The sequence below is a fragment of the Pagrus major genome, chromosome 1 (genome assembly GCF_040436345.1).
Source record: "Pagrus major chromosome 1, Pma_NU_1.0".
NCBI classification, from domain to species: domain Eukaryota; kingdom Metazoa; phylum Chordata; class Actinopteri; order Spariformes; family Sparidae; genus Pagrus; species Pagrus major.
In genome coordinates, this window is record NC_133215.1 from 27,728,123 (window position 1) to 27,872,301 (window position 144,179).

The 144,179-nt window shown below is 41.8% G+C and overlaps 5 protein-coding genes across 5 annotated transcripts; 3 read left to right on the top strand and 2 right to left on the bottom strand.

Moving 5' to 3' along the window:
• Nucleotides 1-22,827: 22,827 nt before the first annotated feature.
• ccdc85al (coiled-coil domain containing 85A, like) lies at nt 22,828-50,051 on the bottom strand. The gene is made up of 4 exons (XM_073470675.1): nt 49,699-50,051; nt 47,355-48,453; nt 26,452-26,509; nt 22,828-23,039 (listed from the first exon to the last, which is right to left on the bottom strand). Exons 1-4 carry the CDS (start codon nt 49,942-49,944, stop codon nt 23,021-23,023), a joined length of 1,422 nt encoding a protein of 473 aa, XP_073326776.1. The 5' UTR covers nt 49,945-50,051; the 3' UTR covers nt 22,828-23,020.
• Nucleotides 50,052-54,733: 4,682 nt separating this feature from the next.
• On the top strand, nt 54,734-67,269 carry sec23b (SEC23 homolog B, coat complex II component). Its single transcript, XM_073473182.1, has 19 exons — nt 54,734-54,901; nt 56,868-57,095; nt 57,541-57,598; nt 57,746-57,832; nt 58,381-58,617; nt 58,846-58,931; nt 59,320-59,464; nt 61,055-61,213; nt 61,326-61,441; nt 61,571-61,694; nt 61,793-61,873; nt 61,980-62,069; nt 62,289-62,395; nt 62,770-62,923; nt 63,132-63,209; nt 64,252-64,413; nt 64,562-64,648; nt 64,800-65,021; nt 66,267-67,269. Exons 2-19 carry the CDS (start codon nt 56,875-56,877, stop codon nt 66,354-66,356), a joined length of 2,304 nt encoding a protein of 767 aa, XP_073329283.1. The 5' UTR covers nt 54,734-54,901; nt 56,868-56,874; the 3' UTR covers nt 66,357-67,269.
• An 8,853-nt stretch (nt 67,270-76,122) lies between these two features.
• On the top strand, nt 76,123-84,302 carry LOC141003434 (germ cell-specific gene 1-like protein). The gene is made up of 5 exons (XM_073474776.1): nt 76,123-76,411; nt 79,676-79,723; nt 81,029-81,181; nt 81,767-81,878; nt 84,008-84,302. Exons 1-5 carry the CDS (start codon nt 76,123-76,125, stop codon nt 84,300-84,302), a joined length of 897 nt encoding a protein of 298 aa, XP_073330877.1.
• A 2,236-nt stretch (nt 84,303-86,538) lies between these two features.
• Nucleotides 86,539-96,691, bottom strand: tmc5 (transmembrane channel like 5). Its single transcript, XM_073470561.1, has 20 exons — nt 96,554-96,691; nt 95,873-96,087; nt 95,606-95,677; nt 94,128-94,244; nt 93,895-93,997; nt 92,730-92,811; nt 92,360-92,620; nt 91,819-91,961; nt 91,358-91,502; nt 90,881-91,033; nt 90,357-90,523; nt 89,937-90,012; nt 89,746-89,843; nt 89,549-89,644; nt 89,370-89,445; nt 88,752-88,885; nt 88,453-88,626; nt 87,562-87,640; nt 87,307-87,396; nt 86,539-87,216 (listed from the first exon to the last, which is right to left on the bottom strand). Exons 1-20 carry the CDS (start codon nt 96,625-96,627, stop codon nt 86,647-86,649), a joined length of 2,925 nt encoding a protein of 974 aa, XP_073326662.1. The 5' UTR covers nt 96,628-96,691; the 3' UTR covers nt 86,539-86,646.
• Nucleotides 96,692-98,520: 1,829 nt separating this feature from the next.
• nomo (nodal modulator) lies at nt 98,521-124,133 on the top strand. The gene is given in 48 exon segments (XM_073473202.1): nt 98,521-98,703; nt 100,635-100,908; nt 101,051-101,199; nt 101,339-101,494; nt 101,573-101,658; nt 101,751-101,896; nt 101,975-102,122; nt 103,107-103,289; nt 103,417-103,562; nt 103,833-103,947; nt 104,488-104,585; nt 105,413-105,596; nt 105,688-105,818; nt 106,040-106,195; nt 106,289-106,367; nt 106,490-106,687; nt 107,809-107,865; nt 107,867-108,037; nt 108,640-108,729; nt 108,815-108,860; nt 108,978-109,078; nt 109,389-109,495; nt 109,599-109,671; nt 111,176-111,328; nt 111,521-111,658; nt 112,614-112,703; nt 112,836-112,941; nt 113,035-113,185; nt 113,302-113,479; nt 113,847-113,988; nt 114,078-114,209; nt 114,886-115,022; nt 115,133-115,220; nt 115,422-115,485; nt 115,572-115,667; nt 115,769-115,990; nt 116,431-116,513; nt 116,651-116,810; nt 117,812-117,938; nt 118,826-118,939; nt 119,117-119,244; nt 119,334-119,475; nt 119,616-119,699; nt 121,430-121,540; nt 121,654-121,755; nt 121,915-122,034; nt 122,175-122,267; nt 122,566-124,133. Coding segments are annotated over 48 exon segments (6,003 nt in total). The 5' UTR covers nt 98,521-98,687; the 3' UTR covers nt 122,698-124,133.
• The last annotated feature ends 20,046 nt before the right edge of the window (nt 124,134-144,179 follow it).

The following is a 144,179-nucleotide window of genomic DNA, read 5'->3' on the forward strand; positions in this document are numbered from 1 at the left end:
ATTGTTTTTTGTAAATATCTCACGTTTTTCTATTTATTTTCTATTTAATATTTCTATACATATTTTTCTGATTCTTACTTGTACTGTTGCACCTCGAGCTGGTGTAACGTGAATTTCCCCGTTGTGGGATAAATAAAAACAATCTTTATCTTAATGCCAGAAGTACTTACAGAGCTTCTGACAGCTTATAACTTTTTAAAAGATCCCCAAACCATGCCTGTACTCCAAACGATTCAGAAAAAATCAACAATCAAATCAAATCAATTTTATTTATATAGCCAAAAATCACAATCACATTGTCTCAGTGGGCCTTAAAATCTGTACAGTGAACAACATCCCCTTACACCGAATTGAGGGTCTGAGGACCAGACCCTCAATTCGAGTGAGGAAAAACTTGCCATATCATATCATATCATATCATAAATATCATTTTTTATAGAATTTTATAATAAAATTAAAAAGACACAGTAGATACATAAACATCACTTGTAGCTGATCATCTGGTCCTTCCTGCCTGCTGATTTCAGACCCATAACGGCCCCCCTCTCTGTTGTTTCCTTCACTCTGTTCCACTCCCCTCTAACTGCCCGTCTTCCTCTCCCACGGGTTGTTTGCCTGATTGATATAAAATGCATTGCTTTTGAATCTTTAATTCTCATTAAGCCAAAGTGTTCAAGGTCTGTATAATGGCTAGCAAATTCAAAATTGCCATCAATTATCTCCCTAGACCTCTCATTAGAGATTCTGGCCACAGGTTTGGGCTGCTGCTGCTGCTGCTGCAGTGGCGGCGGCGGCGGCGGCGGCGGCGGCGGCGGCGGCGGCGGCGGCGGCGGCGGCAGCGGCAGCGGCAGCTGTCCCCAACAGGACGCTGGCAGGTCCGCCCACACTAATAAGGAGAAAAGTGCAAAGTCATAGAGCGGGGGAGGAGTGCCACACAATTCCTCTCCTTTTTTTCTCTCATTTGCTCATTTTTATCTGTCTCGAGGTCGGTGTTAAAGCTGGCAAGATAATGGCAGTTAGAGGCTATTAAAAGTTTTTCAGTTCCCAAATTTGACTCATCACTGTGGATTTAACAGCAGGCCCGTCACGACATGCACTGCAGATTTATGAGATATTTGCACTTTAAGAGTGTTTTAAGTTTGTCATAGCTTGTCATATCTAATTGATTCTTCCTCAAACTGTTCTCTTGGCTCAACTGCCACTGAATGAAGTAATTCCCCTTCTCTTCTCTTGAAGTGAAATAAGGCCGGTCGTTCCACATTTTTAGAGATAAAATCACAAAGTTGCCTGTTGATGTCTATTTGGTCGTTTCAAGATGATTTCCAAACCCTCCTCCGTCTGATTGATTTGAAGAGGACAGAGTTGAGGCACAGCCAACTGATGAGCCACTGACTCATACTCAATCTGAATCGCACTGAGTTACTGGATTAATTGGATTCATCAGCTGTGGGCAACTTCCTCTGCTGCTGTCACTGACTTCCGGGTGAGGCCGAGCGACGCATTTTGGACCTTACAGGAAGCGATTTGTCAAGATGGCTGGAGAACATTTGCCTTGATTTCACTCTGGGGACAGGAGAGCTTCTCAGAATGTAGATCAGAATCACTACTTTACTGTGTGCACACTCACAATCGTACACTCTCTGCTACACACACACACACACACACACACACACACACACACACCACATTGCGTTTGCCAAGCCCAATCAACAGGACCCCCGGGGAGCAAGAAGGGGAGAACCAAATTCAATCAGGCTATTGATTTGAGGGTGTGTGTGTGTATGGAGGAGAAGTGTGTGTGTGCTCGTGTGTGTGCATCATCACACTCAACAGCATGTCAAGGCCCACTTTTGTCTGAAGCAACCCTACAAGTACTTCTATTTAAAGGACTATCAGCAGCTAGTGCGGCTGCAGCTGGAGAGCTCACTTTTCTCTGCGCTGTAGCGGTACAGCGATTGTTACATCCTTGAGCAACGTCCTCCAGGATACTGTGTGAGTTAAACCAAGGCTGACATGCTTCAACACAAGCTTTGCTGAATATCAGTATTACTACAAAACATTGCGGCGAGGGCCTCATTTACAAAAGTCCACCCTTGTGTCATAGACACTAAAGGGGTCATATGGACAAATATGAGCAGACAGCTGGTTCTCTGAACCTGCGGGATTGGTATTGTGATATGCTGTGTGTTCTTTTATGACAGCCTGTCTGCTGCTGTTTGTTTCAGACACAGAACTTGATCCGTTTGGTGTTTTGGAGCCTCCAAACTAAAATTTTTTTCTGATTTACCTCACCTATGATGCCCCCAAGGCGGTTCATACCTGACCTGGGCACATTTATGCAGATGTGATGCCAACTGTAACTGGTAGTATACAATTAACCATTGCTGTGGCTCCAGTCTGACATCTGTACCGATGCATAAAACTGAGCGATACATTTCCTTGTTACCACACAACACCATGTCTGGGTAACAGGGGTAGGATCAAGAGGCAGAAAGTGTGCTATGATAAATGTTATGCCCCCTGGAATAAGACAGCAGTTTATGTATGGAGGAAGGGGAGCAAATGATCTCTTTTTACTAGTGTGCAGGTGGTGTGATAAATCTCCCACCACGGTGGCCATTTTAAGAGCAGCTTGGCCTGTTTTTGCAGACCCTCCAGACTTGGCACTCAGAGCAGAAACAGGCAGACACCATCCTTAAGGAGATGCACTCTAAAACTGTATATTCAAACATTACATTCATATGGGAGCCGACGTAATCATCAATCTTTTCTCCACTGTATTTTCTACATAAATATACCAAACTGCTGTTCAGGTCTGGTACTTTACACTCTGGCACAGTTATACTGCAGAAAATGGGGGAAACAATATTAGGAGTGAAACTGTATGACGGAGTTTTTGAGTCCAGTGTTCTTCGAAAAATCCACAGGAATATACTGTATGTTGAATAAACTGTAAGTAGCCACTGAGAGAGGACACCACCGAGCTGTCAGTATTTTAAAGGTCCTATTTGTAAAAAAAATATATATATTTTTGAGTCTCACTCCCAATTCATCAAAAACTGACCCTTTGGCATGGCGACCAGCAAGTTGTACAATCCCAAAGCCTGAGAGTTGGGAATGAGTCTCAAAAGTCAACTTTTCTGATAAATAGGTCCTTTAATTAACACAGGCATTCATTTTAAAGGAATTATTTAACATTTTTTGGACATCTTCTGGAACATTAACATCGCTCCAGGACCATAATTTCAACTTATGAAAGAGCAACAAAAACCAAGCCTGTCTTCATAACACCAATAACCATACATGTCAACAAAAATAAAGCATCTTATTACGCCCCATGTTTACGTTTGGTGGCGGCCTCTAGTGGTTGAAGTAATTATTACAGTTGCAAAGGAAGGAAGTGAGGAGAAGTAGTATAAAGAGTAAGAAGTCTGAACAGGGAGGAGATCAAAGATGGATGGTCGGGTTAAACAAGCACAGGACTTTAGTTTAGGAGACCGTTGTTGGTGTTGGTGTGAAACCAGAAGTCAACAGTGAGTTATTTTAACTTATTAACATAGTGAAGTAATGTCATATACATATTGTAATGTAAGTACCTTAGGTATGTAATGGAAGTTACAGAAGTAACATACTGTTTATAAGCCAAACCACAATGTTTTCCTAAACCTAACTGAGCAGTTTTTTTTTTGCCTAAACCTAACCAAACAGCCTGTACACGTGCTGCTGTTATGCCACAGGGGTCACATTGTTTTGGGAACAGAGATATATACCTATTTAGTCATTTAGATGTGAGTATGTGTTGCAATAAACAATATTAAAGGGAAGCCTTCATAGCTGAGTGGATTAAGTGTTGTACTCTGTCACAGGAGACTGGCTTTACATCCTGTTTGGAACATATTATTATTCTGTTCACAGTTTCCATTTCTTTTCAGTTTTCTGTTGCTGTTTGGTAAGTGTAGGGAACTAAAATACTCTCAACAGAGAGAATAACCCTCTCCCTTTTTCCCAGAGTCACAAAGCTATGACATTACTAAAATGTGACTCTGGCTCCATACCTAATGCACAGATATGAGATTGTTATTGGTCAAAGTAAATGAATGTGTATTTACCAAATGTTGAACTATGAGTGTAAAAGACCAGAATCTGGTCATGAGCTGCACAGTCTATGTCGGAGAGCTCTCTCTCTCTCTCTTTTGTCTCCTGTCATCTCTCTACTGTCTCTTGACACAGAAAGATGATTCTCTGAAAAATGATTTTCAAAAATGCTTGGTCGCACCTTTCAAGGCTGATTTATAATTTAAAGCCCATAATGCTCTGCTCGGTCATTGACTGAAGTACATCAGTGTGCTGCCATGCTGACATGATGTGACCTTGGCGTTTAACCCCTGAAGGTCATGTCATGGTTTCCACTGCTGTCAGTTCAAATTGGTTCCTCACTGGTGCTCATCAAACGTGACTACATCTTCATCTTTTAAAACATGTTCGCTTGTAAGCTGCTGAAGATGGTGGCACAGATGTCCCAATAAAAACAGTTGTCATTGCAAATAAAACTGTCATTTACACGAGTTACAGCTCAGCTATTTATTTCCAGGTGAGGGAACAATGTATTTTGCCTGCACGCATTGATTCACAAGGACTCATGGGCATGGAACCGTGTGTTAGCCCTATTCTCTTGTTTACCTCTTTAGACTGGACACAAGGGGAAATCAATGCTGCTCTCTGACAGGTCAGTAAACAGCCTCCATTCGATATTTACTGGTGTCGAGGTTCAGCGGCCCTCCTCTCACTGCCGTCTCCATCTACCCCACCCGAGTTTATATTTCTGACCAGGCCAAGTCACTCTATCATTGGGCCTCCTCGCTGACATCTTCTCCTCCTGCCGCTATCGCCCATCAGGGTGGCAGGGTCTTTAATCGATGTGGAGCCAAATGGGTCCTGGAAAAGGCCATTTAGCCTGAGTTGTTGACACTGCTGCTCAGACAAAATGATAAAGCTTCGTGCTGGAGATAAGAGAAGGCAGCGAGGCTGGCAGAGACAAGGACGAGGCAGCAGACATAATGGGGGATCTGAGGCAGCGTATGGACTGTATGTGCGTGCATGAGCACATACTACGTGTGTGCGCCACATTTATACGATGGAAGCTTGACTGAATGCGTCATCAGATTTCAAATGCTCCTATTAATATGTAAACACAGATGATGCTCCTATTTTTTAGATTCTCCACAAAAAGAAGCTTAAGAGGATTATTAAAAACAACAATCAAAGTCCTATTATTATATAATATAAGTAAATATTATAATAGTATTATTATTGCTGAATATAATGTCTCTTAAAGGATAAGACTGTTCTTTAAAGGTCTGAAATTGTAGAAACTATGATTTCCTTTCTTTTTTTATTATAAAGCAGGTCTGGTTATGAAATCACTCCACAGAGAAATGCACAGAGCTCATATTCAGAAACCGCGCCTTCAAACAAGCCGTTGCGACGTCCGTAACATTGTGATGTCACAACTATACAGTTGTCTCCCTAAGCCATGCCCCCAGTACAGCTACGGTTGCAAAAACAGCTGCAGAGCTGATGCAGAAAAATGGTGGGTGGTGCCTGCTGCGGCCCCTGAAAGCTGACCAGTCAGAGCAGACTGCGCTCTTCGGAGAGCGTGGCCTTAAAGAGACAGGCATTAAAACGGAGCATTTGAACAGAGGGTGAATAGAGGTGCTGCAGCAATAGGGAGATGAGGGAAATTATGTGTTTTTTGGAACATTAAAGCATGAAGCCATTATTTAGTAGACACCAAAATAAAAGATTGAACCTGAAAAAATTATAATGATATGGGAGTTTAGCATTCCTTTCTATTAGTGCTCGTTTTCCGATATTTGTGAAAACTGTATGATGATCAACTTCCAACAACTTCGTAATCCTTCCCTTAGTTACATCAAGTCAAAGCTCCCCCTTTTCATTGTTGCTTCATAAAGCATAGCTGAGAGTTATCACATAATGTCACTCCGAGCTTAATGTCGGTCATCTGCCACCCGCAGGAATAAATAGAAGTTTCTGCCCTCGAAACCATGTTGTCCAACAAACTTTATTTTCAAACATGTCTCACTTGCGGCGCTGTGGCTGTCAAGACGGCTGCATAACAGCTTGGTGCCCCACTGTGAGCAACTGTGATGAGAGCCCCATGACACAGAGACACACCAGTCAAGTTTTCATATGACAGTGAAGGCAGGGGGATCGGTGTTACCTTGATCAGCAAAAAGTTGGAAGTTTTTCCAAAATGTACTAAGTATGGGGGACATTGGATGTGTTTGGCAAATTTTACAGCAGTCCATCCAATAGTATATATATATGTATATATGTCACAGGCTACATACCATAATGATATTTCATGTCACAATATGCGTCATATCGTAACAGTACTTACATTTTGGGAGGTGGAGGTGATGGTGGTGGAGTCAGGTGAGAAGTCTGCCAAGCCAGTGACCTCAGTTTGAGACTGTGTTTCAATATTTATCAGTGTTTTATGGAGACCAAAGCAGGTATTTTAACGCTAATCAAGTTTTTTTTGTGCAAAAACCTAACCACAGCATAACCACAGCCTTGTCACAACATAAGATACAAAAAATTAACCAAAACGAAACGTAAAGTTGCAACATAAAGAAAAGTCAAGTTTAACATATCCATGGCTGACATGAAATTTCATCAAAGTAGGTAGGACACATCATCTCGGAACCATATATACCTTTACAAGACTTTGTGCCAATTTATACAAGACACAAGGTAATTTATTTGAAATTATACAACACATGGTTGCATAACGAAATGAAAGTCTACAAACTTATATAAACGTATATACAGTTATACAGATAGTGCACCTTTTTAAATATGCATCAGGATGAATGTAAACAGCAGCAACAAGATGGCGATGATAATGTGGTCGGCATCTCCATGTCGAAAGTTCAACATCTGGGAAACACTGCGCATCAACTTTGACTGTGTGTGAACACCGAGCATCAATGTTATAAACACAGAGTCCACCTCTCCTCGTCCAGCTGCAGTCCTGCGCTCTGAGTGCAACAGCTTGATCCCAGATGTTGTGGTGGAGACGGTTCTCTGTGGGCACAACAGCCTCTGATATCACGTTGTTTGGCAAGCCTCAGTCCCATTTTGTCCATTTCCTTTTCCTGCGACCAGGAGCAGCCTTAAACCAAGCTGGACCAGCATGGCTCTTATTTCTTCCTCCCTGGAGCAGTCCAGCCAGTCAGGTTGGATGGTCACAAGACACCATGGGCCATGATGGTCTCAAAGTCCACTGCTCTTAATCTAAAACACCCACTTTCTTCTCCAACGCTTATGACATCACGCCTCACGTTTCGGCGATAAAGCCAAAATAATAATAGTAAATAAAAAAAGTAGCATAATTTGTAGGAACTACCGGCCTCTGCGTCTTCATGTGTCACATTGCCATATCCATTAGATGTTAAGATAATTCACAAGATAAGTGAAAACATGTCATAAATATGAATGCTCTGGGGACCATGAATGTCTTCAAAATTTCATGGCAATCCATCAGATAGTTGTTGAGATATTTCAGTCTGTACATGAGTGATGGACCAGCAGACTGACACTGTCATCCCAGGAGTCACGCCACCAGCCTGGCTAAACAATCTTTCTGTGAAGCAGCTGCAGATTGTGTCTCTGCATCAACAGTACATAACACTGAAATCACAGCAGAAGCACAAGACAGCAGATCAAGAAAATTGCGAAGCTTCTATCTGAAGGAAAGAACAAACGGAAGTGAAGTGTCCAAACAATTCCAACGCTACACAGAAGCTTTACAATGACTGAACGCTGAACTTTTAAAAATAGCACCTTGTCTCTTGTCAACCGCATGACCACACATGTGGAGCCAGACGGGTCACTGTGATGTCAGCGCCGTGCGTATAAGGCCAGGGATCGCTTGGCTCTGCTTGGGAGCATGGCCGTATTAGCATGGGTCAGCGCGTAACCCTCTGCTGTGAGAATCCAAAGGGGAATGCAGATGAGCGTTGCATAGCATGGCATGCCAGGGAATGTTAGTCAAATAATAAAAGTGTAAGATAACAAGCAACAATTTACACCAAGTGTGTTTTGCAAAATAACTGTAGAGAATGAAAACAACAGTAAATGAACTCTTTTAAAAAAAAAAGTGGGATGAAGCAAAGCATTATTGGACATGTGGCCACGTTTTCTTCATGTTTATCTGCGCTACAACCATCACTGTTCATTGATGCAAGTATGATCTCAGTGCTGCAGAAGGAAACGAATAACAGGAGAGGCTACAGCTAAAGTGGAAGTTGTACTATAAGTTTGACGTGGCCGACTGTATATACTGTGTATATATCAGAGTATCAGAGGTTGAAAGGCCAAGTGAAAGTGAAACAGAGAAAGAGACGAGGCAAGCAAAAATCCTTACTCAGACAGAGATAACACACTCTACTGGGGGAGTTTGAGTGTGAGGATGGAGCATCTGCTGCTGCCCACTGGGCCTCCCAGCTAGTGCAAGCAAACACACACTCTCACACACACACACACACACGCACACACACATACACACTCGGAACCAAACCGCAGCTGATTCTAATGAGGCCGAGGCCTGCTGGGCAGCAGGACGGCTGTTCCAGCCTGTCTCTGGCTCTCTGATTCTTGTCCCAAAGCTCCTCACGCGTCATCCCCTGTTTCACACCAACCGCACGGTTTTACACTCGGCGATGTTTCCCTCCCAGCGTTGGAGCATCACATCAACAGACTTGATTAGACTGGACTACAATATAAATGAACTGGATTGAATAGAATAGAATACAAATACCTCAAACATCAAGCCAGAGGAGACAAGAAGGATTAGCTAAAGTTTTGGAACCATTTTTAATTTGCATTATTGTTTACCAGCAAAGTTTTCATTACAAACATATAACAAAAATCTTATGTAAGTAAGTAAATAATATAAAACACTTTCAAATCTAGTTTGATTTAAACATATAGCCCCTAGATAGACGAAATATAAACCTGAATTTTGATGCCAACACAATGTATGGTGTAGCACTTTATCTAAATCTACTCACATTCAGGTCCATTTAGAGGTTGTTCTGCAACTTTACCATGGGATTATAGGAGTTTAAATTTCTTTGTTTTCTCTTCTGTCTCGTTGCTTAAGCCAAGCAGCAGAAGTGGTAATGTTTTTTGCTATGAAATTTTGTGCAATGAATCCTACTGACTTTAGTAATCCCCTGACGTTCCATCGAGTGGCACCATCAGGATGATCAGTTCAGTAGGAATATCTTTCTGTGAAATGGGTTGTCAGGAAATTTGGTACGGACACTGAAATCACCTAGAACATTGACTTAGATAATCTCCTGAGTTTTCACTTATTCAGTGAAATATCTCAACATCTACTTGAAGGTTTTACAGAAAACGTTTAAGAGACAGTCATGGTCTCCAGAGTATGAATGCAAATGACTTTGGTGATCCAATAACTTTTCCTTCAGTACCAGCAGGTTGACGTTAAAGGTTGTTGAATGGCTTGCCATGACATTTGGTTTACACATTCATAGTCACCACAGAATGAACTGCAACAACTTTGATTCCCTGGACTTTTCATCTAGCGCCAACGTCAGGTCAAATTTCTGTTCTATCTATTTAGTACTTTCCCATCAGCCTTAGCTGTACTTTGTGTTTCATGCTAACTGGCAGGTGTTAGGATGTTAACATGCAAAACTAAGATGGTAAACATTGTATACATTACACCTGCTATACATCAGCATGTTAGCATTCTCATTGTGAGCATACTGACATTAGCATTTAGCTTAAAGCCCCACTGTGTATCATACAGCCTCACAGAGGTGCTAGCATGGCCTTGTTACACTAGACTGAGGTAATAAAGATATTTTGAGGATTGTTTTGATGCTATCAGTTTTATCTACATTCACAACAGGGGGTTTGTTTGCAGTGTCAGGGCAGGAGTAAGATTAACTAAATGACTATGCATCCTATGTTTTTTCTCCCTTTGTTATCCATGCTGCAGGCTCACTGATGTGTTGCCATGTTGGCCTCAAAAGGGCCCGCCCATTTTATCTCATCCAAACTCGCTCAGTGCTTTGAGTCTCCTTCATGCCCTCTGTTCATTTACTCCAACTCTCTTTCCTTTCTGTCTCAGAGTCTCTCCATCAACAAGAGGGATAAGCCCCAAACAAATCTGCCTAAAGCCTTTGCCGGGCTGATGGTCTCACAGGAATGATACCTATTCCCGCTCATTTCAAACGACTCTAATGGCATATTGACGTGCATGCAGATTAACAGATTACTGTATTTGTGTGTGTACACACTCGGTGGGGAGTGCACAGTCGCATCAGTGTAGGTTTTAATCCAACTTCCGAGCATCTTTTATCATTCGGATCACTCAGAAGAAATCTCAACTTGTCCTTTTTCCCTCCCACCTAAAACTTGCATACATTAGCATGAGTTACCACCAGCATGATGATTCATAGAGACTTTGTTCAGACCTTTTGATTCATTGTGAACTGACTCAGCTATAAAGGTGCATCATAATCAACTGCAGCTCTGTGAAAATAACATTTTGCAGAGTTTCTACAGTAACTGAACTATTTAATATTTCACTGACGTATTTATTAAGATTATCATTTAAAAATCTATGAAATGCGTGGATGTCTGGTCCCTTCTCACTCACCATTTGCTATTGCAAATGCATCTCCTTTGTCGGGCAGCACGGCAGCAGTCTGCTCATGGTTCTTGGGGATCCACTATTTTTAAAGCGACAATAAAACCAGTGAAAAGAGGGGACTTGGAATGTCAGTGTGGTAAAGAACAGTAGGGGACAAAGTCATCAAAAATGTCCCCAAGGAGTCATCTCATCCTTTATTTCAAGCCCCGTAGCTAAACTAATATAGTGAAACGATCTAAGATGGCCCTTTATTTCTCAACCTCATCTTCTGGGTGTATGCATTTGTGTGTCCGTGTGTGTGCGTGCACGTCCGTGAATGCACCCTTGTGCCTGATCATTGTGAGAAGAGGTGCGAAAATCGTACCCTATTGGCTTGAGCATTTTGTCCATAGATTCCCTTTCTGCGGGAGATTAAACTCTGCCAACCTCACACAATGGCACACCACGGAAACGTTAGCAAGCTATGCGCTGAGATTTTATTGTGTGACTTACCAATCACATGCGAGAAAACCTGACACCCAAATCAGACCAGATCATTTAAAGGCGCAATGACTAAGAATTTTTGTCAAACACATTCAAAAATTTACTAAAATTATCAAATGAATGTGAAGAAATAAAAGTTTTGACGTTATGTCGAGGACATCAATCTATGTAGTGTGTTGCAGCGATATCTAGTGAAGTTAGCATGCTAACTAGCTAGCTCTTGAGGCAACTGTAGCCAGTCTCATTCAGCTGGACACATCTAGCTGCAGCTTGGCGGTCTGATCTTTGTGTTGTATTGGGTCAAATGATAATGACATTGTATGTGTATGTGTGGCTGGGTTGGATTGCTTATTTCTGCTGTTATTGCTGTGGTAGAGGCCCTTTTCTAAAAATGTGATCTTTGACAGAGATAGAGCGAAAGTCATAGTGTCAGACATTAGACATTCATATTTGCTAAACTAATGTGTTTTTGCTACAATATCTGAAAGATCATCGGGCGATCAAGCAGCAAATCATCAATCAAAAGGCTTTCGTCCCCCATCAGAGAATACAAATTTATCGTCATACCAGGTGTTGTTTGTGCATCCAATATATGGCATGCCTCCCAGCAGTGCAGTGAATTCAAATCCACTTCCTTGAGTAGCTTTAAGTCCAGCTGAGGCTCTCTGCCTGCTAGCTTCTTGAGAAATATTTTCATTTAACAGGCATGATGTGGTTTGCATGCAGCTGACTATCATCAGCCTCTTTGCAACACTGTGTCTGGCAGTGCTGTACATTTTACCCAAAGTAACTGTGTGTATGTTCTCTAATATGCTGTCTGCATTCTTACTATAGTCTACAACATACTCAAAATTTTCACTAAATACTACGTACATACGATTTGAAAAAAAATATATACATATTAACACCTTTTGTTAGGCCAAAATCTTCACTGGAGCTGCTAAGCTAAAAGCAGAGCCAGTCTTGGTGGATGTGTTAAGTCCCAGTTCTGTGTCCAGCCGTGTTCACTTTCAGGTTGCCAGATCCAGTTGAGCTGGGCCCAGTCACCCATGGTGACTCCCCTGGTGATCCAAGGTCCAGTTCGAGGCAAATTCTAGCACAAACAGCTCAATGGCTAACTGAGCCATGAGCTAATTTGCTAACAGTAGCAGTAGCTACAGCCAAGGATAGTTAGCAAAGAGCAGAGTGTCGGTTACTCTGTTGCCCCCTCTGTTTTTGGAGCTACCTACAAATTCTGGCCATATTTTACAAAGAACACCTTTAAGGTCCACTGTTTCTCCACTTCCAATATCCTTCCATCGCGGTGAATGCCCATTCTTTTAGTAGGCTATATTCAGTTTGCTTTATCACAGTGAGCGGTAACTGAGACAGCAAATAGAGGATATTGCTGTGGAAATGGCTTTCCTAGATCAGCATTGTCCAGCATTCATGAGGATTACTTAAGAGGCAACAGGGCTGTGATATCTACAAGGCCACCTGAGACACTCACAGCACAGACATATCACTTAGGACTAAGAGATTTCACACTTGGCCGAGTTGCTAACTCTCAAACAAAGACAAAAAAAACAAAACAAAGTGAAAACAAAGAGATGCCGCATTGGAAAGGATGTGGACGAGAGGTCGCGGAAGTGGAGGCAGTTTCACGTGGGAGTTCTGCGTAAGGGTCTGGACTCTTGTTCTCACCCCTGTCTCAATGAGTCAGTCCTGGGTCTCTCTCCGAGTTCAGCTCCTACCTCTGCCTGCCTCCACCATTGTCACTGCATATTAGCATTGTGTTAATGCTAACTTCTCACTTCACCCTTCCTGACACCGCTCACCCACTCAGGAGACAGAACAAACGATAGAAAGAAACAAGTGAGGAGAAGGCAGTGAGATTGTAGGAGCAATGCCCGAAATGCCAACAGAACACAAACACAGACGAGATAAGATAAGATAAGATAAGATAAGATAAGATAAGATAAGATAAGATAATCTATGAAGGTTCACTGAGTTTGGGAGGGTCTCTTTGTGAGGGAAATTCTACAACTCCAAAAGCAGGTACAGATTGTGCAGGTATATTGGTTTGAAAGAGAAAATTGAATTAACTTTTCCCCGACCAAATCTCACTGACGGCAGACAGTGTGAGCACATCACAAAAGTCTCGAGGGAAATCAGAAGAAAAGAAGCAGTTTTCACATCAATTCCACACTGATCTGCACCTTTTAAGCTCTTCCTCACTCAGAAAGCAGGCAGTAGCAGTCGCTGATTGCATAATTAGCTGCTGCCTTTAGTAAATCAGATGCTAATTACACACAGATTGCGACTGCAAATAGAATGAATGCTTTCTGGCGCTGAGTCTTTGCACATCAATCAATCAACTCGTCTGTCCATCACGATCAAGTCACCAAAGCCCATAACACGAGTTAGTGTACTGCCTCATTGCCTCAATATGTTTTATTGGCTGGTTAGTTTTATTGAATGTCGGACAAAATAGTTCCAGTAGTTATTCTTCCTGCAGCTTGGCACCCTGAAGCACTGCTGAGAAGACAGCAGTGTAGACGTGTGGAGGATCAGGGGGCATTTCTTTTTTTTTCAGTCAGTCTGAATGTTCTTTATTCTACTCAGCAACTGGGAGCAGAGCGTCAGTGCAGCTGTACAAATGTGGCTTTTATGTACACTGCAAGCCAGATAAACCTTACCGAGCATCCAAACTGAAGAATGGTATGCATGGTGCATTATTTTTAGTCTTTGTGAAGACTACATTTTCAGTTTTACTACCAAACATTTATTTTAATTATAGTAAAACCTTTTGAAACCCAATAATTATCAAGTATAATAATGACACTGAATAAAAAGTAAAAACATATCATTAAAGGGGCAATATGTAAGAATTTTATTTGAAAACATTCAATAAATAAACTTAAATTATCACAGAATGTGAAGAATTAACAGTCTTGACATCATTATGATGTCTATGTATTGTGCTTCTATTGTGTTGCAGAGAGGGCTACAGAAGTTAGCATGCTAACAAGCTAGCCCTGGCCCACCCCGGTCCAAAGCTCCTGTGCTTAGAGTTTAAACACCAACACTCCTCTATTGCACCGAGCTCCCATTCCGGACCACTAGATACACGGCTAACAGAGCTAACTAGCTAATGGCAGCTACAGTTACTAGCAGTAACTATGAAACCTGAATGTTAATCTGACACATAAAATCAACGTACACATATTTCAACACTTTTAATGCAAATTTCATCTCAGTTTCATCTCATCTTATTTTGCAGTCGACCTTTTTCATGGCAGACATTTTGAAAAGCACAGGCTTTAACGTTAACGATGGCTCCATGTCAGTGAGTGAGCATGAACAATACCAGAGCCTTGGAAGTAGCTCAACTAAATGTTGAGCTACTTCTTTTCCTGCTTTGACATGTGAAAATATCTGCTGTGAAAAGGGTCTATTGTAACCAAATTAAGTTGACAGATAAACACATCAAGTCAATCATCCATTTAACTTTTTGAACATTTTCAATTTATATAACAACAAAAGATTGTGCAGATTTGTCAGAGATATGTGCCTTCAGAGTTTGCGACTCCTGTCTTGTTTGATAAATAAAATGCTGTTCCCAAAGCTGAAGCACTGTTTTCTTTCCTCTGTATTATATCTTGACAGATTATTACTAGGAATATGGATTACAATATTTTTCTGACTCTCCGTGACAGTTGCTTGGCTGTGTTACCAGCTGACCCCATTGCAGTGCTGGTCACAAAGCACACAGTTACCTCACAAGTGGTTAGATGCTTGTTTTAATGGAGACAGCGCTACATGACAGATTTAAATACATTAATGTCCCTTCCCAGCAGGACCCCCATAAATGCAGCAAGTATCTCCACAATGAAGTGTGCGCAGTTTGTTTAATAAGTCCTCCATTGGAGCCAAGATATGGGAAGAGTGGTAATGAGAGATGTGTTATCTCTGTCGGCCATTAGCCTTAGTGTGTGAAGTCATTAGAGGATGTAATTAACTCCTATTGTACTAGAGACAGGTCATTATCAAACGAGTCTAAGACGCATGTAGCATCGATGTGATTTTCCTTCTTGTGATGGTGACCTACATGGGGTGAGACGTTGGACACGCTCTGTTGTGAGACTGCGATGATGCAGTGTTTACAGCAACGTGTTTGGCTGCGAACACAGAGGACTTATGTCTTTGTGATCGCCTTCCAAATGCAGATGAAGCACGTTGTTTCCTTGCTTCATGGGTAGACGCAGTATTATGAAGACATTTATCACTTCATTAAAGTGTTTGTGCTGAGGAAAAAAGTCCTGTCGTGAGTCACAGATAGGGAAAGCAATAACAGGCCTGTCCAGGTCTCATGCGTGTGTGCATTTATTCATATCAGCAAAGCTGTAAGATACTCCTTATGTCTTTCTGTCAACAGTCAGAGTGCAAGGAGAATATCATAAGTAATAGGTGATATATTTTTATCTTTCTGTTCAGCATGTCTGACATTTCACAACAGGAGGCTCTCCGGGATGCCACGCATTTGCATAAATAAACAAGGTTCTTTCATGTCAGAGAAATTTGAGACTTCGCTGTGTTACAGTAAATTATAGGTGGGATCTATTTGTTTGTTTCCGTTGTATCAAGATAATAAATCATTGATAGCCCCGTTGAAATCCTCCTGCTGCGAGAATGTAATAAAACCCTGAACATCCTGGCAGATGAGCTGAGGTTGAGTATTTGTACGACAAACCACTCCTTGTCAAACAGCTCCCTGAAGCCACATCCAGCAAGAGACATAGTCAGAAGGAAAGCCACTCCGCTGTCACAAACTGCATTTCCAGAGGTTCTCACTTTGATTTATTTCCAAATTTCCTTTTTTCAAAAAAGAAAAAAGGTGAAGGACTGGCTAATGCATGTGATAGCTTTTTTTGCTTTTGCATGAGGACAATGTGTGATAGACAGAGCTAGGATTGCCTTTTCTTATATAAAGATATAATATGTTAAAAAATAAATGTTTCCAACCTAACCCAGAGAGATGTACTCAAGTTAATGGTGCGTTTCATTTGTTCACTCATTGCTACTGTTGGGATATGGAAGTCCACTAATGAGACTAAACTTAACATGAATAAAACTTGAGAACAACCTCATCTGTGAAAATTGGTGCCTGACTCACATCAGACAGATTTTCATCTTGTTTAATGGTGTGTTCACCACCAGCAGGGCTTCACTTGAGGGAGTCTGACTGTAGGATCATGTGTGTTTTTTCGCTTTACTCGTACAAATGTTTATTCAGCCCCAAACAGCCAGATTACTTTACAGTAAATTAACTGCAAGATAGCAAGCAGCGACCCGCAACGAGGGTGTGTGTGTCTGTGTTTTTTCAGGTCAACCCCTCACTGTACCTCAGCACTCACCAGAGAATCCGGGTCTCCTCCCTCCTGGATCAGAGCAGATTTGGATGTTTTTTCTTCCAGAAGGTCTGGCTTGGCACCTGTATATTCATTACATTTATTACAATTTAGGTCATATTGTCACACAATCAAAGCAGAATCAAACATGACTCGGGGTGCTTATTTCTCCTAAAGGTCTGGCTTTGCACCTGGCTCTGCAACCATCCCCAAATTCATTACGTTCATTACACCTTATGTCATACTGTCACACAACTTGGGTTGTATTGTCATAGTTTTGGCAGTAACACAACACTGCTGTCCAGTGAAAACCACTTACAGTATATCCAAAATTGGGGATTGTGTTTTTAGAGATAAATGATAGGATTAAGGTTTTCTTCATGGGTTGAAAAAATTCAAAAGCAAAAAATGAATAATTAAATAAATTACAAATCAGTACAGAATTGGTGTTTAAAAAGGGTATCGCATAAAAAATGATCATTTTGAAGATACAAGCTTACAAGCACAGTGACAAAATGAGGTTTTACCTCCAAATGAAGATAATCTGCCGCAAGTGTTGGCATGTTTACAACCTGTTTGTTTGCCTGAATGCTTGTTTCTTGCCCCCAAATCTCTGTGCTTACTTTGGTGAGAACAGTGTTATTATGATTGATAGAAATGATGGACAAATCTACATGTACATTAGGTTGATTCTTCCCTTGGAACAGGTTAAATGCAGAGTACCAGTTTCACTATGTTGTACATTGTATGACGTGTGATCAAATAAAGATTCTTCTTCTTCTTCTTCTTCTGAAATGTAAGACCCAAAGGCCCCCTTTATTTCAGCACACAGCTTCTCTGTAATGAACTCACGCTTTCATTTGCACCTTTTTCATAATGCATTTTGGTGATTCTTTATTAAACAGGGGATCCCTCGTGGCGATGCATCACTCTGGAAGCATTGCTCATGTTCATGTTTGATTAATGCTCATTAGCAACACAAACAGACTGGCTGAACCCTGATTCACCTGTGTTCTCTTGTCACATGAGTGCAGGTCACCTGACATGCTAACCCCACTACTGATTGTAGCCTTGAAGAAACCCTTTTTTGGGGGTTTTCCACCACAAGAATGGTGCATTTGGGAGCTCTCAGGGTTTATGTGCTTAGACTGTGCATTTACTTGTATCCATGGTAGCATTTTTTATTATTTGTTGGATTCTGCCCTTGAACTTTGATTTGTCCTTGACAGTAAAACAGTCAATCTGCAGTGGGGTGTGTCTTTTCCATTTTCTCTACGTGTTATCTCAGTCAGTAACATATGGAGCAATAATATCCTCATGTCATAATAAATAAAATAATAATATGACATTTTCAGTCATAAATCCTTGGCTGCACATGCTTATTTGACACTCCCATAAAAGTCCTCATCTTCCACAGATTGACAGTAAATTCCTCCCCACCAACAGTGTCTCCACATCTGACTTCATCTGCATGCATTTGCATGTAGAACGTGTGTGCTGCAGCAGTTCATCTTGTGATGATAGGTTTTCCCGGTTGATCGACCGGTCATCTGGGTAGATTACATGTCTGATCTCGCTGTTGATAGATTAACGAGACCACACAGCCTGAGTATGGCTACCTCCAGCTCTGGTTCTTACTGGTGTCTCGTTGCTCTCCCGGCCGACAGATTTGGTGTGGTGTTTATAGATTTACCCTTGCATCGGCCGGGTATGCAGATGGGGAGGATTGACCTGCTGCGACCTTGGAAGAGTGCCCTGGCGGAGGACGACAGCGACCTCGGGATGGGCAGGACATGCTGCAATGCAGCAGAGCAGATCAGTGGCGCTGCATGCTGTCACACACACACGCGCACACAAACATAAACTGCAGCTCACTAACACACTTTTCACACACACAAACACACTGACTGCACATAAGTACTAGCAAACAGCAAAAACTTGCACAGATGCACACAATCAATATAAACACACACACGCACACACACATGCTCTATGTCTTCCTGGATAAGCAGGCATGGGTGTGTCTTAATCAACCTGCCGCTGGCTGGCTGAGATGCACACAACGCCCACATGACTCTGCATAATGAGCAGCACGTAAGCACGCACATGCTCACACACATTTACACCCACACCCCTTTAGAAGGAGCATGGCTGTAGATGTACGCACAGATAGTGACTACAGAGGTGTGGAAGTACCAAGTGAGATGCAAACGGTCAAAACGCACATTCGCACACTTCACATAACTATGCAAACTAATAATAATGCACTGATTCCAACCTTTTTGCTCTGTTTTCCAAAAGTAATAACTTTCCTTTTTCTCTGCATCTAAGCAAAGTACTTCTTATCACACACACACACATATAAAGTCGTCAGTGTTTGTTTTTTCTTTTGAACTGTGTCAACAGTTACTTCACAGCTTTTATAGATAAGGCGATCACTCAGCTCCATCAGCCACCAGATCCCCCAGACGCCCCAGCAGGGCATCCCATAGGACGACAATATGTAACAGCCGTGCCAAGACATCTGCTGTAAGTACCAGCACAGCACAGACCCTCATTAAAGAGACTTTCTGGGGCAAATAAGCAAACCCTAATCACTCTGAGCATCAGATCAAACCAGATCAGCCTCAGCTTGCTTTCACTTGTACTGTGAGTGTACTGGTAATACTTCAACCCAGTGGGCGAGCTAATACACACTAGTATTTGTGATGACCTTGTGCTGACTTTCATTCATTTCCTGGGGGCGTACCCACACTTAACCTTGCCCATAAAAGCTAGATGCTTCATCTCAATGCCAATATTAAAGGGGCTCTGTGGAGCTTCTGTGTTGTGCTGGAAGCCAGCTGTTTGTTTATGTTAGCAGACTCCATTTCTAAACCAATGTAAGCTACTGTTGCCCTCTGTTAGCGGAGTGGAGAGAGGCACTCGAGAACGTACATAAAGTCATCATCATGCAATTTGTAAACTGTGATTTTGTTGTTCTGCTCTGTACATGCAACATCTATTGCATGTCTATCCATCCTGGGAGAGGGATCCTCCTCTGTGGCTCTTCCTGAGGTGTCTTCCATCTCCCCCCCCCCCCCCGTTAAAAGGTTTTTTTTTTCCTCAGCATGCCAAGTTTTTCCTCACTCAAATTGACGGTCTAAGGACAGAGGATGTTGTTCACTGTACAGTTGTAAAGCCCACTGAGGCAATGTGATTGTGATTTTGGGCTGTATAAATAAAGTTGATTTGATTTGATTTGACATCCTTTAGACTGTCGCGGAAAATCTGACCCGAGTCCTTCTCAAAGAAATCCACAGTCCAGCAGCATTAAACAACTTCAACAAATGAATCGTCCACAGGCTTGTACAGGCAAGCGAAAGAGAAGGGGAAGGTCTCATTTTTCCCGTCACCTTACAATCCGCTCAAAATTGGACAATAAAAATTATTAACACGTGAACTGCAACAAATTGTGACACAAGAACCCCTTTAAAATGTGACATGGCTCCTTTAAAATGTGAAAAGAGCCCTGTTGATAGGCTGTGTTTTTCTCTTTGTCAACAAATCCCGCAAAAAGACCAAAAACCTACCATGAATCGAACCTGCTAACAAGTATTTTTTAGTTAATGTCTTAAAGTAACAGTAACATGTTCCTTAATTATTATTATTATTATTATTATTATTCATTGTAGGGTTGAGCAATTAATCAATACATTATCCAAACCCCAAATTGGCAAAGAGGAACATATAAATTACAGGGGTAGAATTTTTTTCAGTAAAAATGACCATCCCCACTAAATCATAACTCGTGTTGAAATTGCAAAATCTGTCAAAATAATAGCAATAAGATTGTTTATGCCTATTGTTCAAACCTAATTATGATAAACATGGGCATTGCAGTTTGTTTTGATTCAGACCTGCATACATTGTCCTGCTGCTTTAAATTCTCACTAGAATACCAAATGTTCATTAATCTGCAGCTGAAAATACTGTAGTTCCCAACAAATTCACTATTTACTCCTCCAGCACCAAGCTGTTTCGGGAAATTAATGAAACGCAAAAACTGAGGGAAAAATAAACATATTGAGTAGACAAGTAAAGCTTTGCAAAAGTTCAATAAGGGAGAGTGACAATCTTCTCATTTACAACCCACCCCGCTCTTTTCCCACGACCAACTCAGCTGACCGTAGGCGTTTCACTCTTTCAGTTAAATCCTATCGCACTTTATCACGACCTTAGTGAGCCAATCATCAACACCGTTCCTCTCTCTGCTGCTGTCATTTCAGTCAAATCGATCGATCGTTGAACCTCCACCTCATTCACCTGCAGTCCTCATCACATTCTAGGCCCAGGGGTCCATCCACTGTGCTCATCAGGAGTCCTGTGCCTCATTGCATCCATTCAGATCTACAGCTCTCACTCCTCCGTCACCACCACCACAGGGATATTCTGTACAACCCACGGCATCACTACCCCTTTAAGGTGATGTCACAATGTCGTTTAGCTGAGTTAAGACTCTTCATATTAATGAATTTATTGACATTATGAACACATGTCAGATAACTCAATTGATCATTCTTTCCTGATTGAAACGGGGGTCACAGTCTCTGGAGGACTGAACCTGAAGAATATATAAATGGCTCAATAAATAAATCAGTGTCATTAAATGCAAAAATGTACATAATAAGTTATTTCTGCTTAAACTTGATTTAATGTGCCTCTGTATTTTACTTATTGAGCCATATTTTTCTTTATTTATTTCTGATTCTGCCAGGTTCAGTCCTCTGTAACAGGGTCGTGCAGTTGGAAAGACATGGACGAAAGCTTTGTTGGATCTGGTCTCTTTCACTGAATTTGTTGACGTTCACAAATATATGGAACAACATCGTCAGCATCATCCTTCGCCCACATCATAAACACGCACACACACAATGGTGTCGGAAATCCTTAATAGTGCAGTGGATGTTATAACACGACCGGCTCGAGCCTGTTGGTCAGGACGTGAGGGACGGTGACGGGGGCAGAGGAAGGAGTACTGGCTGTTTCAGTTCCAGTGACTTAACAGGAAATTCTTTCCACTTTGGACCTATTGTCTCCAATCTGGCAGGATGAGATGCGGTAACATGCTGTGATCAGGATGTGTTTTTGCTCGTGTTTGATTTCTTTTATCACATTTTCCAGAATTGGTTTATTCCACAAACAGGAGAAACGACTTACAATCTGATCCGTCTTCGTGGCTGCTGCTGTTTGTGACTTATGGATTTTTTTCCTAACCTCGTAATCAGCTTCACAATGTGTTCAATGTGACCTTTGACTGCAGGGTCAAAGGTCAGCCCACACTCACCTCTGAGTCATTTCAGCACACTGAAATAAAACCTGAACAAGTGATGCACTTTTACATAAAGAAGTCTGTTTATTATTTGATATATATATCATATGCATCTTCATATAATACTTCTAATACCAGTAAGTCAAAAATAATAATCATATTATATTTATATATATAGATATATAGAAAACTAATCCAATAATCTACTTTTTACTTGGACTTTACTTCCTTGTAAAAAACAACATGGAGAAACGTATAATCTTATCCCCAGCTTCAATATAGGCGCTTTAAGGGAGCAAAGAAGATAATACAAAAAAGAAAAGTTACACCTGAACGTTGCATCTTATAGAACTAGAACATCTGTCAGCAGCTAGTAATGGTGACCATGTTGGTTTAAGACACAGAAAGAGGTTGGTTTTTTTTTTCCTTTGCTAGAACATCTTTGACAAATATGTTTTTGTTTCGTTTTTAAGATTCAGTTGAGATGGCTGAAGAAGTTGAAGATGGCTGGATTTGGAGACTGAGAGACAGAACATTAGATTACACCGGTCTCATTACACAGTTTGAAGATGAAGGGGACAAGGGAGAGAGTGGGACAACAGGGAGGGAAAGGGGAGAAAGAGGGAAAGTGTGGGAAAGTAATCCAGAGCAGCGGGGTGTAGAAAGTTTACTTCATGTGCTTCTCCACCAGTGATCTGCATTTGTAAACAGAGGGGCAGCGGCACAAACAGTGCAGAGTCCTCTCCCCTCGTCTTCTCACGCCCATCCCCAGCATCCCTCCCCTCCTCTGGGTGCCCTCCGGGAGGTAGCCGTGTCACAGTTGGCAGGGAGAGATATCCACTCTAATCCATTTAGCTGTGGCAGTCTTCACACATTTTATCAACCGTCCTAATAGCATCCCCCCCCCCCAAAAAAAAACCTCCCTTCCCTAAAACTCTCGATATGTAGAAATGAAAACATGGAGGCAGGCTGTTTCAGGGCTGTGGACACGGATGAGGCCATGGATTACGGACCATCTGGAGCCATGGACAGGCTCTCGTGTCTGTCAAGGCCAGAGACGCAGGAGGGCTGTACCACTGCGACCCCCCCTCTGTTTGAGGAGTCTAGCTGGGCAAGCTGGGGTCAAGAGGAGGCATCAAAGCTGTACGGGAACAGAAGAAGAAGAGAAAAAGATGTTATTATTACAGCATAACTTTTTGGGGGCATTATTTATCCTTCACACAGGAAAGCATCTGAGACACCTTATGCCTGTATGTTTGGTTTGGAGTGTCGGCAGTGTTCATTTTTGACATGTAAATGTATAGAAGTTTTAGCAAAACTTAGTTATTTGTTTTTTGTTAGTTGTAGTCTAGTTTCAATCAACAAAAACAAAAAAAATGGTGTAGTTTTAGTAAGAGAATTACTTTCCCTCTGTTATTCCTGGTCACCTAGCATTACCGTTAGCATTAGCACAGCTACACGTTCCCTCCACTGCAGAGCAGAATCATTCAAATTTTGAATTTGTTCACTTGTTCAGAGTTGATTCAAATTTTTTGATAAACCATCAGTTCTGCAAATGGTCGGCAAGTCAGTCAAACTGCATCTCCCAAGATGCTCCATGTTCGATCTGTGCCCAAGTTCTTTCACTGTACATCAGTTATAGCAAACGTACAGTATTTAGGCAAGTTTTAACCCAAAGCACGATGTAAACTCAAAAAAACTGAGGAAACTGTTTAGCTTATACAACTTAAACTTAATGGTTAATACTTGTTAATTCTGAGGTAATCGGTTCCCTGTGTACAGGTTTCCACCCAATTTTTAGTCCCAGGAACTATTTTCAGGTAAATGAAAGGTAAATTCAGCCCATTGTTGTCGAGTTTCCACTGTGATCTAAAGTACCATTTGGACAAGGCAAATTAGTCTGCTGGCAGATGAAAAAGTGACGGCTTTACAAGTCATTCTTGCACGCCTTACGTTGACTTCATCGCTGGGCCATGTGCTAAACTGTCTTCTGTAGATCCATGTTGGTGTGTCAAAGCACAAGGAACAAAAAAAACAACTGGTTTGTCGCTGCACGTGTATTTCATGAGAAGTAATATGTAATGGCAATATTAAATTAACCTATTTTATATGAGCCATGTCTCTCTGCCTCGTTCAGCTGTGTGAAGTCAGGATTACTCTTCTATTTTAATAGGAAGTCCAGACCACAATTATTTTGCTGAATAATTACTTGCACAGTAAGGCACCACTAACATTCTGCACGGCAAAGCATTTCCCAGGAAGCATTACTCAATTTCATGGTGATGAATACTCAACCATTAGCAATACAAACAGATAAAATTCCAACCTAATTCTCTGTTTCACTGCAGTCATTTTCACTTCGTCGTGGTAGGAACAGCACAGGTGTAACTAATAACATTAACGATGTCTCCGCTCTATTCGAATGCCCCAGTAAGTCATGGCAGTGTGACAGTGTGAGAGCCAGCATGCACAAACACTGAACCTTTAAAAGTGCAATTTGTAAGAACTGGCATCCTATCGAATTCATACTACAACAAATAGGGGGCAGCATATCACTAGAATAATCGCTAACTGCTGCTAACTGAAGCAACCGTTAGCTAGATAGCTCAGTCAGCCACGCCGCTAGCAGTCCAAACTGGGAGCTCGGAGCTCAGAGTGTTGGTGTCTAGCACAGGAGCTTTGAACCAGGATGGGATGGGGCTAGCTGGTTAGCATGCTAACCTCAGTAGATATCTCTGCAACACAATACATAGACGTCACAAAGTCAAAACTGTTATTTCTCCACATTAAGTTGACAATTTTGGTTAATTTTTGAATGTTTTCAACTAAAATTCTTATATATTGCACCTTTAAGGTATTAAGTGTTCTTCGGCCCAATCCCCAGAGCAAATGTGGGCGATGTGCATTTCTACAAACCACGAATATGTTGAAACTTTGCTTTTATCCATGTTACAACTTTATACTTAGGATCAATTTTTTATTTTATCTCATGAGAATGCAGTGCTTATGGTCTAGTTAGGTTTAGGAAAACACTTGTCATCATCATGTTTTGGCTTAAAATACCTGCTTTGGTTGCCGGATATTGTCTTGACGCTTGTTGAAACTCAGTCTTGAACTGCGGTCACTGGCTTGAGAGCTTTCTTACCTGTAACTCCACCATTATCACCTCTACCTCACCATATGAAAGTCAGTTCATGAACATGTGATGTTAACGCGATATGACACCTTTTGTTGAAATGTCAATATGATATGTAGCCTATGACACGAACAAATATGAACATATCAGTAGTTTGCAGAGAAACGTTAACTCCCAAATTTTTATCCTGGCAACTCTTCTCACAGTAGTCATTAGTCTGCAGCTGTAAATGTTAACAAGTTGGTAATAAATGGATTTGGGTCCAGATGCACCAGCCAAGGGGATTTTTCACAGTCTGACAACCGAAAGATGTTCTTGGCTCATAACTAAACCGTTAACCATCAACACGGCATTTGACTGCCACTATTTAGAACTCGTCATGCAGACAGACAGACAGACAGACAGACAGATAGACAGATAGATAGATAGATAGATAGATAGATAGATAGATAGATAGATAGATAGATAGATCCTAACCCAAAAACCCTTGGAAGCACATAAAAGAGACAAAGAGTTTGAGCGAGTAAGATGTTCATCACTGCGGACTTTTGTGTTGCTTATCAGTGACAGATCCTTTTGTTCCAGCCTGCGTCTGTCTCCGCCACAGCGCAGAGCCAAGGGACCTGACTTCAGTCAGCATTGTTAGCACATCCTTGTTGCTTTTTCTCTGAGCTTGCAAATCGTCTACTTACATAAAGTACAACTACTTCTTCTTTGCCTCACCTGAGTCACTGGGGCACACGCATAGAAGGCAAGACGAGGTCAAAGGACTTGAGTGAAAGAAATGGAGGGAGACACGTTCATCCACAGGTAGAAAACGTCACCGTGTATATGGGAATGACCATGAGAATGTGTGTGAATTTTGTGCGAGGGGTTGGCGTGACAATCCTCGAGGGGGAGGTGTGTCTTGTCTTGCAGTCATTAAATATTAACACAGCCATCTCGCCCTCCCACTGGGGCCTGATTGAAGATGTAGGATACGCACGGGGACAGCGTAGGGTCACCTCTAGCTCTGTAGTCCCACTGTAAACCCACTGTGATTACACCTGGGCCAGACCAAGCATGCAAACACATTACTCATCTGAGGCCGGAACACTGGACTAACTCAAGGACCGACCCCGCAATGACACAGGATCACAGCAGAATATAAGTGAGAGATCAGGAGATTTCAGTCATTCTTTTATATAAATCACAAACACCCTCCGAGCAGACTTTTTAATGTAAATAGGTTTCGATACTGCCGCTAAACGAATCCCACTGTATGGTAAAATAGAATAATGGCAGCTAATTACAGGATTATGGGCCCTTGTGGAAAGAATACACAATGACCTTCATTGGCTGTTCTTCTTCTTTCAAAGACTCTAATTAACAGAAAAGAGGCTCATGAAAAAGAAACAAGGTGAAGAGGGGGGCTTACCTGTCCCATAGCTTGACATTTCTACAGTTGTTGGTGCAGCAGCCGGCTGATATCAAAGCTGTGACAAAGACAGACGGGGAGAGAGACACAGGAGGACGTGAGTTTTAAATGTGTTGTTTTGACAAGAGAAGAGCACCTCATTAATCGAATGACTCTGAGCTGACGTCTGTCTGTTTGGACTGCCAAAACCAGGGAAAATGACTCATTAATAAAACATGGTGATGGAGTGGCACCAGTTTGTTTGTTATCAGCAGAAATGTATGCAAAAGGTGGGAATGTTTGGGCTATCAGTGAACATATCTTTGTCTCCAGTCACTCAAAAACTGACTGAACCATATATTGGCTCTTTGGATCATTATTTAGATGAGAAGATGGACACCACTGTCATGTCTGTATAAAGTACGGAGCTATAGCCAGGAGGTGATTAGCATAGCTTAGCAGAAAGATTGGAAGCGGGTGGAAACAGCTAACCTGGCTCTCTTCAAACCATTTCCTTCTGTGCAGCTTGTCTGGCAACCCTTACTGAAGATGACAAGATGTGGAAAAGTCATTGCAAGCTGCTGTTCACCAAGAATTAGCAACAGGGTGTTTGTTACAAAACCACACATTTTTTTGTTTTTGCATTTTTAGTTTGTTTTAAACACAGGGCAAACCCCCTAAAAATAGGCCATTGACTTGTTTCCCATTTCCAGAAGATGTGTGAAGATCCTGTTTTTTTTTTGTTGTTTTTTTTGTTTTCCTGGCGTGTCACAGTCGACATCACAAATGCACCGTGAGACCAGGGACGGGTAGAAAACAGCAGATCATATAACTCATCAGACTGCAACCACATGATGTTAAAACTTGTTTTTAAAAAGTCTTAACCAATAACATTCTGAATTAGACGCGTCGTTTTTCTGGAGTAAATGATGGAAATAGCTACGTGTAAGGAGTGAGGCATCTCGCTTCATTCTAATCTCTGCCGAGAGTTGTACATGCGCAGTACCCATCGGGCAGCCAACACGGACCTGGTACTGACATGGAGGCCAGTGACGTTGTTGGTGATGTTGTTACTTTTTCATAGGCTCTCTCTAAAACTCAATGTCAACTGAATGATGTTCTAGCACTGCTTGATGCATATCATTGCAGCGTGCTGGAAAAGGGGTGAAAATTAGCGTGTACACCCAGGTGTTGTGTTTCCATCATTACAGATCAGAGCTGGAGCCGATAACTGACCGTGACTAGTCATTTGAAACGTTATTGAATGCCAACGTTACCCTTCCCTATTGAAGACTGGATGTTAGTGGCTGCTAGTTGGTTGATTTAAACACAATCAGGTTGGGTGTTTCCCCTTGCTTCAAGCCTCTATGCCTCTAAGTATGTTACATCCCATTCAACTATCTTTTTTTCTATAAAGTCAGAGCATGGTATGACAAAAGAAACAATCTAGACGGGCAAGTAGCTGAGCTAGACATAGACTCATTAAGGAGCATCAGGATGGCCACCACTTCAGATTTTGCTGTATAGAGCAGCAACTTTTCCACACTCCCCCCTCGTCTGTTTCAATCTCTGCTGCAATGGTGCAAGTGACAGCGAGCGGAGCGGCTGCAACCTTCACATGTTCGCTTACTGTGAATCATAATGTACACACACATGCACACCTACAGGCAGACTGATTTATCCAGCCCTTAATCTCAGAGTTTATCGAAGGGGGCAGACAGTGAGACATTGAAACAAGGATTTATTTTGCTTCAGGAGTGACAGACTAAACAGCTGTCCAGCTGAAGTGCAACACATCCCACCCCACACTCAGACACAATGACTGTCCTTAAGCACAAGGCAGGCACTTGATTCTATCTTGACATCCTTGACCAAACACTCCTGTGCTGCTCTGTTTTTGTTCGCTGCCAAACAAAATGGTGTTACTCTGAAGCAGTTTTAAAGGTATAGGTCACTCAATATTTCTCCTCAGACTCTCTGGCTCTGTGAGCACATCTGGTCACAACTTGGTTCAGTTAAGAAGTGGAAAAATGTCTTTGCCTGAAGCGGTCCGAGCTTTAAAAAAGAAAATGTTATCCCTCTTTACCTCCTTTGCCCTTCAAAACAATTCTTTTATCCTTGCTCCCCTGCTTGATATCTCACTCTCGCTCTTTCTCTCTCCGCCAACCGTTTCCTCCCCATGAGCCCATAATCATGTTTTCAGCACATTTCCTCTCCTTGGCGCGCTAACATCTCTCATTAAAGATTCATAACGCTCTTGTGACCGCCGAGTTCTGCAAAAGATTCCAGTAGCCACCTTCACTACATTCACTGCCCCTTCCCTCACTCTGTTTATCTTCACGAGGGGGAGGGGGGGGCAAGACGGCGCAGATATGAAAACCCCCTTTAAAGAGTCGGGGGATGCAGTGGTGGGCTGGAGGGTATTTTTATTTAGAGGTCAGCGTGTGTGGAATGGAATTGATTTCACGGCTAAAGCAGAGCTCATAGACCGGTTACAGAGAGGTAAATACACGATCACATCTCACTTCCTTCTTACACACCAACACAAACAAAGACGCAGAAAGTCTACGGGAAGTGGAGCTGATGGCTGTTCAGGTGGTACATCTGAATGCGGGACTTTGCCTGAACATGCTCTGATGGATCAATACCGGGTGGTCTATCAGTGACATCCGAGCAGTTTCCGATGTGGTTTTGAATTGATGCTAGAAATAAAACCAGCACTTATTGAATCTAACAATGAATGAGACGATCCAGACACCAGTCTGAATTAATGCAGGTCATATTAATTCAAAATAAATAGTGAGCCGAGTACCCGCCGTACAATATGATCAGTTCCAGATGTGTTCCAGATGAATTTTCATAACAAACACATGCTTGGTCTCCACTCTGTCCCTGAGCTCAGAGCCGTGTCTGGTACGTCCAGATTAAGGATGTTTTCACACCTGTAGTTCGCTTCATTTAGGAAAAAGAATTATACATTTTTTACATTATTTCTGGTCTGGTTCCTGTTCACACTGACTTCTTACAAACAAACCATGGAGAGTAAACATGAAGTCATACAGACTGACGATTGGACAGTTTTGGTGATTGTTATCCTGCGTCATCATGACCCATGTGGGGAAATCAAACACATACACTGATGTGTATAAGCTGTTTATGTTATTTAATGTCACAAAGAGGTCAAGAATAAATAGTTGATTCAAATCCTTATTAGTATTATTAGACTGCAAATCTACTGCAGGTTAAGAACAATGAGGTAGAGACCGGACAAAGTGAAGGTTGGTCTTACTGAGGGATCGCTGTCACGCATGTTTATGATGGACTCTGAACTGAAGTGAACTGACAACCTAGCCTATACTGTGTAGGTTAAAAGCAGTTTTAAGAGCTTTTGACCTATTAATCAGAGAAAATATCCATGAAAATAAGCAGAGCTAATGTCTTACCATGAAATGCATATCTTATAAGCTGCAGATCAATAATAAGATCATGTCATGAACAGTTCACAGGCAGCAGATGGAGTTATTAGTAAATTAGCTTCGGATTCTATGCTAAAATCACATATCTATTATCAAAAATCCACACCAGAGTCCACCTGGAAGCAGAACGAGACCCACCTTCTCATGGTGTCTCGGTTTGTTTGTTTGGTCCGCTCCAGGGTTCGAGTGATCTTTCACGCCAGCCCAAACGAACCGCACTAACGAGGAAAATGCACCAGGGTCCGTTTTACCAGAACCAAATAGATAAGCACCCTCATTTTCAAACATGCCAGATTTCTGCCTAATTACAGGCTGCAAACAAACCCAACTGTCCTGTCACCATGGCAGAGCAATCCAAAGTATGAGTGGCAAAATTTTAGAGGCCGACAGCCGTCCTGTGAGCTGTCCTTTCTGACTCACTCTGAAACATGGAGCACCAGGAGCTCTTTTTAATGCAGCTCCTATTATGTTATATGTTAATGTGTTTTAATGTGTCCTGTTTTTTGACTGTCATATGATGTGATTTTAATGTATCTTGTGCACATGCAAGCAAAATGTCTGCCTCTTGCATGCAAAAGGTAAGCCAAGAAGGTACTGTGCTTAAAAATGGTGAAATGAGAGCGTGCCGCGTACGCGCCTCTGCCTGCTGATTTATAGTGATTACTGTGAATGCTATGATTTTAATAAATGTCGATAAATAGTGCTCCTTTTATGTTGACAGTTTTTGTTAAGCACCCAGCCAACTGTGGCTTTTTGACTCTTTCTCTCCCCCTGACCCTCCTGAACAGCACCCTCTCAGTGCTCCGAGAATGACTAATTAATACAAATTAAGCACTGAGCGTGACCATCAACAAAGTAGCCTGCTGACGCTGTTGGCTGTCTCCATCCTCCGACCCTCGCAGTGGTCCGTCGAGAGCCTCCCAACGCAAACACACAGAAAGTCTACAGGAAGTGCAGCTGATGGCTATTTAGAAAGTACATTTGAAAGCTGTCTGAACATGCTCTGATAGATCGATATAAACATACTGTAGAGTGGTCTAGCAATGACATCCCAGCAGTTTATGAGTGTGTTTTTGGATTGAAGCATAAATGTATGTCTGTTATATCAGTGCAGAACGAATATTAAGCCCACCAGATTCGTTCCAGATGTGATCCAGATTATTCTTCATAACAAACACATGTCGGCGAGGCCTTGTCATCGCCCTGCTGTATGAAGGTTGGCGCCCTTCTGCTCCTGAGCTCATTAACTTGTCTGGGATGTCTAGATCACTTTCACACACGCTTGATATTTTTTTCTCATTGCATCATTTTCAGTCTGGCCCCTTTGTCGATAAAACTGTGATGCTTACAGTTATCTTGCAGCACAGTCAGTAAAGGAGGACACTGCATGACAGATCTGAAGCAGCCAGCCAGCGGAAACAATGCAGTTACTTGTTCAACGCATCAAACTAACTTAGTTCTGGGTCTTAGGACTCAGGCTTCACCCGGTCAAGCACAAGAACAATTAGTGTAAATGGATTTGCTGTCTCACACACACACACACACACACACACACACACACACACACACACAGGTCACAAGATTACAAACTGCTGTCTTGTGATGGAGCAGTCCTGTTAACGCACAGCAGGCATGTGCCTAAACCCAGACAATCCATTTAAAGTGAACTTTATCAAACTCTGCTCTTTCTGAGTTCCAGCCAGCGTCCGCGACCTTTTCAAGGACAGTTATGAAGTGAGAAAACATACAGCTCACTTGGATGGTGTTTGTTGATTTAGTTACGGGCAGGGCATTAAAACCAAAATTGGATTTAACGGGATGTGAGAGATGTGTAGAGGGAAGAGGGATCCTTGTGGGTCAGAGCAAGAGTATATAGATAATGTGATTACTCCAGAATAATGTGGGGCCTAAGCTCCCTTAAATTCCACCTCTGTACACCAGCGCTCGAGTGAAAGGCTCTAAATTTCCCCACAAAGAGATCTGTGAGATTGGCTGGGGAGACTCTGCTCCCACACTGAATAAATCACTGTTCCGGATGGGAAACCCTTTTCCCTCGGCAGCCAGACACCAATTATTAACTCCATAGAACTCATAAACGTACAGTTCAAGAAAGCGCTGTTAAAAAATAAAATAAAATAAGATCTCTTTTGTTTTAATGAAAATTGGTGGAATAAGTTTGAAAAATGATTTCAGAAGGCAAGCAATAAAAATAAAGCAGCTCTGGGAAGAAAGAAAAAAAAAACCCTGAATGAGTGGTGTCAAAACCAGTAATCAAGTTGTTATTGATGTCTGCATCAAGCCAGCGAACACATGAAGCTTCTCTCCTCGGGGCTCCTCATCTCTCAGTCCTCTTTGATCCGTCCACCCTCCCTCTCCCTCCTTCTCTCAACTTACAGGATCAATGCAAGGTAATTTCACATGGCCGTTCCCTCAGATCTCCTAAAAATCTGCCACATAAATTATTCAGGCCGGCTGGGCAGGAGAGCCCATGGAGATGCATGGTAGATCAGTGACCTTCCGTTTAGCTAGCAGTCAGTCAGACAAGCAGAGAGACAGGCAGTCAGTCAGTCCGTGAGGCTGCTTGGCAGGAGAGCTGCTTGTCTCGCTGTCCCTCAGGCAGCTGCAGTCAGTGCTCTTATGTGCAACTCTGGAGCATGAGGGCAAGTTCTGAATGTAAAATGCCGAGATTATGTGTGGCCAGTGCACATACAGCGAGTGGAAACAAAATGCAGGATATTTATGGAGTCAAGTCAGTGTTTGGTCAGTAGCTACAGTCTCACAGGAGACCCAGTCTTCAAGTCGATACCCTTTCAGGTCGGGGGAGTCTCATCTCTTTGGTCATCCAGCACCAACATAGTGATTGACTCACTGGTTGTCAGTCATGTACGTAGTAGCTGTCAGTGATGGAGAGACCTTGGCGGCTTGTCCTTCTCATTCAGATCAATTGAATTACACTAAGGGGGAATCTGTATTAAAAAATCATATCCAGGTGTCATTTACTGACCTTTTCAAACTCAATAATAAAATGGCTACAGTGTTTAAAGCAGTTGCCAAAACCTAACCAAGTAGTTAAGAGACGGATTAACAACATTAAGAACAGTCAAAAGTCATGATGTATCATTATATGTGAACTGTTTGTCAGCAAGCTTTATTTTGAACATCTATCCAGACGTTGTATATTATGCATGGAAGACATCAATATCGCACTAATGCACATAATTAGCAAGAAAGGTGAGGGTTATTCAAACGTTAGACATTCAACTCTCTTTTTTGATTTGTTCAAGTGCTCTGCTGGGACGAGCTGATGTCATGTCAGAGAAGTTGGTGAGAAACCGTGCAAAAGAAATGTTTTCAAAATGATTTAATTAATTAAGTCCCCAAACTTTTTCACCAGTTTTTATCAGGTTTGACTGGTGATTCTTTACATGCAGCTTTTGTGATCACTGAAAGTGAAGTTTTGGCTCTCTCCTCATTCATTTAGATAGAGGCCTAGTCTTGTAAGCCCGAAATAACTGCCAAGGGGCATTGCCAAGATGGCTGCTGACTGGCGAGACTTGCCAACAGGGACTTTGCTCAAAGTCATGAGACTATTGTGAGATTTGTTACAGAAGTTAAAGCAATACTAGTAAATGTTGCATAGTGGCTACAAATGGCAGGGAATGATGAATTTTAATACCAAGAAATATTTCAAAAGGACACCACATGAACATAAGGGCTAATGTACAGTATCTCAGGTTGTAATGGTCTTACATTTTGGGAAATGCACTCATTCACTTTCCTGCTGAAATTTAGATGAAAAGGTCAAAACCACCTTTATGTTTTTTGTTTAGTATGGAGATGAAGCTGGCAGGCTTAGCTTAACTTAGCATTTACACAGAAAGTTGGAGAAAAACAAATCCACCAACTAGAACCCCTCAGTCTCACTAATAAACTCCTTGTAACCTGTTTGTTCAAGCCTCACACAAACAGAAATGTGTAGTTTCTCAGGAAGCCTGTATGTTAAGGTAAGGTAAGCTAACTGACTCCTGGCTCTATTGCCATAGTTAATGCAGAGACATGAAAGCGTTATCAATCTAACTCTTGGCAAGAACATGGATAAACATCTTTAGTGAAGAGTGAAGCTATTCCTTGCAAGAAACAGGTGGATTCATCATCATTAGTGTATGGATATTTCCTTTTCGCCCATTTAGTTTCCTTGAAACCGTAGTTCCCTAAATCACCCGCTGCTTGTAGGAGAAAATTTGTCTTTCAGACTTGTGTCTCCTTTATCACTTCTATTTTAGATGTATTTTAGGCTGATAAAATGGGTTTATAGCCATAGTAATCCATCTTAATGTCACTTTAACGATATTTTTATTATTTAAGCTAACATTTTCATGTCACATTATACTATGCTGGGTGTAAAAAACTGTAAGAGAGCAAAATCTGTCGTGCTGCTGTAATTAGTGGTAAGCGTCTTCTGACTACTGTGTAACAACTGTAATGAAGTGGCAGCAGGTAGAAACAGCAAATAACTTGAAGCCGTGGGTACTGCAGTTTGGCTCACTGTGAGGCTGAAGAGAGACTGTGGAGAGACGAGAGCATGAAACTCACTGAAGTAGAGCTGGATAATTGGTGCCCTGTAGGCTGATCAAGCCTACAAGGGCTGTGTGTGTGCTTTTGTGTGTGTGTGTGTGTGTGTGTGTGTGTGTGTGTGTGTGTGTGTGTGTGTGTGTGTGTGTGTGTGTGTGTGTGCAGTCATTCTGCCTTTGCAATCTCACACAGACGTACACACATCTAAATACAAAAAGGAGCATGCACTCAACATGCAACTACGTGTAAACTCATGCATCACATTTTGATTATTACCAGGGATTTTATGCTTCTTAGAGATCACACACATGCTCATTTAGCTTCATGGACGGGCGCTAAAATTCGAAACCTTTGTCCTGAAATCACCCAGAGAGAGATCAGAACAGAGCAGGAAAAAAAAACAGAATACTGTCAGAAAGATTTATAGAAGCGAGAGCTGTCACAACATCAGCCCTCAACTCTTCTTCTGTTGGTTTCGTCCTCCATCTTCAAGCCCCCACATCATCCCTCCACAGTCGTACACGGGCCCCTGTTGTCAGTCACATCGGTGTGGTATGCATTCTGCCATGACTCTCAAAGGTAAATTAAATATTTAAGCAGACTTTTGCAAGATAAACTGTTGTTGTCCTATTTTAACATGTCACCAGCCATCGCTCCTCAATGCTGTTGAATAATATACGAGGCCGGGCATACAGCAGCGTGTAGAAGATTGTGTGTGTGTGTGTGTGTGTGTGTGTGTGTGTGTGTGTGTGTGTGTGGCTCAGACGGGTGGGGATGAGACGCAGTATTGCTAATTTCTCTAGCTGTAAATGATGTAGGACCTCAAGCATCCCAGAACTCTTTGCTGCTTCGTGTCTGCATTTAATGACTTGCGTCTTCCCAGCTCCCACAAGCCTTCGGACCTCGATGACCCACGTCCTGAGGCTGAAGCTTGTTTACACTTTCTCTCCCCTCCCTAATGAAATCAACTAATCCTTTTGTAGCTGTGTCATGCTAATAAGCCCTCTGTGTTTAGATAGAAATAAAGCAATGTATTGCATCAGATATAAAAAAAAAGACAACATGTCGAGGCGGTTTGCTTCAGAACAATGCAATAAAATATAGAATAAAAGTAACATTTCATCACATACGGCCTGAAGGATGATACTGCATGATGATACTGCACGTTTCACACAACTGACTTACATTAAAGAAGTTAGAGTAAGATCTTTCTGCCATATGGGATACAAAAGACTGCATCATAACAATAAAAGTACAATATTAAAGGTGCAATATGTGAGAATTGGCCACCTGTCAAGTTCATACTCAAAACAAATAGGGGGCAGCATGTCACCAAAGTAACAGCTAACTGCTGCTAACTGTAGCTTCACTTAGCTAATTAGCTCTGTTAGCCGTGCAGCTAGCAGTTCAGACTTGGAGCTCGGACCAGGTGAGTGTTACACCTGGTCAGGGCTAGCTAGTTAGCACGCTAACTTCAATAGATACTTCTGCAACACATTACATCATGTCAAAACTCCCATCTATACACATTCTGCCTGACTTTTTTCAATTAAAATACTCACGTATCGCCCCTTTAAAGGAGACCTATACTTTCAAGACCATATAAAAGGTCTTGAAAGTTAAAATGACCTAAGTCTGCGCCAACAGGAGCTCCTCTCTCCCACAGAAAACCCTGCTCCTGCAACGCCTCGTCAGTAGTCCCACCTTTAATTCCGTGACTTTGTGACATCACACTGCCACTGTGTCACACATTTGCATAATTTGGCCTATATTCGCGGTTGAGGTCAAGCTAACTGGCGGCTGGAAACAAGACACAGTCGACCGGAGACACGGTGAGTGGGCTGGCTCAGGCATGTGTGAGCAGACTGGGTATTCAGCAGGGGGCCAACCTGAACATTTGCATAATTTGTCTTTTTTAAGAGATATCAGGATAAATTTGGAAAAAGAACCCAATCAGCCTACATTTAGAGAAAGAATTAAAAAAGTAACATACCAGCACAGAAAATGACCTATTCTCAATTACATGTTTTACCTGCAGCTAAAGCTCTCACAAAGCCAGATGAAAGAGATAATTAAATGTACCTTTTGCTGTAACAGAAGAGGAAATGAGCCAGTCAGTCTGGAGCAGTGGGGGGTAATGAAATTGATTTCAATATCTCTGAGAGGAAATCTTGCAGACCAAAAGACATCACTGAAAGAACTAGTAAGAGATAATGATATAAATATAATGGGTGCGGTGCCAATCATTTCAGGTTGGTGGGATCAGCCCATCCATCCGCGGTAATGGGAGCTGCACACACATGCCTCGCTGTCATCCTCATCAGGGAAAACATTACATCTGATGCACATAATGCACGATATGGGAAGGAGATAAATTTATGCCCCAGGAAATGGATAACTACATCCCGGGTGTTGTGTAAGGGAGGGATAATAATGTTGTCAGCTGCAGCGGTTTTGACATGTTATGGTCACGATGTGTTATCTCACTTTCTATCCCTGTTTTAACAGATGGTGGGGCTCTAAAAACCATCACAGTGATGGCAGCAGCAAAGCAGGTCACCGCTGCTGCTTGATCAGTGAGACAAATGCACAACTGACAGGCACCACAGACAAAAGCCAACCGAGCATTAAAGTGAGACGGTGCCACTTTTCAAAGAGGAAATAACACATTCGCTCTCTCACAGATTAAATGTTGAATTCATAAACATGAACACCACCGTGACTTATTCTGTACGACAAATAGCGACTGGTGGCTAATGTTAGCTAACTTTAATCCCTTTTCAGACATATAATCTATAACATTGCTGTCTTCATCCGTCTGTTATAGAAATGCCTTTTTGTTACATTCACACTTGTACGCCACAGGGAGCGGTGTCAGTGCTGGAGAACAGCAGTGAGTTCAACAGTTAATGATATGAAGACAGAAAAATGTTCAGTGATGGATTTTAAAACTTTTTGTCATTGAAGCCTTCATCAGTGAAGATGCCCCTCACAGTGAATCCCCTCATAAATGTTCCCACCATTTATTTGAATTACAAGATATGAAAGATATTAAATTGTGATTCTCAATCAATTTGTATTTGCCCACATGCTGTATGTATATTTCTATGTATGGCACTGATGGTAATAGATTAAAAAAAAAGATAGGTGATCTGATTGCTAGTGAGATTGTATGAGGGTTTTTCTAACAAAATAAGCTAATTTTACAGTGTCTTGTTTTTGATCAAACAGATTTTTCTGATGTTCTTTGTGTATAAGAGGCTCATAGATCAAGTAATCACTGCACTAGATCCCAAGATTATTAAGTCCTTAAAAACCACCATACGCATGCCAAGATTAGGAAACTGGCTTTAACCTTTTATGTTCCACAGAGGTGGAACAGAGCTCTGACACCTGAAGGGCTGGACACACTGATCCATTTGACCCAGTTTAAGACCCTTTTAGCTGTCTGAGGGCAGTGTGAGTGTTTTTCATAGATTGTGTTTGGTGGGATTTGTTTATTCTGTAGATACATTAAATGTACTGTATATGTTATACTGTATTTTTTCATTTGTATTTCTTGTTATTTTTGTCCTACATACACAGGCAGTGATGGAATGTAAGTACAACTACTCAGTACTGTACTTAAGTACAATTTTGAGGTACTTGTACTTTGCTTGAGTATTTTCAGTTTTTGCTACTTTATACTTTCACTCCACTAAATTCTAGAGGCAAATATTGTACTTTTTGCCCTTCTACATTTAATTAATAACTGTAGTTACTCATTACTGTGCAGGTTCCACACTCCATCAGAGCCAAATAAGCGCATTTTAAAATTTTAGCAGCAACTGGATGAAAGAATACTGGTGCCAATAATTGGAAAAATGCTAAATAATATAATGAAACAATAATTTAATGTAAAGAACTTTCAGACCTTTACTCAAGTACAATTTTAATGGGTGACTTTCACTTTTACCAATGAAATAGTTTACACAGGGCGACCATGAAAAGGAGAGTAACTGCTGTCATTGGGTCACCCATTATCATAAAGGTTGAATGAATGACAATTAAAGGCACAGTACGTAATTTCTGCTGCTAGGGGTCCTTGTGTCAAAATGAAACAAAAGACATAAGTAGCATGGGATCATGGGAGTTGTTGTGTTCATTGTTTAACAGCCATTGCTGATGAAAATGACAGAAATGTTCACGGATGATCTATTAAAGTTTCAGTTAACCCTCACGTCATGTGAAGTCATTATCGCCAACTTCCTTCCTCACTCTCTGACTCTCTCCAAGAGGTTATAGCACCAGGTAAACTTAGAAATTTCTCTGTGTATGAACACTGGTGGAAACATTTGGGATAATGCGACTACACAACAAAATAAAATATATAACAGGTCTAATCGACATTTAATACAGAAATGACATATCATATCTTTAAGGACACATTCACTGCACTTCTTTTTTACTCTTGACTGTTCTCGACCTGTTCTCCTCCTCCACTGGGTTTTATCATTCCACCATTATCCCATAATTGACACTTGGACTTGCTTTGAGTCGTACAAAGGTACAGTGGTGACGAGGCACCCTGAAGATATAACTTCCAAAAGCTGCCAAACACACAGCTCAATAATCCTGCACACCTTAGCGATGCTCTCTACTGCATCTGTCCAGCTCCACTTACCTCCCTCCTCCCTTCACTCCCACCTGATCACCTGATCCTCCTCACACTGCCAGCTCTCAGCATGACACGCAGCTCCAGCTGAAGTAAATGCAACATAGCTAAATGTGGTTACTGCTGGTGACTTTGGGACTGACAGAGGTTCCCTCAGGCCCAGTCCTGCCCTCATACGTGGCAGCCACTCAACTTCCAGTTAATTACCTGGCCTAGCAAGCTAATTTCCTCTCAGCTCAGTGGGCCGCTCCCCACTGGCATAACGCAAGAGGACAAAGACTGCTCTCCGTTCCACTGGGTTTGCGTGTCTACCGGATGACTGGGGCTACTGTGGAACATTTGTCACATACCTCTGGGGTTTGAGCCCGAGCGACGCGAGTACATGCCAAGCAGCTTGCTTCATAACTCATACAGCTACTTAGGAGCTGCTGGTGGTGGGAAATGTTTGGGAACATCTGACGACAGCTAACTGCTCGACATGCTCATAAATAAAGACTGAATTATCTGTTTTCACCTTTTTTTTCAACAGACAACAATAACATTGGTGTATATTGTAAACATTCATCTTGGCTATATTTGCAGTACATAATCATTCTCCTGCTTCTCTCTAATTTATAATTTAGCTTGCCAAAAATATTTTTGTTCTCCTGTTGGAGACATTTCACACTCCATTTCCCTTTGACATTACTGTTGTCTGAGTATTTAGCTAAATTTAGGGGTGTAGGACCCACAAAATAATGTGCATTGTTTGAGTATCAAAAGGCAAAGATGCAATACGCGCATCTTTGCTCCATCCAGAAGAAGCCAGTTTTAAAGCTGACGGCGGCTTGATTAAAAATGACAATGATATGCACCAGAGGTAGATAAACAAAATGCCTAATCATGCAGTCCTTGGTTAATGGCTGCTCTAATGGCCTATAGGCAAGGGTGTTTGGGATAATTGGTCTCAGGTGTGATTACAAATTCAAATGCCATGATGGCTTTTAAAAGTAACATTTTACCCCGTCGCAGGATTGTGAACCAGACATCCACCTTGAGAATCGCACGTCTCCGATGGCCTCAACCCGAACTATCTCTGGAGCGTTCAACCCGGCTCTCATTCCCTTACTGTTCTAAATGATTAACTACATCAAGCTGGGAACAATGACTCAACTTTAAAATGAAAAAATACTACCCTTATCTATGGAAAATAGAAGGACAGGATTATGTGTCCACATGGGCGTAGGAAGCATTCAAAATGTGAGTGGGACAATTTTAACGGAGGTTTGGGGGTTCTACCCTCGAAAATTTAATTTCATGTATTCTGGTGACCTTTATCAGGTGGTTTGACACTTTATCTGGCTATAGTAGCATGAGAACAATTACTGGTAGGCCTGTATTTTGCCATTTCATCCACAGGAAGTGCCCTAGATCACATATTTGAAGATAATACATCTTCATTTCATCCCTTTCTTTCTCTCCCTCTATTTAAGTCTCATTCGCCATCTTCCTTTCCTCTTTCCTGTCATGTTTCCCTTCTTCCTGCCTAGTTTACTCTCACTGTTCGAGGCTTTTCTGGCCCACCTTAATCCTAACTCGGCATCGGCACTTCAATGACTAGTTAATGTTTGTGGTGCATTTCCTGTGTATGTGTGCGTGCTCTGTGACAGTCTGCTTGTCAATGTGACTCGGTGCAAGGCAGCAGTTAAAATGCAGTAAAGAGTTTCATTAAATCAGGCGTTCTCTCAATAATTATCAGAATGGATGCAAAGCTAATGAAGCACAGACGCCTCGCTCTGAAAAGAACAACAAATTTCCGACATGGTGAAAGTGAAGAGGGGGACGAAACTAATCATTTTAAAACAGGGTGCCGTATAATGGCTGCGGCACCCATCTGTGTCCGAGTCAATCTTCACAACGCTGCGCCATTTAGCAAGTTGAACTAGTAATGAAAGGTGACGCTGGGATGGTAGCTGTACAGAAGATGCTATCTGGTAATAATGCTAATCCATTTGAGTTACAGCGGCCTAATGCTCCTCCAAATCCTTTCATGCCAAGCAGCTGTGACAAACAGTTGAGTTTCTTCATGCCGCTTAGGCTGCGAGAGTTCACAATTTGTCAAGGGGATGCTTTCCATCCATCGCCTTGGCATACAGTCGAGGAAGAGGAGGACAGAGCTCCAGTCAGAGCCACTCAGAGGAAGAAGACAGAAAGAAGGAGAAAGGGAGAGAGAAGGAGAAAGGGAGAGAGAAGGAGAGGAAGAAAACAGCCAGTAATCCACTCAAATACTTCCTCAACCCTCTTTGCTCAGCTCAGCCTGGCAAACGCTACATCCTCCAACTTCCTCCAGAAAGAGGGCTTTGTAATCAGAGTTTCCCCTCCGTCCGACAGCTGGTTGTTCACACTGGCAGCCAATTAGGATGGAAGGAGCGAGGGAGAGACAGAAAGGGGGAGAGGAGGGAGGGAGATAGCCTGGCTCTCAGTGACAGTGGTGGAGAGGGAGAACATTATCTGTGGCCAAAGCCTCAGTGATGATTTCCTGTTGCACTGACGGGCAGCAGCACTTCTAAACAACAGCCAGAGGAGCTGGATAGTCTGAACCGATGCTGCGATTATGCACATTAAAAGAATCAATGAGACAGTCGGATGATCTCTGCTAATTGGATCAGATATTTTATGCTGAAGAATGGAGAATCACATTGCCAGTGTTCGTCTGCTCTCGTTTAAATCAAAAGACACCAAACAGAGTTAGACATTAATATGCACAAGTTCGCGAGACACTTGCTTCAAAGATTCAGTTTCTGTTAAAGGAAAACTTTATTTGTTTAACCAACTGTTCACAAACCCTGACCAACATGGTGGGGTCGTTTGGAAACTCTCTCTTATATTATAAAAAAAAGCTCACTTAAATGTATTTCTGAAAATGTGTCCTCATTTTAGATTTACAATGCCGAGGTTTTATAGTTTTTAAGAAGTTTCCAGAGGCGGCGAGTCGCGTTGGGCGCACCTGATTTGCATAAAGTAGCCTACAGCTCGACGTTATGCCAACGAGGAGCAGGCAACTCAATACTGAAAAATGCATTGCGTGGTTGCTTACACAGACAATATTTGGGAAGAGTGGAATAGAAGGATCCTGTGGACACACACCATAAGAATGGATTATCTGCTCTGACCTAACCTGAAAACGTTAGCATGTCTGGCTAACTAGCTTTCTACTGAGGAGTACATCATCAGCTAGCATTAGATCATTTTGGGGGGTTCCAGGCTACATTACAAAAACATGAGTTCATGAATGGGATATCCACTGTACTATTCCCCCACAGTTAGGGAGCCAGTTCTGGATCAGAGTTTGTGCTAACATTAGCAGCTGTCCTGAACAATATAGCATGTGTTTATCTGTTTCCTGTCCAAGTATTTTACTAGAAGGAGCTAAGCTTCAAAATAGGGATTATGCCAGACCAAAATAACAGCCTGATCTTACATTTTTCCTTATAATACTACACATAAGTAGCACTACCTTGTAATACAACAGCAACAATTTTTCTTTATTGTGATGTCTACTATATGGATCATTAGTTAAAGTTACAATAGGTAAGAGTTGGCCACCTGTTGAATTCATATAATAATATCATAATATCGATTTTTCTTCTTCTTCTTAAGACCTTTTTACATAGTTTTCATTTCAAAATGACTCAGCCAGAGACAGAGTTTTCAACCAACTCAGTGTTAGTGACATCCAGATACTTTTCTATCTAGTACAGCTGCTCAAATCTGTTAGCAACAGTTGTCATTTCACATGGCAGTGCTTAAGAAACTACAAATGAGGAGCCTGTTTTCTCTACTTCTGCGTGACATCAAGTGCTTCTGAGTATTTTCAGGTAAACATGTTGTTATTGTGAACTGTGTATGTGCCGTGCAATACCGGAAAGCCTGACAAAGTAGCAGGCACTGTGGGGGGGCGGGGCTCTGTGATTGTTTTACACTCCCTGTGTGTGTGCGTGTGCATGTGTTTGTGTGGCGCCACAAGGGCAGAGGTTCTCCCACACACTGTAAGGGTCATTTTTTTCCCATGCGGCCTCTTTTTCTCCTCCCGATCATCTGAGCAGCTTACACTAATATGCAGAACTTGTGATTGCTAAAGCAGAAAACATGATTAAGTCTCTGGTCCGTTTGAAAAAGAACCTCTGCAGGGCAGAGATCCTATAGGCTTAGCGAACAGTCACCCCTCCAGTCTGGGTCAGGAGACTACAGTGTTCATGGCTGATTATCTTCCCCTAAGAGGGAACGTAGCACATGGAAAGCCGGACATTTTTGATCTGGGTCACAACTGAACTGAAGGTTTCATTGTTTATTTGTACTGACCAGTATAACAGCTGGGTCCCAACTGACTTTACAAGCTCCAGTCAAGACAATATTTAATGTTATGCAGGAATTCCAAAGTGACGTGCATTTACTTTAGCTCTAATTTTAGCACTTAGCACTCCCTGAATTCTCTAAATGCTTTTTTAGTCACACCGCTTATCACCTCTTACTTGAAAGGGTAATTTTATGCAGGCCTCCTCTGACAAAAAATTACACATCTCTGTCATTTTACAAACAGAATACGTGTGATAAGCTTCCGAAAAGATGCAAAAGCTGATTGTATTAAAAGGCTGCAGAGGTCGCAGAGTGTTGTGTTGCTTTCTGTTTGGATTTTGTCAGGAATTTAAATGGCCCGAGGTTCGGTAGTGTCGAGCGGCACGTGAACACGAGACACTCATTTGTCTGAATGAAGACCTACACTGCTACAATGACCCTGCATGGGACACTGTGGCACATCCATCCAAATCACGCACACACTCACACACACACACACACACACACAAGCAAGTACATAAAAAATGAAATAATACTGCGCAAAGGGCTTAGAGGATAATCCAAGTGAGTGGAGTGTACTACATCGTCACAGGAATTAAATTCCCTCTTCGTCCAAAAAAGGACATGGCAGTAAGGATGGGTCAGTGGATGACACACACGGACACAAAGCTGCTCTCTTTGCTTCTCCTACCTCACAAATCTATTTGTTCCCTTTCTTTTCTTCAACTTCTACAGTGCAGTGTTTTTGTATTTTAATGTCAGCTAAATTTAAAATTTTAAATGAATTCAACAAAAGCAAATTCTTCAACCTGAGGCTAAGCGTTGATTGCACGTCTTGATATAGCTCTAAATATCATGTTGTGACACTTTAAGTTAGTGTCCTTGTCAAGTCAGTGGAGGCCCCGCGGAGACGTGTTCGTGATAGAGGTACAGCCGTCCTGACAGACAACTAGCTATGATATACCAATATGACTCCACAGCAACATGCATACACTCATATTTCTCTCACACACAGGCTTAATGAAGCCTTTATGAACCTGGTTAAAGGCTATTTGCTGCATGCATTTCACTCCGAGCTAAGTTCATAACAGTTATGCCACAGTTGGCAAACCACCAGACCCGAGGGCCAGTGAGTGCCCTGTGCACTCACAACATTTTCCAATTAAGGATTTGCGAGGCATTAATGTGGCGTGGCCTTTTGCAGACATCATATGGGTTTCAGGTTACATCAAGATTGAAATCTCTTATAGAGCTACAGAGTGCACCGAGAGTGAAAATAGAAACAGAGCGAGGGTCCAAATCAAAGTTGTGTGTGTCTTTATAATAATCCGGTGCAATCCGTAGATTGCAACATGGCAAGAGACAGCATGTTGACTACGAGACTGTCTGCTACTACACTGTTAGCTCTGAGGCTACGGTGGCCGTATTGTAATTCTTAAAGGGCTACTTCTGCGATTTAGTGTATTATAATTAGAGCTGCAGAGAACGGTTAATTAATCGAAAGAAAATTAGTTGGCAACATCAACACTTAAGTCATTTTTCAAGCAAAAATGTCACACATTAAATAGCTATGTAACAATCTGTAGCACTTTACATGTATTAATCACTTTTTTTATCGGCCATCTGTGAGCAGATCGTATCGGTTGTGTATACAATCCTGTGGACAATTAGTTTTGTTGTTTAACGCTGCTGGCAAAGGATGTGACTGAACACACATTCTTGATTGCCTTGTCTCAGTGCCTCTCCCCACTCTGCTACGAGAGAGCAACATTAGCTAACGTTAGGTTAGAAATGAAGTCCACGAACAAAAAATACCAATTAACGTACAATTAAAATACAAAAGTTTGTTTATTCAGTCATGAAAACAAAGAGTTTGTTTATGTTTGTTTAGGCATTAAAAAAAATCAGTCGATGAAGATTAAAATGTCTTCAAAACTACACAGTGCACCTTTACTGTAGTGGTTTTCTATTTGTTTGTTAAGTATATGTATATAATTGGTCTTACATTTGTATAGCATGGGTTGAATGAGTCATACAAGTCCAACAAAATGATTCTGATATATGTAGGTTTGTTAATGAATCATCACATATAGTCTATAGATAATCTGTTATACTATATATATATAAAATATATGCGTTTTTGAAATGTTACAAATACTCTCTGCAAGCGGACTGTCCAAACTAAATGTTACCTAATTCCCATAAAGCAATCTGATATTTGTCTCTTTGTAAGAGCAGCTCTGTTTCGTGAATATCCATGTTTTTACAACCCCAGTTTATAACACAGAATTTCTCCAAACCACAGCTGAGATAACCCTGATGACATCACCATTACATCATCAGGGTTATTTTCTTGAAAAAGCTGCTGCAGATCCACAGATGACATTACACAACTGTTTCTGAGTAGTACTCTGACCCGTAATTTATGTCTTTGCAGTGTTTACGAAAACGAGTGTCGAGAAAAATATCCATCCAACCAATCAATGGGCATAAATGACTCATTATTCAGGAACAGCAGCACATAATCTAACATAACTGTGGACATTACTGCATGATCATCATTGAAATCCTTCCTGTACGTGCTGGATTTACTCTGCTTTGTTTCTGTTTCTCTTGTAATTTCATCCTCTTATTGCATACTCAGGCAGATATTTCACCTTGAGGAATTTGTCCTTTAGCTTCTGCCAGCTCTGTGCCACTCAGCACTTTTTTTCCTCCCGGACTCCAGAAATCATTATCAGCCACTGTGGGGTATTTAAACAGCAGCCAAGTTGGTACTTTGATATTCCTCCTTCTCTCTGACATCCTTAACTCCCACTGATCTCTCTGAGATAGGCATCACTGCAGCAAAGGTTTCGGGGTAATTTGTCGTCTGGGAGGTGCCTATGTGTGTGTCTGTGTGTGTGTCTGCCTGTTGTGCGTGTGCCTGTGCGTGTGCCAACAGTTGCGACGTCAGCCGACACCACGCACTGAAATCTGAGCGTGGTTCATTTGGGCGGAATCTGCTCAACTTAGACACAGGACATGTAAAATAAATATTTCTGAATCCTTTATTTTCTCTCTCACGCACTGAGCCAACCCACATTTCTCTCGAGACGCCAAAAAAAATCAATATTGCTGTAAATTGTGCAACAGTCAGAAGAGTCGGAAGAGTATCTCTATTTTCTCAATCAAATAAGTAATTTCCTATCGCGTATCACACAGCAAATTTCCTTTTTCAATCTTTACAGCTTTGTCAGAGAGGAAAAACTCTACTGCATCCTTCCTGTATAAAGAGAAAACAGTCAATTGGAAAAACCTCAAGAAGCTTTTGTGCTCAAGTTTGTCTGTGTGGGTGTCGCATTATGTGGTCTTGCCTCTGTGTGGCTTGAGTCATTGTGAATTTTTGTATATCTGTGTTTAAAAGATGTTGCACACTGTCATCCACTGTGTTTAAGGGGTTGTGTGCAGAGATGGGGACTCGGGAGTCTGTGACTTGGGCTTGACTCGCACTGAAGTCACCACACACTTGACTACTTGACTCGGACTTGAGACTGGACTTGGACTCAGGATCTGGGACTCATGAACAATCTTTGTTTTAAGTCTGGAGAGCTGAAAGTTAACGTTAGCATCTATGAACAGTTAGCAAATATGTTTAGCTCAGCTTAATTACCTATCTAACGTTAGCTTGCTTGACTGGAACGGCATTGGCGGAATATTTTGAAAAGATGAGTGTTTGCTTGCCACACTTGTTCACATAGTGCGGGATTTGCCGTGACTGTAAAAATGGCATAAATGGTCAGGTAATTTAATAGGCCACGTCCTGCTGCCACCAACTGCTGGCTAAGTAGGTATGTAGGACCTCAATACTTGCATTCACACAGTAGCATCACCATGCACACACCTACCATTCATGCCATTGTAGATGCTCCGATGATGTGGCGACAGCTCGTCTCCAGCCTGCCTCCTCTGCCCGTCCCTCACAGGGCTGCCAAACTTCACATGGTCGGGGCTCATACTGTACTGGTGCCTATGAGTTTCGGGGCTGCCCCCCTGGACCACGCAGCCCTTTTCATGGTGCTCACCAGTCCCTAAATGTGCCAGCCTGGGCTCGGGGCTCCCACAGCCGGTACTGCTAATGCTGCTCCTGTGGTGCCTCTGATAGAGCTCCCCACTGTCTCCCTGACCCAGGAAGTGCTGCCTCTGGCCCAGGACCAGATCAGAGCTGTGGTGCTTGGGGTGCTGCTCCGGACTGCGTCGGCCCACGTTCCTCCCATATTTTTCCGGGCTGAGGCCCCGCATGACTCGGCTGTGGTCAGGCACGGATATGGAGCCGCAGCGGGGCCGGCAGAGCTGGGGCAGGGTGTACGGGTACTCCAGGCTGGTACTCCGGTGGCGCCCGGCAGGGTGCTCAGGGCTGGACACATCCCTGTCTCCTAAACTTCCACTGCCTAGTCCACTGATGCTGCTACACCTAGGTTTGTGCACAAGCTCAGGGCTCCCCTTTTCCCCACCACTACCAACTCCACCCAGCCCTGGAGCCAGGTGAGCCTGCTTATGATGAAGGTGATCTGAGCTGTCAGCGCTCCCCGCACTGGAGGTGCTGCTCCCATCCCCCACGTCTCTCATCAGGAGCCCATGCCCGGGCACCAGCAGCAAACTATTCTGGCTGTCTATAGAGTTACGGCACCCTCCCATACCTACACTTCCTCCTCCTACACTTCCTCCACCGCCACCTCCTCCACCCACCACCCCTTTCTCCTCGTCCAGCAGCAGGCAGAGCTCCTTGAGCTCCAGGTTCTCCCGGATTACCTCCTCCTGTCGAAGCTCCAGCTCCTTGAGTTTCTGGAGGTAGAGGGTCACCTCTTTGCGCATGATGCTGGCACTGTAACGTCCCAAGCGTTGCCACTCCCTGGACACCCGCTTGCCTTTCTGGCGGTCGTCGTCCAGGAAGCAGCACAAGTCCCGCAGCTCACGGTTGTCCTCCTGCAGCTTCTGATTGATGTCCTGAAAGGAAGAGAAGGAAAGAGAGTTAAAATGAGGCGTAAGCATTGGGAAGCACTACAAAATAAGACAATGCTGGTCAAGAACACAAATGTGCTTTTCATTTGGTACAAAACTAAACGGTTTGGCTTCTATCTATTTAACTCAAATCGCTGCAACCATTGTCCAATTTCAATCCATTTCACTGCTCTTTTAGATATCACTCAAACACTGTATGCAATCATAATGAGATGAAACCCTAATCCTCTCTGCCTTGCCCATAAAAGCACTGACTCACTGCGTAGCATTCAACGTGAAGTACATAATGAAGATTAGAATGCTCTGTAGGAGACGAGGAGGCCACACACAGAAATAAGACCGGGTTAGGTCTGGGAAATCACACGCCCCGAACGTTTTACACCCAGCAACGTTTACTTAAACATCCCTTCCTCACCTCCCCAGGAGTTCCTTTTCCTCCCCCTCTCTCCCTTCCTCACCCTCCGGCTCTTTCCTGTGTAATTAGGCAGCTCGGGCAGCATGGGTGGAGAGGTGACAAGGTCTCAGAGAAAAAGGCAAATGATCCCCATGCGCTGCATCTGTGGCTATACCTCAGGCAGCAGCTTTAACTGTGAACATTGTGGACACTGTGTCACACTCCTCTTGTTAGTAGTGCAGAAAATGAAGGCAGGAGGGAAAGGTTACTTGCATGTGCTTTCAAGAGGAAATGCCACGTTGGTCTATGGCACATACTGTAGATTTATGGGCAGGGATTTTCTAGGAACTGAGGTGTGTGTAGCTAAGACAGAGAGAGAGAGAGAGAGAGAGAGAGAGAGAGAGAGAGAGAGAGAGAGATCTGGATGCCAGATTTGAGCACTGGCATATGAACAGAGGGGTGGATTTAGAGACAGACAGCCCTCCTCTTTAGTATTAGGAGGGTGGTTTTCTACCTCATACTGCACTGTTTTTTTTTTTCTAGGATACATTTTAGAATTGATTTTGCTCACCAGTGTCCTTTTGCTTATTAATTCTTGGTTCCCCTGCAAAAGTTAAAATAAACTACAAGTCTACCTGAGGTTGAGCATGCCCACATAGCCTATACGTTCACTCAGGGTCTGCATCCATCCGTATCAGACTGTCATACGGGCCTGCACAATGAACTTCAGTGATACCATCTATCCTCCAAACAGCGGAACATCCCTCCCGCTATGCGCGCTCTCAGGTGCGCTCCAAACCTATGATCTCATCCCTCACAGATGCGCGCCCCCTCACCTTCAGCCCCCTGATCTCGTTCAGATGCAGCTGGAGACTGCGATTGACCTCTCGGATGAGATTGCCGTGGTCCAGAATCACGCTCATCTTGTCGGCCTCGGACCGCCTCAGCCTCCGCACCAGATCCTCCTTGGTCCACTTGAGCAGCTCCTCGTCGGTCAGGCCGGAGATGTCCTCCGCCGGACTTTCGGTCTTCGCTATCGACAGCTGGAGCTGGGGCTGGGGCGGCGGAGTCGCTTTCTCCATTGGCACGGCTCCTCCGGCACCGACAAAGCGCAGAAAATAGTCAGAGGCTCGCTGGCAACCTCTGCTCGCATCCGCTCCGGCTCGACTGAAAGGTGGAAGACGGTTACCGGCAGAAAGTCAGTCGCATAGTTTGGCCTTTTCTGTTGCTCCCGACTCTTCCACGGACTCTCTGCTAGAGCAACAGCTGACGATGCCGGCTGAGTGGATACAGAGGAGGAGATGCTCTGCCGTGTTATCACTGCAACATCCTCACAGCCGGGGACGTACCGTGGGCAGCGGACTTACAGGTGCAGGCTCGTTTTAGTATCCGAATTGGGTCCCAGACGTGGTGAAAGTGAGGGGAGCTCCGGTGCGCACACCTGCCGCCTGTAGGTCCAGCACTCTGCGAGGGAGAGAGGAGAGAGTCCGCTGAGCACGGCACAAAGCTCTCCTCTCTCTCTCTCTCTCTCTCTCTCTCTCTCTCTCTCTCTCTCTCTCCCTCTCTCTCTCTCTCTCTCTCTGTCTCCAGGGGTCTCTGCTTCACACAGAGTACAGCTTGGTTACAGCGCCACCTAATGTTCACAGACGCTCAGGACAGGCTGTGTGAGATCATGCAGGCTTCACTCAGGTTCTGTCCAGACACAAACACAGCGTGCTTAAAGTGTGTGGCACAGAACATAATGACAAGTTTAGACCTTTTTCTTAAATGGAAGTAGCAATACTACAATGTTAAAGGGGTGTTATGTGTTTTGGAGAATGAATTCAAACTCAGGATTATATTAATGAGGTAATAATACAAACTCAGATATATGTATTTTTTCCACTACTGAATAAATAAGCTGTTTGAAGCTAGAAAGGTGGCAGGTTAGGGGGGAGACAAACATACTGCAGTTTGTATGACTGACTAAACGTGAGCATAAAACACAAAGCAGCAGGTCGAGTGGAGCTCAAGACGTTTTGTTATAAAACTACAAAAATGCAAGTGTAGTGGTGGGAAATGCAGACTAGTGTTCACTGTGTGTCAGCTGGTATGTGATATAAAAATATGCATTATTACCTGCTTCATTGCCTGATCTTGGAGCCCTGTCTTAAAGAGTGCTAGGTATTAATACAAACTCACATATATGTGTTTTTTCCACTACTGAATAAACAAGCTGTTCTCAGAGGACAATAAGGTCCTCAGAACACTGTTTGAAGCTAGAAAGGTGGCAGGGTCCGCCACATATACGCAAAGTAAAACAGTATGAAATTATGTTGTCCTTTAAGGTCAGTTTGTTTATTCAGTCATGAAAACAAAGAGTTTGTTTATTTAGTTTGTTGAGACATAAAAAAAAAAGCAGACAATGAAGATCTTTCCCTTCTCATTAAAATTTCTTCCCCAAAACTACAATAGTGCACCTTTAAAATACTCCTGCATTTAAACTCTTTCTTAGTAGAAGTGCAAAAGTATGAGCATAATAATACTAGGGCCTATATATCCAAAGTACTAAAAGTAAAAGTACTCATTATGCAAAGTGGCCCACTTCAGAATAATATATAGGCCTATTATAGATTATGATGCATTAATGCATACATTAATTTAAAGGATAAGTTCACCCAAAGATGAACATTCTGTCATTATTTACTCATCCTCATGCTGATGGAAGTTGGGTGAAGTTTGTAGTCCACAAAACATTTCTGGAGCATTGCAGAATTCTCCTAAACAACTGAGGTAGATGGGGACTTGTTTTAAAATGTAAAAAGAAAAAAGAAGAAAAAAACATTAAATGGCTCCATACAGCTCATCCAGCATAATCCACATCTCCAGAAACCCTGATATTCCAAACTGAGTTGAAAGACATTATTCACACCCTTGATGTGCAATTGAGTTTGTGCACCCTCTTCAGACAGGGTGCTTGTTAATTAGCTAATGCTAATGGTTTTGGGTTTTTTTATGTTACAAAACAAGTCCCAATCTACTTCAGTTGTTTAGGAAAATGCTGTTTCGTTGCGAAACTCCAGAAATGTTTTGTGGACTAAGAAACCTCACCTGACTCTCCATAGTGGGGGTGAGTAGATAATGACCACATTTGTATTTTTGGGAGAACTTATCCTTTAATGTTACAGCCAATGAAGGTGGAGGAATTCAACAAGCTACATACTGCTTGGTAGGCAGGTAACCTATATAATATATCATAATATAGTAGCTGATTTATGTATTGTGATATTATAGTAATCTAAATCTGCAAAGTAACTGGTGTATAAATGTGGTGGAATAGAAGTATAAAGTAGCATAAAATGGATGTACAGGCACCTCAAATGTATACTTAAGAGCAGTACTTTAATAAATGTAGACTATGCAATTTACTTTCTAGAATAATTCAGTCAACTTTAGCAGCATTAAAGACTTGCAACAGGCTAAATTTCAATTTGGTTAGTGAAAAAATTAGATAAAAGTACTTTTCGTCCTCCTTTAAGCTACATTTCAGCTTTGCTAATAGCCCATGTGTTTCTTAGTGCTCTACAGAGTTCAGGTTAAAACTATTGACTTGACTTCTTTACACACTCCATCCTCAGTCACAAATATACAGCATTTCAACAGATATCTAATGCAGGATAGTAGGCGTATATGACGCAGACATATCCCAAACGTCCCAGTATGTGAGCCTTGAACACAGCATGACTATGAGCAGCAGTGTGCCACTGTTTCACTCCAGCTGCTGATGGAGAGCAACAGTGACCTTGAGATATACAACTGTATGCACACAGAGAAGTGAAGGTAACGTATCATTCATTTCGACAGGGATGTTATTACTTTGTGCAGCAGGGAGCACTAATTGGAGAAGGCCAGCACTTTTCAGTAAACCTCTTTTTATCCAAAGAAATCATGTTTGCCTCAAGCTGTGTGAAAAAAGCGATGTGTGGGTTTGAATCCGGTGGCCGACATACTTTTGATTTATTGTTTTTATAAGAGGATCATGTGGATATCTGGGTGTTTGGATGGATCATTAGTTTGGATGGATCATTAGTTTTTTTTATCAGACTCCATGGAGTTACGTGCATTGAAGCGTGATTGTTAATTGTGAAAATCCGCTTTATGTGCCAAGTATGTGTACACACACAAGGTCTGTAACTCCTGAGTCTTGCTCCCAAATTTTCTTGAACACAATTACAAGAACAATTTACAGGAAAGATAGAAGGAGACATACAGCAATAAAAGGGCAACACAGCTGAACAAAGATATGTCAAAATAAGAACTATTGTGGAGGCCTACAAATATGTAAAGCTTATATATAAATCTACGTCTCACCTTTTCAGATGCTTTGTGTGTCTTCCTTGAGCTCAGGTCCTCTAACAGGGTCTCAGGGGCATCTTTGCACAGCCTGCATCCTGGGTCTAGTCTGGTGTGGTAGACCCCTGACTCAAACGATCTGGTGCTGAGGGCCAGTTGTTTCGCTGCTATAATCAGGGCCTGTGATATCCCTCAGTCAAGCTTTCTTTAGCGACTGGTAGGATTTCTTGATATCAGGCACGTCTTCTATCTGCTGATCCAGTGAAGGAGTTCAGTCTTCCATGACACCTCCTCTTCTTCCTCTTCTGCTGCCTGAAATACTCATTCAACAGTTCATCCTGCGGGGCCTCTTCCTGATGTACTTGTGAATGAGCCTCTTTTTCATTCTGCTCACTAACCCTCAGCCCCCACTTACCATACAGTCTCAGCCTGCTGGACTTTGGATGGAGCCCTCAGTGCGTTGTGAGGATTTTGCGTGTCCTTATTTCTGTGACCTTTATCTCCTTTTTTGGCAAGCTGCATATCCGATGACTAGAAGGGAAGTGTTGATGGCTTGGATCTCTTGGGTCCCGTTGAGCTTGCTCACTCAGGACCTGCCTCACTCTCTGAAAAATATAGCTCCATGCTGCCTCCTCGTGGCTCCCATTTGCCTGTGGGCTACCCAGGGACTTGAAACTGCCCTGTATGTCTGTTATCCTGCCATCTGGTAATACCCTCCCTTCAGTCCTCACCACCACTCCTCCTCTTTTTGCCAACATTCGACCACACTTGTCCAGTCCAAATGGCATCCTGATGCCGTCGCTGTAGACCCTGGTGAGGTGATGTAGAACTCACACCTGGCATACAGCTTGATGCCATCCATGGATAGGAAGTGGCTGATGGAAACTCCACCTCTGAACTTGTATCCATTTCCATGATGATCTGACTGAGGAGGTTCAGGCCTGCACACAACAGCAGCAGCTACCTTGGTGTATACCACATGCCAACAATGACCAACAACATACAATGTATGTATGCAAGTGTTTTTGCAAATTGTGAACAAATACAAATAGTGCATAGGAATGAATGTTAAATAGATTGCATATTATTAGCATTATAGTGATTATAGTGGAAAAAAACAATAGGTGCTGTAGTACAGTAAGTACAATAAAGTTCAATATAATACAATACAATGTAATATAATATAATATAATATAATATATTTAACTCTCAATTATAGCTGAGTAGAAGCACAATGGGGCATACAATGGAGTTGAATAAATTCATTTCTACCACAGGTCAAAGGTCATATTGATATCAGTTCTCTACACAGTGTGTTACTTAATGGTGAGATAGCAGAGAGTAGAAAATAAAACAGTTGTCTAATCACACGTTATCACTCTGTAAAATAGAGTCATTAGAGCATAACAACTGCGATAACGCTTTGACTAACCATAGACTCCATTTCCCATAGTCCCTCCTCTTCCCGTGCGTACGCAGAGCACGCCCTCAACGTCACGGAATGGGGAGCCAATAGGAGGCGCTTGAACTTGGAGTAACACGTCATTCTAGTAAAGTGCAGAAGCCGGCTGAAAGGGAGTGATCCCCTCACCGTCGTCTCTCTGTCCGGTACAACCGTCCGCTTTTATCCCCAAATGCTGTAATTCGTTTTGAACACAACCGACTCTTTAGCTCTTGTCTTGACCCGAGACCGACCCGATATAAAAGGTAAGCAGCACTCGACTTAATTTTGCTCGAATGTAGGCCGCCCTGCAGTCTTCCATTCATTTTGGGACAGGAAGTGGGTTAATGCTAACGTTCCGTTAGCTAGCCCAACAGGCTATCCAACGTAGCGTTAGCTTGTTGAGTGACAGAAGAGCTCAGAGACATTTGGCAGCGATGCTTGACACGACACCGTCTGCTGCTGAACTCGTTAGATTCCTACAACCACCGTCGTTGTTGCTAAACCGGGTTTTGTGTTTCTCATCGCGGTCGCAGAAGCCTCGAAAACGATCGTATTTTAATGATTTCTGGGTAGAAATGTTCACAGATAACCTTTGCTGCCGGGTTTATCAGCAATGATACGTGGCCTGTAGCCTATGGTATGAACTCAAAGATAGTCAGTGTTTAACTAAATCGCTTATATAGCGATTAATCTCCATGATTAAAGAAAGATTTAAGGTTTCCCCGTGCTTCCCCACAGAGAGCGAAAGGGGAAACTGTTTCTAACAACCGAAACCCCCCATCATCACCCCCACATCCCCCTCAACAGATGTTGCCAGGCAAAGGTCACATTCCTGAAGATAAACATTGGACATGGGGAAACTAACAATTAATTAAATAATTATCAGTTAATCTCCTCAAAGTGATGTCTTCAGTTGAGTTGTTTTGTCGGGCCAACAGTCCAAAATGCTCCATCTGTCTACAGCAAAACTCTCACATTTGAGATGAAGCTTGGCATTTTGTTTTTTGTTGGAATGATCACTCAGTTATGATAATACAGTGCTAGATACAAGCCAGGTTACAGTGTGCAGGATTGTTTTTTGCAGAGGCGTTTTAGCTACTGAGAAATTAATAGCTTCTTATCTCAGACCGGGAGAAAAAATGTCAATCAAAGTTATATAACAGTTAAAAATAGGCTGTATTTTCTTCAAACATTTCTATAGTATGGAACAATCTGGTGTAGTGCTAACACTGAAACCATTGTTTCAAGAATTGATTTGGAGATGGATATGTATCAGTCAGATTGACAGCTGTTTTGATAATAAACTGATTATAGAAGTCATTTACCAACCAAAAATTAGGCTTTAAAATTTTGCTTTCTCTTTTGTGATAGAAAATTAAGCATTTTGGTGCCTTTGACTATCAGTCAGACAAAACATGCAATTTGAATATGTCACGTTGGGCCCTGGGAAGTTGTGATTGATATTTTATTGACTCAACAGTTGTTTTCTCAATCAGTTGAGGAAAAATACTTTGCACACTTGCACAACTGTTTCATGAGGAGGCAGGTACACGTAGCGGGATGAGTAGATCGAAAGTTGCAGATACAGTCGCGCATGCTGTGAAACTTCATGTAACTTTACTTTATTACTGAAACATCACAAACAAATGTAATTTTGCAAGTTAGACAATGTGCAGGAGATTAAAAGCAGCCTAGCACACAGTTGTCTGAAGTATATATCTTACTGTACACTGATATCTTATGTGTAGTTGACAACAAAATACTGTAACTTTTGTTCCTGTCATCTTTTCAAATGCGCCTTGTCACCCTGCTGAAATACCATTGTATTGCTCATGGAATATAAAGTTCCTCTGATAACAGTGAGAAAGAGGCAGAGTGTACTGTTGTTACAACAGATTCCCTAGTGATATTTTACTAAAGGCGTCATTGATGTTTGCCTTACACGCTAACAAAGGTGGAGCCTAAGAATAGCTCTGGGATACCTTTGCGTACCCGTTCTCATCAAAACACGTTGGTCAGGTTTCTTAATGACACATTTGTGCGTCATGCTGTCGGAATATCTATGTCTTATTATAGCGCAGGAGAGAAAGGAGCACCTGTATAAAGAGCAGCTCAGTGCCGCTAGTGAAGATCAGTAACAAGTTGAGAGTGCCGGTGTCACATCATCCAGGTCTTCTATTGGAGCTACACAACCTCACTGTGGTCTGTTGGGCTCTTTCCCTGCTGCAGCTCTGTGATGGCGACCTACCAGGAGTTTATCCAACAGAATGAGGACAGGGACGGGGTGAGATTCAGCTGGAACCTCTGGCCGTCCAGCAGGCTGGAAGCCACCAGGCTAGTGGTCCCAGTGTCCTGCCTCTTCACACCGCTCAAGGAGAGGCCTGACCTGCCACCGGTCCAGTACGAGCCAGTTCTATGCAGCCGGGCCAACTGCAAGGCAGTGCTCAACCCACTGTGGTGAGTAACACAGAAAAACTGATGTTTAAAAAACAGATGTTTACCTTTTTGTTTGTTTGTTTTTCAGCTGCAAAGCATCAGAAAACAGCGAATTTATTACAGCGAGTATTCAGCCTTTATTTTGTCTTTTGGAATAATTTATCCTTCTTTTTTATGTTGTGTTTAAACATCTGGTGAAAACAATTTTCACGACGTTTATTTGTCGTAGTGTTAAGTCAAAGACAATGGGGATGAAAGAGAGGGTGGAAGGGATTTGAATTTGATGCTGTGTTTGAATATATTTTGACACCTCAGCACTTGGAAATGCTGAGGTGTCATAAGTACGTAGTAGTAAGGTGTGGTGCATAAGCACTGTAAATACATCATGTGTAGCCCTCTATCAGTCACAGTGACACTCCTGCCAATTGGATGCAAACCCTAAATTGTTTTGATCCCTCTTTTACAGTCAAGTTGACTTCAGGGCAAAGATATGGGCGTGCAACTTCTGCTTCCAGAGAAACCCAGTAAGTACTGATGTTTGCCGCATGATTTAGTTTGACATAAATAGTTGTATATTTAATAATAACCTGCAAAACTTCATGTGGACTAACTACATTCCTTTATTAGGCTGGTTTGACTAGATCTCTCTTTGTCTCTGTGTGTCTCTGCAGTTCCCTCCCTCTTATGCAGGCATATCGGAAGTGAACCAGCCAGCTGAACTCATGCCACAGTTTTCTACTATCGAGTACATAGTACAGGTAAATACTACATACATGTCTGCACTTTGACCTCAGCCCTATGCAGGGAGATTAAATGTACCGAAGATGTTCTGTGCAAAGGTGAATATTAATGGTATCCAATATTGCCTCCGTAGGGGAGAGTTTTTTTCAGTTCCGGGTCAAATCGATGTGTTAAGTGTCATTCGGCAACCTTGACACATCTGAACAATGTAGCACTCTTTGTTATGGATCATTTCCCATGATGCAAAGCTCAGGTTTATGAAAAAAGAGTATATACTTTGCTATTGCATCCTTGTCTTTGTAACCAACCAATGACTGCCTGACTATTACTGTGGCTTACTAGTGTAGCTTCATAAATAATGCACAAAAGTAATATGAGCTGCTGATGTCTCTGCAAGTGCATGGTAGTGCATTTTACAAACATATAAACAACAAACCAAGCATTAAACATTGATTCAGCCACTTCCTCTCAGTTTCTTTGTGGCAAAACATTTTTTATTTTGCAGACAAGAAAATGAACAATCATGATTTTAACAGTGTAACAATTCTATTCCACTTCTTTGCAGCGCGGACCCCCAACCCCTCTCATCTTCCTGTACGTGGTGGACACATGTTTAGAAGAAGAGGATCTCCAGGCACTCAAGGAGTCCCTGCAGATGTCCCTCAGCCTGCTGCCGCCCAACGCCCTGGTGGGCCTCATCACTTTTGGACGCATGGTTCAGGTGCACGAGCTCAGCTGTGAGGGGATCGCCAAGAGCTATGTGTTCAGGGGCACCAAGGACCTCTCCTCCAAACAGATCCAGGTGGGTGGAGGCAAAGGCAAACTGTGAAATGAGGCTAATGAAGAGATGCATGTGTATACATAGGAAAAGCAGTCATAAAGCCTTTTAGAGTAAGGCGTTTGCAAATATCTTCAAGGGATATTCTCCATTTACATAGTAAATATATTGTTCCGAGCCAAGATAAATAGTGACGAACAAAGTAGCAGATGTTTAAACTCTCTGTTCAACTTAATGTTTTGTGCGTTTCAGGAGATGCTGGGTTTAGCCAAGCCAGCAGCAGCAGCAGCACAACAAGGTCGCCCACCGGCACCTCAGGAAGCTGCGGCCACTTGCAGGTATGGAGGAGCTAACCGAATGCCGCCAGATGGTTTGTTACACAGAAAGATCTGTGAAGGCTAGCTAGAAACTGCTTGTTAAAGGGCAGGCACTCCCACAAAATACTTGACAGGTGATTGGACAAACCATCTGTCTATCACCGTCTATCATGGGCTATTCAAAACGAACAGTCGCTTCTCGCGCCTGTTGTCGCACCTAAAACACGCCTGTAGCCACTCATACAACGCTAATTGGTTCAATACCTGTGTGTTAGACTAAAAGCACATAGCTTGAAGCGTGATCTCTGCAGGAGTATAACAAATTCAAAAGATGGAAAAACACACAAACTTGGTGATCCTGCAGCAGTTTGCTTTTCTGATTCTAAGGTGTGTTTGTGTTCCTGTTCAGGTTCCTTCAGCCCGTGCACAGAGTCGACATGAATCTGACTGACTTGCTCGGCGAGCTCCAAAGAGACCCGTGGCCTGTCCCTCAAGGCAAACGCCCCCTCCGCTCCACTGGCGTTGCACTGTCTGTTGCTGTCGGTCTGCTTGAGGTACAATACACACACATGCAGAAACACAGATAACATTGTACATTAAGTGGATAGAAATAATGCCAGACTGTACTGTACCTGGGTACAACATGTTGTTGTCAAACACACACACAGGATTCACATAAGCTGAACTTTAGCCTCTTGGAGACAGTCGTGCCACATGTAACCATTCAGAGACACAAACTGCCTGATAACTATCTTCTGCAGGAACAGAACATGTGCTTTGTCAGTCCAAAGGCTGGTTCCATGTTTGCGTTCTGTCTTTACTCCCCACCATCATTATCCTTTCCTCTCCTACTGCTAATCTGCGTGGTTATGTAACTGATGCACTAGATCATTCCCCCGCTCTGCTCCCCTTCAGCAGACAGGAGATGAGGCCCGATGATTAGAATAAATTTGACTCTTTCAGTGACTCAAAGTCGCTGATTTGTCAAGAGGCATTTGACTTGATGAACCGGTCTACATATAAAGTGCAGAAAGTGGTTAGCATCCACTATTAGCAGGCTTATCTATTTACATGTTCTCTTTGAACGAGTACACTTTGTCCTGTATAAATGAATCACCGTTTACGTAGAGGCCATTATCAAATGGCCACGTTGTATTAAAAGTTCTCTCCAGTGACTTTGTGACTGTGTGGCCTGCTTCCAAATGTCTCGGGGTCTTGGGCTTTCCCAGAGTCCTGGACTATGGACTTTGTTGTAAGCGTTGGCTGTGACGTTTGCTGACTCTGAATCACTTAAAGCACTCATTCAGACTTGTTACACTCTTTAAACATACATTCAGATGAGCTGGATTTCTGGATTCTTTTGTCATATCATGTGAAAAACAGCCAAAATAACTGATGACATAAGTAGAAAATGCATTTTTGTATTTTGATTATGTCTTACTTGCTGTTCTGACACCTACTTACCCATATTTAGTGTTTTCAAATCACATTTTTATTCCACTATAGATTACCTACACTGTGTTGCACAGGTGATCCTAATTCTTTTAATGAAGCAGTCTTAACTCAAATGACACTCACTATTTACATGAATAATCGTCTAGTCTATAAAATATCAAGAAAAAATTAAAAAAGCTCATCACAATTTCCCAGAGCCCAAAGTGACTTCTTCAGATTGTTCTTTTGTCCAACTTCAATTCATGAATCGATTAAATGAAGAATTGATTCCTCAATTACTCATTACATCATAAATGTCAAAGAAAAGCAGCAGATCCTTACATTTAAGATGCTGGAACCAGCATATGTGACATTTTAGCTTGAAAGCATTAACTAATTATCAAAATAGTTGGTGATTAATTTTCTTTTGATCGACTAATCAGTTACAAGACCAATCATTGCAGCTTTTCTTAACCCTTCTTTAAATGACAAATTTGAGAACTTATCCATTAGTGCTCATTATCAACATTCACAGACAGATTGGCAGCATTGAAATACAAAAGGGTATCACTATAGAATAACTTATCGCATACTAGGTATTTGTATATATGACTACTAGGTGATATAGTCAAATAAGAAGCATGTGACTTGAGCAGAGGATGTACAAAAATACTTAACTGAAGCCAATTTCCTCCTCTCTTTCTCCACAGGGCACATTCCCCAACACAGGGGCTCGTGTGATGCTGTTCATGGGAGGGCCACCAACCCAGGGCCCAGGCATGGTGGTTGGAGACGAGCTGAAAACCCCCATCCGCTCCTGGCACGACATCCAGAAGGACAACGCTCGCCATTTGAAGAAAGCCACCAAGGTGAGCCAATGCATGAACCCTAACGCAGGGTCTCGCCATCTGCAACAGTACTTGTGTTCATCATTCACAGCGTACTCAAATTAAATGGCTTTTTATCTTTTGTCTCACGCAGTATTATGAAGCCATGGCTAACCGCTCGGCAGTAAATGGCCACTGTATTGATATCTACGCCTGTGCTCTAGACCAGACCGGACTGCTGGAGATGAAGTGTTTGTCTAATCTCACCGGGTATGTCGGCACTCACTGTTTAATTGGTCATGGTTATGGGATTGCATTAGTCCAACTAAAGTATAGGATGTATTAGGATTGATTTAGAATGTAAATGACTGTAGAGGATTTGTTGTATTGTTTTAACAGGGGTCACATTGTGATGGGAGACTCCTTCAACACCTCGCTGTTCAAGCAGACCTTCCAGAGAGTCTTTAGCAAAGACTACAACGGAGACTTCCGCATGGCCTTCGGAGGCGTCATGGAAGTCAAGGTAAAGAGTCAAAAGTATCAACAGATTTATACTTGCTAAATCAAACGTTAGCTGTTGTGCAAGTTAAATTGATGTTGTGAATTTCTGTGTGTGTACAGACATCAAGGGAACTGAAGGTTTGCGGCGCCATTGGGCCGTGCGTTTCACTCAACGCCAAGGGCTCCTGTGTTTCAGAGAATGTGAGTCCCCGCCTGCAGATTCCGATTCCTCCCTTCTCCTTCTCACAGTTGTATTTTGAATCTGAGAGCTGCCATTCATCACAATGTGTTCTCTGTTGTCGTGTAGGAGATGGGTGTTGGTGGCACGACCCAGTGGAAAGTGTGCAGTCTCAACCCCTCCACCACTTTGGGAATGTATTTCGAGGTGGTGAATCAGGTAAAAAAAAAAAACACTTGATGGGATTACTGTAGGCTGATGAAAGCACAGTTGCTTATCACATCAAACAAGAGGATAACTGTGATGAAGGCTTTGTTCAGTAAAACTGTCCAAACAATGGCTTTTTGTGCTTGTAGCTGAAGGCCATTTGTTCAGCTCATGAAACGGGATAGTGATCGACGATTGTAGTCTTACTGTCTTGTGTGTTTGTGTGTGTAGCACAATGCACCAGTCCCCCAGGGTGGCCGAGGGGTGGTCCAGTTTGTAACCCAGTACCAGCACTCCAATGCACAGAGGAGGATACGGGTCACCACCATCGCCAGGAAGTAAGACTCTGGATTTCTTGTTGGAGTGGACAGGATCGTACCTAAAACTGTAGTTATTCCGTGTCAGCTTGGAATATTATTATTAAAAAGTGAGGTTATTTTGCATTAAAGACTGAGAGAGTGAATATTTACTTTATGTACCTTTTTTTTTTTATGACGAGTCTTAGGTAGAGATAATAATGAGCCTGGCTTACTGTCAAGAACGTGAAAGCTAAAATCAATATCAGCCTCGCCTGAAAGGATGTTTGCATTCCTGCAATTTGTGACAACACCTTCCGGGACCTGTGTGCGTCATTCACACCACACCCACGCTCACCTGCACCTCTCCCGCTTTCCGTCCTCTCCTTTTCACTCCCTCTCCATCCCTACCAAAGCTGGGCAGATGCACAGTCCCAAATTCAGCACATCGAGTCGTCCTTCGACCAGGAAGCGTCCGCCGTGCTCATGGCCCGTCTGGGGGTCTTCAGAGCCGAGTCGGAGGAGGGACCAGATGTCCTGCGCTGGCTCGACAGGCAGCTCATCCGCCTGGTGAGTGACACACCTGCTAGTCCTTTTGTGGAGAGAGGAACAATGCATAGTTGGCATTGTTAGGATTATATATATGAAAGCAGTAGAACATCATTCAATAAACAATCTCTGATTGTGTAACAGCTGTGTGATGTGGCAGGCTATACAGGTTGTTCCATGACACAGTATGTTCAGTATTTAAACAATGTTTTGTTTCCCTTTGTTTCAGTGTCAGAAGTTTGGCCAGTTCAACAAAGACGATCCGACATCCTTCAGACTGTCAGAGTCTCTGTCTCTCTACCCACAGGTACACCTTCCTCCTATTGCAAATACATGACAGTGAATCTACAAAGAAATTGATAAGCAATCTTTCTCCCACATTTAAATGTGGGGTAATCAAGTCTTAGTAGAGAGGCCCAACAGTCCCCTTTAATTTAGTTTAATTAAATTTAATCAAGTCTAGTCCAACATCAAATAAAACGGTGTTTCTGAAACTTTTTACATCGTGTACCACCTAAAAATAAATATATAAAAAGGCTCACCAAGTAAAACCATTATGAGCATAGGCTTAATTCAGCTTACTGTTTTGCATCGTTTACTGCTAACATTAGCCAGTGCTGTGGACGCTTAAGCAGCGCTACTTAAGTTGCTACTAGCACTCGTGTTCAGTTTGTGGTTGTAAACTTTAGTCTCAACAGGGCTGATCGAAATATTCTCCTCCTGCTCCACACTTCTCTTCCCAGTAGTTCCTGTTTGGAGGCACGTTTGTTGTGTTTTTTAACCTCTTTTTACCTCCACTTCCTATCTTACCTTCACAGTTTGAGTTAAGCGTAATTAATAATGGCCAAAAAAAATTTTCAAGATCTATGAATTATTCCCTGAGAAATGAACAAAAATATATAGAGAAAAAAATCTGAATCAGAAATACTTTATAGATCCCTGTTGGGGAAATTGCGTACGTTACAGCTTCTCCTTCTAGAATAGGAAATATCACACTGTATATATAAACAAGATGTAAATGGAGAAAGAAAAACACCCCCTCACAATGATAAAGAGGAAAAATTCCTGAATACGTCCCTTTATCTGGATCTGCACTAAAAGTTAATGGTGTCTATTCTGGGCGGAGACCCGTCCTCCATCCACGTTTAGGGAAAATCTGTTCAGTAGTGTATTCCTGCTGACAAACCAACAAACAGACACAGGCAAAAACAACCTCCTTGGCGGAGGTCATTATAACACTGTTCCCTATTTTAGTGTCTTTGCATTAGGACTGTATGCTTTGTCTTTGCTCACATGATGTGATAACTAATTTTAATAGCTAATTTTCTTCCTTTCGCCTCCACCTGCAGTTCATGTTCCACCTGCGGCGGTCGCCCTTCCTGCAGGTGTTCAACAACAGCCCAGATGAGTCGTCCTACTACAGGCACCACTTCGTCAGGCAGGACCTGACCCAGTCTCTGATCATGGTCCAGCCCATCCTCTACTCATACTCCTTCCACGGACCACCAGAGGTCAGCCTCACACCCTCCACACAATTATCATCAATGTTAGAGGAGGATGTGGCCTTTCCTAGAAGCTTCGGAGTGTTTGTTGTTTGTCAGTGCTGATGTTTTTGGTGCCTGATCCAAACTATCTTGTGGATGTATGTGTTGTTCACAGCCCGTTCTCCTGGACAGCAGCAGCATCCTGCCAGATCGAATCCTGCTGATGGACACCTTCTTCCAGTTGGTTATCTACCATGGAGAGGTGAGAGAGATCACATAGTAATGACAGCATTCCATTAACCCCCATTAGTAATCAAAAATCTCACCAAAAATCTCTTTCTACACAATGAAAAACACACTTGGTGATACATACATACATTTCTAAATGCTGTCGTTTACCTGTTCATTCCCAGACCATTGCCCAGTGGCGAAAGGCTGGCTACCAGGAAATGGCTGAATATGAGAACTTCAAACAGCTGCTGCAGGCTCCACTAGATGATGCCCAGGAGATCCTGCAGACGCGCTTCCCCATGCCGCGCTACGTCGACACAGAGCACGGAGGCTCACAGGCTCGCTTCCTGCTCTCCAAGGTCAACCCGTCACAGACCCACAACAACCTCTACGCCTGGGGACAGGTATAGTGTTATAAACTACTACGTTTTAAGACCTGAAAATATATAGAGAGGTCAAATTCTTCATCCAAAGCAGAAACAGACTGTGGGTATAAAAACTGAGGGAAAAAATGGCAACTCAGTAAATTCTTTCAGATTATGGTTCAGTTTATTTTAAAGGTAAATGATTTCCAGACTTTCAGCACAGTTTTACGAAAGCCGAGAATGGCCATGATTGCAATTATTTCATTTTTTTATGTGATTGTCTCAAGATCAAGATCAAATGTATAATTTCAATATATCGAGAAAACAAGTTTGTTATCTTGACATAACAAGATAATCACACATTATTACGAGAAAACAAACGATTGTTTCACTCCAGTATTGATGCAATCAGCAAAGATTGGTTTGCCAGAGTTAAAGCAGCAGCCATGTCGAAAGAGGAGGCTACAGCAAGTAGGAGTACGTTTATGTTGACTATTAGCCTATCCTTTCTGATAATTAGCTATAATGTACCTTCATATGAAATGAATTGCTTTGTAACGCCCAAACCCACTTCACAGAGGTGTGTGTGTACTTCATGGTCCACTCTTATGAATCATGAAGTCCTTTTCCTGGATAACTTATTTTATCTTGAGAAATCTGTCTTTGTTTTCTCGAGGTCATTAGGTAAATAAAGAAAATGACCTTTGTTAACTCAAGATAATGAAATAATTTGATCTCCCTAACAGCATTAAAAAACAACTGCAAGCATGGCTTTCCTCAGCTTCCATACTGTCAAATGTAAAGGTTTAATATTTTGAGCAGACCATCATCATTAAATCGTTTATCGTATAAAACAATAAATTAAATTCAAAAATGTTTAATTTCCTTTTTATACATCTAAACCCAGACTTTTAAAGCCCAGACTTGTCTGTATACTGGGTGAAAAAACAATTTGTGATGATGACTCAGAAGGTTTAAAGTCAGACTGTCAGCAAACACAGGCCCTGGATTAGCTAACCTCTGATCTAAGTGAGGAAGATTGAAAGCTGAAAATAGTATTAATCCTTTATTTCCCAAGTCAAGGAAGAGCTGTAACCTGCAGTGTACAAACACTGTGAATACTCATCTGACAGTCTGAAAATGAGATTATCAAGAGATCAAGGTCTTGCATAAACTAATTTTAGCTGTAAACGTGTTTGCTTCGAGTTATGTCATGTAAAGATCTGCCCATATAAATCACTAACACACTGTTTTTGTCTCACCTTTCCTCTGGTGCACCTGCAGGAGACGGGAGCCCCGATCCTCACCGATGACGTTAGCCTGCAGGTCTTCATGGACCACTTGAAGAAACTGGCTGTTTCCAGCTCGGCGTAAACATCCACAACAAAGAGAAGAGGAGTGATCTGACATTCCCGCTTTCATTTAGGGATCCATTAACATTTCCCCTGTTCTTGTAAAGGAGCCAAACCCAGAGAGTCTACTGTGTGTGTGCGTGCTTGATTTTACTGTGCCCTTAATGGAGTTGCATGTGACATTTCCATGCTGAAAAGGAACAGAAACGAAGGGTTGACAGCACATTCCTAATAAGAAAACAAGTGACATTTGTACTCATGTTCATTAACTTGTTATTTATGAGAAACGGCTCCGGTACTTCACAACCAGACTGTCCTTAAGCAATATCAAATTCTCTATCTCTCTTTTATATTTGATATTACCTCTGACACACAGAATGATTAGACTAATAATTTAATTGTTTTTGTTTGTCCTAAAATATGTATGTACTGCATCACACTTGGTTGAAGGTGCTGTTTAATGGAAGGCTTCTATGTGTTTGCTTTGTCTATAGCTGAAGAAAGAAAGAAATGCCTGGAATTTTCTCATGAATAAATTATAATGATAAGAGATGTTCAAGGGGACTAAAAGGTATTGACACTGATGGCTTGTTAATCACATGTAAAAAAATAAAAATCCTACGTGGATTATACCGTGAGTGTTTTCCAAGAAAATTCCCGCTGAAAAATGAGGCTTAATGTTCTGAGGAATGGAAGTCGATCACATCAAATCAACGGAGACTGACTCCGTTTTCAATGACGAACATTTATTCTTAACTTCCACTCCGTATAGATCAGTCCTCTTCATCCCGTCTCGTTCACTATCTGGTATTTTGCACCTGATGACTGCCCAAGTGTCTTTGTAATCAAACTTTAATATACTGTAAGACTGTATGAAAGGGACAGTTGTTTGATTTAGGTCCTGTCTGTCCATATAAAGGCCTGTTGGCAGGAAACTGTCTCTCTCTTGTGACGTCTGTCCTCGCACCGGCACCTACGCCACGAAGCATTTTTAAGTCGTACTGCTCTGGATTTTCATGGAAGTCACAGAGGTTACTAAGGATGCTCAATTCATACACCGGGCATCTGTTTGCAACAGAAGGAAAGGCCTTACAGTCTAGCATCGCAGATATGAGTGATTGCATGCCAGTCAGGGTGTGTGTGTGTGTGTGTGTGTGTGTGTGTGTGTGTGTGTGTGTGTGTGTGTGTGTGTGTGTGTGTGTGTGTGTGTGTGTGTGTGTGTGAGAGAGAGAGAGCAGGAAACAGCATGTTGCAACAATACTAGTTGACATATCCTGCGTGCAGATTAGAAGCGACACTCTCCCTAAACAATTGTCTTTTTCTCATTCGGTGCTGCTGTACATAAAGCCCGCACAGCATGCAATCCCAATCATAAAACCACTCACACACCATCTACTGTCTGTAGTACTGTAAGCTGATTTCAGAGCACCCAGACAGTATGATTTCGAGGATCAGTGAACGGCAGATTATGAAGCCTAATCCTAAAGGGCTATCTGTTTAGAGGAAAATTCTACTCTTAGCAGCTTTAAGCGGAAGTTGCTGCTGAAACACAAATGAAGTCTGTATCCATCGAGAGCTTAGGCCTCACAATGTTGCACTCTGGAGCCACATATGCTCCAAAGGTATTCAGTGCCAAAGAGAAGATGCAGTGTAACGGCTCTTAATCTCCTCTGACATGGATACTCTTGCACAATACCAAAAGCTACTGCATTTTAACAGTTTAGAGAGTTGGAGCTGCGTGCGATCTGATGCCATACTGTACACGGAGATGATATGATCCCACAAAGGGACAATAATCTTGTCTTCATTTTAATCTGTGTCTGAATGCTCAGCCGTGCTCTTACAGCATGCAACGGCTGCAGCTGTGCATGTACAGTGTTCGTCAGAGGACAAAAGAACATTAAAATTTCTTTCTTTTTTCTTTTTTTTTTCGTCTTCAGTGATCATTCATGCTGCTCATGTCCATGTGATTCCCAGGCTTAGGCAAAGCTGTAAGGAAATGTGTCGTCTTATTATCTCCTATCAAATCCTAACGGATCAGTTCAGCCAGAGAAATCCATTCTGGCCTCTGTCCCAGATAACTTATGTAAGATTTCTATATAGAATATGTCCCAGAATGTTTATATAACTATGACTGACACAATACTGGAGTCAGATGATGCATACCATGTGTGGAATAGTTCTGTTCCCCTCTGTGATTTAGATTGGAGGAGCTAAAACTAAAGTCTGGATGTATATTAAATGTGTGTGTTTGTGTGTATGTGTGTGTAAAATATTTTTATCCCAAGAGAGTTGGTGGCCACAAAAGCATTAGTTAATGGTCACCCCTATATGGAATTAAACGCCAAAGGTCCATCCTCTTTAATGATGATAACAGTAACCTTTAAACTGCAGATTTTATAGAACTGAATTCAGTTCTGTTAAACAATCTCTTGAATCGATTGTCGGAGTTAAAAGAACAGACCAAGTAAACACCAGGTTACTTGAATGATAATGACTTCATTTTAATAGTGGAGCTCCCGTCTGTCCATATTCAGTCTACTAAATGGCTAAAATGTAAAAACATAATTTTGCATAGACTGTCTTTTTGTATTTTATCAATTAAAGATTACTTTAAAAATCATTTAAGTTAAATATTTTTTTCTAATAACAGTATTTTGTAATGTATTTTTCCTATATTTGATAAGCAAGTATTTGTTATCGTACCAGGATACTTTTTTGATGTATTTGTGCCCAATTGTCCTTAATATTATAATCAATAATAAGCAGTCTGTGAGTTGAGGGTGGATGCCATCCCTCTTGTTTGCAAAATGACCAAACTGTATCCCCCTTTTCAACCTGCCATCCACCCTCTCCATCCCCTGAGAAGATGCAGGGACAGAGGGGTTGGTTAGTTGAATATGTTAGTCTAGTTTGCCTGACTAATTGATCCTTTATCTGACTGCGGTCTGTGCAAGTTAGACTGTATGGCCCCGACTCTGGCTCTGATATATATCAGTGACATGAGTATCTAACAGTGCTGTGTATTAATGAATCCATAGTGCTGTCCGTTGTGCTGATGTGGCAGACGTATACATCTCAGTTCCCTCTGTCAGATCTTATATTCGCTAAACTATATACTATAAATACTCAATTCTATACCATATCGTACTCTAGATACTATCTACTATATAAAGTACAAAACGGATAAATAGCAATATGTAGTCGTGAAAGAGCGAGAGGATCATAGAGACAGACCACGCTACCTCTGTGAGAGAATATTTTAAGGGAGATATGACTAAAAAATATAGTTTTAACAAAAGATGTTTGGTGTAACTTCAGAGGGAAGTAGATAATGTGACTGAGAGAATTAACGTCTTACATAATTAGAAAAGAAGTCACAACAAGGTGTGTTTTGAAAATAAAAGCATTATTATAACACTTCAGGCTGACATAAAATATGTATTTAGCCTTACAGCAGTTTTAATCAAAATTCTGATCACAATTATAGTGTCAAGATTAAAACAATTGGCGGCCCAAAGGCCAAATGTGGCCCTTTAAGTCCCTCATCCTGGCCGTTTGATCATTTTGGTGGTGGGATTATTAGCCCATTTACAAGGTACAAGGTACATTTAATGTCATTTTTTAAACAAGGGTTTAAAAACGAAATAAAGTTTGAGTCCTTTTGAGTCCTGCTATATCTATTTTAGAAAATGGAGCGCTGAGGATGAGGAGGGATGAGCAGGGTTGAGCAGGGTGAACAGACTGTGGTTGGGTGGGTGTTGTCTTCTAGTATCCTTGGGGCTCTGTGCAGATGTCTCACCTCACAGATGTCACTGATGCTCTGTAGATGGTACCAGTGATGTTCTGGGTGTTTTCACCCGGTGTAGAGTCTTCCTGTCCTAGGTCATGCACGAACCATGCCAGTTTGTGATGTTTCCAGTCAGGATGATTTCTACTGCTGAAAAGTTGACCAAAATCTTGCTCCGGAATTTGGCCTTCCTAACTTTCCGTAGGAAGTGGAGCCTTTTCTGTGCTTTTTTAACTGTTCACCTGCTCCAGCTTAGTTCCACTGATGTAGACTGGGGTGTGTGTCTTCGCCTCCTTTTTTCTAAAATCAACAGTCAGCTCCTTGGTTTTGCTAGAGTATTTATTAGTAGTTGTTAGTTATCATACACAAAATACTCTTCACTTTTAACCCAGCTGGAATTTAAAGGAATCAAACTGACAACAAACCACTAAAAAGTCCGGCCTTTCTGAAATGCTAGTTGAATTGTGCGCTCTGTTGCACTTACAGTAAGGATCCTGGCTTCAGTTTGTTTTCAAATTAAGCTATCAGATCAAATTGTTAGGCTGGCCATGTCCTTTAAGTGTCGGGAAGCTAGTTTGGCAGTGGCTGACGCAATAAGGTAATAAGCGTGATGTTCCTCGTTCATATAGTTTAATGCTTTACTCACAGGTGTGTGAATGATGTGGATATGAAGCGTCAGTAGCGAGAAAACAAAGAACTTATAGAACGTCTTAGTTATAAGACGGAGTCCTCTTCGTTTCCAGGCTTTACTGACAGTGTGTGAAACAAAATGTTTTTTTTTTGCTTTATATGAAAAATCCAGTCCAACACAAGCTTTTAGAAACCAACAGGTGATTATTGTGAAGTAAAGTGATGATCTGAGGGAGCGTCTCTGCAGCTGGTTGGTGTTGGAGGCGAGGCTCTCCTCCAGAGCATCACACCCGCAGGGTCTCCATGTGGGAGGTCTTTCTGGCCCTTTGCAGAGTTTCTACTTTTTCTTTCAGCTGCTCCTGCAGCTGGCTCACCTTCACCTGGCTGTTTTTCAGCTGGCCAATCTGAGTTTTCAAAGATTTATTGTCATCTTTGAGAGACTTAATCTCAGAGATGGCGATGAGCAGGGCATCTCTGAGTCCCTGCACGACAGAGCGAGGGAACTGCTCAGAGTTCTGCTGTGCAGCCGGCATGTTTGAGCCGTAAAAGGCAGCAACAAACTGCAATGGCTGAAAGACATAAACATACATGTCAGTCATGCAGTCTTATGTTGACATTGGATACACAGAGAAACACAACCTGTGTAATTATTCACAGAGTAAAATCTACTGTAGTCTAAGGACAGCAGTTCACACAGAGAGCAACATGTTGGCACTGCAAATAATTAAAAATCAAACATATTCAGTGAAAACCAAACCTGTTAATTAAAGGTTGTATATAATGTTAAAAAATAATTACCTGACTACCAAAGATGCACCACAGAGCTGCAGCAACATCTGTTTTCATTTGAATTGTTTTTCTTTGGGTTTAAGTTTTGATCTAAATATTTTGTTGTAACAATTTTTAAACTGTTGATTAGCACCACTGCCAGCAGAATGAATCTGTTTTGGCATGCAGAGAGAAAAAAGGTGGCACATTGTGTTGGTGTTTTTATCAAAAGATGTCAGAGGTATTTTATTTCCCAATGTGGTTTATACAAGAAATTATTAATGATGCCTTAAATTAATCCTGTATGAATTTTAATCTGCTTTCTAGTGATTTATTATGGGGTTTTCTTTGTTTTCAAGCTTCGACAAAATTCAGGTCAAATAAGAAAATCTTACCAGGTTTCCTTCACTGGATCTTATGTCCATGTCGGCAAGGTGAAGATATCTCAGGGGCAGTAAAAACAGCTGTAGTAATCGAAGTTGCCCAGATGAGCTCAACTTGAAACTTGACTCAGAGTTGAGCAGAGCAGACGTACTTAAACAGCAGTCGTAGATATACAGTTGGTATCCGTTGAATTATCCAATATTCAAATGGTTCAAAGAGGAGACAGTGAAGATGACTAAATGTTTTATGGTCTGAGCCTCAAATGACGTAATACAACTTACTAAGCCAGAACCCACATTCTTAAACACATAAAACAAGTCTGTGATGAAATATCTCAAGTGTTTATCAGTTCGTCAGAGAGCTGTTTGTATAGATCAGAGGTAGCCCACAGTATATCACACATGTATCAAACACCTGATTCCGTTTCCAGCTGCTTCTAGTTGTGGAACGACCAGTTGGCAGACTGACACCGCCATCCTTAGAGCCAAACCACTAATCTCTCTTAAAACATGTGGAAAGTCCCCTCACAGTGTATTTAATCACATCAGTATGTATCTGGATATTTTCACTGTCTGTCTGAAGTAAAAAAAAAAAGTAATAATTAGTTGAAATTATGAGAAAAAAGTCTTAATTCTACATGTTCATGACTGTTGTATCTCGTAATTATGACTTTAAATCCAGCGATTATGAGTTTTAATGTCATATACATAACTTTCTATCTCATAATTAGGTCTTTTTAATCTCATAATTATGAGTTACCATGGGAAGCTTTGTTTTCATCTTATTTTTGGCAGAGACGTGCTTCCATAGATCACACACTTCAACTCTTCTGATTGTCACAAATTCTCTGGATTCATTAAATCCATCCTTGCTTGGCGTGTGCTGTGTACATAGTAGAAGTGCCTCTTCTCAAATTTGGCAGTTTCTTTCCTGCTATAGTCTTTGAAGTGATTTGTGGACATTCATTTCCGCGCACTGCAGCAGAGGACTTATAGTGTGTTAACTTGAGAGCAGGGATTAACTTCTTGTTATTGCCATGAACTCAGGAGACAGCCTATCACCATCCCCATGGACGTCATAAGCAGTATTTACCAGACTGTGGCCAAGTGTTCTCACTTCCAATATGCTGCTGATATTCAATAAGACTCTTGTCAGCTGTTGTCACGAACCACTGGGTGATTTAAGGACACAGAGAACTTTTTGAAGCTTTGAGATGTGTGGAGGGGTTTGCTCACACCCATTTCAAAGCAGTTTGTCAAATTCCTTTTGTTATTTTAGTGCCTGTAAGCCTGTATAATAAAGAGCCAGTGGTATTTGAAGTGGAATATTTAATCCTGTGTAATTACAACAACAAATGTACCCTTCACCCCTTGATAACCTTTGTACAAGTGGTAATTACCTTCAGTATCACCAGCAGCTTGTTCAACAGTATTTTGGGCTCTTTGGCGCAGAGCCTTGGCCTGATTTGTCAGTTTTCAGAGTCATGTTGAAGTGCGGCTTAGCCCCATGGGCTGAACATGAAGGCATGCTGCTGAGGTAACAGAGATGTCAGGCCTATCTGGCCTCGTTTACTCCAGGGTTGTAAACACTGTTTGCACGAAGGCTCAAACGGTTTGTATTTTTAGCTCACTCTCACACGGGAGAGCGGCAGCACTCAGGGGAAACGTCTTTGAAATGCCAACTTTTGCGTTGCCTCTGTGCTCCGGCACAGTTCAGATTAGAAGACATTCACTGCAGACTTTCAGGCTTGTGGAGTCATCTGTACTTCTTGGTGTGAAGCGCTCAACAGACCACCCACAGTCTGGTCAACAACAGCAGCAGCAGCAGCAGCAGCAGCAGCTGATCATCATCCTCTCTGTGACCTCTCTCTGAATAATAAAGCACAGATCAGCTTCTCTGAAAACAGAAACAACTCTCAGAAGTGAAGCCAAAGACTAATGGAAATCTTTAATTGCTGTGTGGAATTTACGAGCAACAGTGTTGCAGTTGCATTTGATTACATTTCATTTGTTTTTATCGACTGACAGATGTGGCTTGTGTTACACACATTTTTGGACATTTTGCATAATTGGGAATAATCAAAGTGTTAAAGGTACGGCTTTAATTCACTTCGCCTGACTGGTATCTACTTTGCTGACCTGTGCATCACCGGCGGTCTCAGTCCAGAGACTACAGATGGAGCTTTTAGCTACAGCTGGTGCAATAAATCAAATGTACATTGTTGCATAAACAATAAAAACAATAGTCGAACATATTGCAGGAACAAACAAATCCCACATTCTGAGTCAGTCGAACAGTTTATGACACATTTAGCCTCTTGTTCCAACAATTTTGTTATTTATTTACATTTTCAGCAATTGGCAATTTGAGGGATGGCATTACCCTTCATCTGCTGTCCCCCCTCTCCAGCCCCTCACCTGGTGAGCCAAATCAAACCTTACAAGGAGCCAACTTTGGCCTATGGGCTCCACTTTGGGCAGCCCTGCAATTAATACTTGATTGTATTCTACAATGTAGCATGTAAACTTTAAAGAGTGGTGTCACCTTCATGATCAAAGTGACAAATAGCAACGTGTAATCGTGGAAGATTGACAGGATCATAGAGACACACTGCTGCCTGTAGTGTTCCCTGTAATATTCCTATGATCGTTCAGTAGCATCTGCGCTGCTGTGAGTTCACTCGCAGACCAAACCACCTCCGTAACAACCTGGGGCCTACATTACCCACAATGCAACATCATCACTGATAGTTCTGTCAGAGATTAGCGTGTGCTATGCTAGTAGCGGCTAATGCTAGCCTCTAGCCGCTAGCCTCGATCAGGGGGATAAGGGACAGTTCACCCCAACATCAAAAATACATATTTTTCCTCTCGCCTTGTATTTGAACATATTTGCCTTGAAGATAATGGAACTAGGCTACATTTGAAAAACTCAACCGCAGTTTCTCTCTCTAGAAATCATGACCCGGTCACTCAAGATAATCCACAGACCTTGTTGTGAGCTCTACTCAGTACTACTCAGATGTATAGCGTCTTCAGTGGCACTGGAGGAAACTTCCAAAGTAAAAGCTTTTATATCTAACCCTAGTGATTTCATCAGGGTACCATGGATTCAGCTTCAGACTTTAATTATTGAACAGAAAGCCTACATTACAGACTTGAGGCGCGTTTGGTGGTTTAAACTGGTTTGAAAGATGTGTGCCTGTAGGAGGCAGGGAGGGAACGAGTTAAAATCATTATCGCGCTGCATTGTGGGAAATGTAGGATGCAGCTAGAGTTTTATTTGTGCAGTTAGGGACATCCTCACTTCTAGGGACTAAAAGGATGGGATATCCAAGGTTTTGCTGCTTCCTGTCTTTTATAAGGACCCTTTTTGTGAGTCTCCTAACTTTATTGCTGGAGTGGCCCTTTAATTAATTAATCATCATCCTCATCATCATCATCGTCATCATCATCATCACTGAGAAATTGGCTTAAATTCAGTCATTCTGCAGTGAAATCTGAGTGTCTTTGGTTTTGGATCGCAGTGGGAACTTTTGCCCCACATATGGCTGATAATCACCCTGTGGTTGATGAATTGTTTGTGGGTGATGGAGGGAGGAGACATAGAGGAGGAGACAGAGAGGAAGAGACGGAGAGGAGGAGACAGAGAGGAGAAGTCAGAGAGGAGGGGACAGACAGGAGGAGACAGAGAGGAGACGGACAGGAGGGGACAGAGAGGAGGAGACAGACAGGAGGAGACAGAGAGGAGGAGACAGACAGGAGGAGACAGAGAGGAGACGGACAGGAGGGGACAGACAGGAGGAGACAGAGAGGAGGGGACAGAGAGGAGGGGACGGAGAGGAGAAGATAGAGAGGAGACAGAGAGGAGACAGAGAGGAGGGAGTGAGAAAATCCCACACTGGATGCGAGCGAGCATCAAATCCTTTGACAACGTCACGTCCTGGAGGCTGGAAAGAGGAAAAACGAGTGGGATGCCGGGAGTTGTGACAGTGTGTCTCCCAGCTGGTCTCGGTGTGGGGATGCTGTGTGTGACCTGCGCCGCAGTGGACACTAATGGTAACAGCGGAGCGGCTGATGGGAGCTCTACCTGACCAGGTGTGTTTGGAAACTAGCTCGCGCACCCACCCACCCCTCTTCCTCCTCCTCCTCCTCCTCCCCCTCGCGCCCATGAACTTTTCGGTCCTCCGCGCGCCGCTGCACCCCTCTCACGGACCATGAAGACGTCTCGCAGGTGCAGGACCCTCCTGTCGGTTAGCTTGAACTTCTTCGCCCTGTTTTTCTCCATAACCGCCTTTATAACGACTTACTGGTGCGTGGGGACCCAGAGAGTGCCCAAGCCAAAGTGCAGCAAGCTGCGGACTCACCAGTGTATCGACTACGGAGTGAACGAGACGGACCCGAACAAGGTGGTGTACAGCTGGGAGACCGGGGACGACAGGTTCCTGTTCAGACAGTTCCACACCGGCATCTGGTTCTCCTGCGAGGAGAACATCCACGATGAAAGTAAGACCACAAGGTGTGTGTGTGTGTGTGTGTGTGTGTGTGTGTGTGTGTGTGTGTGTGTGTGTGTGTGTGTGTTGAAGTGGTGGAATGTAACTAAGTACATTTACTCAATTAGTAGGCTAAATATTTGAGGCTAACATTTCCATTATATAGCCTACAACTGTACTACGTCACCACACCTCAGTCAGAGTTGTACCCCTACTTCCTGTCCAGTGAGAACCACCTATCTGTGATGAAGTGACACTGGATGTGAATGTTACTGGTAACCTGAAAGATGAAGTGTTTCTCTCACTGGTTGAGAAAATGGTGCTTCTTATGCTAAATAAACTGTTTAAAATCCTCTTGAATTAGTCGGAAAGTGCATTGTGACCAAGCTGAAAACAGGCAGCACAGCACAGCCACACAGCAAACATGATGACTTTATAGATGTGATGCCTTGATACAGAGTAAAATACTCAACTGCATTTAAAGTTGTTAAAATCAGCTCAACCTTAAACATCTAGAGCATTAAAAATGCATCATGCAGTGTATATTAAAAGAGTTTATGGGAAGAAATTTTAATCAAAGACAAATTATTCATTTTCATGACTGAATAAACAAACTGACCTTAAAGGACAACACAGTTTTATACTGTTTTAATTTGTTTATATTTGGCGGACCCTGCCATCTTTCTAGCTTCAAACAGTGTTCTGGGGACCTTATTTTCCTCTGAGAACAGCTTGTTTATTCAGATAACAAACACATAAATATTTCTATTCATACTTTTACATAAGTATGGTTGCAGTACTTTTACTTGAAGTGGAGTTTATCCACATTGGTATTGATGCTTTTACTTCAGTACAGGATCTGAATACTTGTTCCACCAGTGGTGTGTTGTGTGTGGCTGCTGAGCTTGCTTAACTTTATAAATCACCATTTGACACAGTTATTACAGTTATTTTCTTTGCTTATATTCATGTGGGAAGTGTAGTGATTTGTTGTGCTGAGATGTTTAATGTTAAATGAGAGCGCATTTACTAGAGCGCGACCAGCCGATAATATCCACCAATACTGGCCAATCATAGATATAAACATATTGACGTAAATGTTATCTGATATTTTTTTTACAGAAAATAATGCAGAAAAAGATGCTTGGAGTAATTTGTAGTTGTAAAGTTTCCAGTGAAGTTGATTTGAGGGATCATTTGCAAAAATGTGCATTTATGCAAATATTCTGTGTATATACAGTAAGTATCATATAAGAATGTGTATATGTATCAGTGATACATATGTATATATATATATATATATATACATATATATATATATATATATATATATATATATATATATATATGTATGTATATATCAGAATTTTCTTACTGCCTAATAATGCTGTCGGCATCGGCACCAAAATAGTATTAGTATTTAGAGGACACAGTGAAATTGTTTTGGCAAGGTAAATAATGAGAAAAAAGAAAGCCTTAATGCAGAAAAACTATATATTCTCAGTTTTAATATCTTTTTTATTGATCATTTCAATGATTCCAAAATCTCATTTTGAACTGTCTTTTTCTATTTTTCGATGATCTGAAATTGCATTAATTCCTTCATATTTTGCAGCTTCCATTTCACTATCTTTTTTTTTTGATTGTTACAGAACAGCTCATCATTGTCATCATCATCACAGTTAAACAGACTCCAGCCATTCACAATTTAAAACACAATACATAACAAACAGGTCATCATCTCTGAAATCTATCATTATAGCTCATAGCTCATCCGTCATAATGGCACACTCAGTTCAAATGGAGATTACTCGCTCTTTTTCTGTTATTCCATTTCAGGATAATCACTCTCCATTAATATCAGTCTACTTATCAAATTGCTGGTAAAATTGCTTTGTCTGGTTTTATCTGGCATGAAAACACTCAGCCAACAGCAGCACATGGGAGCTTCAGTATGAAGGGTAAAAAAAAGGAGCGAAGTGGGGACAATCACACTCCAGATACAGTATTTTGCTCTGTTCAGGGCTTTAAGTGGAGGGCTGTAGCACTTGATAGGAGCAGAATGTGATTGCTTCACAGCTTAAGCCAAAGGGAAGAGAAAACAGTGAATGGAACTAGATCATATTGGAGTATAGTCATTTCATAACAAGGGTGGCGAAGAGTTTCATAGCATCAGAAGTCATGGGAGGTTCAGGCCAAAGGTGTGATCAGACCTGGTTAAATCTCTCTGATTAGTTCACTGCATCTTTATCAAGAACTGTTCCAGCGTCCAAAACTCAATAAAACACCGCTCTGACATCAGCCTGTAACTCTGCTAACAGTGCTAACAATATATATTTTTACGATGCTAAAGACTAAGAATGAACCACACACTGAGATTACTCAAGCAGGAATTGCTAGCACATGTCTATCTCATCAAGTGGCTGTACGATGGAGGGGGGGCTGAGACAGCTTGAGTTAATAAGGATTATGTAACAGGGGCCTTGATGAGTTTTTCCTCAAAACAGCTGTTGCCACCCTTCTTCTACCTGATTAAAGTGTTCCACTTACAACAAATCCAGCGACACGCTCCGCTTGACATCAGAGGGGAAGCATCACATCTGCAGGAACGTGCCGTGTCAAGGGTCATATTTGATATCCTGTTTGTAAGAGTGACGCAGGAGCTCTTTTACGTCTCACAATGTGTTTAAGGTTGTGACTGGCGTGAGTGTTACTACAGTGCAGAATGATATCTCTGTTCTATTATATCATTGTAATTATATGCAAAGTGCCTGTAATTCAATAGGACAAGAAGCAGATGTTGAGCGAGCTTTGCCAGCACACCAGCTGGTGACACTGAAGCAGAAGCTCAAAAAGCTGCATTTCTGACACACCTGCCTCGTATTTAACAATCTGTCTATTTATTTTTGAACTTATGGACTGTGAATTTGGTGTTGCTGCGTGGCCGTCGGGCAGGAGGTCATGCTCTTGTCCGAGCCAATCCAGTGAAAGCCACCTGGATAGAAACTGGGAATTAAACACAGATTAGCAACTGGACTGAGGTCTGTATCAGTGCAGTCCTGAGAGCATAGATTTATTTAGTTTGTTAATAAACTGGTCTCCTCTGACATTGCCTCTTCTTTACTCCTCCACAATCATATTACTTCATATTACTCAGTCATAAACTTGCCTTGCCTTACTAATATATTTTTGTGAATCCAACAGTAAGTTTTGGCTAAAGATATGACTGCTGCAGTGCTGGGCGAAATCATGATATCATGTTGTTTTTGTTCTGCAGGTGAGATGTGCCGAAGCTTCATCGACTTGGCCCCTGCATCAGAGAAAGGTGAGTGTCCACTGGTCATCAACAGGAGGTCCCATCAGGATCAGAAGTTCCACAACGCTCCCACTGAGGACACCCAGGAGTCAGTTTACATCTGTTTAGTAGAGTTTAAAGTTCACATGGTGAAGTTTATGATTGTAAGAGGTTAGAAATGAGACTTTTTCCTCAGATTTAAACTATTTGTATTGGGGCAAGTGAGAATTTACTCTGGGCAAATAGATTTCTTACCCAGTTACCTGTCCAGGTAAGTGAAAAAATGTTGAACACTGCACTAAGGAAATCTATTGTTCAGTTTTCACAGGAAACACTATTGAGTTGATGCACTAAATTTAAATGTAATGTAAATCCGGAGCCTGGTTTAGAAATCAGAAACAGAAGAGACTGGGGTGCTATAAATCAAGTTTATTGTGTCTTTAAGACATCCTCACAAAGAAAATGTAATGGCTAAAAGAAACACATCTCTATCTTTCCAAATAAAGTCATCATCTTTGGGAAAGTCCTTTCCAAGTTTTGAAGATGATTATTTAGACAATGACAGTACAGTACAGTGTCTAAAATGAGAACAAAAACTTAAAATATACATTTTCTAAATAATTAAACCTATTTATGAAGGTATGATATCCAGAGCTGCAGCAATTTATGACTACTATTTTGACAATTGAGGAATTGTTCAAGAAACAAAAAAGGTCAACATTCTCTCTTAAATGTGAACATTCTCTGGTTTCTTTACTCCTCTGTGACAGTAAACTAAATATCTTTGGGTGGTGGACACACAAAACATTTGAGGATATCATCCAGAACGGGGCTTTGGGAAACTGTTATTGACATATTTCACCATATTCTGATCATTTATAGAGCAAAAAACGTATCAATAATCGATTTTGATCCACTCAACTATGAAGGACGATTGTTCCCCTGTACTGTAAATACTTCATGTTTGGTTTGCAGTAAGCACATAACCCTCAATGTAGGCATTGTCTTTTTAATATGAAACCATGGGAACACAGATGCTGCCACACACATTTGTTTTTCTTACTTGAGGGATTTTCAGCTGTGCGGACACTGTCATTTGAGAAATGCTCACTTCCTGTCTCTCTGTGAAGTGACTGAATAGCAAGAAAGACTGCAGTAAAGACGCATTTTCCACTTGTTAATAACATATCAGTGTCTGTAAACTGCTGCACAATTAAAAGGACATGAAATAGCTACACATGAAGTTATTGTAATATATTGTAAGTTATGTCACACTATAATTGGAAATGTTAATATATGATTTGATTTAATGTGCATCATGTGCTTATCCTGCAGGGATGCTGTGGCTGTCGCTGGTGTCTGAGATGTTGTACATTGTTCTGCTGGTGGTGGGCTTCAGCCTCATGTGTTTAGAGCTGTTCAACTCCAGCAATGTCATCGATGGACTCAAGCTCAATGCCTTCGCTGCTGTCTTCACTGTGCTCTCAGGTATTTTCATTGTTATGAGCTGAAAGGCTGTGAGTGTTTGTTTTTATTGCCTGTGATGCCCTAAAGTCAAGTGTTTGTGATTCCAGTTCCCACAGCTTGATAAAAGACTCCCATCTTGTGGTGAGCAGGGTGTGATAACAAAGCAAAGGTCCTCTGCTTTTAAAATGGATTTAGAAGATGTCAAGAAAAATGGCATTCTTTTCCTTTCTTTACTGTAATTATCAGGAATGAATACAAAATAGATTCAAATGCATGACAAAGGAGTTTAGTACATAACAGAATGAGTCATTTTGATAAGTCATAAAGTGTAGAAATGTTCTTTCAGTGTCTGACAAGATGAAGAGAAGTTCTGATAGGATCAGAGAGGATATTAGTTTTGCAAAATAATCTTTCTTTCAGAAAGAACCAGAGTGCACTGTTAGGATGGGGACTGGCATCACATTATTTCAGTGTGTGTGTGGGTGTGCATATTTGTGTGTGGGTGAAAAGGCTTCATCATTCTATTTCTGAGGAATTCTTTGTGCTTTTTCTGTTTTTGGACCGTTTGTCATGCAGCCAGCTGACTAACCACACATGTTATTTCAGGTCTTCTTGGCATGGTGGCTCATGTGATGTACACGCAGGTCTTCCAAACCACTGTCAGCCACGGCCCTCCTGATTGGAGGCCCTACAACTGGGACTACGGCTGGTCCTTCTGGTATGACTCCACACGTCACACAGCAAAACTCAAACATCGTACTGTTTAAACAGGCCAAAAAATATCACAATCTATTTAACCCTCAAAGACCTAGACAGCTGCCGGCGGCTAAAAATAGCTTTTGTTCTAAAATGTTTAATAGCTTTTGAACCGTTAATCCTATCCATAGGCTTTAAAACCTTGTGTAATGCGTTTCTCAGCTTTTCAGTGTTATCACAAGTCTTGTTTGAGCTTCAGGGGCTCATTGGTGAACATGATTATGCCATCACGTTCTGCAGCATTGATCATAAAGGAAACCCATGTAGAGTCTTCCACAGGGCCAACAGGCTTTGCTTTTGGATAACCTTTCTATTGACTGAACCTTTTTTGGACACATTTAAAGGATTTCACCTGTTTCTCACTGAAAAATACCTCTGATCATATTATAATAAATGGCTGTAACTTGCTTAGGAAAGGTCACATGTAGACAAAAATTCAGTCTCAAAAGTCTAAAACTTCCAAATTCTTCATTTTCATTAAAAAACTAAACTTCCTTCCCTTACTGATAAAAATGTAAATGTAAAATGTGGCCTGACTGCAACTTAAAGGTGTTATTGAAAACATTCAGCCACTAAATGTAGCGTTCCATCTCCCCCTTCCATTGTATTCACGTCACAGCACTGCTGTTGTTTGAATCATCTGCTCCCTCAAGTGGGTACCAGTTTATTGCACTAGCTAAAGATGATAATGCTAGCTATCAAATGTTAACGTTCCTAACATTAGCTAGCTATAGTTGGGGCAGTACAGTGTGTTGGGTCCATACTGTAGAAATCAGTCATTTTTACTTTTTTACCACAAACTGGCAACTACCAAGAGTGTTGATCACTGACAAAACACAGTTACCACGTTATATTAATGTCGTTATACTATGACCAAAATAATCATTTTGGACCTGACGAGATGTTTTAAATGATTAATTTACGATTATAATAATGTTTTAAGGAAAAAGACATTTTTATTCTGCACCTCTCTGCAAGCTCTGTAGATGTGTTCCTTTTTTTAAATGAGTTGTCTCCATTAAAATGTTTTTATCAGTGTGACCTTTAAGGTTTTCCTGAATCAGATGATGTATGGCACTTGATGCTGACTGCTAGAATAGGGTAGGAAAAACAATATATACAGAAGTAAGGTGCCCCAAAAATTGTTCGAGGTCTTTAAAGGTTAATTGCAATCACCATCTAAGGTTTCAACTGTAATCTTTCTTCATTTTTACGGTGGCCTTTGGATTATTGCAAGACTCGAAATAGCCAATGAATTTCTCCATTTAAAACACAATATTGCATTAAAGATCCTTATCCGCCATGCCGCTAGCTATAACTCTCGATATATTATTTACAGTATGTCACCCAATGAAGAGTTATGTGAGGTTATTAATCCAATCAGCAAAGCCATCTAGTTGGCTACATCACTGTATTGGCTTATTCAAGTAGCATGGACCTGCTAGTCAGGAATAGAAGTAGTAGGACTTTAAATACCACAATCTCTACGACTTGCCTGAAGAGCATAATGAGGAAGCCTTCAAGATCAATCACAATCTAAAATCGTCGGCCAATCCTGCTTGTTTTATTTTTGTACTAACACCATATGATGTACAAACAGTCAGCTGCTCTGCTCTCACCTCTCCCCAGCATCACTGTCTCTAATGAAAAAAGCCAAAAGCTCTCATGTTACAGCAGGATTAGGCTTTGGTGTCCAAAGCCCCAATACAGGCGTGATTGGAATTGCATAAGGGGATAATATTTCACTCCTTTACAATACGCACAGTATGCTGAAAATTCCTTTCAGAGGCTAAACAATTCTTGACCTCTTGTGCGCATTAACCAACCTGCATGAACAGAACATAAGACGGTGATTGGAATGTCTCATCTCACATGTGGCCCGGCACGCTTGCAGGGAGCAGAAGGACTTAAAGCGATTGACACTAATCTCTGCAAACAAAAATATTGAGGGAAAACTCTCAAAATGCAATTTGGATTGTGTCCCTACACATCTGCTCGCCATTTTTTCATCACAAAAGCCAACAGCAGTCGCAACGTGTGCTGAATTAAGTGACTTTTTCTTCTGTTCTTTTTTTTTCTGTTCTCACTCAGCATGGCGTGGGCGTCCTTTACCTTCTGCATGGGCGCATCAGTCACCACCTTCAACTCCTACACAAAGACCGTCATCGAGTTCAGGCACAAGCGCAAGACCTTCGAGCAAAGCATACGCGAGGAACACGCACGGGAGGCCTTCGGATATTTCCGGGAACGCTCCGTGCACTCCATCTCCAAATCGGTGGAGGTTTATTCCAGCCAGACCCCGAAAAGCGGCAGGAAAACCCCCATTCCTGCTGACTCTCTGGACCTGAGTGATATTGCAGCATCTTTGGGGGAAGAACAGTGCTGAACGGGACAGGACAGCAGGTGGTGGGATTATTCTTGATGTGCGCGGAAATGGGATGAAAACCTCACAGGATTTGAGACTACATCATTAGCTCCATCTCTTTAACACTGCCTTAATCGTGGGTGTGTCGTTGGCATCGGTAGTCACACCAGAGCTTTGAACTACAGATGACTGGGAGAAAAAAATGAACAATCTCATGGATGAGTGTGTTTTTTTTCCACAATGTAGATTTAAAAGAAACTATTCAGTATACCCACAGAAGTAGAGTGAGGGTCTCTCAGATCAAACAGCCTTATTAAATCAATCAATAAATCAATGCAAAGACAGGGTGACAGTTTATCTGGTTTTCATTGATGATGAAATAAAGCCACAGATTCTTCCTGCAAATGACGTGCCTACTTATATAAATTGTAAATAAGTTGTGGAATGTAAGTGTGCAGTATTTTTGTACATACAATGGTTGTGTAAAAATGTCTCATTTTTCTTCTGGATGTTAACAATCAGTTACTTTTATCATTTCACAGGTCGCAACAAGCAATTTCAAAACACATCGGTGTTAATAATATCAGGAAAAACTGATGGAGAAACACGTCAGGAACAATCAACCGACAGTATAGCATCACACATTCGCAGTTCAGTTTGTAATTTTCATTTGATGTCTCTGCTTTGTTTGGAGGAAATTAATAATGCTGTGAAAATGTCTCTTTTCAGAGTGTTTCAGGAGAATAAGCTGGGTATTAAAGTCTTCCTCCACTCAAAAATGTGTTTTCTGTTATTCCTGACAGCAATTTTCTCAGAGATTTTCTTCGCCTTGTGTTTGCCTCTCAGGCTACAAAGAGCCGACTACCCTACCCTCTGATTGGTGGAAGTTTTTACCTTCAGCCCTAATTGAAAGAGTGCTGGCAAGACTGGAACAAAAAAATCCACAAACTAATATTTTTGTTTATAGTCAATATATATTTTATCTGAAAAGATTCTAGAATCAAAGATATGGCAAAAAACCCAAAACTGTTGTTATGCTCTTTGACACAAACACGTGGTTACTTCACTTGTTTTTCTTTGGATGTGCAGCTTGACACCAGTCTGCTGAAGGTAAAATTCCTCTGTGCTCACATAAAATTCTGAGTTTAAAATGTGCATGTACCTGCAGGATTTTGTGACAAAACAAGGTTGAAAGCCAATTACGGTACGATATGCAACTCACACAATTATTATGTGAAAACATACACTGAGAAAAGCCTTCTCCATGAAGTAGGAGACATCTTGTGTCCACTTGAGAGAACACAAATATCTGCATAGATTTTTGGATTTTTCAGTCGTGGGGAAAAGGAGTATATATTATTTTAATAGTTTTTATATATACAAAAAATATATTTTTTGTGGGAAAACCACATCAGACACAACTTATTTTTTATGTCTTACAACATGTCTTGAGGGGTCTGTCATGTTTGACAAGACGGTCATTGTGTGGTCAAACTCAGCCTCTACTCTGTGGTATTGTGTTCATAACGCCTATAGATGGCAGTGTTGTCTCAATAGAGCATGTGTGAGAAATTACATTTAACTCATTTAATGATGGTGACTGTATTTTCTTGGTTTGGTTGTTTGGTCTCAAAAGCCATTTTTATAAGATAATGTAAAGCACTGGACAATATAACTTTATTTTTGTTATTTATTTGCTTTCTTTTATCTAAATTTCGTGTTTATCTACATTTCACAGAGAATATATACAGTTTTAGCATGTTATGTTTATGATACACAAAATACATTATAAATGGCACAAGATCAGGCCTAGTGTATATATTAGGGTTGAGCAAGTATGAGTGTCAACATCTGTACTCGTAATGAGCTTAAATCCTCATTGGGCGGCTGACTGAAGTTTATTTATTCAAGTAAAAAAAAAAAAGTGAATAGTTTATCTAATAAATAATAAATATAACAGCTTTTGATCAACCTTTAACAATTTCAGGCTTAAATTAACAACTCTTTGTTTAAACCCATTTTGAGTACAGATGCAGATAATGGTGTGCTCACTCATCCTATGCTCCAGTACTTATTAACCTTGCAAGGCTTATATACTGTCATAGAAACATACTATTAAAATATATTTGTTAAAAAGGTGCATAAAGAGGTGGACCTGCCCTCTCTCCTGGTCCTGTTCTAGCAGCTGTTTTAGTACTTTGTTCTTCCAGAACAGCAAGACTAAATGTATTGAAATTATAAAACAAATCACCCAATTTCTAAACTTGGAACTGATCCTGATACATATAAATGTCATTTAAGTCATCTTAAAGAAGTCCATAATGTTCTTTTCAGTTCTGTTCCTTTGCCCACGCTAAGATAAAGTTCAGTAACCATCATCGTACTCGTTCTGGGCCTGCTGCCGGGCCAACATGGCCTGTATGAGGGCGCTGGAGCCTGCAGGAGCTGGATTCTGTGGAGCCTCCTCTGCCCTCTGCCGGGCTTGCATCACTTGCATCATAACACCCGACACGGGGGGTGGCAGGCCATCTGTGTCTCCGTACTCGTCTGCTCTCTGTCTAGCTTGCATGGCCTGTGTGAGAGCGCTGGGTGTGCTGTCAGACAAACCTCCTGTGCTGAAGTATTCATCTCCTTCTTGAATCTGGGACATCTGCCTGGCTTGCATGGCCTGTGCGAGGGCGCTAGACGATGATGAGTGTGTACCATGCATCTGGTGCAAATCTTCATCCTGGCCTTCAGCTTTCTGACGGGCCAACATGGCTTGAACCAGAGCGCTGGAGGTGGAGATGTCCGAGGGTACGGGAACTCCACCGCCGCTGCGTCTCTCCTCCTCCTCCTCCTCTTCAAGCCTCTGGCGAGCGAGTAAAGCTTGAACCATGGCGTTTGAGTTGGACTGACCGCCTGAGGGGTGGTCATCTGAACGCCGGCTGTTCTGCTGAAGGACAAGAGGAAATATCCAGTGAGGTTGATGACAACTCTCATAGTGAAAACTGATAAGATAGCATGAGATATTTAAACAACAAACCTTTTTGTGACTCTTCTGTTTGGGTTTTTTTGGATTGGATTTCTGGAGGTTCTGGAGCTTTTCTAACAAGAAGGACTTGTCTTTCCCCTCCTGGTGACAGAAAAAGAGAAAACAAAGGAAGAACATTATATATTACATAGTTATTACTGAAAAATATATTTCAAATTCCTGTATAAACAGGCACACCATATGGGTACAAAATAAAGGTGAAAATAGACGAACACATTTTTAGGGATAGTTTTTAAAGACACTCACATTAACAATCTGTTGTCTCAGTTGGCCAATAAGCTGCTTGCGGCCTTGAGTGACTTGCCAGAAGATGTATATAATGACCCTGAGGAGGCAGATGCGATCACATACGTGACATCATGACACCATACGGACACAAAGATGAATAAAGTACATGAATACAGACACAACCACGCTGCATGAACACATTGTCCTAGACTGTAGCCGACAACATTTAAAAGTCAAATAAATTCCAGTAATTGTGCTACAACACTGGGACTGTTTGTTTTTATGCCACTAAACTGAGCCACATGGTTACCCTGCATGACTGATGTACAGAGTGCTTAATGTCCCAGCAAAACTTAAAATCAATGATCTGAAAGGGGACTGCGCTGGATGTGAAATGTTGTCTCAATATTATAAACTCAAGACACCAAATTTTTCATGTAGTTGACATTATATCCTCAGTTAACAAGTTTCTTTCTAAGATTTCTTCAATATGCAATAAATAAATAACAATAATGTACTTCTCTTTCCAATCAACACAAAACATTTGCATAATTTATATATGATTCATATAATATAGCTTAGTTTAAAATCATTACAGCCTATACATATATTAGAGAAACAAAATATCACAGCTGATCAACCACCTTGAAGTTCTGCAATGCAACACACACGTTAAGTCTTCTGCTGATGAAGATCGTGATACGATCAAAAACTACAGCACAGCTGCTACGTGAACCTTGAAGTAAGATTTTTTGAGGTCAGTTTTTTTCTTTTAAATGAAACTTGTTAATTTACAATCTTCCTTGAGAACATAGCAAACTCCATCTGCTGATGAAGACTATGGGTTGTGGCTGAAAGCTCCAAAACAGCCATTAACATATTAACATAACACCTGCACAATGCACTTACAAGATGATGAGTGTGATAAAAAAGTAGAAGATTTCACTTCTGATGACATTTTGGTAGATCCAGACGACCCAGTGAGAACTGGAGATCTCCTCCAGCTCATCTATCCAGATACCAACCACACTGAAGGTATTGTTGAGTCTCCGAAAAGGCCCACACTCCTCTGAGGGAGTCAGGCTGCAGAGCAGGAGAGAGGGATAAAATGAGGCAGAGGAATGCAGCTTGTGTCGAAAATTGGCACTGTTTTGCATTTAATTGTGCATTAATGTAATGTACGGTCGAAATAGGTCACATCCTTGTACCTCCAGGCAGTGTATGCAACCATGGACAGGGCTCCCACAAAGAAAGGGAAGAAGAGGAGGCCGATGAAGATGGTTTGCATCTGAGCTGCTCGGCCTGACCGCCGCGGAGGCTGGCAGTTCTGGGTCAGACTGACCTGAGGGAATGGTAAACAGAAACACTCATTATTTTTAACTTCCTGAACATCACAGTTATTTATCTCCATAATAAAACATGAAGAACTCATCAGAGCTTTGATGAGCTTTTGCTTCAAAGGTCATTCAGCATGTTCATGAAACATTCAACAACACCAGACCCAGCCAAGCTCGAATTACCAATTGTCTTCAACTCATTTACTCTTCTGCGATTAATTGGCTTTTCATTGTGAGCAAAAGGTTTGCACCATAAATCCAAAGCCCTGCCTGTCTTTTCCATAACACAAAATAAAGCATGCGCTCAATGTGATGAAAGGATTTTGATTAATTATTGAAGCAGGTGCCCAAATAGAGTAACGTGAGCCTAAAACAGTGTGTAGAGCAGCTTGGGCAGCGATGGCATTGTATCTGCCTAAGGCAATGTATCATCTTGGCAGTTCAGTTTACAGTCACCAAGGCCTCTGAACATTAAGGGCTGGCGTTTACCTTCTTTAAGTAAAACAAGATGAAAAATTTGAGAATCTGGATGGCAGGCAGCAGAGGAGAGAAGTAGATTCCAATCCTGTGGAGAGAAAATTAAGGATAAGATAACGTTTTATTAATAAATTAGCAGAGACCAGGAAAAAAAAACAAATCATGATTTTAATTCATTTTAATTTACTTACCAGGCCAGAGTCTGTGCATAGATGAGTTCAAGAACATTTCTGGCTATGTCAAACTCTGGAACCCCCAGACGTGGGAATAATCTCGTCCCAACAACACTGTTACAGAGAGATAATGAATATGAGTTACATCTGAAGTTAACTTCTTTACATTTCTATGATTGTGAAGAATACAAACAAACTTTCAGTGTGTAGCTCACTTGCTTAGAAACTCTCCAAAGAAGGATCCCAACATCAGAAAGAGGAAATCAAAAATGACCAGACGGTACAAAGCCTGTCCCACCATGGACTCCCAACACTGTGGGGAACACATTAAGTTAATCTCAACTGATTAAACTAATATTTGTGTTTTTAAAGACGGAAATGAAATGTTTGTCCCCGTCAAACGTACCGAAAACTTCTCAGCCACCACGTTCATCCAATAATAACACAAGACAGCCAGGATGGACATCTTGAGAAACACATTTCTGCAAGTGTGGAAAGAGGAAAAGGATTTCAAGCATTAAAGCTTAAAGAAATGGTTGGACATTTTGGGAAAGAAAGCTGATTTGCTTTCTTGCTGAGAGGAGGATCAGAGGACTGGACCACTCTCATGACTGTATGCTAAATATGAAGCAGTTAATTAGTGTAGCCCATCATAAAGACTAGAAGCGAGGGAAAACAGTATCAGCGGTATCAATCTCCTCGTCTAACTCTGGCAAGAAAGCAAAAAAAACGTGCATTTCCCAAAATTTCAAAACTGTTTCTTTAAAAAAATATATTCATTGATCTCATGTCTCAATAATAGTAACTAGATTTCCTGCTTTCTAACCTGACAACCAGAGCGTAGATCTGTCTCCGCTGGCTGGAGTAGATCTCAAACTTGTTGAAGAGGGAGTAGAAGAGCGGGACAACCAGGTTCATCAGAGACACCACAGAGGGGACCAGGAGGGTCTTTGCCTCCTGGAGCAGAGACCAGTTGGCTTCATCTGTTGTATGCTATAAAGATAACACATGGAGGTCAGATCAAGATAGTGTTAGATGACGAATACTGTGTGCAATGAAATGAATCAAACCCTGCATTGCCGGTAAATGACATTTGACACATTACAAGTTGTAGGTTTATGATGCACTCTGTTAAAGAGCAAATAAGTTACGATGCCATAAAGTATGCAGTTTCTCTGCACATGCACACAAAGGGAACTGTCTATTAATATCAGCTCCAACAGAACAACAAGAATTACCTCTCCAAACAGAGAGGAAACTGTTTTTTCTGTTCTCTTTAGTCTATATCCAACAAAAACAATGATCCCAATTTAACAAAAAAGACTAATTATTCAGTCTTCACTTTTTTACCCGATGTTCATATTGGCAGAGGTAATAAATGCTAGCTCCACAGCCGACAGCCAGGCCGGTGGAGAGGAGCCAGGAACCTAAATAAATCCCAAAGTGCTTCAGCTTTTCAGAGCGGGTGAGCAGCTCCCCCTGGGCCTTCTCTGACAGAGATTCCTGAAGGGATGGCAAGAGGACAAACGCAGTGATTAAAATTAATGAGACGTGTGTCGTGCCTTTAAACAGGAATTAACCTCTGAAAGCTAATTGTCTGACATATTGTGAAAATATCATTTGCAGCCTGGGCTTACGACCAAAATGTAGCTCAAAGCTTAGAGAAGCATGTTAAAAAGTATAAATGAGTGGATATTTACTGTATACTGTGTGTTAAACATGCCATTCAGAGTTGCCTGTTTCAGATATATTTCACAACGTGTAGATGAAATCCCATTACACCTCTCTCTGTCCTGACAAAAGTCAGTTTGTAACAGTAATAATCACCTTTAGTTGGACACGTAGGTTGTTCTTGCGCTGTCTCACTGCTTTCTCATTGGTTATACTAAAATCCCAGCTGCACAGGAGCTGCCACGCACTGCTGGAAGCTGAGTCTGCTAGTACATAGTTTTTCTTGAATGAGTTGGCCATGCTGCATGAGGATAGAGAGATTGCAAACAATGATAACATGCAATCTTGTTGTATTAAAGGGGCACTACGTAGTTTTGGAGAAGAATTTCATACTCAGAATTGTATTACAATATTAGTGAGGTAATAATACAAACTGATTTTCTTTTTCTGCTATTGAGCTGACAAGCTGTTCTCAGAGGAAAATAAGGTCCCCAGAACACAGTTTGAAGCTAGAGAGGCGGCAGGGTCCGCCAAAGACTACTATACTACATCGTGCACCATAAAAAATACAAATGTAATTACCACTATTCTATAATGATACAGACAAATGCGCTGACCTGAAGATGAGTGCAAGTCCACACAGCACCATGTAGACTGCAATGGTGAAGAAATAGGCCAACTGCATGTTGTACTCCGCCAGACCCACCAGGGTTTCATTGCTGTAGCCCCCGTAGTACATGACGGTGTAGTTAAAGTAACCCTGGAGAAACCACAACACATTTACTATACATTGGAAAACATTCTCTCATACTGCCATAATCATCTTTTAGTGCAGACGGGCGAATCAACTTGTATTTAATATAAAATAATAAAGCGTTTGACCGTCGGGACATTTTGCAGCTGTCTCTTTGCAACAACAAAACTGGATATTTTCAACAAGATATCAAGACATTTTCCAGCTGTCTCTGTGGCAGCAAAACCAGTTATTTCCAAACTCCAATTTCTGTTACTAGAAATGACCCTTTTTCACATTAACGATCAAAAGAAGTGATTAGAACAAGAAAATGTCCAGATACTCTATATATCAGGGATCATTTGGACAGTTGTGACAACAACAGGCTAAAGGTATGTGGTGGTGTGATAAGAGGCTCCACTTACAGCTCCAGTCAGTATCTCCAGCCCTCTGAAGCTCACATTCGCGGTTACGTTGGGTGTGGGGTCGTAAACAAGCAGCGGGATGGTGATAAAGCCAAAGTTGACCAGGAAGGAGAAGATGTTGAACATGAGCAGCCATCTGAGGAACAGGAAGTAGGAGAGGACGCTGGTGCCAAACCTGCCGCCTACCTCCTTGATGATGCCTTGCCACAGCTTCAGGGTCTGCCTGGCTGAGCTTACAGTGTAGCCACACCTGCGGAGAGACTGAGAGAACAGCTTGTGACATTAAAAAACACACAATCACATACCCTCACAAAGAGTTGTTTAAGTATGGTATTGCTGCTTAATGTTTTATAATGAATGAAAAGCTCACCAGTGACACATTCTCAGAGCAATCTGCGAAACATGTGAACTGGCGGGATTGTTTGGCAGATTTGAATGCCAGTACTTGGCTCCTGTGGAGGTAAATTAGAACATAATTAGTATGTTTAAACCTATATTTCCTGTTGAATTACAAGATCTGCCACAATGATATAAAAAGCTTTGCACTTTCATTTTAAACGTCACATATTGTAGAAAGTGAGATTTCCATTATAAAGCAGGTCTGGCTGCTATATAAATACTGTCAAAGTATCAAATCGCTTTATCCACAGAGGAATGCACACAGCCTGTATTAGGACACTGTGCTTTTAAACATGCTGTCAGAACTTCTGTGAGGTTGTGATGTCACAACTACACAGTCACCGCTCTCAGCCACGCCCACAGTACGACCTTGGTTGCAAAAACACCAGCAGAGCTGATGCAGAAACATGGTGGGCAGTGCCGCTGCTCAGGCCTGTAAGAGCTGGGCCTTAAAGAGCCAGGCACTAAAACGGAGCGTTCAGACAGAGTGTGAATAGAGGTGCTGCAGCTTTGAACAGTATGATAATTATACACAAATAATGTGGGTTTTTTTAACATTAAAGGTGTATTGATAACATTCAGCCACCAAATATAGCAATCCATCTGCCACCTTCCATTGTATTCGTGTCAGAACATCGCTGTTGTTCAAATCATCTGCTCCCTCAAGTAACTTTGCTCACGCTAGCTAACATCGTTAAAGTTGCTAATGCTTGCAAGCTAACATTAAGGCATCACAGTACGTTGGGCACATACTGTAGAACTCTAACTAATAATCTTTTTAAGAATTGAAGATTTCTTCTTTAAGAATTATTCTTTACAAGCTCTATAGATAATTATTTAACATGTACTTTTTCTAGTAAACACCCAAAATTAGTGTGAAAAAAGTGTGAACCTAAAAATGAGAATAACATGGGACCTTTATGTAACGTACCTTGAAACAAGATAGCAAGGTAAATATGTGTCAGCTTTCATGTATGCAACTTCTCCAGTGATCTATATTGCAACACCACTGAACCACCTTGTCTTTGCAAACAGAAACCTTGGTTTATGGTTCTCAGCAGGGTGTAAAGGTTAACTCAGGGCCTAGAATGATACTTACAAGGAGGCACTTTAACTGCCTGTCAGTCAAAACCCACCTGATTTGCTTCTTCTCTTCAAAGCTCATCGGAAGGTCCCGGATTGCCTGAATTCGGTCTCGTGTTGACAAGGCGACGAGTTCCTTGACCAGGTTCTGTTCCTCTGTCACACACAAGACGACAAGACAAGCCCTCCCTGTTATCTTGTCATAGGCTACCATCCAGGATGCAAATGTCACACTTCACATTGCAAATATCCACAGCAAGAATTGACACCCGTCACAGGCTCTTACCATTCTCCATTTCGTTCCTGATGGCGTCTTCTGTGAAAGCCAGATGGGAAGGATCAGTAGTAGGAAACATGCTCATCCTCCTCATCGTGATTCCCCTCCATCTCATTGTCATGTTCCCTGGATGAACAAACAAAGAGAGAAAAATGTGTTTTGCTGTTCAGCAGTGATTGTCACGGATTCTGCTTTGAGCTTGACATTTAAAGGTAAACCCATGGAGCAGATAGGAAATGCAGGAGCAGGGTGACGGTCATCAACCTCTGTATTTTTAAATGCAGCTGCTCACACAGTTAAACAATTATTCTCCCATCACAGCTTCATTCTTTCTTTTATAATTTCCTGATTAACTAGTGCACATATACTTTGAGACCTCCTGTAAATGCAATGATTGAAAGCAGAGCTGATAGCAGCGCAACACATATGAGCTAATGTGGTTGCATATCACTAACTTCATATTATCTCAACTCCTGATTAAACCTATTGCCAGCTAATGTAGGCCAGCTGTCATTCAGCAGCCTGACACAATTTCTGAGAGACTACTATGACAACTGTGATACTGTAATATCGTTTTCACACTGTAGAGCAGGTTTAATGTTAAGCAGGCTCATCACTAGTTTAGCATGTTAGCATACTATTTGCTATTTAGCATTAAACACAAAATAAAACTGTGACATCATTAGTTTTACAGGCATTAGGTCATAAACCAAAGTGCTGGACATGGAAAGTGAAGATATAACGTTACCAAAATTCATCCTGAGTAAAATGTGATTGTTTGATCCTAATTTCACTGTAATCCATCCAAGCTGTTCAGACATTTCATTTAAAAACCACAAATGTGAACCTTGAAATTGGTGCAAGAGGAAAAGAAGTAGTAGTAGTATCCTTCTTTTGGGGACCACAAATGGGTATACCATAGTTCATGACAATCCATCCAGTAGTTGATGTGATATTCCAGTCTGGACTAAAATGATGGGACAGACTGACTGACAATCATTTCAATCCCCAGAGCTTCTAGCATGGCTAAAAATGTGAAAAGATGTCACATCATGTTGAAAACATAAGCTGAAAGCTTAAGACACGGTCCATAGGCCTTTTAATTATACACAGATTTAGTTACGATACACCACATTCAACACAGTGCAGTTAAAATGTCTGCTGACGTCAAAAAAGGTCCCGACAATCCCATTCCCTGTTTTTTATTTTCTTTGCCAACTTCCTGGTACTCCATGTCATTTGTCATTGTGAGCAGCCTCTAGTAATAATTACCCAGTTGGATTTTGTTAAGTTGATTAAATATCGCGGTCAACAGGTCAACGTGATTGTCACATTTATTTTGAATTATTAAGGGACTTAACAACTTTCTGTGTGTGTTTAGCGATATCCATAGCAACATTGTGAGCGCCTACAATGACTGTAAAGACTTCAGCTCTGAATAGGAACCATTACCTGGAGGAGTGGAGGAAGATTAGTTTAACGATTACCTGACATGGAAGAAGGAAGTCGAACGGGTCGATCATACTGGGAGTCTGGGGGGATTTGGAAAGTGCTGTGATCTGAGTGAACAAGTGAGGAGGAGGAGAGGGAGTATCAACAAAAGTCTCACTTAGCAACACACAGAGGCACAAGTCGTCAACACGGAATAATGTTGCTTTTTCCAATGGTACAATGCAGTAAGTTTTATACAAATATGTAGAATTGTTCTATAGTTTGATAAATTGAGCTCGGTCACTCAGTCCTGGTCCACTCACTGTGGTCATGCTGCCATGAAGGACTCCCGGGGCGCGTTGAGATGAGACCCATGGGGATGCTCTGCCTCCCCCTCCAGCTCTCCTCCTGCCAGCCCCCCCATGGTACTCTCTCTACAACATCGTCTGTGCCCATCTGACCGCTCGGATGTGTGTCTGCCCCGTCACCCCGCCAGGCTGCGTCTTCCCCAGCATAGGGGTTTGTGTGGTGGGTTTTCCTGGAGGACCCACACAGAACAAACAATATGCAAAGTGACAGATACACTTCCTATCACTGAGGTCGTACGATTTGTGTTTATGATGCCCAATAGCACCGGGGTTATCAGTTCATGAAAGGAGTCATGATTATGATGTGGTTACTATCTGTAATTAAGCAAATGAAATGGATATGACTGCTGGACTATGGACTGATGTTTTTGTTTGTTTTTTAGGAACTTATAGTCTTTAGACCCTACTTTTCTTACCCAAAAGAATAAAAATAAATCACTTTCACAGCCAGAATAATGACAGGACATTCCTTTCATTCTTTCACAGTACACTTTATACCCAGAGATCACACACAGCACTCACTCAGACACATTCTTTGAAAAATTAAAGTAAGGAAAGCAAGATTTCTTTAGGATAAATGATTCACTGGCGCGCATTTGAAGACAAAACCACATTTTATACTATATAACCACAAACCTTCTATCAATCTCCAGAGTCTCGCTGTCATGGTAGGCAGGGTTAAAGATTCCTCCGTTGCTGTAACTTGTCATGAGATCCTTCAAATTGATCCTCTCGCTCTTCTTTGAAAACAACAAAGATCCTTCAGCTCAGTCGCTCCTCACTGTGTTTTTTGTGTAGTCCAGTTCCAGCAAAACACATTAAGAAACTTGCCCTTTTGAGTAAACAAAAAACCTAGATGACTGTACCAGTGTGTCATAGGATGGGAGTAGATAGGAGTATTTATTTGCCTCCGTCACATGTTGAATTTAGGTTTTAATTGCTGGCTAAGTCAACTTTAGTATCATCACATGAGGAGGTCAAGTGCCTTTCTGTGCTCAGAGTGACAGCCACATTATCAGAGGGGGAAGCATGTGTTATTTAATCCCCTCGTTCCATCCTCATCTGTTCATCATTAATTCACACGGTAGGTTTGGTTTCCATCACATGTAGTAACCTAGATCTGCTGTTCTAGCACAGATCCACTGAAGGAGAACAATTCAGCAATGTCACATCTGACAGAAGAACCTCGTCATAACGTCATAAATGCACTATACGGTGCAGATAAGGAAAAATCTTATAATAAACTATATTCTGTGGTTTCTCTTCTTAAAAACGTCTTACCTGGTAAACGTGTTGTAACGGTGAGAAGACAAACAGAAGGAAGTCCAGACGAAATGTTGTGTTGCAGAGAAGGGGTAACCTGTGAATCAGCCTGAGAACCAGCGTCGGAGAGATTAAAGGAAAGACTGTGTGGCTACCAGGAAGTGTGTGCTCAATTAACCTGGAGAGGTAAAAGTCCACTGCTTCAGAATAGGACAAGGAAATCTCATGTGGACACTTTGCACTGTGACCAAAACTGATTAAAACCCCTCAGGCTAAAATGCAATTGGCATCCTTAAAGAGGGAGTCCAACAGTCTATGTTGAAGCCACTGTAGGTTCTGTGGTGGCCTGTTTTCTGCAGACAGATGGAATAATAAATAAATGAATAAATAAACAAACAGCTAAATAATATACCAACAGCTAAAATCCTTTACAGGGAAGTGCCCTTGCAAATTGGATATGTTTACAATATTCACTGACTGAGGGGAAATTCCCTTGACCATTATAATAGAAATGAAATGTTATTGCTTTGCACAGCTGGTAAAGGTCAGAGATTACATGCATATAATCTATCATATAATAAAAAACCTCTTCAGTTCTCTGTAAACAGTATTTTTTTAGGATAACTGATGCATTGTTGCCTATTTTGTTTTTCTTCTTACTCACATTAATTCTTTTAGCTTAAACATGCACTCCACTGCTCATACACCTGGAGGTTACCTCAGCCTGTAAACAGTTGCACAATGTCTTCTTTGGACAGGGAGGGAAAATAACTAATGATGTCATCAGGGTTATCTCAGCATGAGACTTCAAATTTACACCAGACAGCAATAAACATGGAGTGGGCGTGGAGTTTACCAGGCAGGAGAAGTCTGACAAGAGATGGTACTGAGATGGACTTTGGGAAATGTAGGATTCAGTGTTTTTGGAGTTGTTTGACCCATTCAGCAACCAAAACTATGCTGCATACATTTTGACTGCTCATCATTTAATGTGACTTGTTTATATTTGGCGGACCCTGCCACCTTTCTAGCTTCAAACAGTGTTCTGGGACCTTATTTTCCTCTGAGAACAGCTTGTTTATTCAAATGCATCATTTGTTTATATGTTTACCTCACTGATATTGTAAACATTACAATTCTGAGTTGGAGTTTTTTTCTCAAAAACTACACAGTGCCCCTTTAAAATGAATATATATATTTAATATGACAAAATGAAAAAGGTACAGTAAATGATATAAATTGATACAATGTTACATAACTGAAATATGCATGTTGTGTGAGTGGAACAGGAAACGTGGATGACAGCAGGATGACACAGTGAGGTGCAGCAGGTCGGAGCTGCTCTCTCTTGGACCTGGATCATCCAGGAAGTTGTTGTTCTCTGGGAAAAGCTGTGTTGTCTTCCTGGCGGCGGACACCGTCAACTCCCTGTGGACCAAGTTCATTTTTTAGCTTTTAGTCATTTTAGCCAATACATAGTGTTTGTCATCTGTCAGAAGAGGGAACCATGGAGGTGGACTCAGGTAAACTGTCCTCACTAACTGCGACATGTTCGTTAGAAGTTACTTCAGCTTTAGCTAACCAGCTAGTAATGCTAACCTCAAACTTCTATCAAACAGTCGCTAACAACGGGCTAACAGCTAAGACCTGCTGGTTAGCTATTTGATAAGAAAGGTTGTGTGGAAGAGCTCAAGTTACAGAGTTTAAAGAGTTGTTTGTCCAGTGTTTTTTAACGTATCGAAACTCCTCTGTTGGCACTTTCCCGTGCTGAGTCCGCTTCTTGGTTAGCCATTGTCTGGTGGTGCTGTGTGCAAATACAACAGGAGACACAGTGATAGTCTCTGTCAGTGTTGGTGCTGTGTTAGAAACACATGTTAACTGTCATAAGCTACACTTTGTCTTACTGTTGGAGCATTTTAACACATGTAAGCTTCACTGTACTGTAGGTGAGACATACTGTGCTGCTATACTGAAGGATGGATGTGATGATGGCTGCCAGACTAGTAATTAATCAAAAACATCTCTTTCCATATAGTTTCTGAATATATTAGAGAGTGTGGAATAATCAAAGGAAACTAATTACATCTTAAAAAGTTCATGATTCACTTAATTGTGGACCCTTTGTCATTTCCAGACAATCTATTATTCTATTTACAAGAATAAATAAACTTCAGGTATTTATTTTTCCCAGCATTAATTACACTGACTCACACAAATATATTTAGGCCCTCAAGATATTAAAATTCTCAAACTGATATCAAACCACCTTCTTAACAACTTGTCTTCAGACAATGAACAGAATGCAATGATTTGCAAAAACCTTCTTAACCTAAAGACAAATGAATACAGTACAAAGACGAGATATTAAATGTTCAGATTAATGAAATGTATTCATTCTGGATTTGATGCCTGCAACACATCCCCAGAAAGTTGGGACAGTAGCATGTTCACCACTGTGTGTCATCACCTTACCTTTAACAGCACAGTGGACACCAATTGTAGTTTTAAAAATGATGCATCCCAACATTTTCTGGGATTGGGGTTGTAACATATGTTTGTATTCTTCACTAACTTCACTCATACAAATTTTCTGACAGTCAAAGATGAAATAAAATGTCCTTTCAAGGAATGGAATTAAATATTGATATTTGCAAAAGATGGGGAATCATTTTTAACATGAATTATGAAAAGACATATCCTGATTTGAATAAAAGAAGTCTTGTCCTGTTCAGCTGTCTGTCACAAACAAATAATCTGTTACTAGCCTACATATAAACTTTAGTCCAGTGGTGAGAGATTATAATGTTTTACTTCCTCTCAGTTTTAACCATTTAGTAACTGTTAGAAATGAAAAGTTGCAAAGCCTCAGTCCAACATTATCAAACACATCATCTATTACTTCTCCAGCTAACGATTGTTTTCATTGTTGATTAATCTGTCGATTACAGTCTCAGTCAATCAGTAAGTTGTTTGGTGTAAAGGAGACTGATAACCGATATCTGGAACCAATATAAATTTGCAATAATAATGTTAAAAATTTAGAATAACCAGCGATGGAATGTAATTAAGTACATCATACTCATGTACTGAACTTTGAGGTACTGTACTTACTAAAGTAAACAGTATACTAAGATAGTATTTCGATTCCTGCTACTTTATACTTCATTTCCTCTACATTTGTTTGATAGCTTAAGTTACTGGTTGTAATTGGTCAGGCTGATAATCAGTCTCTCCCTAATATTCAGTTTACTGTCATAGAGGAGTGAGGAACCAGAAAATACTCACATTTAAGACATCAGAGAATTTAGCATTTTTTTCTTAAGAAAATGACTCAGACCGATTAATCTATCATCAAAATAGTTGGGGATTAATTAAATACTTGACAGCTAATCGATTTATCATCGCAGCTCTAAACTCTGTACGATCTAATCCAATTTATTTATCTCTCTTGAAGTCTTCTTCACTGATCGGAGTGGAAGAGTCACCAGTAACCCCCTGTTGGACCAGCTTCCCAGCTACCAGTCCCTGCTGTACCGCAGGAAGTCGTCGGCCGCTGGCACCAAGCGAAGAAACAGCTCTAGAGCGCGACTCGGCTCCTCCGGCAGTGGGAAATGGGCCGTGAGCACCGTGAGCACCGTCGGCAAGCAGGAGGAGAAACAGAAGACTCAGGCGGAGCAGAGACCCATCCGGGAACTAGCCAGGCCCATGGCTGAGAAACGCGTATTCAAGTAGGAAACACATTATCAAAGCATTCTTACCAGCTTCTTGAAAAGAGAAGTTTAAACATCTGTTCCAATATGTTGATTAATGAATTCATTGTTCAAAGGGTGTCCTATGACTCTCAACAAAAAAATGTGTCTGACTTGTTAGCACACAGCGCTTGGCGGAGGCTCGAGATCTCAGCAGTTGGAGCCAGTTGAGGCAAAGCACCCGCAGGCTTCTGAGGAGGCTGAAGGAGGACGGCCAAGAGTGGCTGAGCTCCCTGAAGCTTTGGAGGGGAGACATCCATCTGATAGAGGGTGAGAGATGAAAACTGCTTACTCCTCATCCTCATCCTCAGAGACAGTTATTGATTTCTCTTCAGGATATGGCCAACATGAGTAAATAGACAGAAAGTTTACAGATCGCTGTTCATCTCGTCTCCGTTACATTCACCAGGGATGTTCGGCACCGGGATCCTGTCCTACTTCTCCTTCCTGCGCTTCCTGGTCATGCTCAACTTGATCATCTTTCTGCTCATGTTCGGCTTCGTCATGTTACCCATCATCGTAGCTCACCACACTTCAGGGAACATCACCTACAACCCGCACGATGGTGAGAGGATGGTGTTTGGTTCAACCCAGTGAGCATAAAATGTTCTGGAGCTTAGACTTTTCCATCTTTTCACTACAGGAAGTGTGTGCAGTTTGTATCCAAGCAGTGCCCGTCGAGGTCTGGTCATCTTTCATGAGCACATTACAGATCTGCTGTCTGGTGGAGTAAGTCGTTGGACATTAAATGATCTCTGGAAGAAAAAAGAAAAAATTTACATTTTGGTTTCCTAACTCACCTTTTTCTGCTCAATTTTTAGGGCTTTCTGGAACAGACTTATCTCTTCTACGGCTACTACAAGGTGGACAAAATACACTTTCCAAAGATGACCTATAATTTGCCGCTGGCCTACCTGCTAGTCACTATAGCCTACCTGTTCCTCAGTCTCATCTGGATTGTAAAAAGGTACAGATAGGGCTCCAAACTAAATGAACTTAAATTAATTGATGGATCAGTTTCTGACTTTTTCAACTTTTCTTTAAGGTCTGCCACAGGGTTCAAACGTAACCTGGTCCAGGATGAGGATCGCTTTCAGAGCTTTTGCAACAAGATTTTTGCCGGCTGGGACTTCTGCATCACCAACGAGAACGCTGCGAAGCTGAAGAGAAGCAGTTTGCTCTATGAGCTCAGGGTAAGTTGAATGTTTTCGCCCAACATGACGTTTTATTGAAGAGAATTCAACAGGAGCAGTAAAATAAGATATCAGTGGCTGTGTTTACATTCTCAGAGATCCCAAAACAAACTTGTAACTTGTAGTTTGAAACTGGTCTTTGGTGGCTGTGCTGAAAGGGGAATTTTTATGGTACAAAACATTTTGGAATTGGTCCAGTTGGTCGCATCTGCTGGCAGCCACGAATTTATGACCTGCTTGTTTTTGCCACTGATAGACTGTTTGTCTAAGTGTCTGACAACATAATGGAAAGGATCCCTACAGAGATAAAAGAGTAAAAGCCTTTTTGTCTTTTATTTCGCTCTAGCTCTCGCCAAATCCACCGGACTCCATTTACAGAAACAGTAATAATCATTGTAAAACCAAGTCATTCAGACTCGACAGAACTCACCAAAACCGTCTTGGCTTGTCATTTCACTGATCCAACAACTCTGGTTTGATATGAAACGTCTTAAAGTATCTGATATTAAATGTACGTAACTTTCAAAAGTACAAGTCAAAGTAAAACATACATGTGTTTACGTTTAATCTTAATGTGATGCTTTGGCTCTGCTGTAGCATGCAATCTGCAGAGTAACTAAAGTTATCAAATGTAGTGGAGTAAAAAGCACAATATTTGCCAACATAGTGGCTGTTTCTGTTTAAACTGAAAGGAATATACGCAAAAGTCTATCTCTGTAGGGATACTTTCCATAATAGGTTCAGACACTTAGAATATATGGGCCAGAATTCCTCTTCAACCTGTGTGTAACTACTATGTCTACCTCTCACTGTCTCCAGGATGTTTTTTTTTTTCAGGAGCCTTTCAAAAAACTATTCTCAGCCATGTAGACTGATGTCAAATATTTCATTAATAAATCATTTGGTTGTTGCAAATGTTTGATCTCCGTATCCATCAAATGTTTGCCTGCCTCGTTCTAAAATGACATGTTGTGACATCCCCAGACGGATTTGGAGGAGGAGAGGATCAAACAGAAAATAGCAGATCGCACCCGCAAAGAGAAGTGTCGGATTTACGTCATCCGCTTCATCCTCAACCTGTTTGTCATCGGCGTTCTGGCTAGTTGCTTCTACAGCATTTATGTCGCCACCATCTTCTCCCAGAAAGCCCAGATGAATAATGTTAAGGTAATGACATTATTCAGATCTGGTCTTTTTATTAGCATCCGAGAAACTGCTTGTCATGACTAGAAGCTCCATTCAGACTAAAAACCTGTCCAGATTATCACATTTTCAGTGATATGTTTGGTTGCAGGTGAATTTTATCGTGGATCTCGTCAATGAGTATCTACCCTCCATTGTTATTACTATGGCCAACTTCATCACCCCCCTCCTCTTCTCCGTCATCATCAATTATGAGGACTACTCGCCCGCCTTTGAGATCCGCTTCACTCTCATGAGGTACAATGAACTTTCACTCACTGACCACAGTAACTTGAAAAGTGATTGCATTAGGAGACGACTACTATCAGGTAAAATGGCATGTTTGCCAGTAAAAGAGGATGTATTACATAAAATCGTTACAAGGAAAAAACATACAAAGCATAGGAAAGAAAAATGGATATAGTTAGTAACACTTAATGGCTGAATTGCTGTCTTTAAAAACATGAACTCGATGACTTTCTCTTTTTCTTTCTTCCTCCTTTTCCTTCCTCCTTCATGTGTTCACAGGTGTGTCTTCATGCGGTTGACCAGTATTGGGGTTTTGCTCTTCTCTCTCTGGTCTCAGATCACTAAATGTAAAGAGGAGCCCTGCGTCTGTGGCTATAACCATTTGCTTTACTCTGTAAGTCTTTTTCCTGTAATCCAACATTATATACAATTTATTTCTTGTGATGACGCACAGGTGACGACATCAAACCTACTTTTAGCTGTGTGTCAATATGCATACCTGTAGCTCAATGTTATTTTTCTGCACCTACCTAAGGCCCTGTCTACAAATTCACAGGTATTTCTTAAAACAAAGCTTCTTCCATACCTTGTGCTATGTTTCTGTAGCCGGAAAAGTTTTTTATTTTTTGGTCCCCAAAAATATAGATGTGGACAAGGCTGAAGGGGTTGTTAAGATATTAAAATGTTCATATATATAATGTTAATCAATGAATTTGATCTTGATAAAAATGCCTCTCAGTTGTAAGTGAGCTCTACATTTCTTCAGTCCTGTATACCTGATTTAGGCTTTCATATTACAGTATATAAGTGAATTAACACATGATGGAACTGATCCTGGGAAGCGTCTCAGAAATACTTGCCTCCAGTTTTATGGTGATATATTGTACGTGCATTTTATTTGTGTCTCTGTCTGCCTCGTTGTTGTTGTCCACAGTGCTGGGAGACCCGTGTGGGTCAGGAGATGTACAAACTCACCATCTTTGACTTCATCATCATTGTCGCAGTCACCATCTTTGTGGAGTTTCCCAGAAAGTAAGAAAAAATGCTTAATCTCAAACCAGCCTTTAAATCTTCTTCTAGTTCAATGTTATCATCTTAATGCACTTCAGGATGTATATTAGAGGTGGGATAAAATACAAATACAGCAACATATCATATCTGTTCCTCTTGTGATTTAATTATTGATACACTGGCGCCAAATATCGATATTTTTATTAAAACATACAGGCGCTCTAAACACAGTTTGACCTACCAGAGTCTCTACTTCACGACTTCATGTGGTGTAAACATCTGTAAACTCTACTTACACAGATTGAAAAGAATTCAACGAGTCATAGTTGTACCCTTCCTTCAAAACATTTAAACTCCATAACTGTCCTGCTTTCTGGCGGATCAGGCTTTTTGCCTGTTAATGGCTGTTTTACATTGAAATGATTGGACGCACGAACATGGAAAAGTGGCAGTTAGTACGTGTGTTTAAGAGGCACTAAACTGAGGCTTTATGCACTTTTTTTTACACATTGCTTCCTCTCAGTTCATGTCAAATTCTGTGAAACTGACACCACAATGCAGTGAATGGATACATAATTCCTGCACTTTGCTTTTTTAGGGGTATTTTGTATTCTATCGATGCCTTTATAACCTTTATAAATGTATTCTGTCTCTGTATGACCAGTGAATTATTTACAGGACTTTCTGAAAGCCTTGTTCAAGTATAATATGTGTTTTTAATCTGTCATCCAGATCCATTTTCTTGCCTTTCCTCCGGCAGTTGTAAATTCTAATAGGTGTAAATTTGTCTCATCCTTTGTTTTTGAGTCATTTCTAACGGTGTCCTCGTGTTGCCTCGCTCTCCTCAGGCTGATAGTGATGTACTGTGACTGTGGCCTGGCTAAGTGGTGGGGCCAGCAGGAGTTTGCTATTCCTCAAAACGTGCTGGAGATCGTGTACGGTCAGACCATCTGCTGGATCGGCACGTTCTACAGCCCGTTGCTGCCCGCCATCTGCACCATTAAATACTTCTTTATCTTCTATATCAAAAAGGTGATTGTTTTGTTCTGACATGTTTTTCAAACATGGCTCAAAGTCAGAGAAGGTTTCTGTTGTTCTACTCCTTTCTGGTTTTTGTTCGTAGGTCTCGCTGGTAAACAACTGCCGTCCTGCCACACGTCCGTTCCGAGCCTCCAGCTCCAACTTCTTCTTCCTGGGCGTGCTGCTGATAGGCCTGGCCCTGGCCTGCCTGCCAGTCATTGTTAGCGTAGCACAGTAAGTAATGTTGATTTAGTCTATTAGCTAATATCACATGCTTCTCTGCAGCTTTAGTAGAACCATGTGTGTTTTATTGACAAGAGAGTTCAATATTTGTCTTGAACTGTATCGTAAAATATAAATGGAGACAGGATATTTGTCATTTTTGACTGCTCATTGCCACTGCCTGCATGTTTCTTTTGGCATATATACTCATTCACGCATCCCTTGTCGCACAGAATAAACTGCTCCCAGGCCTGTGGACCATTTGTTAATTACAACACCTCCTGGGAGGTGGTGCCAACTTCAGTATCCCAGCTACCAAACGGAGTCCAAAATCTGCTGTATGGCCTCTCATCAGAGGCCTTCGCTGTCTCCTTCTTTGTTGTCACATGGTACGTGTTTCTGTCTGCTGTCCAGCCTTGATGATCAGTACAAAACTGATGTTTTAACTCTTGGTAACAATTAGTCTTTTCTCCTTCCTGCAGTTTGGCCATGTTTTATGTGATCGCACTAGCTGGAGCTCACAAGAGAGTTATTAACCAACTAAGGGAGCAGCTAGTCATGGTAGGTTGACTTAAATCTGTTTTACGATCTATTCAATCTCTTTTCTTGATCATATATTGAACACGCTTGATCGTCATTTGAGTTACCAAAATTGGGATCTACTATCTACTATCTATTCCCAGGAGGGCCGTGACAAGCGTTTCCTGATCCAAAAGCTGTGCCAGGCCCAGAAGTACTCAGCGATCAAATCCCCAGGGTCCAGATCACAGCCCCGCAGCAGCAGGAGCAGCAGGAGCAGCCCCAGCTACCACACAAGCTTCGCCAACAACTTCACTGAAAGCGTGTTCCTGGCACACCCGACTCCCGACTCCTCCACACATGTGTGAGGCAAAGGACTGAAATCATAGAGACAAGACTGGAATAGAAAACTGTAGCTTCTTAGTTCATATCTTCAATGTTCTTTTTTATTGTACAAACACTACAACTTGGGAGTTTCTGTGGGCCTGCTTTCATTAATGTGTGTTGTCTCCTCAGTGTTCTTGTTTGTTGACAATCTGGTTATTATAAAATTATTAAGACGCCACAATGCTCAAGTATTCTTAAACCAAAACAGTTGTTGCTGGCCAGATGTTTTTGTGTGTTTCTTTACTGTCATTTTTCCTTCTGAGAAGGACTTGAATTGCTCTAACCACTGGAGTTTGAAAAACCTTTCTGAATTTGATGCACTTTATACGTATTAACACTAGTGTTTTCTTACTTTTTATAACTTTTGTGTTAACAGAACAGTGTGTTCATTGTGCATCTTGTGTGTTTTTACATCTGTCATGTATCATTATTAAAACACTGAGGTTGTGTAATAATGCAGAAAACTAATACATGTCAAAATACTAACTGTAACTGTTCTTTTCAACATTATTGTGATGTTATTTGTTTTTTTTAAAGATTTTATTTAGACTTTTTCAATATATACAGTCTACATCATGTACACTTCTTGCATCAACAGAACAAAGACACACATTCAACATAAGGAAAGCATAAAGTTTCTTAAATACAATTGATGAAAACAGAGTAATCCAACTTTGCTTATACCTCACTGTATCTTGTATTATGTCTTGAAATATTGAAATTAATGGGTTAAAATCTGTCCAACACCTCCTCTGAGTGCCCCAGCCAGTAAGGTATTTGCTTTAATCTTAGATGTAGAATATTTATATAATAACTAATATAATTTGTTGGGAGTTTTAGTACTACAAAAATGTTTTAGTCCGATTTGGGAGGAAATGCTGTTTTACTTTATTATGACGCCTTTTTTTATGTGACTGCCTTCAATGTTAAACTCTTGACATGGAATATAAATATCGAAATTTGTCAAATAAACATGACTTTTTTGTATTATTTTTCTTTCCCTTTCTCCAATTTTCTCTCTCCACTCTCACAAACTCCTGCCCCCTCCGGCCCAGCAGGGGTCGCTGCTCCGGACTCTCCGCTCGCTCGGTGACAGCAGCTCAGCTGCTACGGAACCGGAGGCAGCGTGCTGTTGCTCGGCTCAACGAGAGATCAGACAGTCAGCCAAAATGTTGAGAATAACGATCCGGGCAGACTTCGGAGCCCTTTGGGTTTTATTCTGTATCACCTATTCTCAGTTCTTGACCGTCTCCTCTGATGACATAGTGGTGGCATGCGGGGGATTTGTGAAATCCGACGTGGAAATCAACTACTCTCTGATCGAGGTGAGAGTGCAAACGTCCCGGCTAGCTAGCTCGAAGCTAGCTAACAGCTAGCTGGTTTATCGTAGTAAGCTAGGTTAAAGGTTAGCTAGGTGGAGACTGGAGGTTTGGTTGAATGACAGGTTGAATGAAATAAGCACAAGAAATATCAACTTAAACTCAACATGCTCTCTATGGTGCTTCCAAATATAAAGTAGAGCAATAAATGTAGTTTTGTGATACTTTAGCAATCTGCTAAATTGCTATTTCTTGTGTTTTGCACGCAGTCATTGTTGGCCGTTAAATGACATTAGCGTTAATATAACTTCATTTGTGTTACACGTGGCTGCTAACTGTTAAACCCAAAACCTGTCTGTTCACGAGGAGGACGATAAATGTGAGCCATCAGTCCTAATCCCTGCTCATTCGCAGGCTCCAGTGGATTAGCCATTTGGCTAATTGGCGAAATTAAGTAAATCCCAGGTAGAGTGGTCTGTGTGTTGATGACAGGTGATACACATGACTCCATCTTAGTATTTAAAACAACAAGAGACTGCTCCCCTGACACATCAGTGCAAGTTTAATAATGTAATGACTGTATACTGATCAGTTTCTGTCATTCACAGATTAAACTGTACACCAAACAAGGATCCTTGAAATATCAAACTGATTGTGCTCCAATCAATGGCTACTTCATGATCCCTCTCTATGACAAGGTTTGAGATTCTTTCTTTTAAGTACTATTCACTCTTTTACTCACGGATGGTGATTGTAATGTATTAACTTGCCTTTTTTACACAGGGAGACTTTGTTTTGAAGATTGAGCCTCCTCTTGGGTGGAGCTTTGGTAAGATCATATACCAGCTGGATTCATCATCATCATCATCATTATTATTAATGCCGGCTGTTCTCACATTCTTGCCTCTATGTCTACGACTAATACATTTTTTCCTTTAACTCTCAGAGCCGACCAGTGTCGACCTCCATGTGGATGGAGTGAGTGACATCTGTACGAAAGAAGAAGACATCAACTTTGTTTTCACAGGCTTTTCAGTCTCGGGAACGGTGAGAGTTGTTAAACATTTCCTGCCCCTCATCTTGTCATGTCACTTCAGCTTAAAATTCCTACACAGATTTAAATGTATTGCAGTTTTATACATGTTGAAAAAAGTGCTTAGGTGTACAGCAGAGTGAGGTGCAGCTCCACACACTAGTATTAGTGCTTCTGCGTGCGTGGATGACTTTCCAGTTCTTATCTGTGCACCAAACACCAGAAAAAACAATTTGATATCTTTTTCGCCCCCTCTGTAAGCTTGTTCTTGGAAAGGTATCAGTCTAGGATTTAACTCACGTCTCTGATTATGTAATTGTTCAGGTTCTGAGTAAAGGCCATCTCCTGGGCCCGGCCGGAGTAGAAGTCAAACTCAGCCAAGTGGGAACAGAAGAGAAACTCCAGAGTGTCGTCACACAGCCTGGAGGAAAGTAAGTGGCTCACGCCTGTCTGTTGGTTAGAGTTTTACGCAGGTGTTTCTGCAGTAAATGCGTGTCTTAAATTCTATTTCCTTTTCTTGTCTATTTAACACAGGTATACCTTTTTGAAAGTACTCCCTGGAAACTATGACATCACGGCTTCCCATCCCTCCTGGACTCTGGAGCAGGTTGGTACCTCGCTTCAGTTTTCGTCAGGCTATGTCAGCAGACTGTGTAGAAACATGAATACAGCGTGTATGTAGGGTTTGAACGGTACAAAACCATCTCTGAAAATATCACGTTGTTATTATTCTCAGTTACAATGTACACGGTATGTTAACCGTACATTTTCTTACCATGGTATACCTTGAAACTGGTATACATCGCTGCAACACTTTATAATGTGCCTATTTTTCTGTTATTAAGCAACATTTGGATTTAGATGTCCTTTTTGATGCTGCTTTGTCATTTCCTGAAAATCGAAAGACCAAATTTTATCTGTGGGACTGAGCTTTGTAGTGATGATCTAGTGAACTTCCCTCAAAGATGCATTATGTAAGAATTGGCCTGTCCAACCCTAACACCAAACAAATAAGGGGCAGCATATCACAAGAGTAACTGCTTACTGCCGCTAACTGTAGCTGCTGCAAGTAAACCATGCAACTAGAGCTTTGGTGTGGGAACGCACAGCAGCAGGGAAGTGTTGGTGTTTACACCACAAGAACAGGAGCTTTGCACCAGGAACGGCCAGGGGGAGCGGGTTAGCATGCTAACGTTAGTGGATATCTCATCAAAATTGTTCTTTTTTCAAATTCTGTTAATAATTTTTAGTAATATTTAAAAATGTTTTCATCTAAAATTCTTACATATAAGTTTTCATATTGCCACATATGGGGAAACACACAGTGTGTTCAGATAACCATAAATCTATTGGCTGATAAAAGTCGGCCGACCGATGCATTGGTCCAGCTCTAATTGTAAGAGAGGGTTAAGATCATTAAGATTTTTTCCCGTTCATTTCTTGGAGTCATTATATGAGCTACATTATAAGACACTTCAGCGCTGTCTTCAACATTAAGCCCAGCTGACTGCTTCTTGATCAAGAGCAAATCACTTTGCAAGACATTGTTATCATTGTCAAGTCTTAATGTCTTAGAGTCTCCTACACACAGTTAGGTTGGTGATCTATTCATAGATTTTAGATTATAATGTCACATGCAGACCTGAGAACAAATGATATGTATACACTAAATCACACACAGACACTGTTATGAAACAAAAAATAGATGAACCTCCTCATGATGATTTAAAAAGATGGATTAAGGCACTTGAGGCAGATCAGCAGGTTTGTAACTAATGATTTCTAGCAGCAGTCAGATTAGCCCTGTGTTAGACATCATTTTCTAACCCATACGGCATTAACACACTGCTGGGCACCACAGAGTGGCAGTGCTCCATCTGAGTAGTGTCATTAATACAATGAAGAATGAGTCGTCTCAGAGGTCTTTTTAATTCTTTATCCCCACTGAGTATAGGAAATTATTCATCCTCTTGCTCAGCTGATAAGGTTCCCTGTCAGGTTAGCAGGTTTCATAACTAATGATCTCCAGCAGTAATCACATTGCTCCTGACAGGGCCATTATTCCGACCCTCACTGTAACTTACGTGGTGACCTTTACCGTCTTCCTATAGAGCACCACCTCAGTGCACGTCTCCAATGCCAATGCCCCGGCCGCCGACCATCTGGTAGTTGGAGGCTACGACGTCTCGGGGGAGGTCCGCAGTGATGGAGAGCCCATGAAAGAGGTCACCTTCCTGCTGTACTCAGCCACAGTCAGGAGAGAGGTAAACCAACATTATTTTACATTTTTAGAAACGGCGAGGAGTGGAACGACATCGTGATTTCACTGGGCTGCAGTATTTGATGAAAATCATTATATCATTCCTGCAGTATTTCTAGAATATCTTGGTATTTTGTTTGGATAATAACCACAAACTAAAAGTTACATTCTGCCACATTCGTTGGTGCGTTTTCAGGACGTCAGTGGCTGCAACATGTCCCCAGTGGAGGGAGCAGATCCTGGAGACAGCTCCCTGATCTACATGTGCAGCGCTCTATCCAGAGAGGACGGGACCTTCGTCTTCCCCTCACTGGCCAGCGGCGAGTACACTGTGGTAAGCTTTCTGTATAAACCAGAAGAAGGCTGTCCTCATTTCTAATCTCGCATAAAATTTTAGATTATAGTCGTGGTCGATTTCAGGACACCTGCGGTTTCCATGGTGACGGCAAGTGTGGTCTAATACTACAGCAAACACTCCTTGAGCAGCTGCCTTGTCTGAAATGCAGCAGAGGAGGATCTGGTGTGTCTGTCAGCAGGTCACTCAGACAGAAACGCTGCTTTTTCCTGTGACATCTTCACAAAAGAAGAAGCCACCCAGAGTTTCACCAGTTTGAAGCTTTTATTTAACTTCTCTTATTCGGTGTGAAGACGGTGAACAGTAAACAAGGAGACTGGTATCAGTGCTGTAACATTTCACTGGATTACATGCACACCTCACCTTTTTGTTTATTTGCAGATATTTCTTTATTGAGTTTTCACAAGAGTATATCCTCCGATGGATGCAAAACAGTTTAACATCCTATTTCTTTAATTGTTTATATAACAGGGACGGTGAACATTATATACATAAGAATTACTGTAAATCACCAGAGTTAACCAAGAGATCCGTAGACTCTGGACAGATGTTACAAAATCACCCTTAAAACAGAATAAAAGATTAAAATTACGAAGATATCCAACCTAACCTTGTTGAAGAACTGTATTACATCATGTTCTAACCACAACAGCAGAATGGATTTCTTACATGTCACCCGTCTCATGCTTACACAGGCTATTTGAATCCGGCACGGGAATGGCGGACTCCGCCGCCATCGCTAAAAACGACTAAATAGAGAGATATTAACCAAATACAAATACATCGAAGGGATATTGCAAAATATGCAGACCATGAATAATATCAAGATTTGGGTTTGATTTCATGACATTGTTACTTTAACCTGCACACTGCATTGAAAATGACCGCCTCTCTCTCATGTAAATATCTGGATTTCTGCTTCCACTTCATCCAGGTGCCGTTCTACAGAGGAGAGAGGATCACGTTTGATGTCGCTCCCTCGAGGATGAACTTCAAGGTGGAACACAACAGTTTGAAACTAGAGGTAAAGAGTCAAATAATGTCAGTTTTTCCCATGTTAGTCTTACTATGATGTCTTTGTTTTGCAAATATAATTACATTTGTTCATGGTATCACAATGTGACATGTGACGCTGTTTCTATTGCTTTGCATGTAGCCCATCTTCCGCGTCATGGGCTTCTCTGTGACGGGTAGAGTTCTCAACAGTGTCGGTGGGGAGGGCGTCCCCGATGCCACAGTGTCCCTCAACAACCAGATCAAAGGTAACCAGAGTAGAAGAGACACAATCCAAACATCGGTTGTCATTGTTTACACGTTTTCACACGGTGGCTCACTTTGCTATTCTGTCTTCACAGTCCTCAGCAAGGAGGACGGTTCTTTCCGGTTGGAGAACATGACGGCTGGCACCTACACCATCCGCGTCAACAAGGAGCTCATGTTCTTTGAGCCAATCACAGTGAAGATCGCTCCCAACACACCCCAACTCCCTGACATCATCACAGCCGGGTTCGTCCGGCCTGTCCGCTTTTTTGTGGAACAGGCTTCAGTGCTCTCAGCTTGGCTTTTGATATCACCACATCTCTGACTAGCTTGATCTAACTTCTAATGTCGGTCCCTCACAGGTTCAGCGTGTGTGGCCAGATCTCCATCAGCCGCCTGCCAGAGGGCATGAAGCAGCAGGGCCGCTACAAGGTCACTCTGACACAGCAGGACCAAGACAAGACCTCCAGCAAGACCATCGACTCCGATCCTCAGGGGGCCTTCTGCTTTCAGGCCAAACCTGGTGACTACAGTGTTCATGTGAGTCTCATTTTACTAAAATCTCTCAAAACCAACACTTTTTGGCCCTCAGTTTCACTCACTAATTAAAGGAGCACTATGTAGTTTTGGGGAAGACTCTTTGTTTACTATCATACATGACAAAGAAAAGCAGCACATTCTTACATTTAAGAAGCTGGAACCAGCAAATATTTGACATTTTTGCTTGAGAAATGACTGAAACTTTAATCATTTATCAAAATATTTAGCGATTCATCATTCAGAGACAGCCCAGAATAAATCAGTACTCTTTTACTAATAGGCTTTGAGATGTATTGCCAGATATACAATTGATTTCAGTGCTTATATAGTCGTGTGATTTAAAACTTTGCTTTGGCCATGTGTCCAGGTGTCTCTCCCCGAGGCGGAGGTGAAAGCCGGCCTGGCCTTGCAGCCTCAGGCCCTGCAGGTCTCCCTTGTGGACCAGCCCCTCACAGATTTACTCTTCACCCAATTCATGGCTTCTGTCTCCGGAAAAGTCTACTGCTTGGGTAATTTACACTTAATTTGTTTCCACAACACTACATCCTTGTTCGTATTTTAACATGAACTGACCTTGTGTCCTCTGGTCGACCTCTAGCATCATGCGATGACCTGTCGGTAACCCTGCAGCCAGTGAGTCGTCAGGGAGAGAGGAGGGCGGTGGCTCTGTCCGGCAGCAGTGACACGCTCAGCTTCTCCTTTGACAATGTTTTACCTGGGAAATACAAAGGTCAGGAACACCTTCCATTCATAATAATAGTAATAATGATAAGTGTCATATTTATTCTTTTATTCCTTGTAATTTTTATATTAACTCAGTGTTGATCGGAGCTGTTGCAAATGAAAAACGTTTGCAGTTTGCAGCACAAACGCAAAGTCAGCGTGCAACTTTTGACTGGCCGGCCGCAAGCCAGCTGTCGTATATAAACTGATTCCTCCGTCACATTTATATATTTACTCAGAAACCGCACTAATTATTCTCTAACATTTGTGGGGAAATCAATTAGTAATTACCAGCTTTCGATCATAATTGGTATTTAGCAGCAGCTTTCAGGAAGCACACTATATTCAGCCAGTGTTTCAGCACCTTCTGGTGCTGCATCCATCTCACTCACTGTTCAATACACACAATCTGTTTTGTGTGCCTGCGAGCTGTCTGCACACACAGCGTCTTTGAGGCGTGTTTACTCAGCTCGCAGTGTCGCCAGGCCCGAGCAGTGCGAGAAGTTTACTTTCTAAAGCGTTTCTGTAAAGATAAGAGAATGATCAGATCTTGTTTGTGAAGGCTTCGACCTTGGCTGGTGTGATAGATTAAAGCCTTTCGACAAACATTCACATCTTTGTTTCTCTGTTAATTTTACTCTATTTGTTTATTATTTGCTCTCCTCTGTCTTTACACATCTCAGTGAGTATTTCTCACGAGGAGTGGTGCTGGAAGCATAAGTCCGTGGAAGTGGAGGTTCTGGACTCCGACGCCTTGGGGGTGGAGTTCAGACAGATCGGCTACATCCTCCGCTGCTCCCTCTCGCATGCGATTACCTTGGTCAGTAATCAGTTACTCTACAGCAGCCTCGCCTGCTGCTTGTTGTAGCAGATGGTGGCACGTCCACAAATTATTTTACTAATTCCAACTAAACACATTTTTCATTGCAGGAGTTCTTCCAAGACGGCAGCAAACCCGAGAACGTTGGCGTGTACAATCTCTCCAAGGGAGTGAACCGCTTCTGCCTCTCTAAGCCAGGTGAAGTTCATCCTCCTGACCTCTCATTAGCTAAACATAGCATGAATTAGCATATCTAAAAAAGAAAAAAAATATCAATGTACCAACTGTTCCCTTGTGCATAGTTAGAGTGCAGTGTTTTGAACCAAAGGGTCTGTGTCAGACTTGCCTAAATATAAAACTGGAACAGAGTAATTAATCATGCTACAATGGTTTGTCCAGGTGTTTACAAAGTCACCCCTCGCTCCTGCCACCAGTTTGAGCAGGAGTTCTACACCTACGACACGTAAGTAATGAAAAGCTGTGTCCGTTTTTGTGTTCTGCCTCTTATACAGTTCAGCCGAATGACCGTTGTTAACTTACACCCAACAGCTCGGCCCCCAGCATCCTCACCCTCACCGCAGTGCGGCATCACATGACCGGGCTCATCACCACCGACAAGATCCTGGACGTCACCGTTACCATCAAGTAATGAAGACTCTGCGCCTTCTGTGCTCATTCTTCAGTGACCCAGTGTGCTAATGTAAGCTTAAATGTGTTTTTTTGGACCCCTCCCTCCCCTCGGTCAGATCATCCATCGAGAGCGAGCCGGCGCTGGTGCTGGGCCCCCTGCGGAGCCTGGAGGAGCAGAGGCAGGAGCAGCAGCTGCAGGAGATTCTGCTGCGCCGTCAGGAACGAGAGCGCCGCGCTGCTGAAGAGGACGGAGGAGCCCGGGATGATAGCCCTCCTATCCAAGAGAGAGCTGACGAGCTGACGGGACCCTTCCACTATGAGTTCTCCTACTGGGCCAGGTCAGTGCCACTGACATTTCACTACATTACTTAAATCATCAAGTGCAATGAGCATGAACTAAGTAAGTATTGGATCGTGTACATACTAGTGCTCAATGTCTTCCAGCATTTGGATGAGCTGTTGGTTTTGGAGGAAATGCACCTTGTTTAGTTTAAGTAAACTTCCCTGTTACAGTTTTATCTCCACAGGCTCATAACTGTTGCCTTTTATTGAGGAACTATATATTCTCTAACTCTGTTGCTCGTCTTGTGCTGATGGATCTCCAACAACTCTCTGGAATGAACTCTCTGGAACCCCAAATAACTCCCCTCACTTTGCAGCTTTATTTTTAGCGTCTGGTTGACATCCACTATTAATAATCATCAAGTCTAACAGTCTTGTTTAGTCCTGAGCCCATGTGACGATGCAGTGAGTCAGTATATTCTGTGTGACTGTACAGGGCTGGAGAGAAGATCACAGTGACGCCCTCCTCCAAGGAACTGCTGTTCTACCCTCCAGAGGTAGAAGCCACGATCACTGGAGGTAAGTTTCTCCACACATACTGCCATCTAACGATTATAGCTGCTTTTTAAGTATTTCATTCTGTGCAAAAGTGGATGGCAGAAAGCTTATATTTGGACAAACAACAGCGAGCTAAAGTTGTCGCACTGCGTCGACAGAGTCGTGTCCAGGTCGGCTGGTGGACATCGCAGGGCGTGCAGGTCTCTTCCTGGAGGGCAAGGTGTCACCAGAGCTACAGGGTGTGGAGATCTCCATCACGGAAAGAGGAGCTGCTGCACCGCTCATCAGTGTGGCCACTAATGAGATGGGAGCATACAGGTAGGAGAGCCCAGCACCTTACATGAGGATGAGAACAAAGTGCATCTAAACTAGATTGCAACACAAGGAGCTGAAAATGGCCTCAATAACAAGGGACCAGTCTATAAACACATTTTAACCCAAACAGCAGTGTGTTGGTTCTAGTTAAATCTCTGGCAATAATGTAATTTTCTCTTCAAGCCCAAAGAGCAGAGAGTGCTGGTCAGCCAAACAGACAATTAAATTACAATCTGTGCGTGAGAGACCAAACCAGTTTGTGCAGTCTGTTTGAAAGGACTTTAGGGTAAACGCTGTCAAAAAGGCTGACAGCTCTGAGCTCATGAAGTGCTGCATCTGTGCCGTCCGTGCCATGAAAACCATATTGAGATTTTTGACTGACCACTGGGGAAGAACAATCGAGCCTTAACAAACAGGGCCAAACAGATGTTGTTTTACATGCAGATGAGCAGCTTGGTGAGAGTAGTTTTTAGCCACACAGACATTGTGTGAATTTTTAGATTCAGTGTGACTTCCACTTTCTGAGGACATCAGTCTTTGATGTCCATCACAAGTAAACATCAGTAAATCTGCTTAGAAATCACAGGAAAGAAGAGGCTATCTCTAAATCCAGAACTTGCCTGAGAATCCTTACGTTTTTTAAGTTTTCTTCCGTATCAAAGTAATCCAGTAAAAGCTGTCTCTGCAGATATGTGTAAGTGGCAAAGAGGAAGTGCTAATATGTTAATTGGCTTAGTTTTAATGGTGGCACATCATAACTCATTTAATCCATTGCAACATTACATACTTCCTGTTCCTATCCAATTAATGTGTAATAATAATAGTATTTTCTCTTCTTTAATTATTAGGGATTTAATAATTAAGATTAATTTTTGATTGACATTGGTCCTATCATCATTATCATGTGTGTGTCATTTTGTGTTGTATGCAGGCTGGTATTACATACTGTATTATCCTGCAGACATGCACTCCTAAACACCTTCTTGCTGCTCTCTTTCTGTCAGTGTGGGTCCACTCCACAGCGACCGGCAGTATGACATCAGCGCCAGTAAAGAAGGCTTCGTCCTGAGTCCGGTGGAGGGAACCCAGGGAGACTTCAAAGCGTTCGCTCTGGCTGGTGTCACCTTCAAGGTACATGTGACCGGCCTAACTTGCATACATCCCAGTAATCACCAGCCACTCGTACATTTGCTGTTATTATGATATGTTACTGTTTAGCTGACGCTTTGATCCAGAGTGTCTTCTCATCATCGCTCTTTGTTCACATTTCACTGATGATGCGTATTAAATGGAATATGAAATGACATGAAGTGTTGTTAGTTCTGCTGTATGTTTTCACTAAATATAATTAAAAGAAACGATCTTGGATGATAGTTGAATCAGTTTTCTGCTCGGCTGTGTGTTTCGCCTTTGTACTGCCTTTGTTTAAAAAAGGTCTGAAATTATCTCCAGTGACAGTGAGATCCTGACACAAATGATCAGTGTTAGTTTCCCGATTAGGCTGTGTGATAAATTGCTTTTAAAATCTTTTGTACGAAGTCGGAATACAGAGTTTTGTGTCCTTTTTTTATCCTCCCTGAAACAGAACATTGGAGATGCTAAACTCGACTGTCAGCCTGATTATATCCACAATTTCACAATATGAGCCGTGACTTTCAAGGTTTTTTTGTGTTAGTCTGGCATCTTGACAGCGAGCATTTAGTCTGCTGAGGCGCAGCACTTTTTATTATTTTTTTTAGTTGTGTCGTTTTATTTTTGAATACTTTTGCACAATCCAATTCCAGTTTCTGAATAGTTTTAAGAATTAAAAGTTAACCTGCATTGTTATGCTATTATAAGTGGAATTAAATGTTTTTGAAAGGACAATAATATTGTTTTTCTGGCACAATATCATCCAACAAAAGTAGTTACTGTGGCAGGCCTACATGAAGTCCTCACAGACGTTTGATTTAGAAATAAATGAGTTATTGACATGATCTATAATCTGTTCTCTCCCTCTCTTTCCTACTGTGCTGTAGATCAAATCAGAGGATGGTCACCCCCTGTCAGGTGTGCTCCTGTCTCTAAGTGGAGGACAGTTTCGCTCCAACCTGCTGACCCAGGACACCGGCCTGCTCACCTTCAACAACCTGGTAGGGATCCAGATATCCATCCATTTGCTTTCACCGTCGTAATGTCCCTCCTGTGATGTAAGACATCAGTCAGCTGTGAATATGATTGTAGGGATGCTTTGACTGGTGTTGTGCTCGAGCTAATGTGTGTATTTTTCTGCTTTCCATTTGACATAATCACTGTTTTTCTCTCCTCAGAGTCCCGGTCAGTACTACTTCAAGCCCATGATGAAGGAGTTCCGCTTCGAGCCAGCGTCTCAGATGATCACAGTGGAGGAGGGTCAAAACCTCAGCATTGATATAACCGGCATCAAGACTGCTTACAGGTATTTAAAAAGAAATGTACAGCATGTTTTACAGTGTAGCTCCACTTGAGTCTTATCAGTGTCGTTGTCTTGTTTGCTGTCTTCCCCAGCTGCTACGGAGCGGTGCAGTCTCTGAGTGGGGACGCAGAGAGGGACGTGGCCGTGGAGGCGGTGGGACAGGGAGAGTGTAGCATCTACAGCGAGGACACCGTCACTGATGAGGAGGGTCGCTTCAGACTCAGGGGTCTGCTGGTGAGTACACTAGGAACAGACTCACTGTCTCAGATCACTAGGAAAAGTCACAACCCTCAAATGCTAAACTCGTTCTTTATCTTCTAAGCTTTTCTACTGTACACCTTATATGACTTAATCGATGTATTGTTTCTTTGCAGCCTGGTTGCAAATATCTCATTCAGCTGCGAGCTGAAGGCAACGACCACATAGAGAGGGCCTTACCACAACACAGAGCTATAGAGGTAAGAAGCAAGGTTATTTAAGGTCAACAAGGCTTCACAGAGCTGAATGATGTGCACAGTAAACAGTCATTCAACAAAGCTTGAAGAATTCATGCATCATTTTTTAAAGAATTAAAATATTAAAGGAATCGTTTAATTTAACAAAGTGTCAGATAAGCATGAGTCAGTTTTACACTATTCTAACTCAGAACTCATAACATTAACACATCTCTACCATCTCGTGCATGTGTTCTTCTTTCCTGTCAATATCTGATGCCTACATTATCCAAAATGCAACTGCAGGCAATATAGGGGTAGATGCGGCCTTGTTATGCTAATAGCAGCTAATGTAGCCTCAAGCAGAGATGAGGAGTGGGCTATAGAGGTCTGGTGAGCTCACTTCTTTCTTAGTGGAGATTCAGACCCTAAACAGCTGGCTGGCTGGGTGTTGTTTAAGTTAATGGTAGGACATGAAACGTGATCCAAGAAGTCCAGATGTGGAAACAGATGTGTGTGTTTAAAGGCTTACCAGACACCAAGACACTGCAAAAAGGATACCGACATACAGGATTTTACAGCTCACGAGTGATGATGCTGCGTTGTGTTACGGCAAAAATTGAGCTTGGTTCAAACTTCTTAACGGGCGACCCAGCATTGTTTGTTTTGCTACATTAGCATCAACAGACTGGTCTCAGTGAAATGAATGAGAGAGAGAGCTACATTTAAAGGTGATATTTGTAAGAATGTAGTACAGTTTTGACATTACGTCCAAGGCGTCTATGTATTGTGTTGCAGAGGTATCTGCTGAAATTAGCATGCTAATCAGATAGCCCTGAGCCTGAAGACCTCTTTCTCCCAGTGGTTCATAGCTCCTGTGCTAGCTGGATAAAGTCCCCCAGTAGTCCATCTAGCTGCACAGCTAACTGAGCTAAGAAGCTAACAGGAGCTATAGTCATGGGTGTATAAACAGCATACAGTTAGCAGCAGTTAGCAGTTACTCTGGTGATAAACTGCCCCTATTTGTTAGTATGAATTCAACACGAGACTGATTCTTACATGTTGCACCTTATTTTTTAATTTTCAAACTTGTAGCTTCAGCCCAAACTGATGCTGACTCGAGTGACATCACTTGAAAACATTTATCAGATGTCATACAGCTCCCTCTGTAGTCACAAAATGCTTTACACAACTTTTCCTGGCATACAGTCTGCAGCAGAACTCACCAGGAGCTGTAAACAGACCTTGATGTGTTAAATTGGTGGAGTTCCCCTTCAAGCAGAGCAAATTGCTACATATGTTTATTTAGTCTTCCAGTTGTGCAGGTTTATTACATTTTGCCAAACAGTAACACATTTTCAATGTCATAGTGTTCTCAAAGGTTTCCTGTAAGCCGTGCACTGAAAACTAGATAGGAGGGTGTGGAAAACTATTGTAATTGAATTGTTAAAATAACTGTGGGAACCCTGTGATTATGACTTATCAGCAGCCTTATCACATGGCTCCTTTCTATACACAGAACAAAAGCAGCGATAATCCCATTGCAAGTTTAAACCTCTCTGTTCATAATTTTAGCTCGTCTGAAAAGTGCAGGGCCCCTAATCTCTCTGGCAGGGCAGGAAATGCCTTAATTCCACTTAATTCTCTGTTATTATCACACCGTGTGACTTGTACAAAAGCTTTATACACCGTTCACATTTTCTTCAAGAGTCCTTGGTTATATCTGTACATTAAGCTCCTGTGCTCCTTCTCAGGTGGGCAACACTGATATCGACGGGGTCAACATCATCGCCTTCAGGCAAATTAATCAGTTTGACCTCAGTGGAAACGTCCACACGTCTCCTGAACATCTCCCCACACTATCGGTAGGACTGCTTGGCTTATATTATCTCTGCACTTTGGTCCATTTTATTGAACTTAGATGCATTTCAGTTAACTACAGTTTTAATTAAACTTCTACTACTTTTTATTTGGCCAGGTGAAGCTTTACAAGAGTGACAATCTGGACAACCCAATCAACAGTGTCTCTCTGGGACAGTCACTCTTCTTCCACTTCCCTCCTCTGGACAGAGATGGAGAGGTACCCACTTGTAATCCTGCCCTCAGAGGATATTATTGGGTCCAGACTGTGGAAAGAATAGTCCAAAAACCAGAAATCGTACATTATTCATTGGCTAAAAGTCTCCCTAATGTTGACACACTTGTATATTTCACTGTCACCTTTCTCTTCCTGCTCCAGAGCTACGTGCTGATGCTTTACTCCACGTTGTCGCGCTCGCAGTACGACTTCACTCTGCCTCAGGTCACCTTCACCTCCAGTGGCTACCACAAGCACATCACACTCACCTTCAACCCCACTGTAAGATACACAATATTTTTTCCTGACTTATATGAGGCATAATGTGGCTGGTTTTGTATTGATTAGCCTATTCTCTTGGAGTTGTCTCATCTCAGTGTGTGTATGTGTGTGTGTGTTTAATGTGTGTGTATTTCTTACAGCGTAAAGTGCCTGACCAGGATGTTGCCCAGGGCTCCTACATAGCTCTGCCCCTCACTCTGCTGCTCCTGTTAGCTGCGTACAACCACGAGAAGGTACATAACCACATTTTTAAAGAGCTTTTCTTGCTCGACTATTAAATTCGGAATCTGTTTAGTTGGAATAAACCTCACAGGAATTTGGCCTTATCACGCCCGAGCCTGAAATTTGGAATGACATCAAGAAGAACGTTCTACTTCCTGCAGTTTTCATGTTGTATAATCAGTACTTATCCATGTATTAATTCCTGGTAATCACATTTTTTTTTTCAGGGGTTTTCTTGATATTTCAGGTTGGAAACTGTTAATCCAAACAAGCATTTGTTTAATACCTTTTTATGGACCTGTTTTGCAGGTAATCCCCCTCCTGTTACAGCTGGTGAATCGTATCCAGGGAGTGAGGAGCATGGCCCAGGCCAGCGGGGACAGCGCCGCTCTGGACGAAGCCAAACGTCAGGCCAAGAGACAGAAGGCCAGGCGTACATGAGGACACAACCACGGCTCACCTCAGACCACATCAGTGTGTGACGAGTACTGCACTTGCGCCCCTGGTTACAGCCTCAGAATAGAGTATAAGATAAACCTCCTAACATTTGGAGCGGCTGTTAATCGCGGGCACTTGTGAACTATTTAGCTCACTGAGATGTGATTTGGCCCAGAGTGAAGCCCAACAAGAACCACTCGGTGCGCATTACCACCACCTCATCATCAGCCATTCAGATTCACTGGACTGATAGCTGACATTTTACAGGTTGTTTTCTTCTGTTATTATTTTTTTTTTCCAGAACACTCATTGTCTAAGAAAATTGTTAATATTTGTGATAGAATATGAGCCATTTTTATACCTTTGTAATTTATCTAGGTCAACTCAAATCTTCTGCGTGTGTTTTGAAAGCACTTGAATGCGTTTGATCAGTCCAGAGGTAGTTTAGGACCATCGGGCACCATGGATTAAACATGTGTCGCACCTACTAGCATTGGGGTTAATTCAGATAATACACAAAGGGGATTTTTTTTTGTCATAGACTAGAATTCAATAAGATCTAATCATGACTACCAATTCTAAATTAAGGACTTGACTTCAGGATATTAAAGATGTATACTTTCTTAGGGTTCGGACGAGAGTCGCAGGGTTTTGAGCTTGTGAAATGATTGTCAGAAATTGGTTTGAAAGCGTGTGGTTGTATATAACCCTTGTAAACCTGTCAGGAAAGACTTTGTGAGTCTGTAGAAGGGATCTGTGGTTGTAGAGAAATTTGAGGATGTCTAAATGATATTTGTTTTCACCATAGATTTTACACAGCAGCTCTAAGAAAAACCATAGCTCAGCACAGATTCAAAGCAGAAAACTGTGTGAAACTCACATCTGTACACACTAAACTGTCTTCTGCTCCAAATCTGAACCCGAACATTCACAAAAGCTAACATAGTTAGCTTATTCAGACTCTCTGAACTACAAATCTTTTCTTAAGATCCACATAACATTTTAACAGGTCTACAAAAGATGATTAAAAAATTAACTTTGAACTTTTTTAAAACTTCATTTTACAAGCTCAAACGCTTTTTGACCCTTATTTGACGCCGTAGGTTCGATATTAAAGCTGCACTATGTAGTTTTAGAAAAGAAATTCGGAAGCTAAGGAAAATAAGAGGATAATAACGAAAGGTGGCAGGGTCCGCCAAATATAAACAAAGTAAAACAGTATGAAATCATGTTGTCCTTTAAGGTCAGTTTTTTTGTTTGTTTGTTTTCTCTTCTGATTAAAACATCTTCCCAAAAACTACATAGTGCACCTTTAAACTGACTCGGCCCCAAACTGAATCGAGTCCCATAACGCCGTCACAAATGGGGGTTTAATTCTGTAACCGCTATGATTGAGCGACAGCCAAAGACAAGCTAATAAAAGCTTTGTACCATTGTCAGCCATGTCACTTAAGATGCAAAACACCCACGAGTTACTGTAATGCACTCCACTTCTGATGGTGTTTTATAAACTGTTAAGTGTGATGCTAGGTTGACTGTATGTCAGGTTCTCCATCAGCTCAGGAAAGTGGTGGTTTATAGGATGCTGGAAATTTGGGTTTAAATACAGTGTGAAGAGATTTTTTTGTTTTGGTGGGAGGAGGGCTGGGGGAGCTATAGGGGGATAACTAATAGTTGATTAATTTATTAACATATTGCTAATCAGATGTGAATGATAACCTTGTTTGTATTCTGGGAAACGTCTTTCAGAAGTGTGCTTGTTGTTTGGATGGTGTTCTGTCAGATGAAGTGTGCGACAAGCTCTTGTTTTTTTTGTTTTTTTTTAAAGACAATGTTAAATTTAAAGGCTCGCATCCACAGAAGTGCAAATGAATACCTACAAAGGCTTCATCACGACCTTGAGTCAAACTCTGAAAGATAAGGCAGAATTCTAATTTCATAAGCTCATTTTCTTACCACCAAGCTGTGTAATGCACTGAAAAACTACGGAGCCCAATTATTTCTCTGTATTTAATTCATCAGCTCTCAGTTGTGGCTGACTTTCTCTGAAAGATGAGAAGGCCACTGACTATTTACTGAGTTGAAAGATATTCCAATTAGTCTACATTTAGGGGGAGTTGATTAGTTTGGTTGGGGAGGGAGAGGGGGAGGGGGAGGGAGGATAAAGGGTGTGGGGTGTAATTGTCATTTGGTCAGAATCTGTTCCTTTTTTTTTTTTTTTTGAGATAATGAATAAAGTTTGACTGAAAGGAAAGTAACTTGACTGTTTGTGGTTTTGCCTCTAGGGGGCAGTGTAACTTTATGCATGATTGTTGTAGATCTCATCCTGTAAGTGTTTAAGATCAGAACTCCTATACTATATTGGTTTTTGGTTAAAAAAAAAAAAGAAGAAGATTACCTCAAGAAAATCGATAAACACCAGACTGACTTATCTCATTACTCCTGCTCCTCTCCTCATGGTATAAGATGCTTTAGGGCACATTAGAGTGCAGCCAGAACAAGCTGGTGTTTGACTAAGAGAGGTTAAAATCCAGTAATAGTAAAGTATAGAGCTGACTATAAAGGACCACTTTACTGAGTTTCAGCCTAAATGTATATTGTAATGTGGAAGGGAAGTGTAAGTATGGAGCACTAATTCCATCTGTTCTGTCTTGAGAGCTCTGCCCCACCAGCTCCCTTTGCTGTCCACCAGATAATGTGAAATGTGTCAGGGAGCAAAGATCCTAATGAACTACAGTGGGACCAACTCCAAAGGAGGCTGGACGTCCAAAACTCTTTCTACCATTTAATCAGCTCAATCACAGTTGAGGATATGGTTGGATATACAGCAGAGATCAGATGATGACCAGACAAAAACTACTTCTGTGACCGAACCTTAGGGTCCGGTATTTGTGGCTTTTTATAAAACAAACAATTGACAGTGTTAATTGGAAAAAGAAAAAAAAAATCAATTTCCTGAGCAGCTTCCATTGTCAGACAATAATAGGCTAGGCACATCATTTATCAACACTATGACCGCAGGAAATTACATCGCAGCTTGACACAAATCTGTCGAACGTAGCCGGATGGTGTCATGAGGTGGGGTTGGGTTGGAGCTCAGGAGGTAGTGTTTGCTATAAATAGCTGAACAGTTCCTGAACTGTGATTAATCACAGATTTTGTTGGGCTTTATATTAGATGCAACTGGCCTTCTCGCAGCAGACATATTTAGTTTAGTTTGGAAGTCTACACACTATCTGGGTCGTCTGATTTAAAACTGCAATATGTAGGCCTAAGAATTGGCCACCTTTTAAATTCACACTCAAAACAAATGAGGGGCAGCGCATCCGCTAAATGCTGCTAACTGTAGCTGCCCTTTGCTAGTTAGCTCAGCTAGCGGTGTAGCTAGCAGTTTGGACTGGGAGCGTTGGTGTTTACACAGCTAGCACAGGAGCTTTGGACCAGAATGGGCTGGGGCTAGCTGGTTAGCATGCTAACTTCAGTAGATACCGCTGCAGCATAATGTGTAGACAACATGATGCCAGTAATGCGGATTATTCACATATTATTGTTCATTTTAGTTGATTTTTCAATATTCTCAACTAAAACATTGAGATAAAAATGCCTTTAACTGCAAAACTGAGCTCTGAGTTAGCTTACTCAGAGCTGGGTTGGCACTTTTGATTGAATGCTAGTGTATAAAAGGGACGTGCAAATATGATGGTGAAAACTGCTCAAGACACTTCATCTTTCCAGTATATTATTTTCATAATATTAAATGTTTTAGGCGTATTGCTGCCACTGTTGTTCTTTTGAGTGCATGTGACCCCTCTCTGTCCTCCGTTTTTCTGTCCATATTCTAAGTTATTGATATACTGTACAGTCAAATGTGAACACTTGGCTTATTAACAAAGAAAAAAATGAACCTGAATGAAACTTGTTAGCATTCAGCAGCACTGAAGGTGTGACAATAGCTGATACTCGTGGGGCATGTTGATTGTTTACTGCCGGTGAACACTCTCTCTCATGTGCGAGGGCCCGTGAATACTCATCATGTAAAATTAATGAAATAAGTCACGATGATTATGTGAATTGTTACACAGTGAGAAGCTGATATCATATTCATTATCTACTTTACAGCCTATACAAACTATAAAACACAGAGCTGCAGTGGTTGTGTGTGTTTCAGTGTGTGTATGTGTGTGCTCATGCAAAAGATACATGTGTGTTTTTATCAAGTATATTGCACCAAATTCAGGAAGCAGTGGTGAATGGGAGAAGGGAAAGGGAATATAATTTCATGAAACCGGCAGGTAATGTTCAACGCTGACATGTAACCCTAAAGCGTGTAACCATCTGTCTGTCTGTCTGTTACTTGCATATCTGGAGAACCGTTCATTCGATCTACTTCACGCTAGGCAGGTTAGCTTTTGAGGATCCAAGGAAGTGCAGTGTTGAATTCTGTGCAATTTGGACAACATTCAACATTAGATGTAAACAAAAAATGGAGATTAGCATGGTGCAACAAAAAAAACTTAAGTCTGGATGAGTGGGGAAACACGGTCAACACAGGTTTTCTATTCCTTAGTGAGAACTGGAGGTGAGAACATACATTTCTGTCAACAGTAATATGCTAACTAAAGTAAGCTCCAAAGGCTAAAATGTTTACCGTTGTTTGGCAGCACCGTCAGCTCCTCCAGGATGGCCAGGACCTCTCTTATTGGTTGCTATGGCCGAAGATTCCATTTCGGGCGTCGGTTGTGCGCATCCTCGGAAGTTAGCGTTGATCGACATAAGATGCATTATGCGCATGAACGGTAGGAGCAGTGTAGCAGCAGTATGGGGATGTGACAGGGTCAGGGGTCAGTAAGCACGTCAGCTGCAGCAGGGACAACGAAGGGCCAACAAGCTAGTGTTTGCCGTCTAGTGGCATCCACAAAGTATATAGGCAAATATGTGAAAAGCTACGTTCACGTTGCGGCCGGTTGTCTACGCGAGCGTGTGGCTCAAAAGCAAGCATACCTCCGTCCTAAGACTGGATCTGTAAACCTCACATTAGCAGATTGTCTTTGACGAACAGCATGACTGTACATGAAATCCTGAACAATAACAACGAAATGCCATTTGAAATAATTTGCTTATATGAGTGCTGTAGATTGTTAAAATGATCCCTCAAAAGTTTTAATGAGGCACAACAAGGTGATTTCTGTTCCTTCTCTAGTCATCAGTCTCTTCCTGCTTGTCTCCTGTTCATTATTCTCACTCCTGTCTGTTATCTCCAGTTTGAGCCTTAAGAAGTGAACTGGTGGTCCCTTTTTTTGCCCATTATTATTTCTTATCTCTCTGTTCAGCATTGTTAGTGTCTGCCTTTATCCCCTTCATCCGACGCAGACACATTTGAGACCGTGCTGTCCTGCATAGCTTACGAGGATCCGCGCATTCTGTCCACCTCTGTGGATTTAAGTGCCGTTGTCTGAGAGCCCGTCGCTCAGTGCCCTCACCTTTTGACGGTAGCCGAGACACTGGACTGAGCTCATCTGCTGGCATTTTGTCTTGATGAGATGCCGCCAATTAGTGCGAGCCACTCTGTCTGGAGCAACCTGAGGACTGAAAGTTCGCCACAACAACAAACACCAGGGTCAGCAGCTCGATCAGAAAACCTCGTCGCTGATGTTTATGGCACTCGGCAGCCTGAGTCACAGTTTTCCATTTCTTTCAACTTATTTATATTGCTTGAGAAAACTGTATTTCTTTCTGTTGCAGCCATTCCCCCTGCAGGGATCATTATGATACAATTTGTCACAATTCTAGTATGATTTTCTGTAGACAGCTGTTTCACCACATGTATCGCTCACTGTCATTACCAGCACTTTCAGAGCACTATCTGCGCTTTACACAGCCTCTGAATAGCTCCCACTTTGTACTTCAGGGATCCTTGAGAGCTTATAAGAAGTCCCCATCAATAAAATGTGGATTAGTGATTAGTTGACTTCTTATACCAGATAACCTAAAATATTTGTTGTCTGATGAGAAGTTTCCACACCCACAATCAAACTGCTAAATCCTTCTCACGCATGAATTAAGGTTCGTTGTCTCACTGTAAGTGAGTTTCTTAAATGCAAATGATTGCAAAGTCTTCTCCAAAATCCGCTCGGCGTCACGGCTGGTCCTGCGTCTGCTGCATTTGCATCAGCGTGTCACCTAACATAACCCCTCTCCATTCATGTCACCCCACACTCCAGTGGCTCGCTGCCCAGGCTGAGTCACCCCTGCTAGTCATAACGCATTGGCCAGGACACAAGTCATTGTAGAGCGGAGGAGGGAGGAGGCGGAGAGGGGCGCAGCACACCGTCTGTGGCACATTAATACCAGACGTTTGATGAGAGGGCCAGGGAAGGGGAGCGGAATTGAATATTCATAGGGGGATGATGACAAGATGGGCAGCGGTGAGGCTGGTGTGTAATAGTATCCACTGGCTGCCTTTTTGTGGGAGCTCTAGTCTGTGTGTGTGGAGACACGACCCAGACGGACTCTAAGTGCCAGTTTCTATCAGAGGGTGTGTCATGTCACCCTTTTATGAATCCTCTTGCCTACTTGCTGTGTGCCAGATAGGATGATAGCTGAGGTGGCCGTGTCCGCGTTAATGTAACCAGAGAGATCAAGAGTGCACGGAGGGCATTAAAAGTCTCACATCACTCACACACTCTGACTCAGAATAAGAATATTACGGCACTCTTAGGCCCACCAGCCTTTACAGCAGCAACGCTTTCTACATTTCCATTGGCTGGAGACAACACATGGGCTTTAACTCTGGTGAATTTTGATGTGCAAATTTGCACCGTTGATCAATTGCAAACAGTCTTGACAAAGTCGACCCAGGAGGGCACGGAGAGCCAAGAGCCCAAAGTGAAGTATGCCACATTAGCTTCCAGCTATGTGCTAAAGGCTGCACAGATAGGCATTGAATCAAATAGCATCCTTTAAGGAACTATCAGCAGCTGGAGACGGCAGCTGCATGGTTAGATGTTGCAAGCATCAGTTATATCAGAGCTGGAATGTTTATTAAATGTTTCAGAGCAAAGAATGGCACTTTTCTCCAAAAAATATATTTTTTGCTCTTTTTCTGACTCACTTCAGTAAATGTTTGATTGACCAGCTGGCTCTGCCGGTGGTAGCTCTCTCCTACTGTCGATCTGATTGGTTGAAGTTAGCCTGTGATAGACAGTGACAGACATTCAATCACCTGCCTAGCACCGGCCCTCTTCTGAACAGTTTCTAGCAGCTCCTCTCCAGATGGTCCTGTGAAACAAACCATTTTGTGAAACAAGTCATCTGGCCTGTCAGGTTACATTAGCTGCATTGCACATCCAATTTTATATAACCTGCTCTGCTGAAAAAAAGATGGTATGAATATGTTAACTTTATTATATCAAAAATGGATCGCTTGACTAATTCAGTGTAAAAGGTATTGTCTGTATTTATTAAAGGTGCAATATGTAAGAATTTTAAATGAAAACATTCCACAAAATGTACTTTATTGTAATTATCAACAGAATGGTAAGAAAGAGCAATTTTGATGTTATGACTTCCTTGTATTGTGTTGCAGAGATATCTTCTAAAGTTAGCATGCTAACCAGCTAGCCCTGGCCATCCTGGTCCAAAGCTCCCGTGCTAGCGGTGTAAACACCAACACTTCCCTGGTGCTCCGAGCTCCCAAACCGGACCACTGGCTGCATGGTTTACTTGAGTATGGGTTTGACGGGCCAGTTGTTACATAGTGCATTTTTAACCCACAGAGAACTATAACCCAGCTCTGCACCCCCACAACTCTACTACAGGGCTTTGTAATGTCCTTCCGCTCATTCTTTTTGTTTACTAGCGGGCAATTTTAATGCTTCTGGTTCACTTTGCTCCCATCAGTGTTGATCCAGTAGCAGAAGGCAACTAATTTCAGCAACACAGTCTACAAAACAACTGTAAGCTACCTTCCAAGCACCAAACAGCAGAGCGTAAAGGTTAGCCGGTGAACGTATGTTACTCTGTCTCTTACGCTTTACGTAATCTCTGTTTTTGTGATTAAAGACACATGAATGAGTTCTGCTGGCCCCAGGAACTTACTAATGTTACAGGAGCTCTTCTATATCAATAATTAATTCAATAATCAATCTGCTTCACACTTTCCTCTTTGGACAAATTTAGCAGTCTTTGGTGAGAGGAGACGAGATCAGGTTTGAGCACCTACATCAAACATCTTTGATCATCTTTATGTAAGTAAGGAACGTTTTGAATTTATATCATGCGCTCCTGTTAGATGTAAAGTTCTCCCCGACACTCTAAACTCATTCTGTTAAACACTTAAGATTACAGACTTTAGAGGTCAGCTTAATTTGAAAATGTTTGACATTTATCCAAAACTTTTTTTGTGTGTCTCTCCCTGCCACACTTTCTCACTGTTCTGAGGAGTCAGTCTTTTCATTTTTACCCAGAGTCGAGCGTTGACATCTAAAACACGTCTGCTTCTCTGTGTGCGCCGCGGTGCCTCTTCCCCCAGCAGTTCAGTGTAAGGTGAGCCAGGTACGAACACCTCTAATCCTCTGCCTTTCCACAAATCTCTCCTTGAACACGTGTGTGACACTGACCACCTCCACCGGCTGTCCTCAACATGCCGTCCGCTTGCCTTCCCTCCGTCCTGCACAGGGTCAGCAAGGTGAACCCTCCTCCCTCCGGCCCTTTCCGACCGTTGCGAGGCCTCGTTGCGCAGGCCCGCTCGCCATTCAGCAAGGTCTCCATAGCTGGTGACCCGCTGGCTATAAGAGATTTTTGTTGGCGGGAACGGTGATAAAAGCACAGACATTATGGTAATAAAAAGGCTGACAGGCTCTGGAAAGGACTGACTCTCTTTCGCTCCCTCCCTCTTCCTCCATCCATCTCGTTTTGTCTCCTATTTCGTCTCCCTTACCTCATCGCTCTCCTCAGCTCTTGGTTCCGATACACTGGTGCCGTAGTCTATACTGTCATCTGTACGGTCAACGGAGCCTAACGGAAGGGGAGGAGGAGGCAGAGAGAGACAGAGGGATGTCTGCTGTGAGTATACGAGGGAGAAGTTGATCAGACCGGAGTTGTGGAAGTCCTTGAGCAAAGTCACGTTGTGGAGGAGGACAAAAGAGGTGGGCATGGCTGCTCTGACACCCCGGAGGAAGCTTCGACCAAGAGGCTTCCATATACCCAGACCTTTCCTGAGTACATCAGTGGGATGAGCTTTGAATGTTAAATATTTAACATCAGCTTGCAGTGCTACCCGTATCGATTAATGCCCAGGCAGTCATTAAAACTGCCCTTCCAGTGTGGGCCTCGCTTAATTCAAACACAGCCTAGTGATGGTATTTGTGTGAAAAATGTGGTTTTAAATGAAAGTTTTGCGTAATTTATGAGCCAAATTATTCATTTTATTCAACTTCGCTGCATATCTTGCATGGATTCCCGAAAATGTCCTGTGAATCGTGTACCCTGCCTCGGTTATCTGTGTTCTACGCAGCCAGTGAATATGGAAACACTGTTGTAATGAGGTTTAGTTTGCTTCAAGGCACAGCCGCACCACACATTAAACAAACAAACAAGATGTCGTCGTCGGACTCATCAGCAGTATTTCACGCATCTGTCAGCATCAAAACAAGCTGTGGAACTTTCTGGAAAACGCTACGATTCAAAAATGATTGAGGATAATGTAACGAGGAGGAAAGCCTGAATTAAAGTTTCATCGTCTCACCCTTCACACTCCGCCGAGCAGGGGGAGGATACTGATGATGCTGCCGGATACGACACACATGTTGTGATTAGGCGGATATACCTTTTCTGATTAATTGGATTAATTAAGTGGGTGAATAGTCACCCAAGTGATAGCATAAGAGGGTTTTGTGTGCAAATTTAATTTGATAGGTGTGCTGTGCATACAATTAGGAGAGCTGTGTTGATGTGGGTGTGCAGCAGAGAGGCACTGAGTGAGAAAAAAAGAGGTGTGTGTGTGTGTGTGTGTGTGTGTGAGGAGAGAGACAGAGCGAAATCCTCACTGACCTCCACTGTTGGTTAGCCCGAGGATGAAGAGATGACACAGTGGGAATGGGTAAGCTAGTGTGGGCGGTCTTTGGTGCAAGAGGGAAGACACACGGACGGAACGCTGTCAGAATGTAAATGCGCTGTGTGCAGCTTTTACCATCAAAAATTCATTAGCCCATTAATTTGGAGACATTAATATGTTTAGTGTGAGCAAATCAAACAAATAAAAGCCAAAACAATAGCCCGCTATGCTGAATTTTAAAATAGTGCTGTGCTGAAATCTCTGTAAAAGCAGACAGACAGAAGATACTGTGCATCCAGTGGGAGTAGAGATAAAGCTTATAGAAATGTTTAGCAAAGGAGTCTTGCCACTATGAGGTTGAAGGTAACCACTGCAGACTGCAGAAAGCACTGGCTCGGCCATGTAATCAAAACTTCTCATTTTTGCCAAGCAGCAATCTCAGGGGCTGAAAAAGAGAAGCCAACGTGGAAGTACCAAAAACTGCAGTTCTGAGAATGGCCACTTGAGGCTGGCTCCAAAAGCGAGTCAATCCTCTTAAGAGTCCATGTTAAAGGCCCAACTTCACAGCAGAAACGGAAGAAAAAGACAACTGTGCAGAGGGTGAATTTTTATATAACTCAGTCATTTAAATGATATTGAGGCGTAACGTTATGTATGATTAGGTGCATGGCTGCTCTGAGTGCTGTCTGCTCGGCTTCACCTCAGCTGAATCCAGTCACTACTTTTTTTAATGCAAATATTGGACAAATAATATAGTTTGCTTTGAGGTTAACTTGACAAACAGACCTGAGCGGAGGGACCGTCATCGTTGTTTGAGATAAACGAGCAATCCAGTTAGCGTTAACCAGCAGACAGAGAGCCATGGGCAGAGCCTGGAGCTTCTGGAGGAATAAACACTGCGAGTCAAGGAAAACACATAGATTGTTTTTTTTTAAAAACTTTTGGGATTAAAAAGCGGATTTATCTTCACTCTTGCTTCTCAAGCTGTCAGCAGCAACGAGCCACAGAGGTGTCAGAATCCACAGTATCGTACTGTAATTCATTATTTACCTGCTGAATGGAGGGAAATGTACTTTACTTTGTGAATGTACAGAGAAGAGATGGGGAAAAGAAAAGACACTACAGGATAACAGAAAGAAACAGAGCATCTGGTGAGCGCTACTGTCAGAGACACTGAACAAACACACACACACATAAACACACACACACACACACACATATCCTCAGTGCATGTTGTTGCTAGCTATCATGTGGCTAACGTACAGTAAGGTACTCTGGGTAAATAAACCTGCGGTCAAACTCGTGAGTGATGTGAGACGAAATCTGCTTCTCTTTATGTGTGAACGCTGATAGCTTGTTAGCCTTAACTAGCTTGGTAGCTTCCAGCTGAGTGGGCTTGTTTGGCTAACTAGGCCTGCTTTCGCTCCACTTAGCGTACAGACGTGAGTGTTATTGGACATTTCACTGTCAGAAAGAAAGAAAACAAACATATTTCCCAAAATGTCTAACTATGGCTATAAAAAGGCTTCAGGTGCCATCTTAAACCTGCGATTTCAGTCCACAAAAAATACGTATTTAAATTCTATTCAGTTAATGAGACCTTGCAAAATCCTTTAGCGAAAATACTTTTTAAGTTATGAATTTCTGAAGTTTGAACCCTTGGAGCTGGATTTCATCACGTTTTTGATCCTCTGTATGTTTACTCTGAGCCTCACCAATGCTTTTTTTCCCACTGGATTGGGTTGAAATTTGTTCTGAACATCAAACGAACCCATGAGGATCATTTGTTACATGTATTCACTTGAATAGTTATTGCAGAATGTGTACAGTCATTAAATCAAATACAATAAATCATTTTTACCCAAAGAATCTTTCATTTTCAAAAATGTAATATCTCCTGTAGTTTTAACTTTCTTGCACCACATTTAAGTTCTGTTCAGTATTAATATAAGAGATTTGGTCCTGCATAAAAAATGACTGCGACAGATCTAGTTAAATATAGCTTCAAAGCAGAAAAACACACTTTTGAAGATATTTTGACTGTATTATTTTCCTTTGCTTGAAATGATTGTGTGTGAAAGTGTTGATATTCATTGCATACAAACAGTATGAATCAACCAAACTACACAGAATCAAAATTTAATTGCAATAAAGTGAAAACCAGCAGTTGAGTGTTGAATCTTGTTGTGAGTCAACTATATAACTATCTTTCTTTTGCCCCTTTAAGCATTCATTAGTTATGAATCAACAGTCATTCATTTAAGTTAAATATTCACCCTCTTTTAGCTCTGTTTTTGGTCGCCTCCAACTCCTAAAGGGGTATTTTTGGCACTTTAGCTGCTAAATGCTCCCCTGTGTTCACTAGCTAGCCGCCTACTTTGCTTTCTGGCGCTCTGCAGGAAGTGTACAGTGGGTTTTTAGAGCTTGTTTTGATGAAAATAGCTGCCTGCTGTGGCACAATGAGAGCAAAAAGTTGACCCAATCAGCAAAGCTTCAGCTGGGCAGCTAAACAATCAGCTAAAATGCACTTTAAAGCTCCGCAGAGCTTGAGGAAACTGCAGAGTTGGGTAATAATCCCAGGCACAAAGTGAGTTTGCAGCCATATTCTCATGTCTGTGCATGTTTTCAATTAAGTCTAAGGTTTCCATAAAACTACCGCAATCATAAGAGAATTTACTGCAGAGCTCAGCGGTCTCCACCCCTGTGCTGCTGAAATCATGTTTGCGCACCAGCCAAACACAAGTGCAGGTGATTTCACTGATTAGATCCTCCCCTCTGACTGAAGGTGTGCTCATCAGTGAAATCAAACGCTCGAGAGTTTGCCACAACCGCAGGCCTCTCAACAGCACACAGTGTGCTCCACCATCTCACTTCTAATCTTGCTGCTTGATGTCTATTTGTCCTTACATCTCTTTATCTCTTTCTCACATGTCGCTGCCCCCCACATGCTGTCATCCTCACACCTCTCTGCCCGCTACGGTCCCCTACTTTCTCTCTTTCCTCTCGCCATCCCTCATGCTGAGACGTTCCCTTGTCTTTCTGTGTGAATAATACATGGCCTCTGAGGCTTTGGATTCGGACAGAGAAGAGGATCCCTGGCCCGGGCTGTTTTTCTGTCTGCTCACCTCCTGGGACCCTCACGCTCATAGCGTCTGGGCAGCTGCTGAGAGGACTACTGAGTGACCGACACACACACACACACATTTCCTAACCTGATGCCACAAATACACTTGAGGCTCAAATACATGTATATTTCACCAATCAATCACATAATATTATTTACTGTAACACTGAAGCAAGAAATATGTTTTATTTTCATCATTTTCCTTCAGTTAATGTGTTTGATCTTCTGGTAATTTCGCTAGATAATTTTAATAATGCAATGTTTTCTATTGTTGCTATGCTGATTGCCATGGACTCTCTACCACTGCAACCATGTAACTTGCACATTTGAATCATTGTCTTTGTGTTGTTCTAAGGGCTAAATCATATGCAACTGGATTTGTTTCAGTTTCCTGAACATGTTTCACCTTCCATCCAACTAAAACTGAAACAACTCCAGTTGCCTAGGATATAGCCCACTTACCATGACCTGGATGACCGAGAACCTTCATCAACACGTCTTTGTGCTGTGTGGTTATCTAAGCTGTTATGTTATTTATGTTATTGGTGTATACCTGCTTGATAATGTTCCAAGTATTACTCTCTAAAAACAGATATCTGTAAGCAGAATCTGTAGGAAAAGGACAAGCTTTCAATATCTGAAGTGTCGGTTTCCATTTGTGGTTTGTTTGTAGTGCAAATGTTGACCAATCACATCTCAGTGGGCTCTGGTTGCATGCAGGTTTACAGTCCGTGTGGGGAGTATGGGTGAATACAATGGTAGGGGGAGTTGGAATATCAATAACACCTTTAATACAGACTAATCCGACTGTAAACAATGAGCGGAGGACAGAGGAGGAGGCCTGGATATCCGTCATCTGGAAGCACCAAAACACAGGTTGTTGTCCCCAACGGCTGAATCGTCGCAGATGAGATTGCGGAGAAAGACGTATGCAAACATTTGCGTATGCTCCGTGTGTGCATGAGGGTGAGATCAGAATGCAAATCAATGGTATGAACATCCTGGTTTGCTGTGTGGTTGACACAATTGTATCTTTCTTGAGATAATGGGCCATCATCGCTTGTAGTCTTGTCTGGATAATTTATTGAGCAAATCCCGAACCCTTCTTTGCATGGGAAACATCTGCTCACAACAAAACAACCCATAATGGAACACCGGCTTCTGCATCCTTTAATGAAATGACAAATACAAATTCACAACTAGCTCCCCTTCCCCAGAAGCCCTTTGGAAAACACGACATCATAACAGGGACAAATGAGAGCAAGTCTCCCTCTAATTGATAACCTCATTACCTATGTCTACCAAGCTATTAACAGCCCCCCGCTCTGTAGCGCCCGGGTCACTGGGTCACCACTGGGACTCGCATATGAGAGCAGCCAGCATTAAATTGGTACAAGCTGGCCCGGCCTTTGTGTGCTACACTAGCTGTCTGCTGTCAAATGGCTCCGCCGGACAGACACACACTCAGCGGGGCAGCGCCTGCCACCAGCTGCTCTTTGATGATACAAACAGAGAGAAGGACACACAGGGATGTTGGACAGAGGGATCTGGCAATGGAGGTGTCAGGTGTCTGAGATTGTTATCTCCAAAGCTGACAAGGCCTCTGTACTTCCACTTTGTCTGGATGCGCTTCAGGAGAAGTTGTTGAAGAAAAAGACTCAATGAATCATGCAACTTCATGTCCCATAAGTGTCCGCAGGTAGTCTTTGTTTGCATAGTGGCCTGATGGGTTCTGTGTAAGGCTGCCAATAAACACCCCCTCTCTAGAGTCGTATTTCACCAATCACCTAAAATAATTTACTTACCTAATTGAAGTGTGTTTGTATTCACAGAAAGTTGTGTTAAAGGTGCAACATGTAAGAACTGGTCACCTAATTCATACTGAAAACAAATAGGGGGCAGCATATCACCAGATTTCCTCTAACCGCTTCTTACTGTAGCTGCTGTTAGCTCTTTAGCTCAGTTAGCCGTGCAGCTAGCAGTTCGAACTGGGAGCTGGGGGACCAGGGGAGTGTTTGGACTGAGACAGGCGAGGGCTAGCTGGTTAGCATGCTAACTTAAGTAGATATCTCTACAACACAATACATAGACATCATAATGTCAGAATGGCTATGTCTTCACATACTGCTGATAGGTTTGGTTAATTTTTTTACTTTTTAAATTCTTACATATTGCCCCTTTAAATCTACAGTGATTAATTTTTTGGGTCACTTGGGGGCAGTGAAACGAAAAAATGTTGATTTCATTCAAAGCTTAAGGACAGTTGCTTGCAGTTGCAGTTACAATTTAACTTCTATGCTTATTGTTTTCATTAAATAATTGTAGTGTTCGACACTTAAAACTAAAAGAGCATTATAAACATTAAAAAAGAGAAGGGTGATTCAAAAGGCACTCCAGGCACTCAAAAATAAAAAATAAAATTATCAAGAAACGAGGAAGGAAATATTAAAAAGCCTTCATTGTTGTGGCTGAATCGTTAAAAAAAATCAGGGCTCTGATGAAGACCTGATGGTTGAAACATTGTTTAATGATTTAGCCGTGACAGTAGAGGCTTTTTATATTTATTATTTATTTCATTTATAGCAATCATTAGTGGTAAAAATGTTTCATACAACAGCTGGATTAGTTTTAATTAACTGTCCAACTAAACTTACATAACATAAGCCTAGCTACACTTATTTTCTTACCTTATATGTATCCTCATCATTCACTTTCCATTGTACACCTCGTTATGAAAACAATTAAATAAAGACATAAGACAAAAAACTTAAATAATGTAAAATAAGCTTTTATTAAGAGTAATACGATAAGATATAATATTGATAAGGCTGAACTGACTGCAAGGCTGCATGCCGGCCTTTGTTGATTAAACTATATCTCAGTTGTCTTATTAGTGATTATTCTGTAAACTTCATAGAACCACAGTATGAACTCTTCTTTTGTGTCCACGAAGGCAACACCATCTTCTCTTCCTGTATGTTTGTTGAGGTTGATGATTTGATCTGTATATTTCTCTACTCAGCCTGCACAAATGATGTGAGCACACGTAATGACCACGTCATTAGCTTAATCCTAGCCAGAGTTAATTTAGTGAAATTGATCCGAGCCGTGGTACAAAGTCAAACCTAATGAAGCGTGACTGTCATTGATAGGTCTTGGTTTTCGAAGCGGACAACAAGCAAGATCCTTAAAACAAGAACTAAACATCCAACCATGCATTTCCCTAATAGCTTGCGTTTATCCTAAAACGGGATTAAAAAAAAAAAGATTTTATTGAAGCACAGTTAAATATGCAGTATCCAGCCAATCACATGACTTTTCTGTCCAGTTTAAATTGGCTGGATGGATCAGACTTCCTGTTCAGTGATCAAAGTTCCTCTGAAACTGTTCCATGACTCAAAAAACTGTCTAAAAGCTGAAACATACTTTATTTGACTCGTGATTTGATCTCTTTCACAGATTTTTGTCCAAACCTGGATTCACCTCATCAGTGTTGTGACGGCTCAACTATTTTCCTCCCACAATCAAAAACACAGCAGAATATCTGTATGCAGCTCTCCTTGTCTGACAGCTGTCCAATTAGGCTCAATCACGGGTGCTGACAGTTTATAGGTTCTCTTCAAAGACCTTAAGATACTGAAACTCATATGAGAATTCATCAAAGCCAGTACTGTCATTAGTGATGAGCCTTTTCTGAGCTGAGTAGTTCTCCCATCTACACCAAAAGTTTGACTCTTCTCATGATTTAAGTGTTATTTTAACACTCATGTTGACAGACAGATAAGATTAAATAAATAAATGCTGTTGACAGGAATAGTGGGGAATGTGCAAAAAGAATTAAGTGTGAATGCTACAGCAAATGTTCAAGTTGATGTTTCTGCAGTTATTGCTTTCTCAACAAACTTTAAAGTTGTAATTTGTAAAATATGGCCAGAATGGGAAGGTAGCTCCAACAACATAGGGGGCAGCATGTCATCGGAGTAACCGACAACTGCTGCTCTTTGCTAGCCATCAGAGCGACGGGGCTCAGCTCAGCTGGATTTGGCAGCCAGGCGTGAGAGTGAACACAGCTGGAAACCTGATGCGGAACTGAACACCGCCTCCAAGTCTGACATCGGGATACAAGTACAGAGGTGATTTACAGCGGCTCTGACCAAGACTTTGACTGCAGGGACGACAAGACACATGAGGCAGGGACGGGAACAGATTGCTGCCTGAGAAAGCAACAGAGAGCTGGACATCAGCAGCGAGTGATAATGGTGTGTCAAGCTAGAATATTTTCACATTTTACTCTGTGAATTGAGGATTTATTTCGACAAACTCAGAGAAACACCCAACTCAGCATTTTCCCCTCAGCCCTAACCAGCATTTTTGTCTAGTTTGGATAAATGTTTTGGTTTTCCTGCTCAGAACTCAGCTCTCATCCCTGCCCAGCACCAAATACCAGAGACAAAGTTAGCTATAGCTGAACATTTAGCAGCTACAGAGCTAAATATTACTTACTTAGCATCAGAAAACTGCAGAGAAACAGAAAATAATAAGTGATCGCCCACTCAGCCACAATGGCTGACTTCAGGTTGGGTTTTTTTAAGCATTTTCGTAAGTTGCAATGATGGTCCTGGAGCAACGTTGCCGATGATGGTGAGTGATTGTCCATCCTCGTTGATGTTAGCAGTTACAACATTGACATTACAATTTATTGATATTTTTTAAATGATCCAAAAATATGACCATCTAGATGTGTTTTTTTCCTATAACTTCACGCAAGCAACCTGGGCAACTGCGTCCATGTCACATGCTTGTCACGATTTCTGTTTCTATTTACATGTATGTGATTAGTTAGCTAGCTCTGTAGGAAGATGACGGCCCTGCTCTTGATCCTACTGAGCTCTGATTGGCGGGATGATTTCCAATGAGGGGAAACAGCTGTCAGAGGACGCAGGAGGAGGCAGAGGAGTGGGTGGTCATTCACAGGTCTGGAACCAGGCTATGCTAGTATAGTATAGTATAGTATAGTATAGTATAGTATAGTAGTATGGTATAGTATAGTATAGTGTAGTATCAAGTTAGGCATAAGTGCAACATAAATATACATCCATTTACAAGTTGACAATGAGAGATTGGGAAGAACTTGCCAATAGAGCCAGTCTCAGTCGTCTCTTCGACATGCAGTCAGACCTGAACGTGAATGGTGATGTTGGATATATACAAATAAGATCAACGAGATGCTTACCGAGTGTTTTGTGATGGACGCCCACAGGAAGGTGGACTTGAGTGGCAGCTTGGCAGCCAGTGGTGGAGAGATCCATCATGTCATGACAGGAAGGAGAGGGCTCTGACGTCTTGGCCTGCCCTGAAGGGCCAGCGGCTGTCAGCTTAATGAGGCTCCCGCTGACAGGTGATGTGGTTGTTAGATTGTGTGCGAGTGTGTGAGTGTACGTGTGTGGGCATGGATTTTCACAGAGGTTGAACAAGTGCCTCGTTAGCATGACTTCCAGAGTTGAAATGTCTGTTATTTTATCAAGCGCGTCTCCAACAGCCTTATGCTCCTCTTTGATTTGTTTCTCAGAACAATCGCAGACGCTTTTGTCTCCATTTATATCTCTTAGATAACTAGAGCTTTGTTTTCCTCTGTAGTTCAGCTCAGTTCACCACTGATATTTGTGCAGCCACTGTATCCACCAGCATCTCAATCTAGAAACTCTCAACTTCCCCAAAGTCGCTTTAACCTAAGCTACTCCGGCCTGTGTGAGTGCACCAAAAACTTTGTGTATAAATAACTCTTTCACCTCTCCATCTCTAACTTCCTTTTCCCCTCCAGTGCTCCTCCCTGCTTCTGAAACTCCCTCACCTCTTCCCCTCAAACCACCCACTCATCTTCCTTTCCCCATGTGAGGGTATAAGGTTCACACAGTAGAATATAGATGAATCCAGCATGGACACCTCTATTGATTTCTCCCACACCGCAGACACCGGGGATAATGAAAGGGTTTTCCTTGCTTCCCCCCAAGTAGCCCTGCGTCATATTTCTTCGGGAGGTCTGAAAGTGGAAGACAAATTGAAAGAACTGGACTCGATACCACTGATGCGGTAGACTGCGCTTGTCTGATATGTTCACTGTAATCAGTATAAGGTGTGTGGCTTGTACTGTAAACAACAACAGCTGAACCGATGATGAAAACATTTTATTTCGAGATTGTTTCTTTTTTGCCATTTCTGCTTTATTTAGGGTGACCGCAGGAGAGAGAGAGAAGGGGGGGGGGCTTTGCTGCTGGAATCGAACCCAGGCCTCTGCAGTAAGGACTCAGCCTTAATACATGATACACGCTCCACCAGGTGAGCTACTGAAAGCATTTTTGCTGTTGTTACACTAGTGATGACACATATGCAGCTTGCACTGATAATGGTGGATGATTAAAACCTGAAATGTAAATAATGGGTTTTTGATCATAGACACAGGCAGGCCTATCCTTTCTAGCTTGTGACAATCACATGTTTTCAGCTGACATGTTGAGCTGTAAAAAGCTGCAGCCAGCTATATGTGACAAACAACGATTCTTCTTCTATCATTATCATTATGATCATTATGCTAGTAGCTCCAGTTGGTTGAGAACATTGTCTCTGGCTGACTTCTTCATGTTCTCATTTGAACAACATTTGCTCTCACTGCTGGCTGCACACGTGATATCTTGTTAAAAGGCTAAAGTCAGTATCTAATGTTAAAAGGGCGGTTAGTGAGATACAGCCAGAATTTTAGTTTAGAACGTTAAAAAAATGTATATCTACAACCGAGTATGAAGAAACAACAGTGTTGACGTCATGTCAAAAACGTCAGTGCACTGTGTTGCAGCTATAGATTTTAAGGATAGCGCCTATTAGCCTTGCTCCCAATTATACCCAGTGGCCACTCACGGTATTGCATAAAACACTTTATTCAAACTCGACATAGACAAAATAAAACTCACCAATACAGTCTTGGTTTGTCTTTTCGCAGCCGCCTCTGGTTTGGTCAAAATAAATTGTGTTGTGTTGAGTTGTGACACTCTATAATTATCTACTGTTTTACAGCCGCTTCTTTCACAATGTAATCTTATGCGGGAAAAAAATGTGTTTTTGTGCCACAGTGCATCACGTGACCTTGTAACGACACGGTTTGGCCACTATGAAAGTTGCCTTCAAAGCCTGGCGCTCTTCCTGGGGCTTGACTCAGACATGCTAACAATTTTAGCTTACCTTGGAGCAGATAAACACACTGTTTAAAAGAGTTTTGCTTCCGTACTTTTGGCTGTGGAAAAGACACCACCCTCCAAACTCTTTGAGCTACTTCAGTATTGTTCCTATTAGAGCCCTATTAAACAACCGCTGTTCAGCGGAGGGCGAAGGGTCACTCCTGGGTGATGAGATTTCTTCTGTGCATCATTATCTGAACTCACAACATCTGCTCTTCAGCTAGATGTTGCCAAGAGTGTGATAGCACCTAAAAATAAGTTATTGTTGTCATATTCTTACAAACAATTTATCATCCAACAAAATAAACTCAAAAGACAAGTACACGCATTTCCTGAAGAGCTTTGACACCATATATTTTTGTGAGCAGTTTGCTGTAAATACAGTTATATGACTGTTGTTAAGCAGCAAGCTGGGAAGTTTATGTCACTTTAATAATGATTGGAGGGCGATTCAAGTCGTATGTTGCAGACTGATTGACTGCCCGAAGCGATGGCGGCCATTTGGGAGCAGCGAGGGGCTGATTTCTCTTCTTTTAATCTGGTCACACTGGGCTGGGTGTGTCCTCATTTGGTTGCTCAGAGCTCTAATGGTTGCAACACTCTGGAGGACTTAATTACTACCCAAGCAGCGCTCAGAGATACGCTTGGAATGTTAAAGCCACTTCCCTTTTAATTGCTGCCATTTCTTCCCCTCTAAGAAGAAGCCTCTCTTTTGTCTCCATTTGAAAGGAGTTTGAAAAAGGGCACAGTAGGAAAGACACAAAAAGGCAAAAATAAACAATAAAGATAAGATCTGTGGGTCCATTTTAATTTTGATTGCTTCCAAGATTTTGTGTAACAGTCTGTTAGATCGTGGTACTGAATGAGAGACGTCACTTGTACAGCGTCAAATAGCGTATATGTTTAGATACGTTGTGTCTTTATTGATTTCCTCATGAAGCTCAGCTCAGATGGAATATTGAGCTCTTCAGCTTGAGTCTGCACAGACTGCCCTCCCTCTGACTTTCTGTTTCTCTACACCCAGAGGGGCGCCTGGTATCCACAGCACTGAAGGAAAAGACTCTTATCACAGGGAACG

Excerpts from the sequence above, each read along its gene's own strand:
- tmc5 (XM_073470561.1), bottom strand. The coding sequence starts at position 96,627 with ATGACAAGTTACAGCAACGGAGGAATCTTTAACCCTGCCTACCATGAC. Across the intron at positions 93,998-94,127 it reads CAGGAACGAAATGGAGAATG|AGGAACAGAACCTGGTCAAG; the intron begins GTAAGAGCCTGT and ends TGTGTGTGACAG. Across the intron at positions 87,217-87,306 it reads AACAGAAGAGTCACAAAAAG|CAGAACAGCCGGCGTTCAGA; the intron begins GTTTGTTGTTTA and ends CTTGTCCTTCAG.
- LOC141003434 (XM_073474776.1), top strand. The coding sequence starts at position 76,123 with ATGAAGACGTCTCGCAGGTGCAGGACCCTCCTGTCGGTTAGCTTGAAC. Across the intron at positions 79,724-81,028 it reads GGCCCCTGCATCAGAGAAAG|GGATGCTGTGGCTGTCGCTG; the intron begins GTGAGTGTCCAC and ends CTTATCCTGCAG. Across the intron at positions 81,182-81,766 it reads TGTCTTCACTGTGCTCTCAG|GTCTTCTTGGCATGGTGGCT; the intron begins GTATTTTCATTG and ends ATGTTATTTCAG.
- sec23b (XM_073473182.1), top strand. The coding sequence starts at position 56,875 with ATGGCGACCTACCAGGAGTTTATCCAACAGAATGAGGACAGGGACGGG. Across the intron at positions 59,465-61,054 it reads TTGCTGTCGGTCTGCTTGAG|GGCACATTCCCCAACACAGG; the intron begins GTACAATACACA and ends CTTTCTCCACAG. Across the intron at positions 61,214-61,325 it reads ATTTGAAGAAAGCCACCAAG|TATTATGAAGCCATGGCTAA; the intron begins GTGAGCCAATGC and ends TGTCTCACGCAG.
- ccdc85al (XM_073470675.1), bottom strand. The coding sequence starts at position 49,944 with ATGGAGAAAGCGACTCCGCCGCCCCAGCCCCAGCTCCAGCTGTCGATA. Across the intron at positions 48,454-49,698 it reads ACGAGATCAGGGGGCTGAAG|GACATCAATCAGAAGCTGCA; the intron begins GTGAGGGGGCGC and ends TCTTCCTTTCAG. Across the intron at positions 26,510-47,354 it reads CATCTACAATGGCATGAATG|CTTTGATATCAGCCGGCTGC; the intron begins GTAGGTGTGTGC and ends TCTTTGTCACAG.